Consider the following 109707-nt stretch of genomic DNA (forward strand, 5'->3'; position numbering starts at 1 on the left):
GTATACAGAGAATGATACACACAACTGTGTGTGCTCATTGTCTCAAATTTAACTCCAAATAGACCTCGGATTCAGTCAGTGATTTATTATCTAAATGTGAAACAGTCAAACCAGAACATCGATATGACAACTGAAATATTTATAGTCTGAAAAACTTCAGTTCACTTTTTCACATTAATGAGATTCAGCATGTTGCTAACATAAGCTAACATTATTCTCATGTAACATATCAAAAAATACGTAAAAAAGAAAATGCAAGTTTGAGATTTTGATAAATATGCTTATTGGCTTTAATGCCAAGAGTTAGATGAGAAAGTTGACACCACTTTTATGTCTGTAAGTAAATCTGAAGCTATAAGTTAGCTTAGCTTAGCACAGAGACTGCTTACAGTCGGAAACAGCTAGCCTGGCTCTGCCCCAAGACAATGAAATCTGCCTATCAGCATTTCCAAAGCTCACAAATTAACTTATTTTTTAAAATCTATACAAAAACCAAAATGTAAAAACAACAATTAGATGTTTTACTGGTATTATGTGTTGGACTTTTTCTTAGCTTTACCTTCAGACAGAGCCAGGAAAGTCTTTATGCTGCGCTAGGACTCAAAATGTCAAACTATTCCTTTAATGTTTTACTTCATTGCAAAGATGGATTACCAAAATCTGACCTGAATCTCATTAAAATCTCATCAAAATCTTGCTAATGGTAATGCTAACTCTTCATAATATGTGAAATTACCATCAAAATCATCAACCTAATGTTACAACATTATGATCAAAATCTCTTAGCTTGCATTCTGTGACTCTACATCATTCCCTTTCTTGAGTAGAAGTTAGTAAAATAAAATAGAGTAGCTCGAGTCAGAGCATTACTGGATATTTTCCTTCTGTTGATCATTTCTCTCTCTGCTGTCTGGCAGCAACACAGTGCTCATAGTTTCCATCTACAGCCTGTCTGCTCTGTGTGTGTGTGTGTGTGTCAGGAGAGAGGGGGGGATGGGTTTGATATTCTTTGCATGTTGGGAAACAGAGAAAGTAAGAGCAACAGAGAGACATACAATGTGTTAAACATTCCTCTCTCTCTCTCTCTCTCTGGCTGTACTGAGTCACTCCTCAGTCTGCTTTTCCATTTGTTCACTCTCAGCTGGCCCCCTCCTCTCTTCTTTTTAATCCAACCCATCTTTTATTCAAGACTTTTCCTTCTTCAACCATCTTCTAAGCTTTGACTCTTTCTTTCAGTGAGACACCTTCGGGCTTCATGGCCAAGGCAGCGTGCCCTGCAAATGTAAAAGTATTCTAAACATTTATTGCAAGTATGTGATTGGCTCGGATGTTCCTGAGATGTTGCGCTGTGACCAGAGGGTCTCCCTCCGCTGACGTAGAGTCTGTGAGGAAGTCGCTGCCTGTCTGTGGTTTGCTGTTTGAGAAGCACCAAATTCTACTCTCATCACTCACCATTCAACTGTGTAGGAGAGGCTGATCAGATCGCACAGAGGCTGGATTTGGTCCATGTAGCCTGTAACATGTGGGTGATAACATCTACAGCCATGTTAGTGGCTCTGTATGTGTTGCACTTACAGTAGGTACAGTGGTGCTTTGAGCTTAATGGTCAGCATGCTACCAGGCTCACTATGACAATGTTAACATGCTGATGTTTAAAAGGTATTTTAGCATGGTAACACACTAATTAACACAAATTACTGAAGTACAGCTGAAACTGACAGAATGTCAGAATTTTGACAGGTAGGTTACTTGGTTATAAACCAAAAAGTACTGGACAAATTCATATTTTGGCTCTTTTCCACTTCAGGAACTTATGACTCGTAACCTGGAGCTTCCCACAATCTGATTTTGTAAAAAACCCTTAAACTTTGTTTTACTTTAGGCCTGGAGGACCGCAGGAAGATGGTGCCATGGGCATTAGCTAATGGGGATCTTTTTTAAATAAATAAATACTGTGATTTACAAACCAAAAGATTTCACATATACATTACTGAAAAGGCAACACCATACGGCAACAAACGTGATAACTTTTAGACATTGGCAGGCAATTGTAGTGAGTGCTGTTCACCTGTGGGACAAACAACAGTGGGAAGAAATTGCACTAATATACACTAGCAAGAGAATCCCAAGAGAATGGGGTAAAATGAGAGAACTTCAAACCAGCTCCGGAGTGTATCTCAGGACAAATTGATCGAGCCAGAATAGATGCACTTGCAGCTGCTGGTTCAACCATCTCTCTGTGCTCCTTACATTAACTTATATTTGATACCACATCCTGAGCAGTACCCAAATTTAGGTTCAGAAACACGCCCCAAAAGGGTGGAAATACAATGGAAACAAAAGCAAAACCCAAAACAATGGCTACACCTTAAATTAGGGGTCTTTGACCTGCCTGTGACACCAAAGGAAAAGTCAGGGAATTACCTCATAAGTCATCAGGATTCATCCTCTGGGAACCATGAATGCATGTAGTTACTAGTGATGCACGTACCACAGTTACAACCGCGGGCACTGCGGTTAATCTGCGGATCGGATCTATGATGTTGATTGGGCATTTACCTACAAGGCACAGCAGCGCAACATCTTTGATTATTTATCTCTGTATCCTCTACAGAGTGTTCTCTGTCCTGTCAAGTTTTTAACTACAGTTTTTAATTGTGCTGTTTAAATGTCCCATAAGATTTGCTGCAGTGACATACTGGTTTCCTGGAAACAAAACTGAAAGCAGCTTGTCTAATCATTCAAGTAAATTGTTAAAGAAAATATTCATAAATCAATACAACACACAATAAAGAAATAAGCTGGACAGCTTGTGCTGCTCTACTGGTAAATGTTCTGGTGAGGCTGTCTCCCCAAGGTGTCAGAGAGACACTGTGCATGAGGCACAGCAGCACAACTTCTTTCATTATTTACTTCTGTTTAAGCTTTAAGCTGCACTGCTTAAATAATAAGAATATTTTCTGCGGTGACATCACTGTGTACATTGAGACATTTAAAATGACTGTAAGCAGCCTCACTAATCATCAGTAAGGCATATTATTTAAAAGGTAACTTAGCCTACAGGCTACAGTCTCTACATTGTAGAAAATAATATGGTTGGGTGGGTGGCCAGTTTATGATGTATGCGTGCATGCAGATATGGATGAACTCCAAATCCATCTGCACATTTCACTAATACATACCAAATTTCAGGGCAATCCATCCAATAGCTGTTTTTTTTTTTGTCTGGGTCTAGATGTGTTCTCATGCCAATATTCTGTTAGGCAAAAAAGAGGAAAAAAGCATCCAATTAAAGAAAAGTGACTGAAAAGGAATTTAAAAAACCTATTGACTCAAAGACTGGAGCATCAAGCATTTATCTATCAAAATCAAAACCTCAACACTTCTTACAAAATCAACATCACAAAGTTAGACAACACTTGAAGAGTTCATTTGCAAAAACATATAAATGCCATTCTTCAAATGAATAAACCAACGTCAGTTTGATTGATATTCCCTGGAGTGAACAAAAACATGTTTTAGGAAAATACATCATGACAAAAGATACCTATTTTTGTATGGATAAATGAATGACAAACACACACATTTTACAGCAAAGAGAGAGCTGCACAGTTTTTGTACACTGCTTAGTGCAAAGTGCAGCTTCCCAGTAGTATTATTAGGAAGTAACTATTATAAGGGATATAACTATAACTATTAAACAGAGCCCTGTGGTTGTTGTTTGCAGATAACTAAAGGTGAAAATTTGCTTCACTTTCAATTTGAACGCAGTCTGAACTTTTAGTGCATAATTTCATACATGCTTGTATGATTTTGGTCACTTTTAATTTTGTGTCATTGTTTCATGTTATCAGTCTGTTTCAGTTATTTCTTGTGGTTACAAAAGAAGCGTACACACACATACTGTATATTTAGATGCCAGACACCCTCCTCAAGCCTGTCTGAGTTTAACTTGGCAAGCACATCAAAACCAGCATGTGTGTGAGTGTCTGTCTGTGTGTGTGTGTGTACTAGATTTACTGGCTCCACAGAGGGAATCGGTGCCTTGCTCAGGGGCATCTCGTGCACCTAACGACACAACAGTTTATGCAGTGTACTTCAGTACAGTGGTGAACTCAGGCTGTCTGAGAGGGAGAGGTGAAAAAAAATGAAAAAGGGCACTGGCTGTATGTTTTGGGACGCAACAGTCGTGATGCTTTTTAGCATTTTTTGTCCACTGGAAGGGCACTGGAGAGGGTACTTCAGGTTGTGTGAACTGGAAGGGCACTCTGGAAGTTACTTCAGGTTTTGTCCACTGGAAGGGCACTGGAGAGGGTACTTCAGGTTGTGTGAACTGGAAGGGCACTCTAGATGACACTTTATCACATTTTGCTCTACTAGAATCACACCCTATAGGGTACATTAGGTTTCGTCCACTTAAAGGGCATTCTCAAGGGCAATTTATCCTGTTTTATGGAAAGGCACTCTGGATGTTACTTCAGGTTTTGTCAACTGGGAGGGCACTCTAGAGGACACTTTAACCTGTTTTATCCACTAGAAGGGCACTGTAGATGCTAATTCAGGTTTTGTCCACTGGAATTACAATCTAGAGGGTACTTCATGTTTTCTCCACTAGAGGGGCACTCTAGAGGCCACTTGATCATGTTGTCTTGGACATTGGACCACTCTAGAGGGTACTTCACATATTCTCCACTGGAAGAGCACTGTAGGGAGTACTTCAGATTTTGTCTACTGTAAGGGCACACTGGAGGGTATTTCACATTTCTCAAGGGTACTTTATCATGTTGGCTTGGACATGGAGCCACTCTACAGTGTACTTCATCACTTTTTGTCCACTGGAAGGGCATTCTAGCAGATACCTCACCATGTGCTCTCCACTGGAAGGGCACAAGAGGGAACCTTATCACTTTATTTTGTACTTTATCATGTTTTATCTGTCATAGGGGCATCCTAGTGGGCATGTTTGCCCCTCTTGCCCACCCCTTTTGTCCACCAGCGCTTCAGAAGTACTATGAATACATAGTACCAGATGTAGTATTTTCTGGGAAAATCAGTGCAGCTCTGAGTTCAGTTTGACCTCGTTGACAGAAAGAGAGAGAGAGACGTAGAGGAAGAGTTATAGAGCAGGGGGAGGGAAGGAGAGTGAGTCATACATGTGGACGTGGCCTCCCTCTCTCTCTCTCTCTCTTTCTCTCGCTCTCTCTCTCCCCTTTTTGCTCTCGGCCCCTGCGTCTCGCTCCTTGTCCATCCCACTTTTTGCTTCCCAAACCAGAGCGAGGCCTTCAATTATCTGGTTTGTTGGCACAGTGAGAAGGAGAAGGAGACTGTGGACTAAGAAGACCTTCATCTCAACACTGCCTCCTTTTCTCTCCCTCTCTATGTCTCTCAACCCAGGAAATTCCTTTATAATGTTCTTTGAGATTAAACTGATTCTCTCTCTCTCTCTCTCTCTCTCTCTCTACAGTAGGTGGTTTTAATAACAGGTGGCAGTAGAGCATAGTCAGTCTAGCCCACAGGCCTGCACTTTACACACACACGCCCACCGAATTAACTTATTACATCCTTAAGGGCAATTTGCAGTCTTTCTATGGTGCTTTTGATGTCTGTCACTCGTCTGTCTTCCTCCAATTCCACAAATGTAACTGAGGCATGCAAGTGACAAGACACAACTCTTTGCTCAGCTGCTGGTCCTCCTCTCTCTCTCTGCTCCATTCAGTAACTTAGATTTAATACCATGTCCTGAGCAGTGCACAAATTTAGGTTCAGAAACTCGCCCCTAATGTGAGAAAGTACAGTGAGCAAAACCCATTACAATGGTTACACTGGGTCTTTAACTTCTTTGACCTGCTTGTGCCACCAGAAACAATCATGGGATCACCTCATTAGTCATGAGGATTCATCCTCTGGGAACCCTGAATATTTGCTCTAGTGATAAGCGGACCACAGTTACAACAATAGCAGGTGGGAAATAGGGTGCGTCCTCCCAGAGACAGAGAGAGAGCCGCTGTGTGCACGTTCATGCAGAAGGTACAGCAGCAATATCTCATGGTATTTGCTGCAGTGACATACTGTGAACATTAGAAGAAAACTGAAAGCAGCTCTTAGGCTCTGATTATTAAAGTAATTTGTTAAAGAAAAGAGTTATAAATCAATGCAGCACACAATAACGTAATACACTGGAAAGCTTGTGCAACTCAACATCATTTCAAGGGACCGGTAGAGGAGGTGAGGGTAGTCGCACAGCAGCGCAACTTCTTTGATTATTTAATTCTTTATTGTCTGTAGAGTTCCTCCTGTTCATTATTCTTTATTCGGATCCCCATTAACTTCCGCAAAGCATTTATAGTCTTCCTGGAGTCCACATAAAATTACAGATGACATTATACAAACACCAGCAGCACACAGACATAACAAGAACATACAAAGATATATTGACAGAAAGTCTGCAATATCAAATAACTTACTAATGTACAGAGATTATCTGACAAATTGTTAATTAAATCAAAACATCATACAAAATGTCAGGTGGCCTTATTCCAGTTTTATGGTCTGACTCAGTTTTTGTGATTTGTTGACTAGATATGTGCTATTAATTTGTTTAATGCATGTAGGTAATATGTTCCACTGACTAGAGGCTCTATAAATGAGAGTTTTTAAGTTGATTTGTTTTTGGCTCAGGAGTACTGCACATATGGAGACCTTCAAAATGACTGAAAGCAGCCTCTCTAATCATTAGTAAATCACTCATACATCAATACAACACACAATAAAGAAATCACATTGAAAGCTTGTGCAGCTCGACATCATTTAAAGATACCATAAAGCAACAATAAATGTGTGTTCTGAGTTTGTCACACCAAAGGAACACGTGTACAAACCAGCCAGCCAAATTTGAAGGCTTAAAAAAATTGCTACATATACAAAATTAGGTCATTTGGCTAAGCTAAGCTTACCACGCCTAATGTTAGCTTCATATTTAGCATACCAGAATGCTCTTCTGATTTAGCTGATGCCAATTCAGGTTTTGCCAGAACCCTGCTTGAGTCTTTTCTACAAACCCTGGCACTCACTTTGAACAACATTTGCAGCGTAATGCTTCATTTACATGGACTGAGGATGGTAGATGGCAAACTGGATAACATTTTAGACCATGCAAATTTAGGTGAGGCTGGCAGAGAATTCTAGTAATGGTAACAGTAGACAGTATTGCGGTCCAAAATTTAAATATTTAAACTTTTGCTGGCTTGCATGACAGAATTACATAGCTCCCTCACAAACAGAGAAAACACTGGTGATCTGGAGGCTCAAGAAGCTAATAATTTTGGTGCAACAACAAACAACAAAGGATAAGTCTGAATCCATGTGAATGCAGCATAAGTGATTAAAAGGAAATAACTTCTCCTGAGGCTATCATCTCATTATTGAATCTTCCTTTTTATGGTTTATTTTCTTAAGAAATGGCACTGAGTGCATTAATGGAGAAGATTTTGTGCACTGTATCCATATCGGAGGATGCAGCAGACCCACAACAGCCAATGAACAGATGGTCAGTTCCTGTTGAGCACTGAAGACACACTCACACACACACAAACACATAAACATATACAGTATACACAGTCACACATCCAGGTGAAACCCATGATTATTAGGTGGAAACCTCCCGTTCCTACCATACACACACTCGCAGTAAATGATTATTAGTGGGAAGCCCATTTATACACATACACACACATGCATATACACACAGACACACATACTCCACATAAAACCCTAAGCTCCACTCCCGTCTTTGCCAGTAGCGTAAACTTCAAACAACCAATAGCTTCCGTTCATAAAGAGCCCCTTACGCACACACAAACACCTACACACATGCACAAATACACACACACAGGCATGTTAAACCAATGCTGAGGCTCTCAAAGGCTGTAATGAGAAAGCTGCAGGTACGCTAACCTTTTCATCCTCCCTCTCTCTCTCTTTCTCACACACACACACACACACATGTATGCACACACACACACACACACACGCTGTCTTGCTGTGTGTGATGACAGACAGCTGTGTGTTCAGGTTTTACAACCTAAGAGGAAGTGCAAAGTCGACAGCAGCAACATCAAAGCGGCTTCTACTGTACAGTTTAATTCAACACAATGATGCTCATTTTAGTTCAGTTTAGCTTCACTGTGAAGTTCGCTTAACTTAAGTTCACTTAACCCTCATTGCATCAACAAACTCGTTACAGGACTCCACCTCTTTTTGGTCTTTGCAACTTTAACACATATGTGATTTGTTCCATCTCATACTAATCCAATATTTTTTTAATCCAAATGTCGCACGTTGGAGTTTCAGGTTTCAACCATATAACTTTGCAGCCCCAAAGAGTATTTGTAATAAACAGATTTTGGCCCTCCCCTCAAACCTTTCAGAGACAAAGAATCACCCTCACATCTTTGGGGATATCTTGGCAGGGGCATTTCCAGACTGTTTTGCCCATGGTGGCAAAAGTGGGGCACTGATTTATGAAGGGGCAGCATGAAGTATGTTTGTGTGCACGCATGCACCAAATTAACATTAATTCATGCTTCTCATACCTACTTTAATCACTATCATTTTAATATCTTAAAGTTTCTCATATACCTGTGTTTAAAATGTTAAGTAAAGGATAGATAGTCTCACAAACCAACAGCTCGACGGAACAGCATCACACAAATGTAATATAAAGCTCCTGTACTTTATTCTTTCAAAAGTCTTCAAAAAGAATTTATAGCTCCTTTCTACCTCTATCCTCAGCATTACACAATGAAATAGTTTTATTTTTATTATATACACACACATTTACTGTACATGTTTTTGTTTGTGGTAATGGCATAAAAAGAACTACAAATTACATTTCATTATTCAACCCTGTGTTGGAAAAGTATAGATTAAGTAAAATAACCTCATGAAAAATTAAAAGTTATTATAATTATCATATTATAAATCATTGTAAAAACAATTGATTGACACTAAGGTCCCGCCTCTCACTGGACAGATAGCCAGTCATATCAATCATATCATGAGGATAAAGCGGTGACACTTGGAATAGCCAATCAGATTTCAGGGCTCCTCCCTAGAAGAGCCCCTGCCCCTAGGGTTCCCGGACCCTCTGCTGAAGACACGTGCTTTAAAATGTTAAAGCACAGAGTTATGACAAATTCAGTTTAAGTTAAGCTTTAATTTCCTCTCAAAAGTTGTTTGTGCTTCCAGATTGGAAACATAATCATATCTTTGCATGTACTGGCACTCCACTGCCATTCTGTCCTCACATGAACTACTTCCCTCTCCAATCTGTTACCATGAATGCACAGTAGTCCACAGAGAAGAGCTGCTGCCTATATAACAGTCGTCTAATTCTTTGTCAACTATGTTTCGTTTATTGATTAGTTGCAGAAAAAAAACGCAATTTGGGAGCTGCACCTTGCAGGTTGGCCCTGGGGATTGTTGCAACACCAGTCTTTTCTTTTGCAACACTGAAATCACTGTACTGCTGCTAACTGCGCTGCAGCTGCCATTAGCCAGCTAGCTCAGTTAGCATCCTGTTAGACTGGGATACAGCCTGGTTACCTGGATACAGCTGGTTTCATGGCGTGGAATACAGTAACATTACCAAGGTTATGTGCAGGACTCTGGCTTTTGGGATGATGAAGACACGGCAGACTCAGAGCCATCACCAGAGCCAGAGGACGGTGATAGGATGGTGTTTTTTTCCCCTCTGTGTTGGGTTGTTGGAACTGAAGTGAGCTGAAGTGAACTGCTGGGCTGTCGCGGGGTGGGGGGTGGGGGGTTCCATGGCTCCAACATGTCACTTAGCCATGTTTCAGGTCTGGTCAAAAAATGCTACTAGACTGTTATTCATGATTTCTAACTTCAGAATTCAGAGGAGGAAAAACTTACCTTTTCCCATACATGAACTTTAAAGTGATATCGATATTAATGGAATTCTTCATTTGATACCATTTTTCTGAGGTTCTTCTTTATGAAAAATGTTTGCAATGTTTTAGCCAATCAACAAAAGCCAACAAAACAAGATAAATCGACTTTTTATTTAGATGTATGTATGAAAAGGATTGAATGCATGTTTGATTGAAGAAGTTTTGATACAACTCAGGCCTGGGTCTGTTCAATCAATACCATAACATGAGAATCTGTATATATTTACTGCAATAAATTATTAAATAAAACTGATATGTCATCAGAGATTAAGGAAACATGCTAGATTGAAATACTTTCTTCTCGGAAAATGAGGTTATTACCACGGTGTCCTTTGAAATGTCTACTCCAGGCTGTAATAAGAGCTTTTATTTGCCCACTTTACATTAATCAGAGTTAATGCTGGATGTTCAGAGAATGAGTTGTTAAAAATCATTAACAATCCTGTGTAAGTAGTAGCTGTTTATGTCAATTAAATTGAGCAGTATATGTTAATGGAGTCTGGCAGACAGTAAGGCAGGCAGCCACTTATCTCTAACTCCAGAGTGTGTATTTTCAGAGCAGTGGGCTTTCTTTCAGGATAACAGGCTGAACTTTACATTAACAGAGAACTGAGAGTTATACACAGCTGATCAACTTACAGTGGAGGACTCGTCATTACTTGTTGTTATAAATTTATGATGGTGTGTACACCCTGTGCGCCTTCAGCGTTCCTGCAGCCAGTATGAGCTTCCCTGAGTGTCAGGAGGAGGGGGCGGGGCGAAACAACTAGCTTTAATAGGATTTCACCTACTGTCTACAGCTCCAACTCACTATTTGGACGACTGTGCTCATATTTGCATGTGCAAAATTACTACATATTTCTACTTAGCCTTAGTGCAGACTGTTATTTATTTTCTGTTAAGGTAAATTTAAATGTCGTCTTCTCTGTCTTACTGTTTTTCTCTGCTCTCTAAAACGGTAGAAAGAATCTCTTTTTGGGTTTTGGTCTCAAAAGAAGCTTGTTGGCCTCTGCAGAAGAGGAAATTTCACTGTGCATTTTCTGATACTGTTCATACTGTACAAAAAGTAGTAGCATGTGGCTACCAGACACAGTTGTTGTGTGTTTAGACTCAGATCTGCCTTGTTGCAGCATCCTGGCTGCACTGTGACTGAGGCTGCCAACGGGTCAGATCAAGAGGGAATCACATCTGTGTGTGTGTGTGTGTGTGTGTGTGTGTGTGTGTGTGTGTGTGTGTGTGTGTGTGTGTGTGTGTGTGTGTGGTTACAGTTAAGGCAGCTCCACCCTGCAGTCTGTCTCCCTGCTAACTGACCACAGTACATATATACGAAACAGAAAGTCAGTCAGACAGTCAGTCAGAGAGGGACAGTCAGACAGTCACACAATCGGACAGACAGGCAGTCAGTCAGCTAACAGTCACAGCAGTGCAGGGAGTAATGACTGCTTCTATTTCAGTCTGTTTGGAGAACACACTGCCCTCCAGCCAAGGACACACACGCCCTTTTCTTACTCCCTGCTGCTTTAAATCTCCTTTTCTTCTTTTGTCTTCTCTAAATCTTGTTTTCCTCTCCTCTTCATTTCCCGTTTCATCCTTCTTGCTTTTCTTATCTTAGTCATCTCCATACTTCCTCTTCCACCTCCCCATCTTCTTCTCTTCTCCTCATCACTGTCTGACTTTTTCTTTCTTTTCACCCTTCTCTTCCATGTCCTGCTCCACCTGCATTTTGACATGATGCTCTTCTTCTTCTTCTTCTTCTTCTTCTTCTTCTTCTTCTTCTTCTGTCTTCTTCTCTTCCCTCCCCCTCCTCCTTGGTCATGTCCTCTCTAAGTGACAAGTGGATTATTAGTGCGTTATTAACACATTATTAAAGTTTTATGACAATTAAAACATTGCTGCTGACCTGGATTTTTTCTTGAATACAGGGTTTGGATTACTTTTGAAATGTATTCTGCTATAATCCAAGTATCACAATATTAAAGTAATGTAACTTGATTACTTTCTATTACTTTTGGATTACCTCAATATAAAATATGGTCAAATTGTTTAGCTTAATATAGTGTTTTTAGGACTGCAACTAACAATTATTTTCTTCACTGATTAATGCATTGATTGTTTTCTCAATTAATCGATTAATTGTTTGGTTGTGAAAAATGTTGATCAAACCTCAAGTTGGCGTCCGTTTTTCTGGAGCTGACGGAAGTGGCGAGTGAGCCAATTCCTTCCCATTTCTGCTGAGAGGTGCACATGCGCAATAGTTACAGGGAAGCGACAAGTGAACAAACAGCAAAATAGCTAAATTCAGGGAAAGGATTACCTGCAAGATTTGCAAGCTGGACCTTGCTTATCATGGGAGAAAGTCAGTAATGCATGAACATTTTAAAAGGAGGCACATTAGACAGCAACAAACAACAGTTAACAAAAAATGTGGCTTTAAGTTCAGTGTTTCCCATCCATTCATTTATTTATGGTGACCCAATACAATTAAAAAACAATTAAAAAAAATTAAAACTGTGAGTTGTACTTTTTGGGTGACGAGTCAATTAATCATTTCAGTTATCGATGACTAATAGTTGTTTGTTGCAGCCCTGGAATCAAGCAGCAATTCAATCACATGACTTATAATATCAAGATCATTTGAGTTTTGCCTATGTGAACAAAAACCAGACTGGCTGTTAAATTAAAACAATGTATCATTAATATGAAGGTGATTAAGTCATACAGTATTGTTATCTTCATGTACCTCTAACTCCAACCTTCCATACCTACCCTCTACACACACACACACACACACACATATTTCCTGGGGTGGTTTTCTGTCAGTGTACTGTATTATTCTCAAAGTCTTGGTTCCAAACTGGGATAAAAATACATTTTTGAGGAATTTTAAATGTTTGAAGGAGGGATCCATCACTACAACGTCCTTTCACAACGAGCCAATGAGGACTCAGAGCCAAGCAGGAACTAATTTGAGAGTGTTAATTGGGCTGTTTTGGGAATTGTAGGGATTTCAAGGCACATTTAGAGCACCAGTCATGCTACACCAGAATAGCTCTGGCTGTAGTATATTATAGTCATGATGTAGTATTAGCCCTCACCTCCAACTATGATCCAGCCAATGTGAAAGGTGGAGGGAAAGTGCACATGTGGAGTTACTCAACAGGTAATTTCAGATTGGTGGAGGAGGGTCTTGGACAGTTTGGTAACACACCTAATACATGGCTGGCTGTATCCTGTTCAAACATCTCCATCTGTAACTGTGATTTATTGAGAACAATTAGAAGAGCTCTTCCACTGCTCCTCTCTGCATCCTGCTCTCATCCCTCCATCCCTTCCTTCAGCATTCCTCCGCCCGCCTCCTCGCCTCTGGTTTTTTAACGACGCGGCCGGGAACTAAAGCGAGGAAGAGCCTCACTCCCGCTGCCCGCGGGGGAAACAGCTGGGAGGAGAGCAAGATGAAGGTTTAGGACCCCTCGACCCCCTCATCACCTCCCCCTCCACAACGCAGCCCTCACCTGGCTGTGCTGAAAGATGAGCAGCAGAAACCAAACGGCACTGACACCTGGACTGACAGCTGCCCATCACTTAAGTTTGTTTATGTGTGTGTGTCTGTCTGAGCAGTGTTTAAGATGCTAATTAGGCAGAAATACCCACATTTACAACACAGCTATGCAAACACTATTATATTCTATATTATGATGGAAAAAAATAATCTAACACCAAGTGTCTCTACATGTTCATATGTTGGAGTTTATAACAAAGAGGTGTGACTAAGTTAACTTTAATTAAGTGCCAATAAAACTTATGAAGCATCCACATGTCTTACAAACAGGTTACTAACAAGCGGTTGAATTAGACATTAAACATCATCATACTGAAGTCACTTAGTGGTGGTGAAGTCATGTGACTGTGGTGTAATTCATTTACAGCCTGACATTAGCCAGTCCTTCCAGGAAGTTGTGATGTTGCGTTCACAGCAATTAACACAAAATCAACCAAATCCCTGTGAATTCTGCACAACCTTGCGATTTTGTCCAAACTCTGCAACTTTTCCGCAAATTTGACCAAACACAGCAGTTCCCCATGCAAACTGATCCAATGTTTTGTTTTATTATTCACATTCACATTGACATTCATTTTTTTTTCTTTTGCATTTATAGTTTTTGTTTTTCGTCACTGAAAAGAGCGGAAGATTTGTCACTGTTATTGAAAGTTATTCTATCATTTTGAGGTGTTTCCACTGAGTTTGAGCTCAAAAAGATTTAGCTTCTTTGTGGAATATCCTCCAGGTGCACATCTTCATCTACAAATGAAGAGTTTTTGTAATCCTGAGCCTTTTTGATAAGGTGACTTAGAACACTCAGAATAGAGTGCAGTTTTGTTCTCCTTGGAAGAAGTTGCCTTTGATTTTAATGAATTATACAAAAAGAAATGCGATATTCTAGTTTTCATTTGCTCCTGCAATTTTATTGCAAAAAAATGTCTAAAAGCATCACAACATGCATTGCAATTCTTCAGAAGAGCAGCTGTGACATCAGGCATTGTAGGTCGCAACAATCCTAAAAACAGCCCGTGAAATCCTGGAGGGACTGATTAGCTTTGTACTTTTGGGGATTGCATATTTTCTTCAAAAAACTTAAAACTGGTCTTCATTTGTGAAGAATATCTTGCTGAAAAAAACTTTGAAGTATCATAAACTTCCTCCAAAAAAGTCAAGGGGATTTTTCTACTGGACTTTGATTGGATTAATGCAGAAAATAAGCTCTGCTGCAAACAAAAGTTTATGAAAGTCAAAATATATTTGGATAGGAATACGGCGTTCTTTCAATAGGGATACGAGCACTCAAAAATCACAAAAAAACGTCCAAGGCACTCTCTTTTAAAACAATTAAAATGCCTTTGTTGTCTCAGCATGGTCATGTTAGACCTTAAAACAAACAAACTCTGACGCATTTTGGTATCCTGTCACGGGTGGCATCAAGCCATCGTCAGGAGTCAAAAGACTTTTGATTCACTGATGAAAGCTTAATGCCAAAACGTGTCAGAGTTTTGTTTGTTTTAAGGTCTAACATGACCATGCTGTGACAATAAAGGCATTTTAACTGTATTAAAAGAGAGGAACTCAGAGTTTTTTTTGTGATTTTTCAGTACAGGTGTCCCATTGAAAGAGCACCTCAAACACACTTGGAGTCCAGGAAGCACTCTTACACCAACATTTTTCGATTTTCATAAACTTTTGTTTGCTGCAGAGTTTATATTTTCTGGACTAATCCAGCAAGTCAAATTGAAAAATCCCATTGGCGTTTTGCTGAGGAAGTTTATGATACTTAAACATTTTGCTTTGACGCTCAAACGAACACCATTTTTATAGGTTTGGAAGCATAAATGCAATCACCAGAAGTAAAAAGCTAATGTTAAGCTGTAAATGAATTACACCACAGTCACATGACTTCAACTTCACCAGCACTACTGACTTCAGCATGATGATGTTTAATGTCTAATTCAGCCACTTGTTAGCAACCACCTTTTGTAACACATGTGAAAGCTTCAGAAGCCTCAAATGTGGTATTAACTGATGTATTTTATGTCACAGAACATAACGAGAAAATCTTTTGTGCAGAGCTTATTTCATGCATCTTAAAAAGAATGCCTGCAAAAAAAAGAAACCACTGACTTCCAGATGAGGGAACTAGATGTGCAAGTTAGCTAACTCAGCTGTTAAATGCTAATCACTAACTTTATCTTTTCACATTGTGTTTCCAGGGGTGTACATTTGATTTATTAGTTTGTTCAATGAAAACCACTGCCTGCTGGAACGGATTGATGAATAAAATTCCAGGCCGGAAAACCAAAAGAATAAGTTAAAAGATGCCATAACTCTCCGTGGAGCTAAGGGGGTGATAATTCTCTGCAGGACTGTCACTATGGGTAACCCTGTAGGGCAACCCTACATCACTCATAGTCATTTGACTAACTGCTAATATAGAAATAGCTTTTAAAACTGTATAGTTAGAAACTTTTTGATACTTTTAAAGTCACAGCCAAATGTCTATTTCTGAATAAACTGATTCTATTAAACTTCAAAGGATATAAGTTTGAAATAACTAAATCAATTCTGGCCTTAAAGACATACATCTGATTGTATAATGGCTGTACAGAAGCTCCATATTGCTACCTTGAACTGGATATCTAGCACTGCAAACTGGAAGTGGTGAGGTTTGTTCCATAGCAAGGTAATAGGCTCTCCAGAAGGATCAAGAACAGCATTGTCAAATTCTCAGAACACCTCACTGCAAAAACCTGCAGAGGATCTCAGATGGTTGTGTGACCTCTTCAGCTGAAGTCCCGATCAGTATTATTATGACTAGTGGCACTATTACTGTTATTAGTCTCTGCTCCTCAACAAAGACCCTTCATTTCCCAAAAGTTCAGCATTTCTGGAATTTTCAAGCACAGCCTACTTCCCTGGTGGAGGAGTTACATAATAAACTTTGACAATGATTCATGACACTTTATTCAACCTCTTATCTCTGCCTATACTGAACTTCTGCCCACAGGAACTCAGATATCTGCCACGATCCTTCCTCCTCTGATGAAGGGTTCGGGTCAGGAGTGCTGATGCACAAGTATTTTGACCTTCATGTACCCAGTGTAAAGTAAGTATAGCACATATGGATTTCATGTATGAGATCTAAGTTTGCATTCTTTCACAGACCTGGAAATAACATTTGACTTTTTACATTATCTGTAACTGCTTGTCCTTTGAAGGGTTGCAATGGACTGGAGCTGATACCTGCTGACACTGGGCAGGAGGCAGTTCATCTCAGAGCTGACACATACAGTGCTTTTCCATTCTCACTTTTTGTCATGATGTGCTGAGCTTTGCTAAGTTGCACCCGAGATGGATCTCCTCCATAGTGAGGCCAGAGAAGTGTTTTGTACGACCACTGACAGCTGATTCTCACTCTTCTTAACCAGCCACGAGGGGCCGCATAGTGATCAACAACTGCTTCAGTTTGAAATTTTGTTTCAGCCCCAGACAACGTATGTGAGGGTAATGTTAATGTTGGCAGAACTTGGCAAATCTCCAAGTGCTGGTTGCATCTGGCAGTTGTGGTGGCTTTGCAGTAGGTGCTTCACCATCTATTGCTTGGTGATTATATGCACCCTGCTGAGTGAATCTTTAGTTCTTTCACGCTCGTGTTCCTTTTGGTTCGTCTGTTAGCAGGATTACAGAAAAACTACTGGCCTAAATTTGTCTGTACCATGGGGCAAGGAAGAACCAATTAAATTAGCTTGTTGCTTGAATAACAAAAAATCTCAAATAATCTCAATATTCTGTTTCCCATTTCCCACTTTTTTCCTCGTCCATATACATAAATCACAATATGAGTGTGTTCAGTTTCTGGAAGTTTTCGTGGATTTACAGTAAAGGAAAAAAGGAAAGTGAACTGTTGCTGTTTTAGCTGCTGATGAGAACGATTTTCTAAACATCTAAACATCTTATTGACACATGAAACTGTTGCCAAGGTCCGGGAAGAATGATTAAAAATCATTTTCAATTGGTAATGTTAAAAAAACACAAACAATGCCAGAAATCTTGGACTCAGACCTGAATTTCAACAGCCATATTAATGCAGTCACTTTACTATCACCTGAAGAATATGTCAAGAATTAAAGGACTTATGTCTCGGTAGGCTTTAGAAAAACTTGCCCATGCATTTGTCTTAGGTCAGCTTGACTACTGTAACAGTGTCTTCACCTGTCTGTCAAAAAAAAACAGACAGCTGCAGATGATTCAGAATGCTGTCGCTCATGTCCTCAATAAGACCAAGAAAATGGATCACATCCCTCCACTTCTGAGGTCTTAAAATGAACTTAAAATATTGCTGTTGGTTTATATAGTGCTGAATGCTTCAGGGGCAAAATACATCTCTGATCTTCTGCTACATTCTGAACCAACCTTTCTGTCCCCAAAGTCAAAACTAAACATGGAGAGGCAGCATTCACTTTTTATCCATGACATATCTGAACAAACTCCCAGAAAAATGCAGGTCTGCTGCAAATCTCAGCTTTTGATTAACTCTTTTCCCACTATTGATGAGATATCTCATCATTTATGACACAATGTTTCCCCGCCATTGACGAGACATTGCATCAATTGCTGTATTCGTTGCCAGGTGGTAGAGAACACTGTGGCAGATCATCTGACAAAACTTTGTCACTCAATGAAGAAAGGAACCACTGGAACTGAACAGCAGAAGAAGAAGATTATGTTCTGTAGCAAGAAAACATTGGTGCTCAGCTGCAGATCGGCAGGTCAGAGGGCACCGTGACCTGGCCACAGAGCAGGGCTGCTTGCGCTTCAGTCTCCGGACCTCCACAGCAGCCAACAATGAGGCTGCCCCTCATTATCTCATTTTTTTGTCTGAAAAGTGGATTTTTTTCATGCAACCAACCAACATTCAAGTACTTATAAAAAAAAAGAACGAATAAAGCAAGAACAACGTCTTTCCTTGTGTTTGAAACGAGAAGATTTGTTTGTTCTTTTGCTGAACACATTGTGAACATATTTATAGAACTGAATATTCTGTGGGCATGAAATATCAGTGAAATTTGTCAAAAATGCTGGTGCTGGCTGGCGACTTAAAAAAAATAGTTTAATATCTTAAACTGCACTGTAACTTTTACATTCCTGTTTACACTTGGTCTTGATGCCTTTTATTTTTTTATGTAAAGTACTCTGAATTGTTAAAAATGTGCTGTAAAATTAAACCTGCCTTGCCTTGTGAGGAACATAAACAGCATTGAGCAGCGCTGTATTTTGGCTCACAGCCTGTCTGTCACCAGTGATGGTAATATTACTGACAGAAACAGAAGCAGCAGTAATGACAGCAATGGTTGCTTGACTAATATGAGGCCTAAAAAGAAAATACTTTTAACTTGCAGCTTCTCAGAAAGCAGGGAAGATGTAATTTGTCCATTTGCCAGGAATGGACAGGACGCTGCGTTAGCATGAGAAAATATTCAAAGCATCCAGCGACTAATGACTGTAATCACACACTCACGTAAGCAACAGGTACGGGATGCTTGGAGATGAGAGTCAAAGGTCAGTGTTAATTACTTTGCGTTACTTTTTATGGTTGCAACTATTTTTACTATTTTCAATTAATTGATGAGTTGTTTGGTTCATGAAATGTCAGAAAATGGTGAAATTTGTTGTTCAAAGCTGAAGATGACGTCCACAAATGTTCAGTTTACTGTCAGAGAGGAGTAAAGAAACCAGAAAATATTCATATTCAATATTTTTAAACTTTTTTTTTTTTTTATAAAAAAAACTCTAAAGAGTTAATAGATTATAAAATAGATGCAGATTAATTTAATAGTCAAGTGATAATACATTACTTGTTGCAGCTCAGTGTTTTAGGTTTGTTAGTCTGAGGTCATGATAATGAATTGGCTGTGTGTACTGGTCTTTATTCTAAATTTGTACACCAATAAATAATCCCCATTTTTACTAAATGTATCTGTAATCTAATTACATCTTTTTAAATCTGTAAATGTAATGGAATACAGTTACCTTTAGTTTATCCAGATAATGTAATCCTGTTACATGTAATCTGTTTTTCTAGAAGTCTGATGACATCCGTGATTTTTATCTCTTCAGTCATTTTATGATCACAGCTTTTGGCAAAGAGAAAGAAAAAAGAATACACCCAAAATCAAACAGGAAATGCAATCATTGGGGCAGATTTAGTCATTTTGGGGCTGAGGGCAAACACGGGAAAGAGGGCCCTCCACATCCTTTGTTCTCCTCCTGTTTAATTCCTTGAATAAATAATAATAAGTCATAAAAATATTTTTTTTATTAATGGTAAATTGTGGAGGATATATTGAGGAGTTTCAGAAGGAAGAAGCTGCTTTGTGGTCCAGTGGTAGGGCACCGGATACTTCACTATTTCTTGCCAGACGGCATCAGTCTGTGGCTGGGGTAGGGTGGCCTCCATTGAGCATCTTCATTTTTCAGCAGCGTGGACACCATGCCAAGCAGTTTGTTGAGTTTCAGAGTTGGTTTCTGTCCACAGGTCCACAGTAAGATCATGGAGTAGCCCAAGTGAGTGGAGATACCCTGACACACTCATGAATGAACACCATTGATGCCCCTTTAGCTTACAATTTTTAGAAAAACATCATTACTTGGCAAAAAGTAAAAAAAAAAAGAAAAAAGAAAAGAAGCAAACTGTCTTAACCATAGTCAGATGCTTTATGGAGCCCATGGTAGCTTGGGGCCAACTGCCAACCTTTGCCTAATGGAAAGTCTCCCTTGTCCCTGTAGGACTCATCTGCAGCTCTTCACAGCTGATACTCTTGGGGTGGATTAAGAGACAATGGATCCCTGGACACAGACATGTAAAAGCCCGTCCACCACTTCTTTAGGAGGACATGTAATCGAAAGAGACACAGGGCCATATCTTACACTGATCTAAACCGCAAGGCACAAAGGATTTAATATACTCAAGATGTGTCCAAATCCACCTTTGCCGTCTTGCACCAGGGACGCAGGGGTATCCTGCCCCGCACCCTTCACCAGCAGCGCACAGCAGGATACACCTATCAGCTGTGCCCAATGCCATCTTTAATTCACCAGCGAGTTTAGACCGATCATGCAACAAACCAATCAGAAAGTCTTCTTTAAGAAGAAGGTGTGCCAAGAGCACAAGCGGAGGCAGCATGACGGTGGATTTACAAGGAGGAAACAAAGAGAAAATATTTGAAAAGTGAGGAGTCAGATCTCCTGGTTCAAAAAGTGAAGGTGTGAGAGCATACAGGACGTCTCTAAAACAACTTCATGTCTAAACAGTTTATTTTAAATTAATGCCTGTGAAAAGCAAAACATTAAATGAACCACAAATGTCATGCAGAAATGTAACTGGTTATGTTTTACACTGAAGCACCTACGAATACAAAAAGCCCCCACAATCGTCAAGTTCTTACTGAAGCACCTTGAAACTGTGTTGTATCTTATGATTCATTATCATCAGCGTCATTATTATGCAGCTCTGCTGGCAGAGGAGTGCAGAAGAGGAGTGAATAGTGGGGGAGAGAGATGGTGCAGTCAAGAGGAGAAGCGAACTGATCCAGTCTGGCTGGGAAGCTGCCATCTCAATCCAGCTCAGGTGGGCCACCCATCCTGTGCGCACTTTGCAGGTCTGTTGATTTTCACAAAGAAATGTGAAGTCACTTCAGACAGACATCCTGGGCCACAGCATCTATTTGAAGTGCCTGTTCCCAGTAGGGCCTCTCAGTAATCCATCCATGCTGATACTGTGCATGGATGTGGATGTAGACCAAACACTTTTCTGTGTGTCTGAGTGTGTGTGTGTGTGTGTGTTGACATTGAAGTGTCAAACATATTAACAGGTAAAAGTGAAACAAATTTCTCAGCTTGTTAACAGTTGTCTCTGCCTTTTTCTCACCTTGTCTGTAGACTGTGTCAGTATGTGTGTGTCAGTCCATTAGACTGACTCACACATCAGCTGTTTGGAAACTCGTCCAGCTGCTCAGGTTCAGTTAATCTGGCCTGGATCTGTAGTTCTAGGTTGTAATCCTGATTGACACTATTTTGCAGCAGAGAGAATTGTTTTTTTGAAAGTTTTTTCATGCTAATACTAGCATAAATAATGCAACATACATAAATATACACATATATTTTACTGAATGTGTCTGACTTTAATGCCACATTAACCATGTATGTAATGTCACTAATATAATTTTCCTCTGTCATTCCTCAGCAGCTAACAATCATCTTGTGCAATTGTTATTTACCACCATTTAATTAGTATTACAACTCTTGATCTTCTTTGTGACACATACAATCACCATTTCTGTTCTTTTTTCTTTTTGTCATGTCTGGTCGGAGGCCGGCATGATCCACATAAAAAAACAAAACAAAAACAGAGTAAAGTGAATAATTAAAAGAACAAAAAAAAAAAAAAAAAAAAAAAAATTGAGACTTGGGCTCGCCTTCCTCTGCTGCCCTCGAGTGCAGTATGATGCCACCACACCCCAGAAAAACTACCACCACCCCTCATTTATTTCATTTAATTAGCTTTTCTTTTCTTTTATCATTCAAATTGATCCATAGCAATCTCAGTTATATTTTTACAGTGTCTTTTCCTTTTCAGTAACATTTGCAACTCTCTTTCTGCACGATCACTTTCTCCTGTGTATTTCTGTGTAGAAAATCAGTGTTTGGGGCTGTGGAGAAAATTATTTAAAAATGTGCTGCTGCCTCCACAAGTTCCTCCTCAAAGATTTTCCATGAAAAAGAATTTGACTCTTCTTCATTTCAAAGACATTCAGCCAACATTTCCTTCTCCTCTCCTCACTTTCTGCCAGAGTACCTGAGGACAACTCCATCAGTTAACTATTCACTTCACTGCAGATGACCACGAATGAGAAGCTTTGCCTTTGTGACTCATTTTTATTACATTTTGTACATCATTTACAACAGAAGCTTGATTAAAATAAATATATAAAGTCATCCTTTCATAATATAAACCATTTTGTACATTAAATATCATATAAATCATATAAAAATCATATAAATTAAAGTATATACACATGAAGGGGTTTCCATCCTGAAATATGAAATATTATGTGAATATGGTTCACATTCATCCCTCAGGATGAATTGTTATAATTCTGGCAACTGTCCTGACTTTTACTCTTGAGACATCACCAAGCAAAAGTATCACTTTGTCCAGTACTCTGGCTTACAAAAGAATACCCACACAACTAATGTCATTCCCATAGCAGTACACATGATCATATCTGTATCCTGTCGCCTTCATTAAATGCTCGCTCACTTTATGGCACAGGGACAGCACTTCAGTGCTTTTCTCAATATTGAGTTTTACTCATAAATAAGGTTATATATAAAAAGAAAAACATGTTTGAAAGAAGAATTTGGTTGATGATGAAACTGTTTTTCAACTCTACAAACAATCATACAGTGCATCTAAGTCTTGGATATGTTCCCAAATAAATTTTGATATTAGCAAATCATCTACATGCAAAGAGATTTTATAAGTTTACAGCTGGATGATGCTAGAGGGCTTGGCGCTTCAGCTGACCAGAAACCTGTGCTACAAGAGGTCGTTGGTTCGACTCCCAGTCTAGACAACCCTTGGTTATTTGGGGTGGGCTCTAACCAAGCTTGGATGTCACAGAAGCACTCTTCAGTGCAAACTTTTCTACCACATCGAAACTTCTTATTTTCTCCACGGAAAAATATCACTTATGCTAAGGTCTTTCTGTGTCATTTAAATCAAGTCCTTACTTAGTAAAGACTCACTTTCCACCATTTATTTCCAGGGTAATTTTAGAAGCCACCTGTAAGCTGCTTTCATTGGACCAGACTAAATCTCAATGGGCATGAAATTTAACTTAGTCCTCCAAGTTGATCCTGGATAATAATGAGTTGACTTATCAAAGTAACAGGATACTTTTTCTGTCTTTCTTCATATTTTTGTGAGCGAAGTGTCTCTCTGCCTCCTACCTGACCTTTAGGAATAACTAATATCATTTCAATCTCTTCGTCTCTTCCTCCTGTGCAGGAATCCCAGACATTTCCATGGTTTTCCTCCAACCCTGCTCTGCCAGGGAATCGTTGGAAATTACAGAGTTGGATTTTTTTGCTCCACTGATCACTCAGACTTTATTGCTGCATGGCTTTGCAATGTGCTTTAATTAGATCACACTTGAACGTATGGACTGCGTCCCCGCCAGTCTGCGTGTGTGCAGTTTTGTCTCGGGGGTCAAACATACTGCTCTGCTTGTAAGAACTGATGTGACCCTGGAACGTGCTAAAGATAAACCCTTTTGATATTCTGAACCAGCCAATCAACTCACAACTAACTACTGTAGTTACTGACAACTATGTGCATGCAATGTCTGCTATGAGGGACTTTTTAGGAATCAAAGCCTTTGCATTTAGAGAGCAAAAGAGAAAATGTACATGACTTTGTACTCTTTAATTTCGGTCACATTATTGTTTAGGCTGAAATCATCACCTCCATGAAAACAAGTTATTTGGTCCAGACTGCACTGAAGAAAAAAAACACAACTTTCACTGCTTTGTTGTGCTTTTTCATGTATGTGTCAGTATACAAGAACAAGTCATTTTAAAGCATCTCTATTGCCAACCGTTTTAAACTGCATGAACTACAGTTACGGCTATTTTGAAAGACACTGTGCAAAAATCTTTCATGTTCCAAATTGAAGAATTCCAATTCAGTGAGAAACTCACCTTTCCATGTTGCATTTAGAAACACTGGATGATGTGGTGTTCGCCTCCATGCTTCTGTAGTTCATGTTTGGATCCGTTCTGTTGTTAGATCAAATATGCACTCTGTTCTGTGGAAGGACCTATGTGGTGGTACAGTCCAAATCAAATTTAATGATTGAAATGACTGCATGAAACTCATAAGCCAGCACTATATTTTTTCATGCTCCTCAAACAAATCTGGCATAAAAACACACTACTAATGTACTATAAAATATATACATGATATATTACATATGAAAGAAATGATCTGATTCTGATAAATGATGAAATATGCATCCAATGCTTTCCAGCTCTTTTCATTTCTCTGCCCGCTCACTGCTCCTCTGGAGATTTTTTTCACCCCACATAATGAAATATCAAAATCCATCCATCTACTCTAGTAATTATAAATAGTATCACTGCTGCTGTGATTGTGTTTTTAAGTGTCATTCAAATACAAAGTTGACATGGTTGCAATTGTCTTTGTTGACAACTTAACGTTAACCCAGATAGCAATGTCTTTGTTGTGACAACTTGATATTAACTAAGAAAACATAACCTGTCATAAATATGCTATAGAATGCCTAATTATCAAACCAGAATAGCTTTGTTTTAACATTACACTAAACTGTTATGTGTTTTTTTAATCTCAACTAAAGGAATACATTTTAGACTTGTCATAAAGATGTTATTAAGTGTCATTACACTGTCAAATGCTTTCATATCAGTGTCATGAATAATTCCATTGGCCTCAAGTAGTAGTCATAAGATGTCATTGAATGTTATAAGGCCAGTACAGAGTTGCCTGATGGATAGATAGCGACTTGTTGCTTAATTAATGTTAACACACAAAGCTTAATAGTTTCTTTGACTTTGATAATTAGCACTACTATAGCATGCTTATGACAGCTTATGTTGTCCTGGTTAATTCCACCTTGGCATTAAAAATGTCATAATTGGCTAAATAACACTTAATGACAACAATCATAACATAAACATTCATAAAGACTCATGACTTCATGTTCATGACAGGTGTCATGTCAGTCTTAGTCACTTTAAAGTTTGCATTAGTACTGGAATTAATATTAGCAATATACAACATGATATTTTGTTTGTTTTGGGGTGTTTGTTTGTTTATTTTTCAATGTAATGCCTGACTCAGGCTGTTTGTAGGCAGTTTGTTCACATGCATCATTTTAAAACTATGCCTAACATGCACTGCCAGAATATACAGTGTGTTTTAACTGTTTCTGCTCAGGTCAAAACTTTGTTGTTTGTATCACCTAAACTAATTTCTTTTACATGTCTAAACTCAACCCTGCATTTTAACTGTAGTCATTATGGTATATGAAGGAAGACTGCACTGTAAAACAAACAAAAAGTTGAGAAAACAGTAGATTTTTGAGTTTTGAGTTCAATTGTTTTTTGTTTGTTTTTAAAAAGAAAAGTTTTACCAACTTATAATCTTCTGTTGGGATACTTTACTTTTCTTCTTTAGATGAATGTGAAACTTTTAATGACAAATCAGGTTCACTTCTCACTGTGAACAATTTTTGAAACAATTTTTCAGGGAGAATTGTGACACTCAAAAATTCAACTTTTTCAAAAGAGGAAAAGCAAATTATCTCAACAGGTTGGCAATACTTTTAGTTTATTTCAAAACTTAAAAATTTTAATTTCATTCAAAACTCAAAAATGTAGTGAAGGCAGTTGCCTTAAAATGATGAGTTTTCACAACTTTTTTTGTACAGAGTGCTTACTTACAGCTGGCACACTGTGGATTACACACAGTTTGCTGAGAGTTAAAAATGCCACATAGTGAAAATACTGTTGAATACTAGTTGAGTCTGTGGTGTGCTGCTGAAATGACGGTGATATGTTTTTTTCATCACTGAAGCAAAAGCTAAATGTGTGTGTGTGTGTGTGTGTGTGTGTGTGTGTGTGTGTGTGTGTGTGTGTGTGTGTGTGTGTGTGTGTGTGTGAGTGTGTATGAGTGCATTTGTGTTGGTGTGTGACACTCTGAGGATCCGATCAGAGCTGGAGGTCGAACCAGGGAATGATGAGGTGGCGCTTTCCTCCCTTTCTTCTTCTTCTTCTTCTCTGCCTCTCTTTCTTCCTGAAAGACAGATTGCATTCCATCCTCTTCCCTGTAAAAAAAAAAGGGAACAGGCAGACACATGGATAATGTGAAGGTATCTGAAGTGTGTGTGTGTGTGTGTGTGTGTGTGTGTGTGTGTGTGTGTGTGTGTGTGTGTGTGTGTGTGTGAGAGAGAGAGAGAGAGAGAGAGAGAGAGACAGAGGGAGAACGAGAGGAGGAGTGAATTAGAGGCTTCCTTGGCCAGCTTCAGACTGTGCAACGTGTCTGCTGCTGCTGGATCAGATGGCAGAAAGCTGCTGCTCTGCGTCTCCCTGCAGCTCTTTCTGCTCCATAATGTCTGCTTTCTGCTTAATTACAGCTCACCTGCAGCCTGGCCGGCGCTGCACACAGCCTTCTGCAGGGGGGGGAAACGAGAGAATCGCACATATAAACCTTTATTTGGACTGGAGGTGGGGGGGAGAACTGCAGCCGCTAAAAAAGGGCTTTTATTATTTAGAGCCAATAACAATCATAATGTCTGCAAACCCCACAATTGTGCAGGTATTTCAAAACAGTAGCAGTTTCGGCCGACTGCAGCCACATCTGGTTCACTCATAAGAAACAGGGAAGCTTTTTAATAACCAGCTGCTTCACATAGCCAGGTATCTATCTATCTATCTATCTATCTATCTATCTATCTATCTATCTATCTATCTATCTATCTATCTATCTATCTATCTATCTATCACTGTCAACAATCATTATTGAGACTATTTTATATGCTGTCAAGTGTGAGGTTTGTCTTGAAGACATTTCTTTGTTTGATGCCATGGTTTTAGGATCTTAAAATGAAATCAAAGACTCAAGTTTTCAGTTAAAGGAAAGTAATATTCTTGGTCCCCAGGACACTTGAGTTTTTCTCTAGTGCCACAATCTTGAATTGTGAAAAAAAAAAAATTCTGTGGATATTCATGGTTCTAAGAGGATGACCCTGGCTTCCTTTACTGCCACCATCAAGCCAATTTTTTTTATTGTCCACCAGAAATGTTAAAATCCTACAAACCACAATGCTATTTACTGACCATCCTCCCCAGAGGATGATTCATTTTGGCCAAACTGTCACTTTTGCTCACGATTTATCTCATAATCTATCAAAACCTTCTGTATTCTGAGTTGTATTATGGTTAATGAAGGCACCAGTTTTTGACCAGGAAGAAAATCTGTTGAATAAAAAAAACATTTTTAACTGTACATCATGAGTATAAGAGTGCAGTGCTAAATTGGTTGAGTGTTCTTCTGAAGGAGAATGAAGGAGAATTCTGCATGTGACCTTTACACCAACATAGAATGGGTTCCGCATACCTAATTTTCTAAATACATTTTTAAATGTAAAAAACACAAAAAACAAAAGGAACCCAAAAAGTTGGTTCCCACCTGGAACCAAAAACCAGCAGGGTTTCCTAAAGTGGCCTAAAGTGCAAAACATGATGACATCAATACGTGTGTTATATTCTATAATTTGGGAAAAGAAGACTGAAAAAAAGGACAACAAATATTTGTAATATCAGAATAAAAGCTTGCAGGTAATCTGTGCGATCCAACATCTGACTATTGCTGTTAGTTTTGTAGTGCATGTTGCTATGTCCTCCGTTGATGATGCATCCTTTTTTCCAAGTCAAGCTCAAAACTGGTAGAAATGTTTCAAGTATGATGATCTGAACAGGTTTAAGAACCAGGACTAATTGGGTAGAAAGACACTGTCAGTGCTGTGATAATCAGCTGAACACTTGCTGTTGCTGAGCCTAGATCTGAGTTGTGGCGTATCGCCATCAAATGCAAATGAATGGCCAATCTAGCACTTTATCATTGCATTTTAATAAAGTTGAATAACTTACATAAGACAGATATTTGAAAGAGTGGTTTGAACTGAGGCCAAGATGTTCTGACACACCAGTTTGTATGGATAGACAGTAAGGCTAAAGCAGATCGAGTGCTGCGCTACAAAATATGATGAAGGTGCTGAATTAAACATAGAGCACAGACATACACTAATCTAACAATATCTCATCCTTAAAGTAATGATAATCAGCACACTTATAGTAACAATGTATCAAATGACAATGAGTGAGAGGGGTTCACTGCGATGAATCTGTTAAAAGAAGGTTTTTCCTCGCCACTGTGCTCGCTCATGGTGGAAATTGTTGATGGCTCTTTGTGAATAAAATGATGAAGTGTACATTGTACACCTGATCTGCATGAAAAGTGCACTGAACTTCTGTTATGATTTGGTGCTATCTAAGTAAAACTGACTTGACTTCAACTTACAGAGAATCACCTGAATCTGCATCTCCCTTTGGCATTAAGGAGCTTTATACTGAGTTTCAGCCACTCTCGCTGCTCACGCAGCACTGTTTTTAGATGCAGCAGGCAGCTGCTTTCAGTGAAAAAGCTTTGAAAACCCTACCTGCTCAGAACCAAAAAGCAGAGCGACATGGTTAAGCTGAGCCAGATATTTCCCTCTGGAGCTGGTGGAGACCAAAACCAGAGCTAAAAAAGAGAGAATACTGGATCTCTATTCACTGGGTGATCAGAAACCAGTATAACACTGGGTGATCAGAAACAGTATAACAATTAGCGGACGGAGCATGGTGGTGGCTCTGGCCGTCGCCATCTTGGCAGTGCCTGCTCCTAGTTAATCCAAAAATGGGCAAAGAGGTGGGTGGAGCTGAAGTTACAGAATGAAGCAGCTACCCAGCAGCTAGCTGTCTGTATCTGTACATGCATATGGTTTTAAAATTAACTACAAATGCACCCCCAAATCAAAAATAAATATTTTTCTATACTTTTTATCCATCTAGATTTTTTGGGTGTGAGTTGCAGAGTTTTGGAGATATCGGCAGTAGAGATGTCTGCCTTTTCTTTTTCTAATGGGACTAAATGATACTTCACTTGAAAAGTTCAAAACCAATCATGATTGGTTGATCAAGATAATCCACACACCTTGTTGTGAGCAAATTAGTGTAGGAACTACTTTCTGCCTGCAGTAAAGTCTACTGGGACTACTTTCTTTTCTACTAGTGTCATGGTTTTGATGATCTCAAAAACTCAGCAACTCCCACCAAAAAATTCCAAATGGATGAATAGCACTATGGCTCAGGGGAAGACTATATGTTTTTGATTCTGGGATGAACTTCCCCTTTAAAGTCACATGAACAATGCAAACAATGAGGCTTCCCCAACCTGAGGTCAAACTTCCTCACTGATCAGAAGTGAAACAAAAATACAAGCTAAGCTAAACTCAAAAATGAAACCAGACCCTTCTAATCCTTACAGCTGTGTTCAGCACATGATAACAGCCTGACAGCTAAAACCATCAAAACACCTTGGAAACTAAAACAGCTCTTAGAAATCTGCAACCAAAAAGGTTCAAGAACAGACCTTCACAAAACTGAACAAAAACAGACATAATTTAACTAGAACTGTCCTGAAAACCTAAGACTGACCAGAAGCAGCCTACAATTCAACTGAAATCAAAGTGAGCCAGGAAGTAGAACAGAACCAGAAATAAAATCTGGATTAAAACCGTGGCTGCTGGAGGAGGAGATCCTCCTCCGACCCTCCGATGCTCTTCAGGATCAGGTTTCCTCCTGCTCAGCCCCCCCTTTCCAAACTCCAACCCTTCTGCTATGGAATTATGGAAGGAGGGACCTGCTGATTTTTCTTCTTCTGTTCTTCTGTGCTTTTTTTTTTCTTTCTTTGAAGGAGGGGTCCATTCTTGTCTTCCCTAAACGTGAGCGGCAGCAGCTGGGTAATGAGGGTGCGTCCCCAGTCGGTCCGGTCCCCAGCACCTCCCAGTTCTTCAGGCTCCCATATAAAAACCCTGGTGAAAAGTGAGTGTAGGCAGTAGGGAGCTTTCTGCTGGGGTCAGGAGGACTGTGAACAGAAGAGCGGACCCTGCCCCAAACACCCGTGTATGAGTGGAGTGTAGCAGAAAAAAGAAACACCCCCAACTTTTTTCCTCTCTTGCCTCAAAGAGTCTACATGTCTAGTGGCATCTAGACATGTTCAGCTTTGTGGATTTGCGGCTTGCGCTGCTGCTCAGCGCAGCAGTGCTCCTGGTCAGAGCGCAGGGCGAGGACGACCGTAAGTTTCATCACTGTTTACTGGAGCTTCTCAACCCTTTTTTTTCTTTTTTTTTACTGGTTTTTGAAAGTGGATTTTCTCTCCATGGGTGGACGGCTGCTGAGATCTTAGACAGAAGAGAGAAGAAAGGAAAAAGTTTGAAGTAGAATAGGAACTTTGATGCGTGCTGCTCCTATTTCTCCAGTTAGATAGATGGATAGATGGATAGACAGGCTTGTGCAGCTTATAGTTTACACAGTACAGGGTGTACGTAATGTATTGGGCATCTCAAGAAGGCCTCCTTCTCTGTCTGTCTCTCTACCTACCCCCCACCTCCTCCATGCATGCAGAGCGAGTCGCTGCAGGTTTTCCATGCTCTCCTCCAGGCGAGGGGTTTTCTGACTAAGACTATAGCAGAAATGCATTTTAATCACCGTCAAAGCCAGAGTATTTTCATGAAAACATCCTGACATGAAAAGCCTGATCCTCCCATGGCATTTTGTCAATCTGACCTACAATTTGACCTCCACCCCACCATTCCCAAAGGTTGATCCCTGCCTGAAAAAGGTGGTCAACTCTACTACAGTTTTAAATGTGATACTGGTGGAGGAGAAAAAAAAAGGCCTCTGTACGCCATCATCATCAGCAAAGATTCCCCCGCTTCCAGCAGATGCGAGGCAGTCAGAGAAAGCTTTTCACAGGCCTGATTGATGTGGCAGAGTAATTCACTGCCTGGGGCCAAGAGTTGAGTTGGCCAGGTGAGCCAGAGAGAATCATATAGGGAGAAAAGAGAGAGGCAGAGGAGGTTGTGAGCAGGCGTAATCTTGTCTTCTGGAAACATTTGACCTCTCCAACCTGAGCAAGCTTCTACTAAAGCTCAGGTGTTTTTAAAGAGAGATTAAGGGGACAGAGGCCTGTGTTGGTGTTTAGACACAGAAGACAAAGAGAATCAGCTCAGCCCTGGAAGCAAGAACCAAAGGAGCTGAAATTCTATTTTTCCAGATGTTCCTCTCTTGTCTGGAAAGAACTCAGCTGTCTGCCTGCCTGCCTGTCTATCTGAAGCAGATGTGGTTTGACCCTCTGAACGGTCTCACAGCGCCACCCAGAGGCTTCTTCCAGCATCTGCAGCCACATCTGGCCGCCACGTCCCCTACACCACCTCCTTTTTTCCCCCTCCTCCTCCTCCTCCACTTCTTCTTCTTCTTTCCACTCTTTTTTTTTCCTCTAATTACAAACACATGCGGACTGTGTTTCCACCAGCTGCTGCCAAGCCGACAGTCTGCAGCACTGCTGCTGCTGCTGCTTTTCCCTCTGAGCTCAGCACTTTGGCACGCTGCGAGATTTATAAGCCCTAAAAGGAGCCTCAACTTTGGGTTGAGTTTTGCTGAGAAGGAGCAGCAGCAGCGGCTGGGGTGGTCAGGCAGCTCAGGCTGGAAAATGTGACTTTGAGTTTGTGCAGTTTTTACTGTTGTGAAGGGGAAATGAAATCACTCAGAGGCTGTTTTCTCTGTGTGTGACGATGATGTGACCTGCATCCAGACGCAGCACGTCAGTGCCCTTTTTCTCACCTCGGCTTGTTCTCTACTCTTTCCGGTCTGATTCTGAGGCCAGTTCCTGTCCAAATCTTTCCCAGCATTCACTTCTCTGGCCTGATGTTTCTATGTTACTCCCTTCTGCTTCTGGACATAATTTTTGTGTCAACATATTCATTCTTTTGACATATTTTCTCACATTTTCACACTTTAAAACTTGCTTGCTAAGAGTTCTATGCAAAACAACAGCAAATGCCTGTATAGATCACAGCTGATAATGTAAATATATATAAGACATTATGAGAAGACATTATCAGTATTTTAATTCAAATTATCTTCTTATTTCATTTTTAGTTGATGTGGTATGGGTTTGAGAATTTCAGGAGAAATTCAGGTTTTTAAACCACCACTAAACTGGAAGCTGAACATCTGTATATGAGTATTTTAATGCTGATTGATGCAATTAAACAGTTTATATCAAGTTGCATATATATAGGCTAATTTGAAATTAGTTAATTTGTTTAATTTTTGAAGTATTTTATTAATTTTTCATGCTGCTTGTTGCTTGTTGGACGTGTGTGTTCAGGTATCTCACCTGTCTCTCTCTGTGTGTTGCCCCCCTCAGCCACGGGTAGCGGAAGCTGCACCTTGGACGGCCAGGTGTTTGCAGACCGGGATGTGTGGAAACCAGAGCCATGCCAGATCTGTGTGTGCGACAGCGGCACGGTGATGTGCGATGAGGTCATCTGCGAGGACACAACAGACTGCCCCAACCCAGTCATCCCCCACGATGAGTGCTGCCCCATCTGCCCCGACGACGGTATTAACCTCTAAAATCCGTCTTACTTTCTTTCTCCAATATTTTCGAATGCAAATGTCACATTATTTCATTTATTATGTTATTCCTCTTTTTCCTTATGTCTTAATGTCCATGTCTCCTTACAAAAAGGACAAAACATTCATATCTTTCCCCACTATTACACATTTGGATGCTCCCGCATGATTAAACACATTATAAACACATTATAAACACATTATTAACCCCCACATACGCATCAAACACATATTTCCCTGCCTTTTCCACTAAGTTCATGACTCCAGGATTCTCTGTGGGGATTTAATGCTTGTAATTGTTTTTGTAAAATCATTTAAATAATCATGTGCGCATGTTTTCTTCATTATAATAAGTCTCTGTCTGTGCCTTCTCTCTGCAGGCTTCCAGGAGCCTCAGGTTGAGGTAAATATTGATTATTTCATTGATCATTAGAATGATTGTTCTAAATTGTTTTTATCAATCACTGCATCATAACAATCACAACACATGCAACATAATTCAATGGAGCAGGGAGACTTAATTGGTTTGATTTAATTTGTGATGTTGATTATTGATCCTTGATGGATGGATAATTGGAACATATGATCCCCCATGAATCACATACTTCAATTTGATCATACACTGACACGCTGTCTTTTTTTTTTTCTTTACTCACAGGGACCCAAGGGAGACCGTGGACCCAAGGGAGACAGAGTAGGTTCACACTCTCTTCCTCCTGTCATTCACTTATCAAATCTTTACTATTTTTACTCAGCTGAAGGCCACATGGTGCGTTCAAAGTCTGGTACTCTAAGTAGTGTTCTTGTGTACTTATGATGGGGTTTAAAGCAGCTACACAGGCAAGAGTTTGATGTGTTTAGACTGTTTTATTTCAGACACAGGACTCAAATACTTAAGCCCAGTTCAACATTCAAAATTGTGCTTATATTGAAGTGTGAAATGTGAGCCTCAGTATCATATTCAATGATAGATTTTGCCTTTAAGCAGGCAAAGTGATTAGAGCTATCAGATATACTGTGGTAAAAGTCCCCAGAAATTAGAAACACAAAAGTAAATTGTACATACAGTTCCTTAAAAGTGCACTGAGGGGCACTAATTGCACATTTTTACTTCCACTTATAAATTAAGGCATCTTCCCTTGTTTCTAGAGATCACATTAGGGGAAGAAATTGGCTTTAACCGAGTTCATCATTTCCTGAGAGTGGTGAAATGATCAGTGAGTGAAAACACGCTGGGGTCATGTTGAAACATGCACACTGAAAGTGAAGTTGTTGTGGAAACTTTGCTTGGTTGAAGGGAAGCTGGGGACTGCGAGGGAGAGATGTTTCAGAACTTGATTTTTCATGAAAGAAAAAAAGTCCAGTTTTATGTAAATCAAAGGTTAAACATGGCTTTATGTGAGTTAAGGAAAAATCTCCTTCAGCTTGTGCACTGGTGATGCCACTTATTTTCTGCTATTTTTACAGATTTTCATGTTGATTTGATCATTTAGTTTATTTTTGTCATAATGGGATTAGATTCAGCCACTGCAGAGATGTATTTGGTTAGCTGACAAGTTGGAACTGAAAAGCTGAGGGTCAGCTGAGTTATGGAGGATATTTCTAATCATGTGTATCAAACTGATGGGCTTTCAGTTATGTTTATTATAAAATGTAGAATTTATTATTTATTTTGACTTTGTAATGATCATGTAATCAACTATAGAGCAGGTAGTTTCTTACAATGCCTGTTCTTACCTACTTCCTGTATCCTGATGTCACATGACCACCACCAGTCCACTCCTGGTTGGTAAAGTGCATCTCATCACGATGCTTTCATCACTACAGGGAGCCTGTAAAGACATACATAGGAAGTTATATTTTACACAAGTGATGATGTAACAAGAGTATAGGCAGTCTGGGATGTTGTTTCCTCTCTCAGGGTCCCTGCATTCAGGTGATTCAGACTCTTGGGCCTGACCCCTTCTTTCTGTCTTTCTCTCTGTTGCCCCCCCATTGCAGGGTCTTCCTGGCCCCCCTGGCAACGATGGTATCCCCGGCCAGCCTGGACTGCCTGGACCTCCTGGCCCTCCTGGACCCCCTGGCCTTGGTGGAGTAAGTTGCTGAAATTTTGTTTTTTGTCATATTTGACTCGTTTAGGTCTAAAGTGACTAGTTCTAAGCTGACCAGAGCTGGAAACAAAAGTCACATGATTTGTGTCATGTTGCTTATTAATTGAACAGAGCTGTGCCATCACATAAGTCCACTAATAAGTAAACAGTAGTTGCAACCTCTTCTTCTGTGGTGGTCAGACAAATTCTGAACACAGTGGTAAACAAGCAAAACAAGTATACATCCCACTTTAGTTTTGTTCTTCCCAGTTTCCCAGCACTCATATTCCACTACAAATAATTTCTTGTATTTCCTGTAATTTGTTGGATTGCATTGTCATTTTCGAGAATTAGATAAAAAGGGACCAGCATAAACCAGTAAGAGTGTGCTGGATTTGAACACAGCTTCAGAGAGGACAGGAAGAGCTGGGAAACTGAACTCCATTTTCGCTGCTAAAAGTCCATTTTTTCGGCTTGATGGTCTATCACAGAATCCAGGGCTTAAAATGACTGACTCCTACTTGGAGTTCGGCTTTCAGTCTGAGTTCAAGAGGTCAGAAGTTCATTAGGGTAGATGTTTAGGGAGGAGCAGCTTGTCTGATCCATTAGTTGATTAGTTTGTTGTAGAATTTATAGATTTACCATGCTAAGAATGCAAGGAATTCTTCCTAAATCAGCATACAAAACTATAATTCTCCTTGATTATCACTGTAGTTTACTGTGTTAGCATTCACAGGCTAATTTAGCACTCTTGTCTATAATTTATCATTGACCTATATGCTAATGCACTAGGCTAAGCTAACATCAAATATTGTCCAGGCTAATATATAATGTTTATGTAGAACCTTTCATTTACTAGCGTGCTACTTTACTACATATAGCTATAATGCTCTAACACCCTAATTTAGCATGCTAGTCAGTTTACCACTGACTTCTTTTTCTAATTGTATACTAATGCAACATTCCCACATACTAGTTTACGATACTGAGCAAACACTTCCTGTCTAATTTTGCACTCTTATGTAGAATTTATCATAAACTTATATGCTGATATGACATATCACAGTCTAATTTATCATGCTTATATAGAGCCCTCCATTGACAAACATGCTACTTTACCACACCTATTATCACAGGCTAATTTAGCATGCTATGATTCAGTTGACCAATTTGTACAGTCAACTAAAGCAACATTCCCTCATGTCATTGACTCACATGCTAATTCACAAGGCAAAGCTAACGTGATATATATGGCTCTAATTTACCATGCTTATGTAGAATGACCACCAATAGCTAATGGTAACACAATCTAATTTTGCATGCTAGGATTCAATTTACCATTGACTTCTTCTCTCACCTTGTATAGCCTACTAAAGCTCCACTTCCTCATTCTAGTTCAGGATGTTAAGCTCACATTTCCTGTCTAATTTTGCATTGTCATGTATAATTCATCATTGGCTCACATTTCAGCAAATATAGCATATCATTGCAGTATTATTTACCATGCTAATGTAGAACATGCCATTCATTAATAGGCTACTTAACCACATATAATAGTATCACATTCTAATTTAGCATGCTATGATTCAGTTCACCATAAACTAAACTATATACTGAAACAACATTTCCACTCTCTAGTTTAAGATACTGAGATGACATTTCCTATCTAATTTTGCATTCTTATGTAGAATTCATCATTGAATTACATGCTATATTCACCATCTCAGTCTAATTGAGCATGCTTGTATAGAAATTACTACTGGCTTACATACTTATTTACAGTTTTAGAATCTAATGCTATTGACTTTTATCCAACTCTAAAGCCAGCTTTAGCCTAGATTTAGCTCACTTCAGACTGCATATTCTCCATCTGCTGCAGTGTATCATTCTTTTGTGATGAGATAACAGCAGTAGCGTCCAAAGAGCCCACCAAATCCTACATCACCAACACTATGAGTGTTGAGGTCAAAGGTGGAGGGATGGTTTTAGTCAACAGCAAAGAGCCAAACTGTTTCTGCAAAAAATCACAGGCATACTGACATGTTTTGCTTGAGGTTGCTTTACATTGGTTTCTTAATTTTCTGGAATTGAGACATAATTGAGGATATTTTGACTAGCATGCTCTAAAATCTAGCCCTGAGTGCATAGAGGAAGAAAAATAGGTCTTGAGCTTGTTGTGAAAATGTCTTGCTTCACATATAACCAATAATAAGGAACAAAACAACATAGAAAAGCCATTTTATCCATGTCAGAAAGTTTAAACCTAATGGACATTTTCAGACTATCACATGATAGATGGATTGGAATATTCATATCTCTGTATCTCTGCTTTTTTTCCAGAACTTCTCTCCTCAGATGTCTGGTGGCTACGATGAGAAATCCCCTGCCATGCCTGTGCCTGGACCTATGGTAGGACACACACACACACACATGCACATACAATCATGCCATTATCAATCAAGGTGATGCAGTATCTGACCTAGCTCTGTTTGATTAACAGGGCCCAATGGGACCCCGTGGACCCCCTGGATCTCCTGGCCCTAGCGTAAGTGCACCACTTCCTCCTTCCTCAACCCAAAATGACATTGTCATGACATCACTAGCCTCTCCTTGGTGCCCAGTTGGCACGAAACCATTCCCAAACACTACAGTTGATTTCCTAATGGAAAAAGTTTCCTAATGAAAACTACAAAGTCAGCGTGTCAGACACGATTAGACATAAATGGGTTGAAAATATTTCAACTCAGGCAAGAAATTGGCATGTGTCCTGCAGCTTTATGAGTCTACTTCAAAAAGAGACTGGAGGAAAAGGGAGAAAGAAAAAAGGAGAAGGAAATGAAAGAAAAAACTGCAGTTGTTGTTGCAGCTAGCTTAGCTAGCTTGCAGCTAATATCTGTACAGTTGGTACAATGGCTGTTTGGGGCAAAATAAACACAGCGGCCAGATTTGCATGAAGAAAGCACGGCTTCACATTCTGTCTGAATACACTGAGTCCCACCTGAGGTTAGACAGGTGTGTGTAGTTCAGCTTCCACCAAAATGCCAGCACCGTTAAACTGAATAAATAATCAGTACTACTTATTTCTTGAGTTAATAAACTCAAAAGTTTGAGGTTTTAGACCTTAAATATTTGGAGTTATTACATGGACTGTTTGATAACAGTTAGATTAAGCTAACTCAATTATTTTCATGAAGGATCATTCAAATTTTAAGCTAGTGGGTTAGATTTGAGATTCACCATGGTAACTGATAAAACTGAAGAAATCTCTTCACACTGGATCAGATCTGGACCAAATGATGAACACAGTGAGCTGTGAATGTAGTTTAGCTAGCAAGGAAGCTAGCTATGCCAAATATACTCATATGATTTAGTCACTGAAAGGGAATCTTGCCATATAAAGAGAGAGATAGTGTTTGGTCAGTGTCATCACAACTGCATTTCAAATTACTGTTCCCATCCGAGTCAGCTGACAGCAGCCATGACACAAACATACCCCACCGACTCATAGACAGAAAGCATATGCATATTATTACAATAACTGGTCATCGGGGTGAATTTACATCTAATAGAGTGTGTTGTCAACAAATTTGTACACTATTGTTTGTGTGAGTGTATTACTGATGGTGTTTACGTGTGTCTCCCTCTACAGGGACCTCAGGGATTCACTGGCCCCCCTGGTGAGCCTGGAGAGGCTGGAGCTGCTGTGAGTATCAGCAACACCTAAGCAAATACACACCTACATAGCACCTTTGTTGCCATTCTCACCTAATGTGCGTGTCTGTGCTCTTCAGGGTCCCATGGGTCCTCGTGGCGCCGCCGGCCCCCCTGGAAAGAACGGAGAGGATGTGAGTGGACTGGCTCAGCTCATATTCACCATCGATATCTCACTTTAGATTAAAGAATGACCGTATCCATCCGCTCATCCCCGTCTCTCTGTTTCTCTTTCCCTCAGGGTGAGTCTGGCAAACCTGGTCGCCCTGGTGAGCGTGGACCTTCTGGCCCACAGGTGAGTTGCCGTGGCAGTGTAATGCTCCGTGATGTAATGTAAGAAACAAAAACTGAGCCATGATAATAAATTGCATCATGTATCTCTTATCTTATCTTCAGGGAGCTCGTGGATTCCCAGGAACCCCTGGTCTCCCCGGCATCAAGGGACACAGAGTGAGTCAGAGCTCGCTGTATACCTTCCTGTTCAACGCATCAACAATATGGCATCTCCTAACTGTGGGCTGACCGTATGTCTCTTTTCCTCTGCAGGGATTCAGCGGTCTGGATGGTGCTAAGGGAGATTCTGGCCCTGCTGGTCCCAAGGTGACTGTCCCTCTTAGTTGGAAAAATGTCCATTTTGAAGAGAAGCAGAGGGAATAGTTGTAAAAGTAGCAGTAATAGAAGCACTAATAGTACACTTAGCACCAGTAGTACACCAATCATGCTAATAGCAGTGTCAGTGCAAAAGTTGGTTGTAGAAGTACTGATCATGATATTATCATAGTATTCACATAGTACTCCAGTGAGTAGAATTGTAGTTCTACAAAGTTGGGGGACAAATTTTTAAAACAATGACAAAAATGGAAGCTGCATAAGCTGAGACATCTTGACTTTCAGTCCCTAAAATTGTCTTAAACTGTCTCCTACATTTCTCATCAATATAGCAGTATCAGTGCTACAGTTTGTAGTAGAAGTACTGGTCAAAGTATTAATGTAGCACTCCAGTGAGAAGAATTGTACTTCCAGGAAGTTGGGGAACAGATTTTTAAAAGAATGATAAAAATTATTATATCTTGACTTTCTGTCCCTAACATTGACTTAAATTGTTCCCTATATTTCCCATAATGCAACCATGCAAGCTTTCTGTTAAAGATGTGTAGTCCTCAAGCCCAAATCAAGATGACTAGTTCTCCATATGGTTTGCAAATTTACTTTTTGTTTTTATGATTACCAGTAGTAGCAGCGTACTGGCAGTGGCAGCCATGTTTGCTACTTATTGGCTGTTGGCGGCCATATTGGCTACATATTGTCGATTAGCAGGTTGCATTAGCATTAGCATGTCGGTAAGTTAGGTAAATATTGACAAATGATGCCACACTTTCTGTCTCATCACCTCACCTGCCTTTGTTTTCATGTGTATGTAGGGAGAGTCTGGAGCCCCTGGTGAGAATGGAACCCCTGGTGCTATGGTGAGTAAAATAATCCCCCCCACACACACATTCACCATTTACAGCATTCCCCATGATGGATTTTCCCTCCTTTCCAATTGATTTCAAGAGTATGCCTGACAGTATCTTTCTTTTTCTGTTTTAGGGACCTCGTGGTCTGCCTGGCGAGAGAGGCCGTGCTGGTGCTAATGGAGCTGCTGTGAGTCCACACAAGCACACACCACTACTGTAATCAATCAACCAATCAATCAGTGAACAGATCCACCAATCATGTTTGTCTATTTGCTGCAGGGAGCTCGTGGTAACGATGGTGCTGCTGGTGCTGCTGGACCTCCCGTAAGTCTTCCATTCTCTAAATAACAGTCAAATTAATTTCCTATATGAGTTGTTCCTTAATGTCATCTGAATCATGTTGTTATTGTTTCCTCTCAGGGTCCCACTGGCCCCGCTGGACCTCCTGGATTCCCTGGTGGCCCTGGAGCCAAGGTACTCCTCAATGCAGACAGCCTCCATTTTTAATGTCCTTCACCTTCAGCATCTTTCTTCATCTTCCACAGCATGTCGCCATCCAAAACACACATCATGTTGCTTTATATCCCATTTCCTCTTCTACATAAAGTAAGTTTAGGAGTTTAGGGAATATATATTAGTGTATGAAAAGTGTCAGAATTACCCACATTGTGGATAGTATATAAGCATATTTTTTGAGTGTACTTAATTTCTGCAAAATGACGTGTATTATATGAGGATTCATAAAAAAAGCAGTTTTGTTGGCAGACTTGGGAGAGTACTGAGCTGGATTTTTAATCATTTTTCAACTTTAACACAGCGTGCACCAAAATACCCCTCTGTTCTCACATTTTCCCACTTCTTTTCCATAACTTCTTCTGTCATCCCTGTGATTTCTTTTAGAAGTCTTGGGTTGGACAATTATCTGACTGACTCCCGTCTCTCTTTCTTTCCTCCCTACCCAGGGTGACGCCGGACCTCAGGGTGCTCGTGGACCAGAGGGCCCCTCTGGAGCCCGTGGTGAGCCTGGTAACCCCGGACCTGCTGGCGCCGCTGGACCTTCTGTGAGTGCAAACAGTAACCTGTTCAGGGCCTAGATGACTAATTATCAGAGGAAACAATTTCCTGATAGGCTGCTTCTTTATGATGAACCTATTATGGAAAATTGGGACAAATCATTTCCTACCAAAACAAACTGTACCTGGACTGTAAACAGGACCTCTGGTATCAAATATATAACATATATGTAATTTAAGAAATGTTTTCATTTGCTCTGTGTCAGGAAACACAGGCATAAAAAAGGTTAGCAATACACTAGGAACACCTGTTTCACTTCCTGGTTTAAAAAAGATGGGAATATTGCTCAAGCACTGGTAAACTTTCTATTTTTTGACAAATTCATTAAATAATATTGCTATCAGATGTGATCAGATCTGTAGCCCTTCTAAATCAAAGCTAAATAAAAAAAACATGTTTTTAAAATGTGTGTTTTCATTAGCATTAAAAGAACTCTGAGCAACTTTAAAAAAAAAAAAAAATGCTCACTACGACTATGCTGTGAAATGAAAAAAATGTAACATTTTGTCAACTCCATAAGATGTCAGCTGTTTACATCTACATTTAATTAAAAAAAAGTCACTACATGGTTTAAGAGGCAAGAGTTTGATATTTTAAAATATATTTTTTCAGTACATTGGAAGCATAAAAATCAAAGCCCCTAAAATATGGTTTTGTCCCAATTCTCAAGAATGAGTTTTCTACATTGTTTAAAGATTCTTGATAATAATCTCTTCTCTTCTTCCTCCTCTCAGGGAAACCCCGGACTTGATGGAGCTACTGGAGCTAAGGGAGCCCCTGTGAGTATTATTATTATAACCATGTTAGGGTTTGACAGTTTGAATCCAAAAGCACTGATCAAGAGTTGGGGCTGCTGTTTGACGCAGCAGTCATTGCAGCCTCAGAGTCTCATGACTGGCAGTGCAGTGCAGTGCAGCATGATGTGACTGTGTTGTTGCTGTGTGCTGCCCCCTGCAGGGTGCTGCTGGAGTTGCTGGAGCTCCCGGATTCCCCGGACCTCGTGGACCCTCAGGACCTCAGGGTGCTGCTGGTGCCCCCGGACCCAAGGGTAACACTGTGAGTAAAGCTCTCTCAAAACTAAATAAAGCCAAAATTAGTGTTCTGTGTTTCTTTGATTTTTATGATTTTTTTCATATTCTTCTCTATTTGTTTTAACTGACTGACATGTTGATTTTTTTTTTGTTTGTTTGTTTGTTGTTTATGTTTGCTTATCTGCTTGTGTCCCCCAGGGTGAGGCTGGTGCCACAGGAGCCAAGGGAGAGGCTGGTGCCAAGGGAGAGGCTGTAAGTTGAAGTTCGTCACAGTTAGCATGGAACACAGCTCTGTATACACACGCACGTGTGAATACACACTTGGTCTCTGATGCCATCTGTGCGTGTGCTCTACAGGGTGCTCCAGGAGTTCAGGGACCCCCAGGACCTTCTGGTGAGGAGGGCAAGAGAGGAGCAAGAGGAGAGCCTGGCGCTGCAGGAGCCCGTGGAGCTCCAGGAGAGAGAGTATGCATCTCACCTAATTTTCACAATACTGAATTCTTTTAAAATGAAATGTAATGAGGAGGGATAGTCGCCTGATGGTTCTTACCTCAAGACAAAAATGTATAAATATTGTTCAGTATCTGCTTAAATTAACATTTTAAAGCACATATGCCAATTTTAATTTAGTTATTTTTAAACTATTGTGACTTTGGTGCAGCTGCTGACTTAACACATATAATGTTAGATAACACATGGTCAGAGCAAAAATAATGAAATATTCTTCTCTGCTACGAATAGAAACACTATGTTTTGTTTAACCAGGACTAAAAAAAAAACTCACTTAGTTTAAAAATCTCTTCTTCAAGAGCTTCCTAGTCAACACATGCAGCAGCACAGATAAACATACAGCTACAAACATGCAAAAAACATAAACAATATAAAATTAAAACAAAATAAGAATTACAGAATTAAAAGCCTCTTCCAAGACATTAAAAATCCTCAGATTTAAAACTTTTAGCTGCATTTTTGACTGCTCAGAACCATTCAAACATTTAAAATTTAGCTAAGCAATTTGTGTAATAGTTTAGGCTAATGGATCATATCAGATAATACTTTTTGTTTTTTTCCTGATTCAGTGATTTTGATTTTGGGCACACAACCAATACTGATACTGAATATCAGATCAGCTCATTCCTACCTTAAAAAACACCAGCTCCTGAAGATTTTGGTGATTTTGAAACTGATTTCAAGCCAAGGCGAATAGCACGCTTAAAACGTCCTCAGTTCAGACTTGGGGAGAGTCCAAGTCAAAGGAGCAGAGACAGTAATGTCCCATACATGGCGGAAAAGGTCAACTTACCCATTAAATATGAGCATACATAATATGGGCCACAAAAGATGCAGAAGTCCTTCTGACTTATCAGGATCATGCAAACAAACTCTCTAATGCCCCCTGCAGGCCAAAATGAAGAAAACCTAAATTCAAGATATTTAGGAATAGTAGTGCCTGACATATTGTGGCATAGTGTGCCTCATGAGCCTGAATCAGGGCGATTTTATGGTATTTTGGTTATTTTGAAACCATTCTAAGAAAACCTGAAGTTTTCAAACAGTTCAGACAATACAGTAACATTTAACTAAGATAGCGTTTGAATTTCTCTCCAGAATACACCTGAACATACATTACTAGACATGTTGGGATCAGATCATTGTAATAAGTAGGGCTGGGTATTGTTTAAAAAATAATGGTACCAGTACCAATACCAGTACCCTTAAAGTGATACCAATACCAATAGATAACTTCATTTGATACCTTTTTGCAAAGGCTCTTCTGTATGAAGATTGCTTGCAGTGACTGGCTGTGATCAAAACCATTTAAATTGTCATTTTTTTTCTCAATTTGGGTAACAAAAGGATTGAATGCAGGTATTTTCTGCCTGGAAAAGTTTTGATACTACTTAGTAGTGTGTTATTTCAATCAACTCCTTAAAGGTATTGTGTACCCAGCCAAATACAAGTCATAGAGCTAACTAAGGTGTGCTTAATTCTCTCTACAGGGTGGTCCTGGTGGTCGTGGTTTCCCTGGTGCTGATGGCCCTTCTGGACCCAAAGTGAGTCAAACACACACAACCACATTTGATACGTCCATTGAGATATATTTTAGATCACTTTCAATAAACCTAATCTTTGCCTCTCTACCTTTTTTCCACCATCATAGGGTGCCAATGGTGAGCGCGGTGCCCCCGGTCTTGTTGGACCTAAAGGTGCCACTGGTGAGCCTGGCCGCACTGGCGAGCCTGGTTTGCCCGGAGCTAAGGTGAGGTTCCCAACTAACGGGGTCCAACACAGAATTGTCAGCAACATCGCATATTGACAGTGCAGACCACCCTCTGACCTCTTAACCTTCTACCTTTAGGGTATGACTGGCAGCCCTGGCAGCCCTGGACCTGATGGCAAGACAGGACCCGCTGTAAGTTGTTCAGTATAATAAATCTTAACCTCATCGAAAAACACCTACATTTTGTGATTATTGAAGTTCAAACTTAATCACTTTATCCTCCTTACCAGGGAGCCCCTGGACAAGATGGCCGCCCCGGACCCCCTGGCTCAGTTGGAGCTAGAGGCCAGCCTGGAGTCATGGGATTCCCTGGACCCAAGGGTGCTGCTGTAAGTAATGGGTCTCAACAGCTACACAGTATCTTTGTTCATATGCTTATGAATATTTTAGTGAGCTATTGAGAAGCAGTTTACTAAAAAGTGGTCTCCACATCTCTGATAATAATTTTCTACCTCTGTCTGTAGGGTGAGGGTGGAAAGCCTGGTGAGAGAGGAGTGATGGGACCCACTGGCCCTGCTGTAAGTTGTCTTCACTTTGATTCTCTTTGAATCTACAGTACTCTACTGTTTACCTGTAAAGGTGATTAAGATATGGTGTACTTCCTGTCAGTCTTCACTTTGATGAATGAAAGAATAAACTTGCGGAGCCTTTGTTCTTACTTGAATATATGGGTGTAATGCAACAGATTGACAGAGAAGATCTTGCTGCAGCATGTACATGTGGGCACAGTTCATACCAAAAGCTTAAAGCTACAATAGAAACACTCAATTTTATACAATATTTATCACTTCATACAAAGTCACATATGATCAAGACATCTGTCTGGCTTAATTTTGCATCAGACACGTATTACAGTTATTAAAAGTTGTCTTTACTTATTAATTATCCAACAAATGCATAAAAGATAGCCCCTGTGTGTCTAAAAGCCTGCCATCTCTCTACCTAGGGTGCCCCTGGAAAGGACGGTGATGTTGGTGCTCCAGGTGCCGCTGGACCTGCTGTAAGTAGACCACGGACATCCACACTCATGCCCATATGAACATATGACTCAAGGGCAGCACCCCTCATAAGCCTAATTTGCTCTCAAAATACAACTTCTCTTGCTCATCCTCAGGGACCTGCTGGTGAGAGAGGAGAGCAAGGACCCGCTGGACCTCCTGGATTCCAGGGTCTCCCAGGACCCCAGGGTGCCCTTGGTGAGACTGGCAAGTCCGGAGAGCAGGTACTGACTGAGACACGATTGACTAGATACCTGATCAAATTCAAACCTTCGAACTTCATATCTTAATTGCCTCTCTGTCTATCTAGGGTCTGCCCGGTGAGGCTGGTGCCCCAGGAGCTGCTGGATCTAGAGTAAGTAACATCATCATCATCATATTCACAATTACTCAGCAGTCTAATCTATTAATGGAGAATTATTGTATAGTTGTCTATTTATGACAAGTAAATCTTTACAAACCATGCTCAAAATAGTTAAACAAGCAACATGTCGTTTCTACATGCATCTACAGTGAAATGTCTAAAAAAAAAGTTCTTTTTGGTTCAAAATGTTACTATGACACAGTGAACTGGCTTGACCTTGTTCCTCGTCCAAAACACACCCAGTGCCTGTGTCAGCTCAAGCTAATTGTTAACTTGCTAATTGACCAGTATGTTCTTCTAGTCAACAAACTAATGCTAATGCTAACATGCTAAAAATAGCCAATAACAGGCTTGTGCTAAGGTGGTGTTGGTTAGCTATGTAGATAGCATGGGTAACTAAGCTAAGCTGTAAGCTAACTGTCTTTAAAACAAAACAAAACAAATAGCTGAGGGCATCCAATCTTACCTACCAGAAATTTCTGTTATTAAGAGTATTTCTTACATACATAGTATAGTGTGGAGATGAAAAGGCTTTCCACCTTATTAGTACCTAGTACCTCTAGTACCTTATTAGTACTTATTAGTACCTCCATTTATTGTTGAATATCATCACTTATATACATAAGTGATCCACAGTCTTGCACTTCCACTTCAACTTACCTAACTCTCTTCCACACTTTCCATTCAGGGCGACAGAGGATTCCCCGGTGAGCGTGGTGCACCTGGCCCTGCTGGACCCGCTGGTGGCCGTGGTTCCCCCGGAGCTGCTGGAAACGATGGTGCTAAGGTAAACCCAAGGAGATGTGAAAGAAATGACTTGACGGCCAGCGAGGTTATCACTGATTTGCTGTACTTGGAGCTTCTTATTTTTCCTAATTCTTTTTCTTCCCCTCTGGTTTCTGTTCTCTTCCTCTCCCACCTCTTCCCCAGGGTGATGCTGGAGCCCCCGGTGCTCCCGGAGCTCAGGGTGCTCCTGGACTGCAGGGAATGCCTGGTGAGCGTGGTGCCGCTGGTCTTCCAGGACTGAGAGGAGACAGAGTGAGTTGACGCAGTAGTATTCCTTGTACTCCCAATATTCTCAATAATAGGGTGGTGTGTAACTATTCACCACTTATGTACACTTATGAGAACACTTCCAGGGTTGTCAGAGATTGAGTATGCTAATGCCATAACAACATTCTACTATGATGAGTCTGGTCAGTTTAAAAATGTCATCACTATCCAGAGTAGATTCACAGATTTTGCAGCATGAAGAATATCATCACCACCACATACATCATTTTATCAAGAGTAATTTCTAACCAACTGTGGCACCACCTACAGAATGTTCCCCAAATTAAATGATCTGATGTATGATCACCTCTTGTATAACCCAGGGTGACCAAGGAGCCAAGGGTGCTGATGGTGCTCCTGGTAAGGATGGTCCCCGTGGTTTGACTGGACCAATTGGACTTCCTGGACCTGCTGGATCCACCGGAGACAAGGGAGAGCCTGGCCCTGCTGGAGCTGTTGGACCTGCTGGAGCTCGTGGAGCCCCTGTATGTACCTTACTATATGTCTATCAGGAGCAGAAGAAGAAGCTTTAGTTGATTGAGAATTTAATCTTCAAATCCTTGGCTAATGCATCTTAACCTTGCTCTTCCTTAGGGTGAGCGTGGAGAGGCTGGACCACCTGGACCTGCTGGATTTGCTGGACCTCCCGTAAGTCACCTCATGTTCATGCATATCCTCGTGTATCTCACAACTATTTTTTTGGAAGCTTCGGCACTCAATTTACTGAGAAATCCTTTGTCCCTTTCCTCATCCATTGTCACTCCACCACAGGGTGCTGATGGACAGCCTGGTGCTAAGGGAGAGGCTGGAGAAAATGGTGCTAAGGGAGATGCTGGTCCCCCTGGCGCTGCTGGACCCACTGGTGCCCCTGGACCTCAGGTTTGTTAACTCACACATTGACACCTCATTATAGTAATATTTGCAGAAAATCCTGCAATTTAGAGTGAACATCAGAAGTCTCTACAGCAATATTGCCTGTTACTAGTTCTCCCACATTGACTGACACTATGATGTGTCCTTTCAGGGTCCCGTTGGAAATACTGGTGCTAAGGGAGCCCGCGGACCTGCTGGACCTCCTGTTAGTCACAACTCTTCTTCAACTCTGTTGCTCTATTATGATCCATCTGTTTGCATTGACTTGATGCAGACATTTTTCAGCCATAATCAACTAATGGAAATTTGTCTGTCTCCCTAGGGTGCTACTGGCTTCCCTGGTGCTGCCGGCAGAGTTGGACCTCCCGGCCCCTCTGTAAGTCTCTCTCTAACATTATTTGCACTTCTTGTTCGTGTGACAGGGCTCAAATCCAGAATGGTTTTCAGCAGTGTTGTATTACTCCTTCATAGGGCAACCCTGGACCTCCCGGACCAGGTGGACCTGTTGGCAAGGAGGGACCCAAAGGAAACCGTGGTGAGACTGGACCTGCTGGTCGCACTGGTGAGATGGGTGCTGCTGGACCCCCAGGAGCCTCTGGAGAGAAGGGTAGCCCTGGTGCCGATGGTGCTGCTGTAAGTCGGCTTTAACTCAAAACCTTCAGAACACACCAGAATACTAGTGGCAGTCCATTTCTGCAGCCCTGTACCTTGATATCTAACCACTTTGTCTTTGTCTGTCTCTGTTGTCCCTTGCAGGGTACTCCTGGTCTGCCTGGACCTCAGGGTATTGCTGGACAGCGTGGTATTGTTGGTCTGCCTGGACAGAGAGGAGAGAGAGGTTTCCCTGGCCTGCCCGGACCTGCTGTAAGTTTCTCTAGTTATTCTACAAACTGTACCCTACAAAAAAACAAAATGCACATTGGCAATGGCTTGTCTGCCTTAAAGAGCCAATGTGACTTATAGAACCAAACACGACTCCAAATCCAGAAATATTTAGTGATCTCTAAAGGATGTGACAATAAAAACAAAACCACTGAGAATGATTGGGAAATACAATTCAACTGACCTGGCTGTACTGCTGTTTAGCCTCCAGCAAGCAGAAAGCAATGTTTCTAATGATTATCCTCAAATAACAAACTTATATTCAGTAATAAGCTTCAATCAATTAGAAAAGGAAATGAGGTGATTATGAATGGATTGACTGTGGTTGTGTCACCCACAGGGAGAGTCTGGAAAGCAGGGACCATCTGGACCCGGTGGTGAGCGTGGACCTCCCGGACCCATGGGACCCCCTGGACTGGCTGGAGCCCCTGGCGAGCCTGGACGTGAGGTATGAAGAAATAATCATACCTGTACACCAAAGCTATCTGTCTGTCTTTTGTACACTGGTGTGAGTATAAGTCAAACCTGCCTTGTGTTTTAGGGAACCCCTGGTAACGAGGGAGCAGCTGGTCGCGATGGAGCAGCTGGACCCAAGGTAAGTTCAAATGATATTACTGCTGACTCACCAGCACCAGAGAGTGAACTAATGCTCAGTCAAGATGAACAATTAACTGCTAAACTTGACTTGTTTTTCCAATTTATTGATTGATTGATTGAAAGATCGATTGAAATTGACATTACACCAGCACACTAAATTTTGTCTGTAGCCCCACCCTCTACTATAGCACTGAGCTTGAGAAGAGTCAGCAAAGTTGACCTTAATCAAGCAATAGCTAGCCAGTCTCCAAGGTCATTTACACAACAACATGCTAACTACAGCGGGTTTTGCTAGATATACTGATGCTTACCTGAGCATGTACGGTAGTTGGCTAGCTTAAAAGCTGCCAATAATCACACAAAATGTCTGCAAAAATCCTGTTGCATGATAGAAACATTATTAAAAGTTGTTGTCAGAGTTATTAACATTAATTTGGTTCAAAATCAATGTCCAAAGTTCTGGGACATCCTCTAGGACTGATAGAGTGAATCTTGTGTTTAGCTCCAAGCTCTTCTACAGCATTGTTTGAGTCAGAACATAGCAATACCAGCCTGTAAACAACATGCTAACTACAGAAGCTTCCAGATAAAATGATGCACAGCTGAGCATTGTCTATAGGTAGCTAACTGAAAAGCTGCCAAAATCACACTAAATCAGAACCATATCTGTAAAACTTCTGTTAACGTGGTCGCCATCAGCTGTTTTCAGAACTAATAAGCTCTAATATAGCTGCCAGGGAGCAGAGCTATACCACCTGCAAGTATTGTTTTGTTTTGTATAGCCTTGACAGTGGCCAGTTTCACCAAATCTAGTGAAGTTCATTTGGACCATATTCAGTGGCTCCTCTTTATCCTCACTGCAGCCCTTTACATTTCTTGAAAGTAGGACTGGACAGATCATGGTAAATTCATTTTGTACCTGTGTTTTAGGGAGACCGTGGAGAGACTGGCCCTGCAGGAGCCACTGGTGCCCCTGGACCCCCTGGTGCCCCCGGACCCGTTGGACCCGCTGGAAAGAACGGTGACCGTGGAGAGACCGTGAGTAACAAAATCATTTTTCGGTTTTTGTTGTTGTCGTTTTATGAAAATATTCATAACTTCAATGATGAAAGTTAGGGTTGATCCAAGATTTACTGTAGATAAGAGAGCTGCCTCCACATCAAAATGAGTTTTGTATTTTTCAGGGACCTGCTGGCCCCGCTGGCCCTGCTGGCCCTGCTGGACCTCGTGGCCCTGCTGTAAGTAACAATATCAGCGTCATTAACAGACCACTACAATAAATATAACAGTGCCCAGAGGATGACAAAACAAGACTCTTCACCCTTCTTTTCTCTGACAGGGAGCTGCTGGAGTTCGTGGAGACAAGGGAGAGACCGGAGAGGCTGGAGAGAGAGGCATGAAGGGACACAGAGGATTCACTGGCATGCAGGGACCTCCTGGCCCTCCTGTACGTTACTTTGCACTCATACCCACACATACAAACAATATATGCAATATACACACTCTATTGCTAACTCCTGTTTATTTGTTAATGTATAGGGACCTTCTGGAGACCAGGGACCCGCTGGTGCTTCTGGACCCGCTGGACCTAGAGTGAGTTAACACATCACATAATCTTGAAGTGCTTGGAGCAGCTTGTGTTTTGCTAATCAGAGTGATTAGAGCAACTTTGACATTCAGGGACTTTAAGATTTCCCTTTATGCTGTTTGCAGGGCCCTGCTGGATCTGCTGGATCTTCTGGTAAGGATGGTATGACTGGCCTACCTGGACCCACTGGACCTCCTGGACCTCGTGGACGTTCTGGCGAGATGGGACCTGCTGTAAGTCTAACTAACTGTCTACCCATCAATTCATCGCTTGCCTCCTCATTCATTCAACATACAGATCTTGTGATTATCAAGGAACACAACAAGGCCACCACCAGCAATGAAATAACTTCTCTTCCTCTTCTCACTCCCCACTTGACATTCAGGGTCCTCCTGGACCTCCTGGACCTCCTGGAGCACCTGGTGCCCCTGGTGGCGGATTCGACCTTGGCTTCATCGCCCAGCCTCAGGAGAAGGCCCCCGATCCCTTCCGCATGTACCGTGCTGATGACGCTAACGTTCTCCGCGACCGTGACCTGGAGGTGGACAGCACCCTGAAGAGCCTGAGCCAGCAGATTGAGCAGATCCGCAGCCCTGATGGAACCCGCAAGAACCCTGCCAGAACCTGCCGTGACCTGAAGATGTGCCACCCTGACTGGAAGAGCGGTGAGTAAAGGCCTTTAGAGGAAGTGGATAATAGTAGATGATAGCTTTCAAGTTAGCATTAAGGTAGTCAAAGGTCAAATAGCATGCTGGAGTTCTGACTTTTCCTCTCCCAACTTCTTGTTCTCCAGGCGAGTACTGGATTGACCCTGACCAGGGCTGCACTCAGGATGCCATCAAGGTCTACTGCAACATGGAGACTGGAGAGACCTGCATCACCCCAACTCAGACCGATGTTGCCAAGAAGAACTGGTACGTCAGCAAGAACATCAAGGAGAAGAAGCACGTCTGGTTCGGAGAGGCTATGACCGATGGCTTCCAGGTAAAAGCGCCAAAACATGCCAAAACAAAGTATTGCTCATTACAACCTCCTCTTGGTTTCCTTTACTTTCCTTTACAGTTCCATTCCTTACCTTCCTCTACAGTTTCAACATTCAAATCCATCTCTACCTAGTGCAAATTCCATCTCAGTTCCTCTTTCCTCCTCTTGTCCTCAACTCCATCTCACCGTTTAGCATCTTACCCTCCTCTTTGCTCACAATTCAGTGACCTTCTTTCCCTTCTCCTTCCTATACAGTTCGAGTATGGCAGCGAGGGCTCTCTGCCTGAGGATGTCAACATCCAGCTGACCTTCCTGCGTCTCATGTCCACTGAGGCATCCCAGAACATCACCTACCACTGCAAGAACAGCGTCGCCTACATGGACGCCGCTGCCGGCAACCTCAAGAAGGCCCTGCTCCTCCAGGGCTCCAACGAGATTGAGATCAGAGCCGAGGGCAACAGCCGCTTCACCTACAGCGTCCTGGAGGATGGATGCACGGTGAGGAAACTTACTCTTACTCTTATCCAACTCCCACTTTCAGCTGAATAAGGCTCAAATGTTAAACCTGCAAAGTTAGCGAGGGTTAGACGACACTGTTCAGTAGGCACATATACTCCCTGGTTGTATCAGGTAGCAGATGTAAAGGAATATGTCAGATATCAAACATGCCTGCCAGCTACTGTAGCCAGTAGCGATTCATGTTCTTTAAAAAAAAGTATTTACAATGCCATTGCAAACGTCCATTTTGAATGTTGACCCTAACTCCTTTCTCTTTCTTTCCCTCCAGTCACACACCGGTACATGGGGCAAGACAGTCATCGACTACAAGACATCGAAAACATCTCGCCTGCCCATCATTGATATCGCTCCTATGGATGTTGGTGCTCCAGACCAAGAGTTCGGCCTTGAAGTTGGACCCGTCTGTTTCTTGTAAAAAGAGAAATCTGGACTTGAAATTGTTGTTGTGTGTGTGTGTGTGTTTTATTTTTTCTAGCAGTCATCTCTCTCTAAAAAAAACCCCACCAAAACATTTCTCTAATGCCATTTTTCTGAAAAATCCGACCCCTCGCTCGTGATACTACGAGTTTCCATTCGGCCGCTGTTCCGATGGTCCACTTTGCCTAAAACCTGCACTTCGACAAGATGGCGGCGATGTGGCGGAGTCTGCATCGTCGTGTTTGGGACCACTACTTTTTCTGACTCTTTTTTTTTTTGTTTTTTTTACCATCACCAACACCAAGGATCCTATAGAGAAGACATTTGTTTCACTGGCAACAAGAAAATAATATATGCTTCTGTAAAGTGTAAAAATTTACTTCCCCTCTTCATCCAACCAAACCAGGCCTCTCTGGAGTTTACAGAAACCAACTGAAACACAAAGGTGACTTTTTGTATTTTTATACACCACTGCGGTGAGAGGAATGAAAGGACAGTCCCAACAGACAGAACTCAATTGCTTTGTACCACGTTTCAGGTGTTGATGAATAAACGGTGAAACTGACAGCCATGTTTGTCTCTGTTGTTCTGCCCCCCCTCCCCTCTTCCCCCTCCACCTGCCTGAGACAAAACTGACATCTCCCTCCTCTTCATCTGGTTATGTTGTAGCTGTTGTGATTTGTTTGTTGTTTCTTGTTTGTTTCTTTCATTTTACCATTTCTTTTTTTTAAGAAAAGTCACATTAAAACCACCAGCAGAGAAACATGGGTTTAAACCTCTTTTTTGAAAGAAAAATGGCTACCTCAGAAAAGCAAGGAATTCCAGCTGTAAAAAAAAAAGGGCCCAGTGTTTTTTGAAGTGAAGCCTGCAGCAGTTCTGGCGGTCGGTGGGGTAGTCGAGGTTTACTGACACTTTAGCAGAAGCGGGAACAGCTAAAACTTAAGGTGCTATTCTTTCTGTGAGGTGTCCTGGCCATGCAGTATGGCTTTTCTGTTCTGTAGTGTAAAGGTCACTCTGGTGTGGCAGGGCCCTCTTGGTGCTAAAACAAAACCACGGCTCTTATTCTTGGTGTCCAGAATGAGACAGACTTCTTCTATTTCAAACTCTAGCTCTGTTTGTGAGCTCAAGTGAAAAGTGGATCCGCATCTCTTCTCTCCATCACACTTTTTTTGGTTTTATGTTTCATGAACCTCCCCACCCCCGCCACCTTTCTGTCATCCAAATTCTCCTCCACCCCCCTCCATCCACCCATCTGTTGTAGTTTGTTTCTTGTTTTCTTGTGCGAAGGGTGAATTTTCTCAAAAAGAAAAAAAAATTGCAACCAAACAGACATTTTTAAAAATGCACAGAAAGAGAGCCATCAGCGAAGAGTTTGTTAGAGAAGGCAGACAGACACACCCATGGGGGAAAACACCACAGAGATCTGTACCTATTTTGTATATGTATAATAAATTGAGATGTTTTTAATTATTTTGAATGCTGAAATAAAGCATGTTAAGTGGTCTAACATTGAATCCTGCCTAATTCCTGACTGCCCCCCAGGACTTGAATTAAAAGCAGCTTTTTACCTATTTTGTACAGTGACTGATTGAGGAAACAAGATTAAAGAAAAATCAAATGTTTATTCTTGTCTCTTGTTCAGTCTTTACCTAATGGAAGGGCCGATCCTAAATGAGACAGAGCGTGTGAGTGTGTGGGAAGAGAAAAAGATGCTGCTGAGCATCCCAAGAGAAAACAGATTCTTAAGTTTGGTTTAAGAGCTACATCAGGTCTTAAGGTCTGTCTTTGGTGGTCCTTGTTTGCTTAAAAGCTCAAACTGGATTGGGAAATATTTTGAAGCAGCACTGTGATGTTTTGCTTCTAATCTGACATATTTTTCTTGTCAATTTACAACCTGATCAGTCAAAAAAATGTCAGCCTTCTCTCATGTTGCATACAATCTTGCTCCAAGCTGTATGCTGCATGTACAATATCTGGGTCAGAAAAGAGGAATAACTCAGGCCTACCTCTCAGTTGGTAGAGACTCCTTGCTGTTGTCAGGCAATCCCAAAGAGCTGCTGATGCTTTATCCAGGCCATTAAATCCACTTTGAAAATGAAGATTCTGAACATCCATAATCCACAAACAAAAGAAGACATTTTTGGCTCTGATATTCCAGCACTGATGATGATATTTGTCCAAAGTGATCCAGTGTTTCTGTAACAAGGCAGACCTTCCTCACGGCTCAGGCAGCAGGACTGAGGGGCTGCCGGGTCGGACCAGCTCTGGGCTCAAGGCTACAGTTGGCATCAGCTCAGCTTCACAAAGACACTGATTGTCCACCTTGAGGGAGGCAGCCTCCCAGGAACAGCGGATAGGTTTGCACTCCCAGCAGGAACCTGGATTATTTCTGCAAGAATTTGAGTCTTTATTTGAGGCCTGAGCTGAGGAATGCTGACCTCTCCGGTTTCAGACACAGAGAAGGGTCTGTTTGCAAGGAGGAAACCCCTCTGCAGGCGAGGGGGACTCAGCAGTTATTGACTTTACACTCAGGGTAAATATCAGAGGGATGTTGAGGTGAGGCCAGGTAGAAACAGATAAAAAGACACAGTGATGCATATAAAGAAGGATTAGGATTTTTAAAGCACTTTTTTTTTTACATCAGTACTTTCCAAGCGAGATCACAGTTCTCCTCTTGCACATTGTAGTGTGACATATATCCGCTTCACAGCCTCCAGTGTCAAATCTGCAGTATACATCTCTGGTCACTCAGGTGCTTTTTCATCCACAAGCTAGTTAAAAAAAACTTTTTACAGTTTGATTTGTACATATTGTTAATCGTTTGCCATTCTCTTTGTGTGTAGTGTGTATTAGTGTTTAGTTAGCATTTTTGATCATTTTGATATATAGATAACCATTAACAACATTAGCTTGCCAAAAGCTAACATTAGGTTGCTATGGCTCTTTTTGCACTCAGTGCTTAGAAGAGCTGTCCAAAATGAAAGTGACCCTGACACTGACACAGCAGTGTTCCCAAACTACAGTAAACATTGGCACTCTAGAGGCTAATGTTAGCCAACATACTACTATTGACAGATAATAAAACAGAAAATTCTTCTCACGTCCAGCTCTCTCCAAACATTTTGTCATGTTCAGCCTTCTGCTTTTCTCACTGCAAAGTGTTTCATGTCTTCTTAGTGCTGGGTGGAATGTCTTAAAAATGATATCTCGATATTTTCAGGCTGTTCTGTGATATATCTCCAGATATACACATATTCTCTCTGTAAATCCTCAAATGGTGCAAAATTATGATGATCTCATAGCATATGAAGCATTACTAGATTTAGTGACCCAGCAAAAAGTCTGTTTATGTGTATGCTATATTTCAAATTTTTCACTGTTTCACTTTGCCATTTATTTTGGCATTACATTTTCTCAACCATATTCCTATGCATAGATGACCTGTCTGTGCAGCGTGCTGCAAATCAGCTGTTTGGGCCAGAGAGTTGTGAGATCAAACTGAAATCTAACTTTACTTTTCTAAAGATTTCAAAGATAGTTCATGTGTGTTGTTTTCCAGGACGTTCAAACAGACAAGTGTCCTGGTCATCATATACGTATAAAGTAAACACAGCCTACAAAAGTGTGCTCTAATAGTCATAATGAAATAAAATGATGTGAGAACCAACACAGCGGTGTTAAACCAACCTTTTTTTTCCCCTGGAGTCTTTATCTGGAGTCTATATCTTTTGAAATACGTTTGTAAACAGACTTTTGTATAAATTGCAAGGTTCGTACAGGTCCTGGAAATCCTTGAAAACACTTGAATTTTAATGCAGTGTTTTTAAGGTTCGAAGAGTGCTTGTTTTTGGATTAAGTGCTTATCCAATCACTGCTCTGCACATTAGGTGGCAGTACATATTGATGAACATACTGAACCAGTGGAGCAGTGACATTTGAGCTGATGGAGGATGTCACCACCCACCTCAAGACTTGACGACTGCAGACGCACTGAGGAAAACAGTGACACAACCAAATGCTTTACACAGACAACATGTTCATCTTATTCCTGATTATATCTTGTGGGACTACGCTGGTGTTAGGTAATGTCATTAAACAAAGAAGGTTTTCATTCTCTTCACATAATATTGATGCTGTTGAATATCTTCTTATGGTTATTAGTGCCTTTTCTGCAGGTGCCTCACTCAGTGGACAAGTCCACCAGACTCCAGCTGACATGTACAAATATCCAGGAGAGACAGCTGAACTCAGCTGTTTACACACTATCCCCAGCTACAACGTGATCATCTGGTACAAGCGATCAGAGAGCAGACAGTTACAGCTGCTGGGGACCATGATAGGAGGCATTGGACTTCCTGAGACCGGAGTGTCTGTGAGGATGGCTGGAAGAGCGGAGACAAACGAGACCAGCACATTAACAACTGAGAAACTCAGCCTGAACGGCAGTGCGGTTTACTTCTGTGCTACTACTTTACACTGTGTTATCTATAGCTGCTTCTAAGCACAAAAACCTCCCCGTCACACATTTGATCATCTCTATTACACTCCACACCTCCTTGCACCTGTGTTCCCACTCTAACCTCAATCAGAAGTTACAGTAGGAGGTTCTTATGGTGGAACGACGCGGTATTTAACCTCTCACCTCCCTTTATAACCACCAGCATCACGTTCTGTACAGTCTTGTCTGTCTGCCTGTACTGTGATTTATTTTGAAAGGATCAGTTTTACATCCTAATAATATTCTTATCTCTGCTGTTTCAAGGCATAATCGATGTTGGCTCATTCTTAATGTGCAAACTGATCTTTTCCATTTATATTTTTCAAACTAAAAGCACTTATACAACACCAATTCCAAAAAGCTTGGGATGTTGTATAAAACATACATAAAACAGAATACAGTGATTTGCAAAAACATTTTGACTTATATTCAATTGAGTACAGTACAAAGACAAGATATTTATTGTTTCTGCTTCAGGTGTGTGCACGTGGATCAGGTCTGAGAGGCTACAGTGGACATCTAGACTAAAAACATGGTGTAAATGGCATCTTTTTGGGTCAAATTTTAATATCACAGTTTACAGAGACTTAGATTACACCAATACAGTATGGAGACATTATTTTTTACATTTTAAAACTGGTCACTATTTACTTCAATTGTATGGATTTGGCTGCAACGCCATTTTCTGCTGAAGTGGAGTGTTTTGTGAACTGGAGATCTTCACCCATCCTCACATCAGGACAGGGGTGAGGAGATATTGAGTGAAATGTAATTTTGGGGTGAACTATTGCTTTGATGCAGTGCTGCCTGAGGGGTCAAAGGTCACAGATTTCTCTGGAAATTGGATTATCTGGAATTTCTCATGGACTGTAGATGGTGAAATCTCTAAATTCTTGCTTGGTATCACCGAACATATTAGGATCATGATTTTTCAGATCTTTCCTGCAGGTGGAGTTAAAACTCAACAAATTCTCCTTAGCTCAACACTGAAGCAACAGAAAGCACAGTGTAGCTGGTGTCTATCAGAGAGGAGCATTTGATTACATCTGTTGTTTAATTTATTAAATTCATTCCTACAGCCTCTTTTCCATGAGGTTCTCCAGAGACTGAAGTCCAGCTAGTCTGCAGCCATAAAAGAAGTGACAACAAACTGATGCAGCTGTGGTTTCCTGGTGTAGAGGGAATCATTTAACACCCACTGTTAAGAAGAACTTGATGTCTTCTAGCATGTAATGTAACACATAATACACTATCACCACACACACAGTTTCTATGTAACATATATAGTTTCTATTTAATATAGATAACATTTATATACTTAAATTATGTTTTTTCTACCCCCTATCTGTCACTCAGTGTCACAGCCACTTCTTCTCAGTGCCGTCCTTTAGACAAACACACACACAGACACACTGCTGCAGTCAGTAGCACTCAGACACATTCACAGACACTTCAAACCTCCTTTATTTTCATCTGGGAATTCTCATCTCAGTACATATTCTGTAGAAACTCCAGTTTTTAAAGAAATAATATTCTGTATGGCCCAGTGCAAGCCTGACTTGCAGAGACAGTGGCTTTGTGACACACCCCTACTGTTGATCCACACTCACTCGACTATGCAGCACACTCAGCGTGGCCTGACACCTTATATCTCATATCATTTATCACTGTACGATCCTGCTCACAAACTCAGCTGAAGACTGATGGAATTTTATGACTTTAGTTTTAATGTGGTTTGATTAGCAGTTTTATTCTTTAATTGCTGTTTTTATGTTTCTCTGTTATGTTTTATGCTTTCTTTGATTGCTGTGTGAAGCACTTGCTAACTTTGGTATAATATATGATTTATAAATAAATTTATATTGATACAGAAGCAAAGAATGTTTAATGTTGAAGTTTAAATATTGAGTTGTTGTTTTTTTTGTTTGCACTGAAATTTTACTTTTACTTCTGAAGCTCAATAATTAACAAAAAAAACAAAAAACAAAGCGTATGAACAATAAGTCATTTCACAGAGGTTATTTCTGGGTCAGTTTGTCATTTGTCTAACTGTTTCCACCTGTTGCCACTCAGCTAAGCTACGGGCTGCAGCAGTATATTTAACAGACAGGAGACTGGTGCTGACTGGTCTACTCCTCCGTCTGCAAGCAAATAAGCTTAGTTTTGAAAATATCTAACTACTGTTTTAAATCATTCTTGCTCATGGCAGTGATGTTTGGTTTTGATTTGCCTGGCGGGCCACACATCCTCAGTAAAGTTATCATGCTAAAAATTACTCCATGACATATTTCATCATGATTCATTCTTTAAGTATTGATAAATAAGTTGTTTGTGCACCAGTCCCCTCCTAAAGCCTCTGACCTATTCTTATCTACTTCATTTACTCACTTACATACTCACTTTCTCATTCATTTACCTACTCCAGTCAGTTTTTCTCTGGCCAGACTGCTACACATATCTTTAATAGTGACTAAAAAATAGAATTAAATGACTGATTTATTTTTTTTTTTATTTACTGTAAAATCATGTATGTAACAAGCACATTTTCTTAATTTGTGTTCATTTGGAAATTAATTCCAAGAACATCTTTTGCAAAACATTTGGAGCATCTGACACAGATGAAAGGTTTGGATATTAATTCAAATTGTTGTCAGCACTCGACTATGATTTTAAAAGTAACTAAGTAGATTACATGGTGCAATGCATACTTATGTGCGAGCAAAAGTACAATACCCAAAAAGGACTCAGAAAACTATGCAATTACACTAATTTGGATATTTGTAATTAATTACTTCCACCGCTTGTTTTTCCTTTTTTTTGGAGCAAAATCATCACTGTTTCAACATCATGTTAATTCATGTAAAATGACATGACGGGACACAGAATATAATAACATGAGATCACACTGGAATTTCATATTAAAAGGTGTAATTTTTGGCCACCAATAGGATTGGGAGATGTGTGACCATTAACTGAGAGGTGTTGACCAGTCTGATGATGCTGAGAGATCAGACTGTATCCTGAGACACTCTCATCAGCTGCTGCCTCACTGTGAGAGACATCTGTGTGTTGAATGCATCAACATGATCTCACCTCTCATCTTCTGTGCTGTTTCTCTGCTGTGTACTGCAGGTATTTTTACCCCAAAGACTTTTCTGTATTGATCATAACCCCCGTATGACTCTAAAACTCAGGTATATCTGTTACCTCACTGATATCATCTCTCTCCAGTTGTAACACGGGCTGAGTTGATCCAGCAGACCCCAGGCCTGGTGGTGGAGAGGGGTCACTCTGCTCAGATGAACTGCAGTCACAACGGTCACGGCAGTTACTTTCACATGTTGTGGTTTCGGCAGTTACCAGAGGAGAGTATGCAGCTGATCGTCGACACGGTGCCTTTCAAGCAGCCTGACTTTGGGAACTTCAGCCAGGACAAGTACTCGGCCAGCAAGACTGTGTTTCAGCACGGCTCTTTCACAGTGAAACACGTGGAGCCAAGTGACAGCGGAGTGTATGTCTGTGCTATCGCACCACACAGTGATGCAGACGCCTGACACGCTGCACAAAAACCACACATAGCTGACTACAGATCAGCCCATGGCCTGATTTCACCTCAATGTGATATAATAATAAATGACTCATTCTTGAGAATTGGGAGAAAATAGTATTTAGAAGCAGATTTTGATTTTTTTTTTTTTAGATTTTGATTTTTACTCTTCAATTATGCTGCAAACTATTTTTTTTAAATATCAAACTTTTGGCTATTACACCTTTAACCTAGTGATTACATTTTTAATTAAATTTAGATGGCAACTTTCCATCTGATGCTAGGTCATATTTGCCAACCTTGAGACCTCAAAAATAGGGACCCAAAAGTTCTTTATTACGTGCATTCTGTTGACTTTCAAAGGCTGAAAGTGACAAAATAATGAGTGTACAGCAACGGCAATCTTTATGTTGAATACTTTTAATTTTACTTTTAATTCTCAGGAAAGAACACAGAATAATTTGCCCCTGACATGAACTAAATCTCTGGCATAAACTAGTATTTATTAGTATTTTTTGCCCTTCCCCTAAAAGAAAACTGATGTGGCAGATTTTACAAAGTGCATGCCCCTTTTCTTGAAAATTCTCCTTAAGCAACAGGAATTCTTCTTTCCAGGAAGTCTAGTTTGGTGTAGCCATATTGGATACAGGAGACTTGTAATCCTGGCGGGAAACAGGGAATAGGCAATGAAAAACAGGAACATCCTGGGAAAATTGTGAGAGTTGGCAAGTTGGCCTTTGGTCAGGGGTCTGCAACCTGCGGCTCCAGAGCCACATGCAGCTCTTCAGCCCCTCTCCAGTGGCTCCCTGTGGCTTTGGGAAAGAATTATATGGATATAAATAACTTTATTTTTTTACATTTTAATTTTCATTTATCAAAAAAGTTGGGAAAACTCAAAATTTGTTTAAACAATTTACTTTTCTTCTTTAGATAAACATTAATCTTTGAATTTTTGAATATTGATAAATAAATAAATATTGAGTAAAAGCACTGAAGTGATATTGAATGGTGTTTTGTGGAACTTTTATATTTTCAGTTAAAACAATTTCATTATCAGGCATCAAAATAAGGACACATTAGGCTCACTGTGATGGATTTTTTAACTACATTTTTTTAATTTCTAAAACTTAAAAAGTTTATCATCTCAACTAAAGATCATAGTCAGTTTATTTCAAAAGTCGAAAAGTTTCATTTGAGCTCAAAACTCAGAAATCTATTGCAGTACGTTGCCTTGAAATTTTGATTTGTCTCAACTTTTTTTTCAGGGTAAAGTGAGTCTTACATTCTCCAACTACATCCTATACACCAGTTTTTTTTTTTTTTTTTTTAAGTTTTGTCAACCAAAATGTGTGTCATAGCCTTCATCTGTGGCTCGCTTTTCCCTAAATTTTGGCAGTGGTGAGGCTTCTTGAATCTCCATAAGTTCCCTATGGATGCCAAATAAAAAAAAAAAGTCTTCAGGGAAAACAAGAGAAAATTACTTTAATTTAACTGTTGCAGCTCCAAACAGATTTTTGTTTCTTTTTATGGACAAAAATGGCTCTTTTGGTTGCAGACCCCTGTCTTAGGTGGAGCTATTCACACAAAGAAGAAACTCCTAATTTTAAAGCTAATATAGAAAATAAAAACAAAATGTTTGAAACTTTATAACTATTTCATAGAGGAAAATTACCCTGCTATTACAGCCAGTGGTCCAAAGCTGATGATTTGGATGTAGAGAGGTGGAGCTCAGCTTGTGCCCCATTTAACTTAATGCCTTCCCCTTTTTTCTTCACACATCAGTCAGAGGCCCCGTTTATTTCCATGTGACAGTATGAGCCATCATCCACAGCTGGGGTTATGATAAACAGTTTTATGACCTAACGTAAGGAAGAAGAAGTTAAAATGATCTGCTTTCTCTTTTTCTGTTGCCTTGCAGGTAGGGCCTTGTGTTGAAAATGTTTGGGAAGATTTATTTTTATTTTTTTTTTAACTTTCTCTGTCGTTCATCATAAAGTATGTCTCTCTTTTTGTATCCAGGTAGCTGTGTGGGCATTGAGGTCCATCAGTTCCCTCGTGCTCTCATCCGAAGCCCCGGTGACAGAGTGCATCTTTTCTGCATCCACGGAAGAACTGACTACAGAGTGCTGCTGTTGTACCAGCAGCCAGCCGGACAGACAGTTATGACACTCATTGGATATGTGGACTACAATGATGTCACAGTGGCAAAACCATACGAACAGCAGTTCAGTATCAGTGGGAATCTGCATGGGGACGATGCAAAAAACGTCTCTCTAACGATCCAGCTCTCTGGAGCTGAGGACAGTGCGGTGTACTACTGTGCAGCCCGTGATGCACACTGACACAAAGTCTCTCCGCTGGTTACAAAAAACTCAACACTATCTCTTTGCATTGGTGGTTTCTGTACCTGACAGGGAACAACAGGCACCTGCTTCTGTGGTTTTCATTTAGTTTGACTTCTTACCACCAGCAGCTAATGCTTTTGTGTTTGTTATTTTTTGACTGTATTTTAGATATCAAGTTCTGGATGGCAATAAAAACTTTCTACAGCTCAAATCAAACAAATCTAAGGTCTTAATTACTGGTCCTTAAGCTCAGAGAGAGAGAAACTCAATGCAAAATTCTCTCCAAAGTCAACACAGAGACTCTTATGCATGTTTTTATTACCTGCAGAACTGATGACTGCAGTGCTCTACTTTCTTGCTCAATTTACGTTACTTGCTCAATTGCAATTATTACAAAGCTCGGCTGCACATGTGCTCCCTACACATGCACTGACGAGGGGTTTGAGGGGGTGGAAAGGGCGGGGACTATTTGCATATTCATGAATCCTTGACATCAGACTAAAAGATTCAGCTTCTTGAGTGGAACAAATGAGGCACAGCACTCTTCATGTGATGCACCTTATCACTTCCATTTCCTGCTTCAGACACCAGCGGCAAGGATTTCTCAACATGAACAGTGCTTTCATTACTACTATTATCACACTCTTCTGGATCAGAGGTACATCAAGTGATTCATTTTTGCTTCATCGCTGTAAGTTTGATCATATGGCTTCATTTAAATGAACATTTAAAGCTTTTGCTCCTTCCTTCAGGAATATCATCAAATCAAAGCAAAGATGTTCATCAGACTCCGGCTGAACTGTTGGGGGAGATCAACGATAAATTCAAACTGACCTGCAAACACAGCATCAACAACTACGACACGATTCTGTGGTATCATCGCTCACGGGGAGACTCTTCTTTAAAGCCAGTTGGTTTTACAAGTTATACGTCTGTTCAAACGGTGGAGAAACCCTTTCAGGGCAGCTTTAGTGTGAGTGGAGATGGTGAGAAGGAGGCATTCCTTCATCTGCTCAAACTGAGGAGCCCCGAGGATAGCGGGCATTATTTCTGCGCAGCATACCTTCACACCACGATACAAAAGCCTCAGATTCCCCTACAAAAACCTTTCTGTCAACCTGTACACCTGGAGCAAACCACATGAACAGACTAAGCAGGAAGCTGGGGAACAATAATCTGTTAAGAGGTGGGAGAAAGGAAGAGAGAGGGACAAAAATGAGAAGAAGAGAGACAGGGAGAACAAATACAACCCATTCTCACTCCTGTAGTATTTAGAGTCTTTATATGCTGTAGTAATTATGTTAAAGATTTAAAAGTTACTTTTGGAGCATTTCAGGAAGAGGAAGGCACATCCACAGGAGCGATGGTTCGAATCCCGCCTCTGACAAGATTGAGGTTTATAATATGCAGAATCATAGTTTTTTTGTTTCTTTATCCAGTGCTTGAAGAGCTTGTTTAAACATTTTACAAAGTGGTTGTATTGTTGTTGTACAGGCCTGTGACCAGGGGGAAACAGACATACAAACATCAAATTCATTAAATTATGATTTTCAATAATATATAAGATAAAATAAGAAATAAGATAAGATAGGCCTTGATTTTCTAGGAGAAAGTTGTCGTGGACATACAGGAGAACACAGACAACACAACATACATGTACAAACAAACTACAACTAACAAATAATATCACCCCTCGAGCCATACAGCCAAAAAAAAACATACATCCAAAAGTACTGCAGGATGCCCTGAATCCATGTAGTTGCACAAAAGTCCTATACCAAAAATATTGCACAAGTGCACTACACATGATTATTTCCCAGCAAATCCCCTACATCCCAATTATTGCACACGTGCCCTGCACATTTCCCTTCCCTCACCCTTCACACAGTAGTGGTCAGTAGTGATTTTAAGTCCCTGCCTCCTCACACTCGCCTCAGGTATCTCCTGGAGAGAGGATGGGGGGAGTTGTGATGTGAGTTTGACAGTCGGGTTACCAAACCGTGTCGGTATGCCATCATGAAAAGATGCTCTATAAAACAACATAATGTATTTATCAACTCCATGGATCCTCAGCCTATGCAGAAAATGAAGGCTTTGACTAATTCTTGAACAGACGTACTCAACATGACGAACCCATTGCAACTGACAACCAAAATGAATACTTAAGTACTTGTATACTGTTACCAGCAGAACTCTCTCCCCACTGATAAAACCTGGACTGTGATCACCAATGGACCGAGGATCAAAAACCATTTCTTTGGTTTTCTTAACATTTAAAATTACATTATGCTCCTCGCACCACTGCATGACTTGTTTTACCTCTTTTTTTATACCAGTGATATCTTAGTCTGTTGTCAGTAGACTCAGTTTGGCGATGTCATTCATTTAGTGCAGAAAGTTGATACTGGCTACCCAGCGTGCCCAAATGTTGCATTGCATTGGCCAGGAACCTGACCCGGGTCTCCCGTGTGGCAGGCGAGAATTCGACCACTGAACCACCAATGCATGTGTACATGGGTGCAGAAATTTTGCAAGTTGTGTGTTTGACCATTTTTCCTCTGCCCTTACCTAAAAAGTTCACACATTATTTTTTATATATATTATGTAATTTTGTGTTTCTTATTAAGCAGTACAGTGGGCATATTATTTTATTATTTATATTCAAATAATAATATTTTACAGCATAATTGAGTTACTTGTAAATTATTATTTCATTGTTAGTTATAAAGTGGAGTTATTGTATTCCCTTGGTTGAGTTAATTGGTTCCTACCTATATGAGTGATACACACACAAGAGAGTGACTCATGCTTTTTTTTTTTTTTTTTGGTCTGTCCCTTTAACTGCAGACTTAATAACTCAGAAGTCATGATGATTGAAATACCTTACATGTTGCACTGATGTATGGCTCTTGCATTAAGTCATGCATGAGATACTGTTGATTCTTGTACATTCATGATAGTTGCATGAATTTCCGATAAGGCATGTTCCCTTTACCATAAAGGGTTACCAGATCTTTAACTAATTATCAGAAAGAATGGAAAATGAATGGAACAAAGATTACATTCAGCCAACAGGTGGAGTTAGAGGATGTGGTACAGAGGTTTTTTCAGCACATGATGATAAATGAGCACCTCCCCAATACAAAAACACATGCTCTTATTCACTCAAAGCCAAAATCACACAGAGGTACGTGACGATGTCTTCATTCACATATGCATTTGGTCTCCTTTTCATCTGGATTCCAGGTAAGATTGTTGATTTGAACAGATTTTGCAGCATATTAAATAGAAACCCTTTCTCCTCATCCACTCTGTCTGCAGGTCAGGTCGACAGTATCGTGTTACATCAAAGTCCTCCTCAGATAGTGGAGGAGAGCACCGAGGTCCACATCAGCTGCAGCCATGATGACAGCAGCAGTCCAGTAATGCTCTGGTACCAGCAAAGAGACGGCAGCCGGTCAATGATTCTCATCGGGTTTGGATACGGAGTGGGCGCCCAAACCTACGAGGACCGGTTCGAAGAGCAGTTTGAGCTGACGAGAGAAAGCACATTAAAAGGAGCTCTGATCGTTCGCAGAGCAGTCGAGAGCAACCACTCAGCCATGTATTTCTGCGCTGCTAGTGCACAGTGATGTGGTTTTATGTCACTCCCTCACAAAAACCCCTCAGTGTCTATTCTGTTCCAACTGAGCATGTGCAGGTTAAAAGGCGTGGGAAAGAGGCAGAGTGTCTCTCAATATATCTTCACTTCTAAAATGTCTCCAGCTGTGATCAGACTTTTTCTTGTTCTCCTGATTCCATGTAATGTTTTCTTAAAATTAAAACAGATTTAAAATGAATGATATGAAAGATAACTAGTATTTTTATTAGGTTAAACAGCAATATTATGAATGGCTTTGCCAGGTAATGCTTGTATCAACTATATTTTGCTTCTGTTTTTCAGATCAAGCCACGAGTGTGACATTTCAGCAGTCTCGGCCCAAAATAGTCAATGTAACAGACAGGGTAGAAATGACCTGCAGTCACGATGACAACGAACTCTATACGATGCTCTGGTACCAGCAAAGAGAGAACGGACTGATGAGCTTAATGGCTTACAGCTACGATGTCTATCCGGCCGACTACGTGGAGCCGTTTAAAGATCAAATTGAGTTTGTTAAGGAGAGCAGACTGAGAGGAGCGCTGATCATTCACAGCGCAAATCTATCAGCCTCAGCTGTGTACTTCTGTGCGGCTCGTACACAGTGATGTGGTTTCACCTCACACATGTACTAAAACACTGTTCCACATTTCTGTTGCTCTCAAGTTCAATTTTCAGTCTCAGCTGTAAATACAGTAATACAGTGACAATGCCTGGTTCATTCCTTGAAATAAAACATGCAGTGTAATCACATCAGGCTTGTTACAGACTCTGTAAAAGTCTTAAAAAGTCTCTCAATGCAAAAAGTCTCCTTATTTTTTGTCCGTAGTCCAAAAACACAAGTTTGCTAAACAATGTGTGATGAAGGACATCATTCATGAAGACATACATATGAGAAGCAGAAAAATGTTGCCTCTCTTTTAAAGCGATAGTTCACCCAAAAATGAAATTTCACTCAATATCTCCTCACCCCTGTGTTGATGTGAGGATGGGTGAAGATCTCCAGTTCACAAAACACTTCTGGAGCTTCAGCGGAAAACAGCGTCGCAGCCATATCCAGTACAATTGAAGCGAATGGTGACCAGTTTTAAAATGTAAAAAAAGAACACAGAGAAAACACAAAATGTCTCCATACTGCTCGTTTGGTGTAATCCAAGTGTCTTTAAGCTGCGACATTAAAATTTGACCCAAAAAGACACAAGAGGTTGCACTCACTGGAGACTACTGAACTTCACTTGGCAATCAAAGGTGCTTCTGGGTAACAGCGCATTATTTTGACCAGCAGTGGGAACTAAATCGTGTGCCGACTTTATGCAAGAAAAAGACAGTGGAACATTGCCCATAAAATCAGTACATACATGACTGAAGTGCATGCAATATGATTGCAGCAGCCAGGCATCTCCCTGTCGTGCACAGCACACAGCCTCCAATGATCCATCACAGCGTCTCTTTGACTTCGCACTGACAAAATGCAGAAAGGTAGCGGGACTTTTCAAACGTAGTCCACCAAACACTGCGAGCTCGAGCAGCAGAAAATTGCACATGGTCAAAAGAAAGAGTCACTCACATTGACATCTGACGTTGTCAACGAGATGGAGCAGCACCCTGGAGACGATCAAGCATGTTCAGAGAAATCAACAACCGCTGAGAGCTGCACTGGCCCTACATACAACCAGCATCACCATGACAACAACAGCTGGCCTGGATAAACTGCAGAAGTTTGAGACGGTGCTGGAGGCTAGCAGGTAATTCTTGATAGGCTCTCATCATTGTAGTAACAGTATGTGTGTGTTAGTCATTAGTCGTTTCTCATTAGCGACGGTTGTGCTCATGCTCCTTGGGCGTGAGCGAGCATCGACCAAAACAGCGACATCACTTCTCAAGATCGACTGGCATCACATTGATAGATGAAGTAAGTAAAGTTACACTGTTTTTACTGTTTCACAAAGTTTATATTTATTAGAAGTTGCATTTATAAACCATAACATTATTATTAGCTTGTTGGCCAGCACAATATAATGTAGGGTTATTTATGTTGAACTAATCACTTCACCTCAGTAGCGTCAGCACAACTGAATTTGCTGCATGCTAATGCTAACGTTTGGTGAGCTAGTCAGATGGAATATTATAGCCTAATTATAGAGTTGCCACACATCATTAATGATGCGAGTTTCAATTATAACTCATTTAGCTGAATAGAGTTGAGCAATAGTAGTTTGCTTTGCTGTAACCTAGAAATACACCTACAGTGTTTATTTAATTGTTACTGTTGATTAGCATTCATCAAATAGGGAATGTATTACAATGAAAGTTGTTATTTTATACACCGTCACTGTTTTCATTTCAGAATTCCAGTTCTGAAGAGTATGCAGCAGCTCTACAAGATGAGAGCAGTGACAGTGATGCAGTGAGCTCGGGGTACCGCTGCAGTGCATACTGTCGGTTCACATGGCAACATGGACGTCTGGGAGCCGGGAACTGAGTGGTGATACCAAGCTGCTGTGTCTGGCAGATCAGAGACAATTTCCATGACCCCTTGGGCTACTATGAAGACAATAGAGCAGAAGCACTGCTGGTCACAATACAGCTGCTCTTCAGATACTCAAACAGTCAAAAATGCAAGTTTCCTTCAAAAACACCAAGACACACTGTAAAGTTTGTGTAAAGTTAAAATGCCTTTATTTTACATGGCAAAAAGAGTTTAAAAAAAAAAAAAAGACCAACGCGTATTGTACAACACAGGTCTTCAGCTCTTGGGCGACTGTGTTGGCTATAAGGAGGCACCCTTTAGGTGAAATCAAAAACTGTTCTGTTAGCTCAAAGAAAAAGCTAAAAAGTTACTGTACGTTGTGTGAAAATGTGTTTGGTTCCAGTGTGAGTTCATTACCTACAAAGAAAAACTACCTTTTGTTTTTTTATACAAGCAAGACGAAAATTCAAAGACGTAAAATGAAAATGTTGTAAAAGCCTTAAGATTAAAATTACATGACAAGACAAAAATGATGTAAAAGACAAGAGGACAGTGATATAAAGGAAGTAACAAGATGAATAGTACATAACAAGTCTAAAGCGATGTAAAAGATGTAACAAGATATATACATATATAGATATATATGTCCTCTAACAGGACATAAGAGGACAAAACAGACAGAGAGGGAGACTCGACCGTGGAGAACAGACAACCTTAGAAATGTCCAAGAGCAAGAGGGCGACTTTTTACTTCTATACTTACATTTCATAGCATGTACCTTTTCACTTTTACTGCAGTAAAGAAATTGAATCAGTGCTTTTACCAGAGTATTTTTTTTAACTGTCCTTTCACTTAACTACAGAATGTGTGTACTTTTGCCTCCTCTATCAGCAAAACGTGTAGGTGCACCTTAGGGTGGCCACTAGGAGACTGCAGCTGCTGTGTGTGAGTCAGTGGGTGGAGTGAGCAGAGCTCACACTAAAGGTGAACAAAAGAGAATCAGGTCTCATTTCAAGTTTGAATCACAGGGATTATGAAGGTCCTGTCATTACAGCTTCTGCTCTTTGCCAGTAAGAACACTTCACTTCATTCATTTTTTATAGTTTTGATGAAAATGAAGTTACATGCTTTTTGTCTGCTTCTCTATTTTCCAGGTTTCTCATGCTGTATAGAAATACATCAGACTCCATTTGCAGTCAGCCAAGAAGGAGACCTATCTGTAACGCTGCGGTGTGAACAAAATCATGACGAATATTTGTACATGTATTGGTACAGATGCATGGGCAGAGGGGAAATGGAGCTGCTAACGTATTCCATTAATGAAGGAATATGTAGCACTGAAGCTCCTTTCAGCAAATCCAAGTACACCATGTCACGGCCTGAGGTGCGCAGCTCCACTCTGCACATTCATCATGTGGAGGCTGGAGATTCTGCTGTCTATTACTGCATCTCTAGATTACCACAGTGGCTCAGACACACTCTGTGTCTAAACAACAACCCTGACAGCAAAATAGGACAGGGACTGACAAGCATCAGTGCTGCGTCACCAATAATACAGGCAAGAAAGGCTCCTTCTGCCTTTTTCTATTTACCTTTTAAAGGGACAGTTCTCCCAAAAAATGAAAATTTAGTCATTATCCACTCAGCCTCATGCCGATTAAAGGTCAGGTTTAGTCTTTTAGTCCGCAAAACACTACTGGAGTTTCACAGGAAAACTGTGTGGTAGAATTTCCCACATAGCGCTCCTCTGGTGTCATCCAAGTCTCCTAAAAGTAATAGCATTACAACACATTTATTGGTTTCTCGGTTTGCTAGAAAACCTGAAAACTTTGGCTCCCTTTCTACTCAACTTCACCGCTTTAGTAGTTACTGCACTCTGCTTCTGTAGAGCAGAATGATGAAACCTCATAGATAATTGTAGTTGGCCTGACCCCTGCCATAACTTGTGCACCCCTCCTCAGAATAATATAGCATCCCAGAATACTTTGTTGGAGATCTTAGCATGTATAGCATGCATTTTTGCTGCGGCCAGTGTTGCCAGATTGGTTTAGTGTTTTCCAGCCCAAGAAATGCTACAAATCAGCCTAAATTGGTTTAAAAAATGCTTGATAATACACAATACAAATGTATTCATAAACAGCAGCAATATTATTGTAGTTCACAACAATCTTTCAATATGACATAATAAAAAAACAATTTAAGTATTCACTAGTAGGCTGCAAAGCAACTCTAAACTTTTCTGCCTTCTGCCTCAAAAATAAAAAACAAATAAAGGTGCAAATAACATGAAAGTAAAGTACACAAAGTTCCATGCTATGAAACAGCCCAACAAATGATGATGTAGTGTATGTAGTGTACAGATTTGATAGCCACAGATCTCCTCTTAGCTGAAAAAATTAGATTTATGTTCTGTCAAAGCTGTACTGACAAACAGGATGTGTTCACCTAGCTAAGGGATACAATTAATGAATACATGTTTAATATACTGTAATACTGAATGTATTTAAAGATCAGCCCTCATGGTAAACCTGCCCAAATTCTGGGTACACACCCGAGCCAATTTTAACCCACACTTTGCAACACAAAACAGCCTGATTTGGCACGTTGCCATTCAGTCTGGCAGCACTGGGCTGTGGTGCCTCAAACAGTTTAACCCTTGGATAGTTTGTGTAATGTACATTATACACATTCAAGCTTCTGTTAGACTTAAACCATAGATTATGGTAAAGCTTTCATTTTCATGTAGTCTGCGTGATTTAGTTTAGAAAACCTGTCGATAAGCAACATGTTAAACAGCCACTAAATCATAAAGCAACAAAACTGCTTCTCTCTCAATCCACTGATATTTCTGCTGCACCACAAAGTTGATCAGTTAGATAAGTACACAGGTGCTGCAACAGAGCTGTAGACTGGTTGTCTGTCCTATAGTCTACTGCTCTCCATGTACATGTCCTTCATTTACTCTTCTGTTTCATCTGTTCTTTAATTCTTTTGCTGGTGTATTTTACAAATCTGGAGAGAAAGAACTAGTTTAAGAATTGGTCATACACTGACCTCTACAGGGTAAATGTATTCATTACATAGTAAAGTGTGCTGAATACTCAGCTCTCATAGATAATGTTAGAGATTAAATATGAGTAGACCAGTGTTGTGGGGGAAACAATTATTCATTCACATTAGATATACAGTATGTCATAATGTAATGTAATATACAGTATGTCATAATGTAATTAAAAACACTGTTTTACCGCACATGAGTCAATTATACTAATAACAGTTAAAAATTTAGGCTATCTATAATAAAACATTATTTTATTATTCAATCAGTCCTTGTGACTTAAATATTATATAGTTTTAAACAATGGCAAAGATATTTTTTTCTCAGTTGCTAACAGGCATTGGTCGATACTGAAGCCACTTTTTCAAAACACTTCAGTCTGGATTACCAACATGAATCTTGACCAAACAGTTAATCTCACCACCAAAATTCACTCAAAGCACCAAAACACTTCAAAATAAGCTCGTTCAATTAAAAATATTAACAGTTCTATAAAACATTTTTAGTGATAAAAATAAATTACAGATTGGGCCTCTAGAATATGAAGCCTGTTAGGATATTCCTTGTAGTTGTTAAAGCAAAATTTAGCGAATAATAATTCTTCTATCTTAATCAGATAGATTTATTAAATAACAATTAGAAATAATTTAAGAACTGAACAAAACCATTGCATTTGCAGGGATATTTTGACTCCCTTTTACTCTCATCTCTTGTGCTTTCCTCATGCAGACAAATAGGTGATGTGATCACACACAACAGAACAAAAGGTTAAATACTAATTTAACAAGTCTGATTCTGCCAGAACAGGGTCCAGGACCTCCCACACTGGGACGGACATATATTTAATTTGATCTTTGTGTAACGTCAGCTTGACAAGAGGGATATGTGCGGTGAAATGGAGAAATAACTTCAGAGGTTTAGTGCAATTTGTTTAATTATAGGAGCACACTTGAGACGCATGCATGCATGCAGATGCACGCTTATATTGTGGCTGGTTTCAGGTAATTATCCATGTTCCTCTGGTCACAAGTTTACATGCACTCACCAGCCACTTTATTAGGTACACCTGGTCAAATATCTAATCAGCCAATCATGTGGCAGCAACTCACTGCATTTAGGCATGTAGACATGGTCAAGACAACCTGCTGAAGCTCAAACCAACCATCAGAGTGTGGTGATTTAAGTGACTTTGAATGTGGCATGGTTGTTGGTGCCAGACAGGCCGGTCTGAGTATTTCAGAAACTGCTAATCTACTGGGATTTTCACACATGACCATCTCTAGGCTTTACAGTGAATGATCCAAAAAATAGAAAATATCCGGTGAGCAGCAGTTCTCTAGGCAAAAATACCTTGTTGATGCCAGAGGTCAGATGAGAATGGCCAGACTGGTTTGAGATGATAGAAAGGCAACAGTAACTCAAATAACCACTCATTCTAACCAAGGTGTGCAGAAGACCATCTCTGAACGCACAACACATTGAACCAGCAGAAGACCACACCAGGTGCCACATCTGTCAGCTAAGAGCAGGAAACTGAGGCTACAATTCACACAGGCTCACTAAAATTGGACAATAGAAGATTGGAAAAATGTTGCCTGGTCTGATGAGTCTCGATTCCTGCTGCTACATTCAGATGGTCGGGTCAGAATTTGGTGTAAACAACATGAAAGCATGGATCCATCCTGCCTTGTATCAATGGTTCAGGCTGCTGGCGGTGGTGTAATGGTGTGGGGGATATTTTCTTGGCACACTTTGGGTCCCTTAGTACCAACTGAGCATCATTTATACGCCACAGCCTACCTGAGTATTGTTGCTGACCATAGCCATCTCTTTATGTACTGACAGAAAGCCCACTTTAGCAGAAATCTTTCTGCCAGAAAGCCTTTATAACATGTAGTTAACAATCTATTTGATCCCAAAGAATGAACTTTTCCAAAGCTAACCAAGTCGTTTTGGTGGTCCTGTCCCCATTCATCCACCACAACCTGCTCCTGATGAGGACTCTTAATACCTGACTTCCAAAAGCCTTTCTGCCAGAAAGCCATCTTTATTCAAATAGTAAGTGTGTGCAGAGGCTTTTGGAGCACTGCAGTTAACACAGGTCAGAAAAATGAACATTCTGACTAATACTGGATGATTGCAGGTAGATGAATTAGGGTGCACATTTATGCACAGCAGCTGTAACTTCACTGATTATTTAAATGCGACGGGATCAGTCAGGACCTGATGTATGATTAATGTATAATAACTAATGTTCTGTGTTCTTACACACATCCAAAAGGTCTCACTCACAGTCAAAGTTCATGCACTACAGTTGTTTAGAGTAAAGCAGCGATAGATCCTGACTTCCATCCTCTGTCCTGTTAAGTTTATAACTACAGGCTTTAGTTTTGCTGCTTAAATATTAACAGTATTTGCTGCAGAGACATTACTGCGCAACAAAACTGAAAGCAGTTTCTCCGATCATTAAACCATTATTAAAATTATGTCGGACAGTGCCAGATTTTTATTGTGTGTTGTATTGAGTGTTTTCTTCAATGATTTACTTTAATGATAAAAGAAAACATACTGTAGTGGCATTTGCTGTAATATCACAGCAGTCATCCTTCTGTTATATTTGTTAATGCACATACAGGGTATCACTCTCCCTCTCTGCTTCAGCCTATTTCACCTACCTGCAATCCATTCATCATTAATCACAATGGCCTGCCAGACCCGCAGGTTCACATCAGTGCCTCCATCACTACATGTGGCTCATATCAGCATCTCTGTTCACATCTCCAGCTTGCTGAATCTAAACAGCAGTATGCCAGAGGCAGGCGCACTTGGCTCTTAAAGAGAATGGGAGAAGACGTTCTCTCTCTAATTCATCTTATGCCCAAGACACACCTATGATTAATTAAGAGACTGGGTACAACCCCTTTGCACCTTAAGGGGCCTTCACATGATAAGAAATTTGTCCTGGACTCCCTGTCAGGCAGAGTGCAGAGAGGCAAAGCTACAGTGCTACAACTGCTACATCCTGTCTGCCTGCTACACAAACAGCTGAGCTGTTTGAATTCATTAGCTATGTGATTCACTAAATCTTATGGCCTGACCTAACTGTTCTGTCATGCATTATGTTGCTTGTCTACTCTTGTGTGTGTAGTCTGGTTTTAATGTTGTGTCATAGAGTTTGGGGAACCCTGAAACACTTTTCTTCAGTCATGTCTGGAAGGGAACCGTTGATTTGCTTCACTGTGACGTTGCACAAACATTAAAATTATCACTCTCATGAGATCTTGTATGGGTCTGGGGTTCCCTTCAAGACTCGATCCTCAGGTCTCCTCTGTCCGTCACATGCAGCTGTTATCTCATTGGTTGCACTTCGAATGTTCAGCAGCAAATGAGGTCAAAGTTCAGATAATTTGAATACGAGCGGTGCGCCACGCCAACAGTAGCGGTGACCCTTAGTCGGGCACCACTGCTCTCTCCATAGAAAAACAATGGAACAGTCAGCGCAAAGTGTTTTTACTGCTAATCATGTGTTGGGGCCTTTACTTTGCACCCTGATTATGAGCTGTTTAAATAACAAACTGGAGTTGAACACACCTTAAATGCCCATGCATCATGCACTTTGGACAATGTGCTATAGATTATCTTAATAGGGCCTTTAACCAGTGTATGAGTGGATATTTTGGAAATATCATTTCTCTGCTTGAGACTGTAAAGATCCGCAACAAAAATCAAGTGAACCACGGTGAGTTTAAGAGGGGGGTTTGGCCTTGTGGTGGCACTAGAGGACAGGTAGAGGACTTTTGAAAATTATTTCACAGATGATTATTTTCTGAGGAAATAGTTGACTACAGTGAATTTCATAGTGATGTGACCCAGTAAATGTTGATCTGGTATGGCGTTGGGAAAAAAAAACATTTACACTATGAACAATTTAAGAATTATGCCCAAGTTCTGTCTCATCTTTAAGAAAAGGGTAGGGTTGGGTGGGGTTGGGTGGAGAGGTGTGACCAGTAAAGATGTCACTTCCTCTGTGCAGCTACTGCACATAGACACACAGGGTTGTCCTTTCCTTCTGGCTTCTCTTCTTAGCTGTCACAGAAATAGAGCTCACCTCAGCCGTCAGTCACACCGATCCACACAGCTGCTCTCACAGACGCTCGCAGAAAGATGGAGGCTGAGATATGGAAAAGTCGGGTGGGGGAAGGAAAGAGTAGACAAGCAAAGAGATGGCAGGTTTTTGTACAATGATTTTTTGCTGTGGGACAGGAGGGGCACAGTGATACAATCCAATAGAACCACTGAACAAAAACCTCCTCCATTTAACAAGCTTAGAGAGCAGCGTGTGACGCTCAGCACAGATAGAAACATCCATTTTCTGAAACATGCAGGATGCCTCACTGTTCTGACCTTTCAGTGGTGACATATTTGGAAAAAAAATGAAGTAATCCGCAGCTTTTGGTTTAGCCAATTTCCAAGCACCAGTTAAAGGCAGTTCTGCTTCAGTTTTGGTAGAGGTGCAGTCATTATGACTCTGGATCTGAACCTCACTTTGGAAAAGGAACTAAACTCACTGTGCTGGGTAAGTCAAAACTCTCAAAACTTCAATTCATCACAAAAAATGTGGAAGTTGTTTGATAATGGAGGGAAAAAAATTAAACTAACTCAGGAAAATTTTGATCTGCACTAGACCTGAAAACTAAGACAATGTGGACATTTTAGCTTAATGTTTCAGTTTTATCTTGTACTTTGGGATGTCAAAGATGTCTTTCAACTGTCAAAATACAACGAAAATTTGCAAAAAATAGTCTCCTGAGATGATTTTGGTGGAGAATCTCGCTCAGTATTTCCACAGTCTCAACAAAGTGTACTTTTTTAAGTGGCACAAAACTGACTGTAGGTGAGTACAGACTGAATTAGTGAAATAGCCGCTGATTCTCCAAGGAGCACCAAATCTGGAGTTCCTTTTTCAAGAAACTGTCCATACTTAAACAGCTCAGTGCTTTTTGATATCAAGCGTGTGCACTGTGCCAGTCTTGAAGCTTATTTTGGCTCAGGCACAAAACTGACTGTACTCGGTGAGTAAGAAAACAGATTTTTTTCTTGAATTCACTTGTGAAGCTAATATTTCAGCTATTGCTGAGAGAAATTTAATTGTCTTCCAACTTAACAAACAGGCTGTGGTGCAGCTATGGTGTTTTTAGGATAAAAAAAAGTTACCAAGTAATATAATCAAAGTATTAAAGGCAAAATGCATAAACCGAAGAATAGGCTAATTTAAGCACATTTCAAGTGCACTGTGCCAGTATTGCTTCTGAGGCTCACTTTGGTGGAGGAACCAGAATAACTGTTTAAGGTAAGACAAGTTATTTATTATAAAATGCCTCAATATCATGTGCTAATGTGTAAAATGTGATCAATAGCAGAGAAAGACTTGATTTGCTATAAACTACAGCACACCACATGGAAAGTATCTCGTGTCAAACTGTGACAAAGTTGGATAAATTGCAAAGGGAAGCACTGAGAATGAAGCACAAGTTTTTGTCATGGTCTGAGACCTCTGTGCTCATTCGCGGACGCTCAGTTTGGAACTGGAACTAAACTGACCGTTTTAGGTAAGTTAATCTGCAACAACAAATTAAATCATCAGCATCTCTGACAGCTTGTTTATGAGGGAGAATAAGCAATATGGACTCTTTTTATGTGATTTTATGTAGTGGAAATTAATGTGGTATTGTCCCTTTAAAGAGTAAGAGAAGTTATGGCACATATTAGATTTGTTTCAGTCCTAAGCTGTTCTCCTGCAAGATGCTGCAGCAATAAAAGAATTGGCTGTGCGCCCAAATTATTGCTGTATGTGAGTCTTATCAGCTCCGTGAACGACTGAGTCTCCAGTCAGAGGCTTTCTGTGGCACTGGAACCAAATTTACAGTCTTTGGTAAGTTAAAAAAAAATAGAAGAAAAAAGATAAAATTATCTTGAATTTAAATGTCAGATGCATAATTTAATATCCTATGAGGTATAATTCCAAATTAGCTGGTTTAATATCTACAACCTGAGGTTCTGTTCTCTTAAAACAATTAGATTTTTCTAAAATTGTAAGGAAATTGCTATTCAGGCTGAATTTGAATCTCCAGTGCTTCCAGATATTTCTTTTGTTTGTTTCTGTGAAGAAGAGCAAAACGGCATTTGGTGCCTGTAGTCATTGAACACCATAATAGTCAATGTGACCAACTACATTTGGGTTTGTTTGAAAGTCTTTACAATTACTTTTTTTTTTTAGCTGTGTTGTGTAAATGTGTAGTTACATGGACACCCTTAAAGTTTGTTTTTTTTTTCATTTCTTGTGTATTTATTTTTATTTTATTTTCATTCAAATAAGGTAAAGCAAACACAAAACAACTTAAACTATAGAAAAAAGTTGTCAAGAGTCACTGATGTACTAAAACTGTACACTGCAATGTAAATAAAATGAAGTAAAATTGGCTAAATTAGCCATATAATGTAGTGACTGTTTTAGGCAGCCATTCAACACAAAATCTTGTTCTTGTTCTTGTGTTGTGCTCCATCACCTATCCTTCTTATTTCAGTGAAGGAACCAAGCTAACTTTACTATATTATATTGTTAATTGTGTATTAAATTTGCACAAAAACTGAAGTGTTGTTTCTGTTGGTTACATTCATAATTAGTTCCTACCAAGAAATAGTCCCCTATACGTTTTAATACATATTAAACTAATGAGGTATAGCAGGTTAGTTAGTGTGCTGGGAGGTAGATATTATTGCTTGCTGTTTCCAGTCTTTATGCTAAGTTAAGCTAATTGGCTGCTGATTCTAGCTACATATTTATCGTACAGACATGATAGTGGTGTTGATTGTCTTATGTCTATCTCTGTAAGAAAGTGAACAAGTGTCTTTCACAAAATGTTGGACCTGTCTAATCATTTGTTTCTTTTGTCCCCACAGAACCAAACCGTACTATTACCCCGCCAACGGTGAAATTGCTCAAACCTTCCAAAAACGAGTGTCCAAACAGAAAAAAAAAGAAACAGAACAAGACCTTGGTGTGTGTGGCCTCTCGTTTCTACCCAGACCATGTGACCGTGTCCTGGCAGATCGATGGAGAACAGGTCACATATGGCGTGGCGACGGATAACGCTGCCCTGCGTAAAGGGGACTATTACAGCATCACCAGCAGGCTGACGGTCCCGCTCAGAGAGTGGTTCACACGGGGCAAGGTGTTCACCTGCGTCGTCAGCTTCTTCAACGGGAATGGGACAGTGCACAGTTACAGCAGCATCGAAGGCACTGACAGTAAGTTATTTGCACCTAAGCTAACCATGTTTTAAATGATGTGAAACTCCAAAATTCACAATTACACTGGAAAAACAACAGCATCTACTTTTTTTTTCCCATCAGGACCGGCAAGAGTGAAATACCTGAAGATCACAAATGCTGCTAAATGGACCTACACTGTATTGATTGTCAAGAGCAGCGTCTTCGGAGCCTTTGTGGTGCTTCTGGTGTGGAGGCTTCAGGTTCGTCTAACATGACCGTAGTGTGTGCACAGCCTGTTGCAAGTGATTGCTGTGCCAAAGAAATCCCGGTGAATGTAGTGTACTTGAGTCACAGTGCTCATGCAAGAGAACAGCAGTTAAAGTATAGGATAGTATAGTATATGAAGATAGAAGTGTTCTATCGAAGATAACCTGCAATTTGTGAAATAGCCCTGAAATTTAGATGTGTGTACATTGACACAAATTTTTCTTTTTGTATGAGGCTCAACATGTGCAACATTCAAACTAATGTATTATCAACCGTCTAATTGTGTGATTAAGTTAGAAACAATAAATACAGTATGCAGCATCTGGTTTACACTTTCAAAAGCTTGCAGAGAAACATATCACATAATGGTCACAGCACTAACATTAGTACAATATTAGAAGTAGAAGTAGAACAATAGTAGATTGATTCATTTTTACTTGATTAATCAAGTTCTTCTAGACTGATCTTACAGACTGATTTATCAATAATCAGTTAACGGAGCAATTAAGTTTCCTATCACAACGTGATTGAGAACACAAATTTCTTGGGAAAAAATCTAGGAATGAGGTTTAATTTAATTTGCATGAGCTCTGCTGTATGTAAAGCTTTTTTGGAAGTTTTTTTTTTTTTTTTACATAAATCACTGAAAATGTGTCCTCCTCTGTCCACTGCACAGGCATCATCTGGAAAACAGGACGACTGAGAGCTGAGCTGCATGAACCATCTGATCCTCCCAGTTTCTGTAAATAAAAATGAAAAGCATAAAGGATGAAGTGCATTTGCTTTCAATGCTATGATTGACTTGAAACCTTATGAATAATTCTATATTATTTTTGGGGCTGATATAGATATTGAGGAGTAAAAAAAATTCTGATATTGACATATCAGCTGATATTCTTTATGTAGAATATAATATACAGAATATAGAATATAGTCATCAACACAATTTTGTGAGCAGTTTCATGTAGGAACTACTTTCTTTCTGCAGCAGAATCTACTGGAACTACTCTACAATCTACCAGAACTACTTTCTTTTTAGTAGAAAGAAAGTAGTTCCTACGTGAAAATGCTCACAACAAGGTCTGTGAGTTATCCTGAGTAACTGGGTCACTGATTTTGAAATTTTAAAATGAATTTTTTGGAGCTTTGAGCACCACAGGATTAGTGTCATCTAGTATCTAGTTGGTTTATATTGATGAGAAAGCAGACATTTCTACTGCCGAGCTCTAAGACCAAAACAGTACAGATGGATAAATAGCACTACAGGCCAATACAAATATGTATTTTTGATTTTGAATTTTTGATGAACTGTCCCTTAAAATTGTAAAATATATTTGTCACAATTGTTTGATTGATTGTTTGATCATTTGATGAATCCCTGAAAAAAAAAAAATATATATATATCTATCTATATATATATATATATATATATATATATATATATATATATATATATCTATCTATATATATATATATAATGTATAATATATCAAAATAAGATTTTTTTTTTACTCCACAATATCAGTATTGGTCCCAAAATCTAGTCAGGCTCTATTTAGAATAAATATATCCACATATACTGATATAGACTGACAAAGCTATGAGCCACAGACAGTATATTAAATAAGCACAATATCGGGCTGATCATTTTGGTGTGTAAGTGTAAGTGCTTGTTAACTGCTTCATGCTGATTAATATTCTCAATAAAGGTTTTCTAGAAGAGATGTGCTTATGTCATCATTTTTTCTTTTACTTTTCTTCTTCTCATCTTTTAAAAGTGTGCATGAGGGGAAGTCGGTGCTGCCTGCCAAAAGTCAGACAGACTGACTGTACTGCGAGCACAGCACACAGAACACAGCATATACTTATCTTACCCCCAGCCAGATGCAAACACAGTTATGTGTAGCAGGCAGTTAACATGCAAGTTATATCAGTTTCCATACATGTATGAAAACAGGAATCCACTGCCCACATATGTCACTCTCTACAGTCTCGGACGAGGTATTTTTAGCTGCTTTCTTATCTGTCAGTTTTCTGAGAATTCAAATTTTTCTGTTTCCATTCTCAGCACTGAGTTCTGGGTCAGATTTTCCGATTAGAAAAACAAGACGATGAAAGCCTGTGTGATGACATTTAAAAGCATCATTCAATGAAATCTACATTTCAACATTATTTAAAATTATTGGAACTTCAGTGGATTTGAACTGAGTTTACTTTTTCCACTATGCACATAACGCATGGCTGCCATGTATCCAAATTAACATTTTGTTTGTGAATCAAGCCATCTTATATAAGACTGAAGGCTCGTAGTAAAGAGGTCAATGTTCACAGCCCATAACGACAGGAAATAAGTGTTCTCATCTCTGTACAGAAGGAGGTTGAGGCTGTTGTAGGTGAGGAAACAGGGGCAGGAGGGCCTGCGGAGGCGTCGATAGCGGCAACAGAGCAGAGGATGTGGTCACAGAGCAGCCTCTCTGTGCTGAGAAACGACAGAGCTGCAGTCCTCACCTTCACCGCAACCTTTGCAAAAAAAAAAAAACACCTGCGTCTGTGCAACAAGCCGCCACGCTGCACGGGCGTGCAACAAACAGCTGCTTCTGTGTCAACTGAAGCTCCAGAAAGAGCCGACAGCTGTTGGTCTGCTGCAGCAGTCTGAACATGAAGAAGGTTACAGCAGTTATAATGAGCTTTGTGGGGTTGAGAGTGTTACATTAAAAATGTATTCAGATATAGCTGCTAATTACCTGTTCAAAAATGTAGTCCGTAAAGAAATGTCCAAAACACTCTGGAGCCTATGAATATTTGAAATATTGTGAGGTTTCCAGCGCTGGACTACAATCTTCTTGGCTGCAGTTAGGCCCGCCGGACAGACTTTGCGTGCTTTTTCCATGAGGGAAAGATGGAAATCGTCATTTAGAAGACTACCCCAATTAGTCCTGTAAAGGTATTAACAATCTTTCCTCTTTCCCATACAACATAAATACAGGAACCAACAGTTCCTTGAGAGCAGAAAGAACAATATGGGTCAGGGACCAGTCCCATTTGATGCCTGATTCTTGGTGTAAGGTATGCTTTATGACAAAATTTCAGCTGTATATACAGATGGTTTGGGTTTTTGGTTATTTCAAATTACATCCCAATCCTGTAAGCATATATTTCTCCGAGTTTAATTTGTCATATATGTAAGACACTATTCATCTCGGAGCACACTGTATCCAACTTAAAATAGGATGTTCTTATAAGGCTGATCCCCACGGAACTCTGTAGGCTTTACAAGCTGAGCTTACTCTGAAATAAAAGAATAGAAAATGTTTTACAATATTATATCAGGAGATAAGTTCTTGGAAGGTAAGGATTGTGCTTGCCCCATTCATATCTTGAAAAGTTTTAATACCTTTATCTTCCTAAACTTTGTTAGTAAAAGGTTTCCCCCCAGATAAAAGGTGAGAGTTATTCCATATTGGGGAAGATTTACACCAAACACTTTTGACTTTGCAGAATTTTTCTGCTGCTTTAAACATTTGTAGCGTTAAAAGAGTTAAAATTGGACCATAGTAAAGTCTTTTAACCTTATTGGAGTTATTATCTCTTTTTCCATGATGTAACTCTATCCTCCTCCATCCAATAACAGAGATTTCTTAATACAAATGCCCAGTGATATAACTTAAAATTTGGACATGCCCATCCCCCATCTGACTTTTTGAACTGAAGAGCTGACCACTTTATGATGGGTCCAACAAGGAAATTTGATTACTTTTTTGATTACTTTTTATTTTTCGATTGGTCAGTGACAGTTTTTAATTACAGTATGAGTCTCTACAAAATGGCTGTCTGTAGTGCTTTACCTTACAGTACGGTAGTAAAGTGGAATATAGGATTAATAGTTTGATAATAAAGAGGTAATAATTAAGAAGTCTTTCCTCAAGTCTTTCCAGGTAACAAGTCACAGCATTTAAGATATAATTTGTACAGTATTACCCTGAAACAAAAGGGAATGTTTGGAGTATGTGAAGGGAAATGAATTTCAGCGTTATAACATGGTCATTACAGATTTTGACCTCTGTGAATTTTCATATGATTTTGCAAGTATGATGCTGATAGTAGCCTCTATGTTACCTCATTATTACCCGGTTATTATCACAATAATGTCACCATATTACCATTTTCTAATCCAAATATTGTGCAGATAAAAGCATATTTATTTTCCATACTGTTACCAAAATATTACTGTAATGTTTCTAAATAGTTTTGCCTTGTTGCTACCTCCAGATAAGTCTCCCATACTCTATATACACTATATAGGTATGTGGGGCTTTTCTACTGGCACTTTTGGCCATATCGTGCTGATTGGTGTTTCCATTGCCACTTTGATTGTGCCAAGTTGTCCTGAGGTGGACCTTGGCATGGGGTCAAAGCGAGCTGCGGTGACATCTCGCCGGCATGATGAGCCTCCTGTCTCCCCCTAAAACAAGCTAGTGTCATGATACTCAGCTCATGTGTGTACTACACTACTTTTATAGCTTCTAACAGAATCTTTAAGTTTTCAAAATGTAGTTTCTCTCCTGTGTCGCTGTTTGTACTTTTCAGGGATCTGCATTATTTTACCATTTCATTTTTGTTTTCAGCTCGTCTGAGTTGTGTTAAGTTACTGCTGATGAACCCCCACACCCCCATCCCCTGATTAATTATTGTATTTGATAGTGAAATACCAAGCATTCATCAAATGATAGTGATATAATGATTTCAACAAATACATAATGGAATAACATTACAATTAATGGATATGGTCGACCAACTTTTTGGAGGGTATACATTTAATTTAATTTTTTTTTTAATTACATTCTGAGGCAGGGAAGGTGTGTTTTTAAGGATAAAGCACACAAGAAACTAATGATTTACTTTTAACCTATAACATTATGTACCAACATACTTACATCAGCTTACAATCATACATACAGTAAAAAAGGTTAACACAATCAGAGCTGGTAATACATTTGCTTTTTTTTCACAGCTCTCACATTGTATAAATTCATTATCAAAGTGTGCATGCAGGACATGAATGATATCCCTCATCCCAACTCACAATACAATATACAGCATGCACATTACCAATTAGATGTCTCCATCTACTGGACAGTCAGTGTTGTTACACCACTGACTTTGGTCTGTGCTGAGCTGTAAAGATGACAGTGTCGTATGCAAGAGAGAACTCTAATTACTAATTGTATCATAACTTCACGATGCTGTGTGTTAGAGACTTTAAAAAGATCCTGAAAGCTCATAACTGCACCATTTCAACAAGAGGTCTGGTGCAATCATATCTTTTTCAGAAGCTTCATGATCCAGCCTTGAACTTCTGTGATTTTTTGGAGTCTTTTCCCGTGCTGAAAACAGTCCTTGTTGCCCTTGGCTCCCCTGTTAGCTCCACCATATCTAACCCATAATACTTTGTGTATGTATCAACCAATCAGAGTGGCCGTACGCGTCATGTGACTTGTGCATAGCAGGCAGCTCTAGGTCTCCAAACGCTGCATGCAATGGAACAACATGAGGCTCACCATGTTGTTGTATCTGTAGATTTGCACTATACACTTCTCTACTCAAGCACCCACAATAAGAATAGAATACCCTATATCAAATAAATCATGTGCAGATTCTCATTTGCACATTTGGATAGCATATACCGTATAGGCATGCACCAAGCCTGCATGGAATATTCCACATGTATATAGTTGTTTTATTTACATTTTTGCACATCATGTTTGTCTTTGTGGACCAGAAATTATGTCACACAAAAGTCAGCTGTGATGACTTACATCTCAGAGAGTCAGAGCGTCTGTGTAACTTCGACCATGGCTTCATCACAGCAAATTCCCACAGCAAAAAGCACTTGATATTAGCTTTATTAAGACCCACATTTACATGGACTTTCACCCAGGAGACCAGAACTGATGTTTGTGTGAAACCAAACATCAGAGTTGACTTGTTTAAAGTCTTGAATGTGGCTTGTGTCATATAATGTAACAAACTTATTTCAACTCAGACTATGAGCAACTAACCGAGCAGTCTGTGAAGATTCTCAGTCATCTGGGTCATGGTATTCACCAGGTGTCATAGGCAACTGGACTTTCTTCAGTACTGAAGAAGACTCTCAGATGACAGGTGAAACATCTTCAAGAAACCCAAAGTCCAGTTGCCTACGACGACTCCTCTAGCAAACTAACCAAGGAATTCTGGTGACTAGTATACCTTGTATCAAATTAGACAAAAACTAGAAATAATATGTTCTTTATTAGACAGAGAACAAACACAGTTATACCCTAAGTAGACATGCCTAAATTCTGCTTTAATTACAAACTGCATATAATGCCATATTAGCAGTGTTGGACAAATTACTCAACCCCAGTACAGTACATTTCTGCTTTTACATCAGTCCTAGTTGAGAGCGGGTACTGTGATTGGTTTCCTTCTGTGAGGAACACAGTGTGTGGCCAATTGTATTTTAGAACAGCAACAGCTGACTTAAAAACTATCATTTACCTAAAAGTAATTAGTAACGACAACCTTCCTATATATGTAGTGGGGTCAAAAGTACAATATTTTAAAAAGAAATGTAGCGTAGTGGTGTGAAAGTCTAAAGTTACCAAAAAGACAAATATTCAAGTAAGGTACAGATTCTCAAAAAATGTACTTGTAAATGTACTTCATGACTGTCAACCACTGCATATTAGACCCAAAACATTCTATGCTTAGAATCCATAGCAAATAATACAAATTAGAAATTGCACAAGAACTGTATAGCCTCTTCATAGCTATAGTGGTCTTGAAGTGACTCGGTGAGCTGTTATAGCGTTAAATGTGGTATCCAATTACAGCATGATAGTATAGTGTCTTACTTGCATAGGTATGAGGATGTGTTGTCAACATCAACTGTCTATAGATCCTGCATGGCAAATTTGGGGATTTGGGTAAGAGGTCACAAGAGCACTACTGTACTGTACTGCTGTATAAGTATAACTTTCCAATGATTAATCCAAGAAGAGACAGCAGAGCAGCAGAGTGATGGCCACACTAGAAAAAGCAGCACTCTTGCTTGCAGAGCCGGACACCATGAATTTGTTCTGGCCCAGGCTGAGCAGTGGACAGGAGCTGCCAAACTTCCCTCCCAGCGTGGACACGCCCTCACTTGCCAGTAGGACACCGGAGAAGGTGATGGTTTTGGAGGTGGAGCTGGCCCAGGCACAACTCTCTGCATTCTGTTTCATCCACACCTGGTCACCTTTCTTCAGTTCCTCCATGAGGTAGCAGGTGTTGAGGCTTGTGTCACCACCAGACATCTGGGGAACAGGAGTGGAGATTATGAACATTTTTATTTGCTGAATTCAACCGCAATATTTGCTAGGTAAACATGCTCAAAAAATTACATCTGACAGGGGTTTTGGCCATGGGTGTGGCAAAATGGCAAAACAAAGCAGCCCCAGGCACACATTTCACCTACATCTATGTAAATCAATATCAATAGGCACTTGTATCATGTCCAGGCATGCAAAAAAGCTTCTTGGAGCCATACCCTAAAACCAACAGAAAATCAGCCATTTTTAATTTACTGTACAGTTTTTGCACTCCTTTTGCCATTTCCAGGTGTTGTCCTTTAACAAAGTCCTCCTGCAATCTAGTGACTCTGCAACTGTGAAAATTTATCAAAAGATAACTTTTTTTGTTGAATGATGTGGCTGTTACATATGTTTTGCCATCACACAGGAAGTTGTTGTAATTTCAGTGGAAATGGTCAAATCTGCCCCAAACGTTTCCTTGATAAGAGTCCCACCCTGAACATGTCTGCATGCTAACATTCTGCCAAAGTCATAGTGGCACCTGTTGTCAACAGGAAATTACATGTTTTATATAGTGCTCCTCCTAGCAGGTTGACAAATCTAGTCAGAAGACTCATCAGACCTTGATGATGTTATGTTGTCAAAACTGTGAGTTCATCATACGGCATTCTGTGGCACAGTGAATTCAGTGGTTCACCTCTAAACAGGATGTTGTTGTAACTCAATACACGTGGTGTAATCTGCACCAAATTTCACATGCTTGATAAGGGTTCTGGTCTGACAACATCTACATACCAATTAAAAGACATCATCATTGTGTCATCTGCTGGCAACAGGAAGTAAGCCTTGTGTGACATCATCACCATTTTCATGTTGTGGTCTACATTTGTTATACTGAAACAAAGCATAAAATAAGTGGGTATTCTCTAGTGTCACCTAGTGGACACATGAAAATTCAGAGTTGTAGTTACTGGTCTGCTTCCAGTAATGAGGATGTGGCCACACGGCCTAACGAGTGTAGAGATGCTTGGGCCACTTTAATTTTGATTTTTCTTTTTCATTTTCACTTCAAATTGTGTACCTGAGCATGGCATAACATCCTCCGCTCACCCCTGACCATGAAGTACCAATCATTGTTGTGGTTTCCACGGCAGAGCTGGGCAGCAAACACAAACTGGTAGATGCCAGCGACCGGTGCAGTGAACACACCCGTTTCACTGCTGTAGGCGGAGCCCTGGTTCACCAACACCTGATTGAAGATGATTGGGTTGAACTCGACATCTCTCAGCTGCCCCTGATAGGCAACAAAGAAAAGAACAGCGTCCCCTGGGACACAGATTCATGTCTCAATCAAATGTTAAAGACTGCATCACTTTGCCTGTTGACTGTCATGTCATGTCCAACAATATCCAATAAACTCTTAACACACTCTACCTACCTTGTTGTCTGGCAGCTGTCTGAAGGGGGATCTGTGAAAAGAGTTGAGTGAGAGCTGGTTATGTTAAACCAGTATAAAAAGCTGAATTTAAGAGAGAAGGGTCAAAGGTCAGTTCACTCACAGGTTCCACTGGTCCTGCTACAGTCAATCTGGTTACACACAACACCATTGCAGTAACAAAAACAGAACACATCTGTAACAAAGAAAAAACAAAAACTGTAACCAAAAAACATCCAACAAATTAAAGTCCAGATACACCAGGCAGACTGACAGTCAAGACAGGTACCTTGGTGGAGCTCATCTTCCTGCTGAAAGCGCTACAGTACTGACACTCTCTGCAAAGTTTCTGGTAAAATGGCTCTGTGCCCAGCAGCCAAAGTCCACCTGGTGCTGCTTTGTTGCAAAATCTGTTTAACTAACTCATTCCCAGGACCATTTCAGGTTTTTTGGGGGGCTGTATGCAACATGTTGTCCAGGAGCCCCTATTTTGTGAAACTAAGATGCCAAACCCTCTACAGTGGTCCAGAGGCATTCACTGAACATTTAGATGCAACAATCTGGTTAAATTTAGGAGGAAAAGAGGCTAGATCCATAAAAAAAAAATGCCCATCGTGAACTTGATATCTCAAGAAGGCCTTAAGAGCATTTGTTCAAACTTTGTACGTCCACTCTAAATCAAAGATGAAGTCAAGAGTGACCTCACTAAACACATGAAGTACCATCGATTGTTGTGGTCTCCACGGCAGAGCTGGGCAGCAAACAAGAACTGGTAAATGCCAGCAACCGGTGCAGTGAACACACCCATTTTATTGTTGTAAGCGGATCCTTGGTTCACCAGCACCTGGTTGAAGATGATTGGGTTGAACTCCATATCTCTCAGCTGACCCTGGTAGGTAGGTAGGTAAACAAATAATTATGAAAAATAACTTTAAGAAGAAGAAGAGGACATAGAATGAACATAAAAACAAGAATATAATGCCATAATTAATGCAAAATAAGATGAAAGCACTTTGTTAGAGCTCTAAACATACATATGTGAGTTGACATACTATTTAGTAGCTTTCGTTGTTACTGATGCAGTTGAATGTCTTGCAGAGTTAAAATTACACACCTATGCACGCTCACAGAAAGTGTTCATGTCTTTAAGATGTATAAATATGTCAGTAAATAGTTACCTGTGCAAAGCAGCTGGATTTGCGAAATCACAAGGTCACATGAGAATTCATCCAGGCTCCAAGCAATCAGTTTGTCTGCAGCAGAGGTGGTGTGAGCCAATCAGCACCCTTTCTAAGGGACTGGTGGCAGCTGCAGGCATGGTTTGAGGTGTGTCAGCAACAAGACGCACCAATGGAAGCGACTTGTCTTGAACAAATAATAGCAACTCCTAAAGAGGTTAGCATAGATGCTGTGATAGCATCAGTTATACCACAACTGGAGAGTATTTCTTTATTGAAAGAAGAGCAAAGAACAACACTGAAGGCCTTTTTATTGATGAAACAGATGTTTTCTCTCTTCTTGTGGCCAGGTTTGGCTAGGGTAAGTTGATGTGATTAGCTGAAGTTAGCCCGTGCTAGACTTTTTTTTTTGAAAGTGTCTGCCTTTTTCCAAACAGTTTCCCATTATGAGAGCTTCCCAGATGGTTCTGTGTAGCAGGTTTAGTAAATAGCCCACTTGTAAAGTTTGAAGCTTTTATGTGGTAAAAAAAAAAAAAAAAAGTGGCTAAATGAGGGAGAGTTTCTTGCAGACACTAAAAGTCATCATGCTAAAGTCACTTAATGATGGTGACACTAAATCACATGACTATAGTGTAGTTCATTTATAGCCTAACATTAGCTTTTTAGCTCTGGAGATTGCATTTATGCTCCAAAAATCAAAAAAGTGTTGTTCATTTGGGAAGTTACCTTGCTGAACAAAATGTTTAATTATCAGAAACTGTTGTTCACCACAAAGTTTTTACTCTGTACTAATCCAATCAATTGGCTTTTTGTGGAGTGAACCAGAACAATGCTAAATCCTGTGTTGGCCTACAAAAATATGTCATCCCTGCAGCACTCTATTCAAGTAATACACTGATCTAGTGGCCTAAGTGATTATGACACAAGCAAAGGAGGAAGTCATGTTACTATTTTATGGAGTAACAACATCTGCATAGAAACAAGGCAGGGGTGGATGGATGGGTTAACAAAATATCAAATATTTCTTGTTTTTAAAGGTCCAGATTCACAAGGATTTATTGGTAGAATATGGCAGAACTTTTATATAATATTCATAAGTATGTTTTCATTAGTGTATAATCACCTGAAAATGAGAATTGTTGTGTTTTTTGTTATCTTAGAATGAGCCCTTTCCATGGAGGCCACTATGTTTCTTCAGTAGGCCAGAAGAGACAACCCAAACTGGCTTCAGATACAAGCCTTTTGTGTTTTTTGTGAGTTCCATGGCCACCGTAGTTTCTCCTACAAGCTTGGAAGTATAGTCAGAAGAGTTGGTTGTAATCTACAACCTCACTGCTAGATGTCATTAAATCCTACACAGCAAAATTTGGTTGAAAATTCATTGAAATAACACCTTTGCCAATCATCAAAGAAATGTTTGATTTTGGTTGAAAGTTAAAGGTAAAAATATGTCTTTTTCGTGTCATTGAAAAGACAGTTATTTAAGGACATCCATCTCTGTTTGGGTTTAATTGAAAGTGAAAGCTGAACTGAAACCAAATCAGACAGACTAAACATAGTCCAAGTTTCAACCTATTAATTGGGCTTAATAAAGGCCACACTTGAATTGACTAGATTTAGCCCAAAAGACAACATTGAAATGACGTCGGGTGCTTTGTGGGTACACACTGGTCCTTTAATGGACATGGTCTACTGATCAGTACAGCATGTTTTGGGGAAAACAAGGCATCAGACTTTTTGGGGGGTGTTACATCTTTTAAAGGCTGTAAAGATAAAGGCTGCAGTTACCTATAAAAAGAACAAACAGAACACCTAATTTTTCTTGCACCAGCTTCTTTTGTCTTTCATTCTTCTCACCAGCTGAATCAAGTTATGTTTAGGTCTATTTGGAAAAAAAAAATTGTAATCGCATGTACAAATTTTCTGTTGTCCATTTCTATCATGGGCGGCACGGTGGTGCAGTGGTTAGCACTGCCGCCTCACAGCAAGAAGGTCCTGAGTTCGATCCCCCAGCTTGCTGGGACAGGGCCTTTCTGTGCAGAGTTTGCATGTCCAAAGACACAGTCCAAAGACATACATGCTAGGTTAATTGGTGACTCTAAATTGCCCGTAGGTGTGAATGTGAGCGTGGTTGTCTGTTTATGTGTCAGCAATCATGTGTCAGCCCTGCGATGAACTGGCGACTTGTCCAGGGTGAACCCTGCCTCTCGCCCAATGTCAGCTGGGATAGACTCCAGCAGCCCGCGACCCTTACAGAATAAGTGGTTACAGAAAATGAATAAATTAATGGATTTCTGTCATCCCCACTACCCCTGACCAATCCATGAGAGTAATAGTCTTAGGTTTGTTTTTAGGCTTGTGCTCCTTCTGCTGCTAAAGCATTTCACTGAAAAAGATTTCTGATAATTTCTTACACCACCCATATATAGGTTGAAATGCAAATACTTTTAATGATGTAATGCTGTGTTCATTTAAGTTGAGGTTAGAAGTGAAATATCCAAATACTTTATGACAAACTTATATGTATATGAATGTCTGAGGTACAAAATGGGTTTTACTGCTGCAATATACAATCATACATATAAATCCAGGAAAGGTTAACACAACAATGACAGTGCTGGTGAGTGAAAGATGTGCTGGCATTTTTCTAACACAGCTCTCACATAATCTGTAAATAGTGAGAGGTGAAATGAAGCAGGGAGCTGAATGAACATTGAATGTTTTTACTTTCATCAGACGCTGCCGACGTTCCAGTGAGCAAGGCAAAAAGCAGTTCAATCTGCTCAGAGTGTGCATGCAGGATATGAACGATATCCCACATCCCAACTCACACTACATGCACATTTTTAATCAGACGTCTCCATCTGCTGGACAGTCTGTGCTGCTGCACCACTGAGCTCTAATGCACATTGCACAAGAAAAATGTTAACAAAATACAAATAGTTCAGAAATTGTTGCAGAAATTGTAACTACTTCCATGAAAATTAAGCAAGTTATACCATTTACTGCCTGCCAACCAACAGAAAGACAAATAGCACCAAAAACACAACCTACTTGGTGGTGGTAGTTATAACAGCTAGTTAGCAATTAGCTGGCAAAGGAAGTAATATGGCAGCTGTAGAGCTTGACATTTTTTATCAGGAATTGATGCAGACAAGAAAAGAGCTAAAAGTAGCACGCATATTGGACTTACATTCATCAGAAAGCAAAAAAAAATACAACTTTAAAGGAATGCTAATATTGCTTTGTGTCTGCTGGATATATAGGCAAATATCTGCAAGCACATTAGCTGTAAAAAATTTAAAGCTAGCATGTCCCAGATGCATGTCTGTATGAGTTCCTCTGGCCCCTACTGCTCAAAAATACCACAACACTGCTCTGTCTTGTTGCATTTATGCAGTTCTTGGAATTCAAATAAGTCGGGACCACTAACATTTGAGGTAGGCTGTAGGATGGTGAAATTATCATAAAGTAAACCAAACTAAACAAACAAAGAAACAAGACTTGACTTTGTCTATTCGGAACCAAACACTGGCTCTACATAAGGGCTTTCGCAGCCACCACAAGGTCTGTTTTCAGTGTGCAAGCTCACCACAGGATGCCACTAAATCATATGTTTGTGCTTGAAAATGTAAACCAGTTAATATTTTATAAGAATACAAGCTTATACATTTATAATGTAGGTATCTATAAATTCCATGATTAATCCAGGAGGAGACAGCAGAGCAGCAGAGTGATGGCCACACTAGAAAAAGCAGCACTCTTGCTTGCAAAGCTGGACACCATGAATTTGTTCTGGCCCAGGTTGGGCAGTGGACAGGAGCTGCCAAACTTCCCTCCCAGCGTGGACACGCCCTCACTTGCCAGTAGGACACCGGAAAAGGTGATGGTTTTGGAGGTGGAGCTGGCCCAGGCACAACTCTCCGCATTCTGTTTCATCCACACCTGGTCACCTTTCTTCAGTTCCTCCATGAGGTAGCAGGTGTTGAGGGTTGTGTCACCACCAGACACCTGGGGAACAGGAACGGAGGATGGCATTTGTTTAGTGCTGTCATCCAGTGTCAAGTCAAGTCAAAGTTTATTATAGCCTGATATCACAGGACATGCTTCAAATCACTGTACATATAATAAGCAAGCAAAACATGGAAAAAATTCATTAGATTAAAAACACAGAAAAATACATCAAGAACAGTAATGAACAGAATTAAAAACTTACAGAGATAGGACATCATATATACATGTGACCCCATGCCCGTCGTGAACTTGATATCTCAAGAAGGCCTTGAGAGCATTTGTTCAAACTTTGTACGTCCACTCTAAATCAAAGATGAAGTCAAGAGTGACCTCACTAAACACATTTTTGGCCATAACTCAAGTTTTCATATGCTAATTAATCACAGAAGTCATGATGGATTAGAACAACGTATGTGAGGGTCATGTTAATGTTGGCTACTGGTTGCAGCCAGCAGTTGTGGTGGCATTGCAGCAGGTGCTTCACCATCTGTAGCCTGATGTGGATCTGCACTCTACTGAGCTCACGCTTCTAGTTTTGTCATGTGTTTTCAAGTCTTTTCATGTTTACTTTAGTTATGTTTAACTAGTTATCCTTTAAGCCACTCTCTCATTTTCAAGTCTGGTTTAGTCTTGTGTACCTGAGCATGGCATAACATCCTCTGGTCCCTCTTGACCATGAAGTACCATCGATTGTTGTGGTCTCCACGGCAGAGCTGGGCAGCAAACAAGAACTGGTAAATGCCAGCGACCGGTGCAGTGAACACACCCGTTTTATTGTTGTAAGCGGATCCTTGGTTCACCAGCACCTGGTTGAAGATGATTGGGTTGAACTCCATATCTCTCAGCTGACCCTGGTAGGCAACAAAGAAAAGAACAGCGCCCCCTGGGACACAGATTCATGTCTGAATCAAATGTTAAAGCCTGCATCACTTTGCCTGCTGATTGACACGTCATGTCCAACACAAACACATACATACACATTCGTGCACACACTCTACCTACCCTGTTGTCTGGCTGCTGTCTGACGGGGGATCTGTGGAGAGAGTTGGTTATGTTGAGCCAGTGTAAAGAGATGCATATTAGGGAACTCTCATAATGTGTTGATTTTGGAGGCCTGTCTGGACAAAAGTAGTGGTGTTTTCACTTTTTCAAAAATAAAATGATCTAAAGTAAAATCTCCTACTGATTTTTTTTTTTTTAAAAAAACTGGCTAACATGCTATTCACTGTAGATTTGCCTATAAAACTCATCTAATTTCAAGGAGAATCTGACCTGGTGGCAGGCATTAAGAATAACTTTATCAACATCTTCTATGCAATGTTTGCATTTTCTTATATAGGTTATACACACTAGACGCATCAATATTAAAGACTTTTTCAAAACCAGTTAAATATTCCTTGTAGTTCATCCAAAGTGAAGGGTCATAGCTCAGTTCACTCACCAGTTCCACTGGTCCTGCTACAACCAAACTGGTTGCATAAAACACCATCACAATAACACAAACAGAACATATCTGTAACACAAAGAAACCAGAAATTCTAACAAAAAACACCTAAGAACTCAAAGTCCAGATACAACAGGTAGACAGACAGTCAGGCACGTACCTTGGTGGAGCTCATCTTCCTGCTAGGAGCTGTGCAGCACTGACTGACTCTGCCAGGTTTCTGGTAAAGTGTCTCTGTGCCCAGCAGGCAAAGTCCACCCGGTGCTGCTTTGTTCCAAAATCTGACAAACTCATACCCAATATACACACAAACAGACACAGAATCAGCTGTTTGTGTGCCCTGAAATGACAGTTATTATGACAGGGTGCAAAGGAGGAAGTCAGGGAAGAGATGAGAGTGGGGTGGTGGGGGCGGGGTCAACAAAACATTGGACCTTTTATAAAGCATGACCAACATAGTTCCAACCTTAACCAGGTCTTATTTTAACCATGCTGACAAAGTATCTTAACAAAGGGCAACATTTCACTAACCTTTACGAAGCCCTTCTTTTAACACAAACCCTGATCCTTTCTTAAAGATTGTGTAAAAAAGGGAGTTTTTCTACTGAACACATAACACGTTAGAAAACTAATGCTGAAAACGTAAAAACACAGAGAACTTTGTAGCACTAAATTGTGGAGTTAGATCCTAACAGTCAGTACGTCATTGACTCTTTCAGTCCAAATCAGTGCAGCAGTGCACTTCATCTCACTTCCAACAACCTGACACAGAAGAAAAAAAATACCATCCTGTCACTGTCCTCTGGCTCTGGTGGCCCAAACTGTGCAAGTCCAATAAAGCTACTAGACGGAGCATCCATGCTTCAGGTCAATTTCTCAAAACTACTTATTGTAGTTAGGGGGGTCGCAGCCATGACAAATAATTTGGAATTGGAATGGGATGGAATTTTTTCTTCTTTTTTTTTTTTTTTTTTTTTTAAGGCAGATGCTATTTGCACTCAGGGTGTAAATAGTCAGTGTGGCTTTAGCCAATGTGACTAACTCTGCTACATGGCTATGATCTTTTCCTAAACCTAACTAAGCAGTTTTGGAGCCTAAACCAAACTGCAACTGTAAATAATCATTTAAAAAAAATAACATAATAAGTCAACTAAGTCTAAAATTCATAAGTCAACACAGATTCTAGTTTCACACAGGACTCAAATCTCAGGGTGTAAATAGCAGAATAGCTGTTTGATGATGCAAATACTCACTCAATGAATTAAAAAAAAAAAAAAAAGATTATGAAGGGGCACAGAGTGGCCATTTTTGCAAGGTGTTGTCCTAACAGAGTGTGTTGACACTGTTCGGGTCAGTTTCAGGACAAGACTAGAGGAAACTGGAATTTGACCTCTGATGAAACAAAAACAGTCCACCATTGGCCCAGTGTGACGAGGCTTGCACTAGTTACAGGAGGTCGGATCAGGGAGGCCATCCTCCATCTGAGATATAGTCAGTAGTAGGACTCATAATGGACAGTTTAGAAGAAGAGAGGATTAAAATAAATGCAGCAGAACCAGAGATATCTTTATCATTCCACACATTCTTTGTCCTTGTCAAAACCTGACACCTATGTTACAATGCAACTCAGCCATCGACAGAGATTCAGGTGTGTTATAAAGAGAGTTTTAGTCACCTCATGCTACAAACACACATAACACAGCTAATTAAAATCAATATAGACAAGGATAAATATATAATCACACAACAAAAAATATATACAATTATTTATATAAACATATGTATACAATTTGCATCAGGTTGATGTAAACGGCACCAAGAAGATGGTGGTGATAATATAGTCTTTACATAAAAGGTTTGACATCTGGGAAACACTCTCCATCAACTTTGATTGTGTTTGAGCACCAAGCATCATCAAGTCTGCCACCCTTCATCCTGCATCCTCTCAGCTCAGAACTGCTCTGCCAGTCAAGTGCAACACTTTGGAGCAGGTCTTGCATTGTTGATCATGTCAAGATCTAAAATGATGATGATCTACAGTAGGGATGGGAACTGATAAGATTTTTACGATTCCGATTCCATTTTCGATTCTGCTTAACAATTCGGTTCTTTATCGATTCTCATTTGGAAAAAAGGAGAACAAACAGGAAGCTAGACGTGAACTGGAGTGAGTACTGACAGCCCCCGAGCCAGTCAGACTGTCTCTCGTCATGGTCATCTAAATGTAATGCATGAGAAGGCATTCATTTAACATAAAAAAGTTAGTAATAGCAGGTTTTACAGTACAATGAGGCAAATGGCGCTAACATGATAGGCAGTGTTAGTTAGTTAGTTACCTGCAGTATTAAGAGGACGTGCTAACGTTGCCACTTGCCATGTTTCCTGCTGGCTGCACTATGCAATGTGTGTGATGACGTCATTCGCGCCCACTTTAATTGATAAGGGAATTGTTTGCAAAATTGGTAATTGATTCCAAGGAATATCAGACACTGGGAACCGGTTCTTAACAAGAACCGGTTTTCAGTTCCCATCCCTAGTGAGTAGATTTTTCAGGTGTCTGTACTTTTCTTGGGTATTTCTTTTTCTGATAACTTTTTACTTTTACTCCTGATGTTTTAACACAAAATATGTGTACTTTCTAGTCCTTAAATTTTCAAAACAGATTTGTTACTGTAGTTTTAATGGTAGACGAAAACAAGATGAAAATTGCATAAAAAGATGCAACAATGCTGTGTAAAAGAGACAAGACAAAAATGAAACAAGATGAAAACTATGTAAAAGACACAAAAAGACAACGTAAAAGGTGTAACAAAATGTAAACAAATGAAAATGATATAAAAAAAAATGAAAACGACATGGCGACAGTAAAAACAACAATACATAACTAGATGAAAATGATGTAAAAGACATGACAAAAACAAGATTAAAGATGAAACGACATAAAATAAAAACAATGTAAAGGACATAAGATGAAAAAGAAAGAGGAAGACTTGACTGTGGAGCAGCTGAGGTTCAGTTAGAGACTTTTTACTTTTATACGTTGAATTCATTTACACTTTTTTTTTACTTTACTTGATTAAAGAAGATTAAATTAGTACTTCTACTTTTATGAGAGTCTTTCTTACACAAATATCTATACATCTACTTAAGTACAGAATATGTGAACTTTTGCCCCCTCTGCTTCTTGCACATATCTCTTTGAAAAAAACAATTTGTTGTTTTTACATTTAGGTTTACATACACATTGAACTAATTGCAAATAATGTATTAATTTATTTGTTCTGAAGATGTTAGTTGGACTCTTTGTGTTTTAAATGTAACAGAAACAAGCTACCTCTTTCAGCATCTAGTTTTTATGCTAATCAGTCATTTTTTCCATGACACCTCATACACAGGCATGGCTGATATCAATCTACTGCAACAATAGGTGCTAGTTCCATTTAGCTCTCCCAACAGAGATGCAAGAGAGAACAATGGAAAGTTGGAGAAATCCTTAAGGGGACATTTTCACAATAACTTTCACCCGCCAGGAGACAGGAGAGTCACTCCCCACCATTTAGCTTGTGTCCGAAATATCCTTGCTGTCAGTCAGTCATTGAGAGTTAAATCTCCCTCTAATCCCTGTTGTTCCAGTCTGTTCTGTTCAGCTTTAAAACCTGTTACCTAAAAGAGAGACAGGTCGAATTGTCTGCATTCATGATGAGAACCGTCCTTCCCTTCAAATTTTAGTGATGCAGTTCATGGCTGAATCACTGCATTTCCTCTTTGATAGATTATTTCAGCATGTCATTTACAGTTCATTTTGGGGTAATCCAGTTGGGTTCGGTTGGTTCTGCTTATGGTGGGTTAAAGATCCACTTCATAAGATTTCAGGGAGTCTATAGAGTGCTTAAGTCACGCCCCTTCCTGTCTGCTCCATGGAGGAAAAAAAAAAAGTGGCAGTCTGTTTGAACTTTTTTAGTCATTTTAAAATATAATTTTACAAATCAAGAAAGTCTGTGGTAGGTTTGTCGTAGCTTAGTTTTGTGTGCAACTTCTTAGTGAACTACATCTCTTGTCTCGCACAATATGCATCATCAACACTGATCTCGCTGCCTCTTGGACTGTGATCTTACCTTAAGTGTTTTATCATCAACTCCTAGTGCTGATCATGAAGAGAAAGAATGAATAAGACCCGCCGTTGTGTGACTACATCCTGGTATGAAAACACACAGGCATCGTAGCTTCAGTGGCTAACGTTAGCTTTTGGAGGAAGGAAGTCATGATGTCTCTTACAGGACTTCTGGGTGTGTAGTCTTTCTAATTACAGATCTTCACAGTCTGATACTTAATCGGTTTTACAACAAACTGTCTCAAAACACTGACTCAAATTAAATTTGACACTGAAAAACATAAAGACGTAACTTGTCACTTGCCACTGGCTACAGTTCATATTTTTTCTGAAGTCCCATGGTGGTCCACCAAAGGGGGTGTGACTGAGGCTCTCTATTGTCAGTCTCATTGTGGCAGTCACTTATTGGTGTATTATCACCTGAAAATAAGAATCATGTTTTCCTAATGTTAGACTTAGTTGTATTGTATCTGGACTACAGAGGGCGCGGGTCCTTGTCCATGGAGGCCACCATGTTGCACCGCCACTTTTTGTACAGTAACCCAGAACTGACAAACCAAACACTGGCTCTAGATACAGCCTTTGGCATTTTGCGCGCACTTTTCATGTCCACTGTAGTTTCCCCCACATGCTTGGAAAGGGAGAGTGAGGCGAGGTGTTTGCAATCTGCAATCTCACCCAATAGTGAAGCAATGTAGCCTAATAACTAATACAGTGGTGATATTTGTTACTGTATTTAAGTAGATGTTTTAGGTATTTGTATATCACACACTCACACACACCCTTACACATCACATACTCACATTTTCTGCTTATAAATTGATATTATTATCACTGTTCTTCATTGTTGTTGCTATCAAACATATTTTGTTATTATTAGTTTGTCATCACCTATATTAGTTTTTAGTATTGTTCAATATTTTTATGTTCTTGATTGATTTTTTTTTATTTAGGTGCAGGTTTCAAATAAGTCCTCTGGGTTATTTGCCTCTACCTGCACTGCATATTATTTGTCATCTTTGCCTTTTTGTGTATATTTTTTTATTGTGCAAACAAAAAAAAGACAAGACAGAGGACAATATAAAGGACTTATCAAGATGAAAAAGACAAAAAAGATGTAATGAGATGAAAAACGTTATGGATGTAACAAGATGAAAGTGATGAAACAAGAGAAAAAAGACGTATCGGACAAAAAAAACAACACAAAAGTCGTAACAAAACAAAACAGAGGAAGACTCAACTGCAGAAAAAATGTAATGTAGAGTGTTTTGTAGAGTATTGTTGGTTTCCTCTTGTAGGAGTCTGACATTTAATTAATATGTAGAAAAAATTGTGTGTGAACATGAAAGCAGAATGAAGAGAATGGCAGTGTGCTGTCTGGTCTGTCTGGCCTCTGCCTCCACCTCTTTAATAATAAATGTATTCCAGCTCAGCAGTAATTATCTTGACATCTGGCCTATGACCTCAATAGGACTGTGTCTCTCTTTCCCTCCAACAGCATCCAGCAGTAATCCTCTGTGGTGTCCAGAGACATATGGTCTGCCTAATGACCTCTGTCTCTGCTGCTGACTGTAAAGAAATGACAATGAAAATGTTTTTGGACAGTCACAGGCAGGGAAGTTTAAGTTCTGGAAATCACAGTGAGGAAAATAAAACTCTACTTTTTAAATAAACTAGTTTTGCAGACCTGTAATCTTTAATTGACATAACTTGAATCTTTGAGCTCTATAAACTAAAAACAATGCTCATATTCATGCTAGCTGTGAACCTAATTTCTCATTATTTTGGTGCCTGAGAATCAAATGGTTTTAACTATCATTCACTTCAGTGAGTTTGCTCAATAATTTTTTTAAGTAACAATTGTTTCAAAGTTTATCTACATAACAAAAGGTAAATTATCTCAACAAAAGATTAGTAATTGCTAAAACTTTTTAAAACTTAGGAGTTTGAGTTGGGTTCAAAACTCAAAAATCTATTGCGGTAAGTTGCCTTGATTGTTTTTTTACGGTGCATGTTGGGTCTTGTATTTTCTCTCTGTGTGTATTCTTTTCTCAGCCCAGCTTATGTGTTATTTCCAGGCCAGTATCATGGAAATTTGTGAAATTGTCATGAAACTGAGTTGAATAGATTCATATACATGGACAAAAATTGTCCATTTTTATCAGGGCACTCAGGATGACTTTCAAAGTAAAGAGACCAAATGTTCTGTTGTATAAAGAGCAAGAACGTCTCCTCAGGAAGAGGTCAGTAAGGAAGTAAGGAAGGTAAGGAAGTAGTTATTTTAACACAAACCAACATCTTTTCCAAAATCAAACCAAGTTTCAGCGTTTAAACCAAACCAAACTGCAAATATCACCTGAAAGTTCCTCAGCAAACTTTATTTTGAAAGTGTAACTGCTCATACTGAAATGATAGAAGTTAGATTTGTCAACACTGATACACAACCACCAAACCTTTCCCCAATCACATTCCTGCTTTCAGACATCCACAGTATTCCTATGCTACACATGTTGGACTAGTGTCACATAACATTTCCTGAAATCTTTACATGGCATTACTGGCCTTTAAAATGGCTTTCAATGACATGTGTGTAACGTTAAAGCTACTAGAAGGAGTTTTCAATCTCAGTTATATACTTATGCCACTATGACCTACATAAGCAAACAAGATGCTATCAAGATAAAAAGAAGCAAGAGTAGATATTTATTCAAAATGTTATTTTTGATGTTATATTTTGTAGTTATTATAGTGGAAAATTGTAATGTTAAAGGTGATCCAAGACTGACTGTATGTGAAAGTAAGCTGCATGTTACAACAGTATCTGTGTTTGTAAAATCTCTGTTTAGCCTTAGATATAACATTTGTATTCATTCATAAAAACGATGATGTGTATTTTCAAACATAATTTCAAGTAATATATTTTTTGAATAAATAGATCAAACAAAAATTTGGAGGCTCCCCGCAGTAACTGAAGACACCCTAGGGGTCACACTCATCACTCAGGGTGACCGCTGGGTTAATGCATTAAGTGCAGTATTGTTTAAATGTAACAAGAGCAGGTCTTAGAAATAAAAGTGCTAACAAGAACCATAAATGGTTCTTCAGCTTGGCCTCATAGGAGAACTCTTTTCGCCTCCTGGTGAAACCTTTTATAAAGGTTCTACTTGGAAACCTATCAGAGTTCTTCAAATAACCCGACATAAAGGGTTATACCAAGAACCATCCATGAAAGGTTTCACCCAGAACCCCCAACTAGAGGGTCTAATAGGGGGACCCCTTCTTGGGAGTAATGGTCCCACCCAGAACCCTAACTTGGGGTTCTATGCAGAACCATATTTGCCTGTTGAGTTCGCTGTATAGGTTTATTGAACTCTATTTGTTTGTTTTTATTTATTTCTATTGTTTTATTTCTTTTTCTTTCATTTTTTTTTACATGTTTGAAATAAAGAATTTTAATTCTTAAATTCCAATATGAAATGTTTGTACCGTTTCATCTCTAGATACATGTGGACTACATGGACACAATGTATGTGTTATTTCTGTATAGCAGACCGTTGCTAAGACTAACAGACCGTTGTTATGAAAAACAGACTGTTGCTATGGATACAGTTCTAATCATAGACTCTGCAGGAAAAATAGAGTCACTGTTAAATTACCAAAATCACTTTGAAATGAATATTTTGTGTCAATTTTTTGATTTTTTTTGTGAATAACCATGTTTCAAGCAGGATAATGTACAGTGAGCAGGTCGTTATTGTGAAATAAATCATGACAGTGTGATGCAGAACCCTGCAGGATCCCTTACATAGCAGTGTTTCCCAAACTTTGTTCCTTAGGATCCACTTTTTAAAAAAGGTAAACCATCAAGAAACAATCCACAATAGGCCTTATCAACACATTTTGGTAAATGAATGGCCGTGACCAGTTTTACTGTCATTTCCAGATCGCCTTATATTATGTTGACCTGTGTTCTCGAGAACATATTAAGTATTTAAGTTCTTTAAATCAGAAATAAATGCATTTAGGCTGTGTAACAATATAGGACCTTTTAGCCTAATATATAAACCAGACAAAATAAGTGAATTTAAGCAGAATTAACAGACTCTCATTTTTTCCTGTCATCAAAAAAACAATATATACACATTTGAAATTCTTTTTAAAAGGTTTACTACAGATATAAATCTTAAATTTGCATTAATTCTTCAATGGTCTTTAATGTATTTGATGACCCAAATAAAATATTCCGTGACCGAGTTACTGGGAATGACTTATTTGCTGATTTGTAGTGTAGTTTCAGTTGGGAGGCAGCTTTCCCAAACCATAACCTCTTATTTCAACAACATATATTTTATTTAAAATCATGAGGCTGTATGTGAAAAAAAGTCCCACATTCTCATGTCACTACCAAAGCAGTGTAAGGTCCCATCATTTTAAAGTACATGTAGTATTTTTTTTAAATCAGGGTGTAAATTTAGGAAATGTCACAACCAAACCACCATTGTTCAAACCATTGTTTTCTGCAATCAAGCAACCTTTTTCGGGTCTTATGGCAGATCTTTTAGCATGTATATGTGTACAGAACTGTTCAGAACTGTAACTGACCATGTGCTGATGAGCATCTTTGAGATCTAGTCAACAAAACTGACCGATCACTGTTTGTCCCTGATTTATTCATCAAACAAACCATTTAATATCAAATGTGACACACAGTGCAACTTTAAATTCTAAAAAACAAATGACCAAGAAACATGACATTATTTTATTTTATTTTTTTTTATTTTTTTGATGTACAAAAGTGATGTTCATTCATGTGGCTGATGGTGTTTAAATGTGTCTTGCAGATCCAGCTCAGGAAGAGGCGCCCAGCCCAAGCTCTCCAAGAAGACGAAGAAAAACTCCCCACGAAGAGTTCTTAAGACACAGGGGAAGAAACCTCGGGAAAGGCAATTCAAAGACAGATCCCCCTCTCCACGGACGGCTGGGAGTATATATGTGAGTATGTGCAATTTTCTTTCTTTTTGTTTTTAGCGTGGGGAAACCAGAGCTCCTGGAGGAAACCCACGTAATCACGGAGAAAACATCTGAACTCCATGCAGAAAGACCCTGATCCAAGTGAGTTTAAGATTCAGGATCTTTCTGCTGTGAGGGGGGCAGTGCTGACCACCGTGCTGCACGAACGTAAAGTCTTGACCCTCAAACAGCCGTTTTCAAAGTGCTGTTTGGGGGTTAAAACTGATTAATACTCACAAATACCTGTGTTTGTGTAAGTCCCTGTCCCTGAGCTGGAAGTCTGTGTGTGGGCTGTAGATGATCTTCAGACGCCACACATGAGTACACGGTACCACTTCTTCTTCTTTTTCTTCTTGGCTAGCTGACTCTCGAGAGCTGTCAGCTGGGAGTTCAGGGAGAACTCTTTCTTCTTCCACTCCTGCTCCTTTTCCTGGAGAGTCTTCCTGAGGTCTTCTGTGGCCTGAAGGAGGGATGATTTTTCCTTCTGCCAGTCGTTATGATGAGTTTCCAGCTGCTGCTCAACCTTCTGCAGAGCATCTGCAAGAGTTTTGTTTTCTTGTTTCTGCTCTTCAAGTTGAGCCGCAAAGAAAGTCTTTGATTTTTCTGTCTCTTCCACCTTCTGCTGCCAGCTGCGACGCTGAGTCTCCAACAGATCCTCTGCCTTTTTCAGGGCAGAAGAAATCTTCCTGGTCTCTACTTTTTGTTCATCCAGCTGGGCTTGATGGGAAGCCTTGACTCGTTCCAGTGTCTTTTTTGCATCCTCCTTCTGTTTAGCAAAACTCTCCTCCATTTTGTTCAGCTTTGCTTGCAGCTTATGAGCTTGATCCCGCTCAAACACAAGATCGGCCTCCAGCCGTTCAGCCTTTGTGCGAGCCTCAAACTCCGCGGTGTCCTTTTCAAAAAGCTGCAACTTAAGGCCATGAGTTGTCGTCTCCATGTTGGTTTCAGCCACGGCACGCAGCTGTTTCTCAACACGGACCTGTAACTTCATGGCCTCGACTTCACTTTGAAGGTCCTCGTTCTTTTTGGTCATAGCCTCCAACTTGACTTCAAGTTCTTTGGTGTAGGATGTCTTCTGCTCAAGGTTGCTCTGAGCTGTCCGCAGCATGAAGCAGATTTTCCTGAAACGTAATTTCAGAGTCTCAGTATCTTCCTGTTCCGAGCGGTTATGTTTGGCTGGAGCCGCGTCTAGCAGGGCTTGCAGTCTACATATTTCACTCTGCATCTGCTCTTTGCTCTTGTTGTCCTCTTGCTTGTCCTGGAGCTGATCGATGAGAGCGGTCAGCGAGTCCACGTGGATGTCCAAGTGGAGCCTCTGCTCAGATCGACCCCTGGTCAGCCTTGCCTCGCTGTCCTTAAGCTCGCACCTTATTTCCTCCTCCAGGGAATGGAGGTAGAAATCAAGGCGTCTGGTGGCGAAATCCTTGACTTGATGAGTCTGCTGATGGATCTCAGCGTTGTTTCTCCTCTGCCTCCTCTGCTTTCTCTGACTTTGTGTCGTTTCCATTGTAACTCGTGTTTGAACTTGTAAAACTTCTTTCCTAACTTGTGACGATGAAATTCGTGTCTGAATACTCGACAGTGAAAATCGTGTCTGATGCAGGTTTGATTCTGAGAAGCCTTTTATAGCACAACATTCCAGAACTGACTTGATGACATCATCAGAACACGGTTCTTTGATCTTGTTGTTGCTATGGGATACCATTTTTTTTGTTTGTTTTTTTTTCAAAGATGGCTGACTGAATTTTTTAAAACTTTATTTGTAACAAAACAATTACAACAAGGCATAGAAAAACATTATAGAGGAATAACATACAAGGCATGGTATAGAAAAGTAATTTAACATTGATATTATAATGCAGAGCAATAAGTAGTAAAAAAAATAAACTAAAAAAACAGAAAAACAAAATTGTGAGAAGAAAAAATGCATTAAGTCGATCTAGGGGTCATAAAAAACTTTCAGTTCTTCATAAGTTTTGAGGAGAGACTTGGATTATTTTCCTTCCATTCATTTTAAGGGTAGAACCACCACAGTCCACATTAAGTGCTGTGGAAAATATTCTCCTGATAGTTTCATTGTTCCATTTTTACTGCCCGGTTGATCTCTGGTCCATCTGATCAGAGATGCCAGATTTCAGGATAGTTACCATGCAGCTTTATGGTACAGAGTTCAATCATATAAAACCGCTCCAGGTAACTGTGTGGTTTTAGAGATTCAATAAAATCATATCATCAGCTTTATGTGTCCACTATTGCAGTAAGTTAGACAGGAAAGTTATTTGTCTTATAATATATTGCAGAATACAGTAAAGTAAAGTAAGTAAATGGTGGTGTGAGTTGCATAAAAGAAAATCATTTTTATTCTCATCTGGCAAAACACACAGAATATAATTTGTATCATTTCAGAGATAAATAAATTGCAGACAATTGGACTCGAGTCATAGGGACTCGGACTCGAGTCGACTCGAGTCGCAAATTTGACGACTTGCAACTCGACTCGGACTTGGAGGGTCAGAGACTCGAGACTCGACTCGACTTGAGACAAGATGACTCCCCTCGACTTGAGAAACGACAAACGAGCCCCTCCCGCATCACTCTTTCACCTGACTGCTGCTCTCTCCTCTCTCTCCTCCCCCCGCGCGCGCCCGCTTCACCACGGTGCAACGAGCCCCTCCTTCACCTGACCACAGCGCTCTGCTCTCCTCCTCTCTCTGCCTCCTCTCTGACAGTCAGTCAGCTGTTCCTGTCAAAAACATGACGTGTCGTGGCTTTTATACCTATGGATGTTAACATTAGAGCTGGACAGTATTACGTTACAAGGCTGGTAAACATATAGCTTCGCTGTTTTTTTTTGTTTTGTTAGTTTTTTTTTACCCTGCGCTACGTTGACTTTGCTCGTCTCAGCCATAGACTGTAAAGGTCTCAGCTTTATGGTCATCACCTTTTTAAAAAATATTTAATAAATCTAAAGCCTCTATTTTCTTCTTCTCTTTTATTTTCTTCTCTGTGCATCGGACTTCTACCGACCGCACATAGAGCATACTGAACAAAAAAAAGACAACGTCAAAGTTTGATGGCCAACTGCGGGGGGGGGGGGGGACTCGACAACCTTGTGACTTGACTCGACTTGACTCGACATAACCTTGTGACTTGACTCGACTTGACTCGACATAACCTTGTGACTTGACTCAACTTGACTCAACAACCTTGTGACTTGACTCGACATAACCTTGTGACTTGACTCGACTTGACTCGACATAACCTTGTGACTTGACTCGACTTGACTCGACATAACCTTGTGACTTGACTCGACTTGACTCGACAACCTTGTGACTTGACTCGACATAACCTTGTGACTTGACTCGACTTGACTCGACATAACCTTGTGACTTGACTCGACTTGACTCGACATAACCTTGTGACTTGACTCGACTTGACTCGACATAACCTTGTGACTTGACTCGACATAACCTTGTGACTTGACTTGACTTGATTTGCCCATGACAAAAAAACTTGGGACTTGCTTGAGACTTGGACCAAATTACTTGATACTTGCTTGGGACTCGGATTGGAGGGACTTGTGCAATTGTCTGGGAAACACTACCGCTTTTGTCCACAGGGGGATCTAAAATCAACACAATATGGAAGCACATTAACACAATCATTCTTAACTGGCTCCTAACTCCTCCTGGTTAAAACAATGCAGGGGATGTCCAATCTCTGTAACATATTTTCAATTTTCCAATCACAAATAGCCACAGTAACAGAAACAATATCAGTTTTGATAAACAGAGAATGCGTGGATTGGTAACACTTTATTTGAAGGGGTGTGCAAAAGACTGACATGACATCATCATAAGCATGACATGACACCTGTCATAAACATAAGGGAGTATTTATGAATGCATATAACCGCTGTCATTGAGTGTCATTCGGTGAACTACGTCATTTTTAATGCAAAGCTGACATGATTTAAGGTGTTTTTGTTGTGACAACTTGACATTAATCAAGACAACGTTTTTGTTATGATGACTTGATTAACCAAGACAACCCGTCATAAACATGCCATAGCACTGGCTATGACATTTGCATGACATTGGCTGTCATGACACCATTACAACTGTGTCATGAATATTTTCCATAAATTAATTTAGTGATACTAAACAGAAAGTCACATTGAGGGTGGGAACTACAGAGCTAACTACAGTATCTGGTAATAACAATCAACTCATTCAGCCACACAGCATGAACATTTCACCATTCTGTTGAACTACTGATGTTGAAACTATTCAAGTACCTGTTGATTTTAGTGGTGTAATGGAGCAGTACATGTCCCTACCATCCCTACCCAATTCTACACCCTTGCTTCAAACTTTGACGGTGTACATATACCCTCTACCATCATTTCTGGAAGTGCCCCTCTGACATTATGTTTTATGTGGTGCCGAAGTGTAGAGAGTGAGAAAGTCCACATATGGAGGAGGTGGGGTGGGTGGATGTATGGGTCAAACAAACACAAACTTTCATCCAGGAGACTGAGGTTCATGTCCCATGTGAAAACAAAGTCAATGTTGATTTCTATTTATAAGTAACACACTTATTGTAACCCAAACCATGACCTTTTCCTGAACCTACCCACATTGTTTTTGTACCTTTATTTTGGAAGTCTCGGCAGATGTTGCATATTATTTTTAACTTGACCAACGAAAAAACAGAGGACTTTAGATATGTTGGGTCTTGCTATCAAGTGACGGGAAGATGGTGCTTGGGATTGACATTTGACTTGGTGCTGCTACAATTTACTAGTCGATCTACGTCCCAGCCTTCAACTATCACCATGTGCTTTGGATAGTGACCAAAAGAATGAGATCACAGATACTAGCGGCCAGCATTATGCATGAATTTCCTCCATAGGGTGTCTGGGCTCAACCTTAGAGATAGGGTAGGGAGCTCAGACATCCAGAGGGAGCTTGGAGTAGAACCACTGCTCTCTCAAATCAAAAGGAGATGGCTGAGGTGGTTCAAGCATCCGATTAAGACACCTCCTGAAGGACTTCCTTCAGAGAACTTCCTTCCTTTCTGGGAACGTCCTCCTGGTGACCCACATGTAGACCCCAAACTCACCTCAGGGATAACATATCTCATCTGGCCTGGAAACATCTTGTGATCCCCCAGGAGGAACTGGAAAGTGTTGCTAGGGAGAGGAATGTCTGGAATACCCTGCTACCACCACAACCGAACCCCAGTTACACAGAGGAAGAAGGATGGATGGATGGATGGAACTTGACCATGGAGCCCTGCGT

At 40.0% G+C, this 109707-nt stretch overlaps 5 protein-coding genes and 1 gene segment (V, D, J or C); 3 read left to right on the forward strand and 3 right to left on the reverse strand.

Moving 5' to 3' along the window:
• The first annotated feature begins 30269 nt into the window (after positions 1–30269).
• On the forward strand, positions 30270–54295 carry col1a1a (collagen, type I, alpha 1a). Its single transcript, XM_084743335.1, has 49 exons — positions 30270–30517; positions 32654–32848; positions 33243–33265; positions 33521–33556; positions 34864–34956; positions 37293–37361; positions 37453–37497; positions 38602–38655; positions 38744–38797; positions 38905–38958; positions 39060–39113; positions 39210–39263; positions 40085–40129; positions 40254–40307; positions 40400–40444; positions 40541–40594; positions 41083–41181; positions 41929–41973; positions 42152–42250; positions 42424–42477; positions 42583–42690; positions 44226–44279; positions 44387–44485; positions 44585–44638; positions 44737–44835; positions 44971–45024; positions 45453–45506; positions 45621–45728; positions 45815–45859; positions 46557–46655; positions 46799–46906; positions 47245–47406; positions 47516–47569; positions 47693–47800; positions 47946–47999; positions 48117–48170; positions 48266–48427; positions 48551–48658; positions 49017–49124; positions 49218–49271; positions 50204–50311; positions 50458–50511; positions 50613–50720; positions 50813–50866; positions 50987–51094; positions 51247–51526; positions 51655–51845; positions 52101–52343; positions 52633–54295. The coding sequence occupies exons 1-49, from the start codon at positions 30436–30438 to the stop codon at positions 52777–52779; spliced, it is 4347 nt and encodes a 1448-aa protein (XP_084599461.1). The 5' UTR covers positions 30270–30435; the 3' UTR covers positions 52780–54295.
• Positions 54296–66368: 12073 nt separating this feature from the next.
• On the forward strand, positions 66369–66803 carry LOC146310138 (immunoglobulin heavy variable 1-58-like). The segment is given in 2 exon segments: positions 66369–66417; positions 66493–66803. Coding segments are annotated over 2 exon segments (360 nt in total).
• Positions 66804–67116: 313 nt separating this feature from the next.
• LOC146310139 (uncharacterized) lies at positions 67117–80701 on the forward strand. The gene is made up of 5 exons (XM_084745244.1): positions 67117–67415; positions 68404–68556; positions 76857–76915; positions 79300–79871; positions 80555–80701. The coding sequence occupies exons 1-4, from the start codon at positions 67183–67185 to the stop codon at positions 79680–79682; spliced, it is 828 nt and encodes a 275-aa protein (XP_084601370.1). The 5' UTR covers positions 67117–67182; the 3' UTR covers positions 79683–79871; positions 80555–80701.
• A 5449-nt stretch (positions 80702–86150) lies between these two features.
• On the reverse strand, positions 86151–89327 carry LOC146310140 (complement C1q tumor necrosis factor-related protein 6-like). The gene is made up of 5 exons (XM_084745222.1): positions 88937–89327; positions 88772–88843; positions 88651–88681; positions 88294–88538; positions 86151–87215 (listed from the first exon to the last, which is right to left on the reverse strand). The coding sequence occupies exons 1-5, from the start codon at positions 88949–88951 to the stop codon at positions 86907–86909; spliced, it is 672 nt and encodes a 223-aa protein (XP_084601348.1). The 5' UTR covers positions 88952–89327; the 3' UTR covers positions 86151–86906.
• A 3034-nt stretch (positions 89328–92361) lies between these two features.
• Positions 92362–95586, reverse strand: LOC146310141 (complement C1q-like protein 4). 2 transcript variants are annotated; one of them, XM_084744165.1, is made up of 5 exons: positions 95444–95586; positions 95281–95352; positions 94842–94872; positions 94478–94722; positions 92362–93836 (listed from the first exon to the last, which is right to left on the reverse strand). In XM_084744165.1, the coding sequence occupies exons 1-5, from the start codon at positions 95456–95458 to the stop codon at positions 93528–93530; spliced, it is 672 nt and encodes a 223-aa protein (XP_084600291.1). In that variant the 5' UTR covers positions 95459–95586; the 3' UTR covers positions 92362–93527. The 2 variants fall into 2 exon arrangements, with proteins under 2 accessions (XP_084600291.1, XP_084600290.1); XM_084744164.1 differs by having other exon boundaries at positions 94842–94953; positions 95444–95483.
• An 8988-nt stretch (positions 95587–104574) lies between these two features.
• Positions 104575–106236, reverse strand: LOC146310142 (uncharacterized). Its single transcript, XM_084743393.1, has one exon. It carries the CDS (start codon positions 106107–106109, stop codon positions 104709–104711), a length of 1401 nt encoding a protein of 466 aa, XP_084599519.1. The 5' UTR covers positions 106110–106236; the 3' UTR covers positions 104575–104708.
• Positions 106237–109707: the final 3471 nt, after the last annotated feature.

The sequence above is a fragment of the Lutjanus erythropterus genome, chromosome 19, assembly GCF_056507025.1.
Source record: "Lutjanus erythropterus isolate fLutEry1 chromosome 19, fLutEry1.hap2, whole genome shotgun sequence".
Lineage (NCBI taxonomy): Eukaryota > Metazoa > Chordata > Actinopteri > Lutjaniformes > Lutjanidae > Lutjanus > Lutjanus erythropterus.

What these genes read in the sequence shown, in the direction of transcription:
- col1a1a (XM_084743335.1), top strand. Translation starts at nt 30,436, where the DNA reads ATGTTCAGCTTTGTGGATTTGCGGCTTGCGCTGCTGCTCAGCGCAGCA. An exon ending in CTGGACCCAAGGGTGCTGCT is followed by an intron (nt 44,836 to 44,970) that starts GTAAGTAATGGG and finishes CTCTGTCTGTAG; the next exon opens with GGTGAGGGTGGAAAGCCTGG. An exon ending in CAGGACTGAGAGGAGACAGA is followed by an intron (nt 46,907 to 47,244) that starts GTGAGTTGACGC and finishes TGTATAACCCAG; the next exon opens with GGTGACCAAGGAGCCAAGGG.
- LOC146310139 (XM_084745244.1), top strand. Translation starts at nt 67,183, where the DNA reads ATGACCTGCAGTCACGATGACAACGAACTCTATACGATGCTCTGGTAC. An exon ending in ACGGTGCTGGAGGCTAGCAG is followed by an intron (nt 68,557 to 76,856) that starts GTAATTCTTGAT and finishes GTAGAGGTGCAG; the next exon opens with TCATTATGACTCTGGATCTG. An exon ending in AACTAAACTCACTGTGCTGG is followed by an intron (nt 76,916 to 79,299) that starts GTAAGTCAAAAC and finishes TTGTCCCCACAG; the next exon opens with AACCAAACCGTACTATTACC.
- LOC146310140 (XM_084745222.1), bottom strand. An exon ending in TAGCAGGACCAGTGGAACCT is followed by an intron (nt 88,682 to 88,771) that starts GTGAGTGAACTG and finishes CTCTTTTCACAG; the next exon opens with ATCCCCCTTCAGACAGCTGC. An exon ending in GGATGTTATGCCATGCTCAG is followed by an intron (nt 87,216 to 88,293) that starts GTACACAATTTG and finishes CCTGTTCCCCAG; the next exon opens with ATGTCTGGTGGTGACACAAG.
- LOC146310141 (XM_084744165.1), bottom strand. An exon ending in TAGCAGGACCAGTGGAACTG is followed by an intron (nt 94,873 to 95,280) that starts GTGAGTGAACTG and finishes CTCTCTCCACAG; the next exon opens with ATCCCCCGTCAGACAGCAGC. An exon ending in GACAGCAGCCAGACAACAGG is followed by an intron (nt 94,723 to 94,841) that starts GTAGGTAGAGTG and finishes TCTGTGTCCCAG; the next exon opens with GGGGCGCTGTTCTTTTCTTT.
- LOC146310142 (XM_084743393.1), bottom strand. Translation starts at nt 106,109, where the DNA reads ATGGTATCCCATAGCAACAACAAGATCAAAGAACCGTGTTCTGATGAT.